Below are 144,179 nucleotides of genomic sequence, written 5' to 3'. Positions count from 1 at the left end.
TGCATTCATGAACTGGAAGACAGGACCATGTTCTAGTTCTATCTCCGTCTCTGACTTCCAACACCAAGCTTACAGCTCCTCCCAACTCTATTGATCTCCCTGAAACATTCCTCCAATTGCCTTTTCTAGCACTTTTACTAGTGGTTTCTCTTCCATTTGGAATATTCTCCTCAGTTGTTTCTGCTGTCAAAAATTCCACCCTTTGAGATGCAAATTACATGTCACCTCCTCCATGAAGCTTTCTTTGTTTTTCCCATTTGGAAGTGACATATTCCTTCTCATATTTGCAATATATTTCTCTGTTAATGATACCCACCTTTATATTTTAAGTCCCTATCATTCTTATGAATTCCAAGTTAGTGTATCTAACTGTTTATTTGGTATCTTCAGTATGAAGTACTGAATAGACCCAAATGTAGTATGTCCACACCCCACCAACCCACTCCACTAAGTCATCTCCATCCGCAGGCTTTCCTATCTCAGTTAAAGACAACTCCATCTTTCCAGGTGTTCAGGCCAAAACATTTGGAATTTTCCTTGCTGTTTCTGTATCTCTCACAATCTTCTATCTAATCCATCCCGAAATCGTGCTGATCCACCCGGATATAGCCAGAATCAGAACACTTCTCACGACCTCCACTGCTACCACTGTGGGCCAAGTCAGGGCCAATAGACTCCACTCCTGCTCTTCTCTCACCCACAGTCGCTTTCCCTGGAGTGGCCAGAGTGTTCTTTGTAAAATATAAGTCGAGTCATGTCAATCCTCTGCTCAAGATCCTGCAGTGGAGCACATTTCTCTTAGCATAAAAGCTGGGCTCTGAACGTAGCCAAACAGGTGTTACAAACCACATACCTCTCTCTCTGACTCATTTCCCACGACTCTTCCTGTCCTGGACATTCTCCATTTGTCCCTCCAGATCCATGTTCCAGCTTTCCTCACAGTGCTCACATTCCTAGGAGACTGGCTACAGAAATCTTCAAACATTCCCTGCTTGCCTTTTTGCTTGCAGTTAGATCACCTGATGACAGGCACTGGTATGGGATGGGGAGACGGTTGCTGAGAAAGGTCGGGATATTTGTTTCTCTGGTCCCTTCCCTGGCAAGCCTTGGCTGTGTTCCTTTACTGGGAGAGATGCATCCCTGTCCGCGGCCCTCTGTCAGCCAGCTCTCTCCAGGTTCCAGTAATCTTGCTCTCTGCTGACCCCTTCTGGCCTACTCGTGCTAAAGGCATTTAGCTATTGCCAACTCACAGGTGCCTGACCTTGCTAATTTACCTTAACTTTGCCCACAGCTTTGCAAATAGTCTCTCTCTCTCTCTCTCTCTCTCTCTCAAACACTCTTTGATTACTCCTTTTTTTTTGAGATGGAGTCTCACTCTCTCACCCAGGTGCAAGTGCAGTGGCACGATCTAGGGTCACTGCAACCTCCACTCCCTAGGTTCAAGTGATTCTCCTGCCTCAGCCTCCCAAGTAGCTGGTATTACAGGTGTGCACCACCATGCCCGGGTAAATTTTGTTTTTGTAGTAGAGACGGGGTTTCGCCATGTTGGCCAGGCTGGTCTCGAACTCCTGACCTTCAGTGATCCGCCTGCCTTGGCCTTCCAAAGTGCTGTGATTACAGGCGTGATGATTACCCTTTTTTAAAAGGTACCCTCTGTTTCCTGTATAACTCAGATCAATCCACTCACCCCAGCTCACTCTACCCTGGCCTTCCTCCAATATGCTGGGCACACTCCCGCCTCAGTGTCTTTGCACTGCTCTCCTATTTCCCTAGCATGCTCTTCTCCTGATGTCCGTGGAGCTCTTTTTCTCTCATGTTCTTAAGCCTTTGCCCAGTTGTCACCTACTCATTGATCACATATCTCTCTGAACTAATAAAAATTGTAGCTCTTTAAGGAATCTCCACTCTGTTTTCCATAGTGGTTTTACTAGCTTACATTCCCACCAGCAGTGTAGACTTTTCATTGCATCCACGCCAACATGTATTGTTTTTTGATTTTTTGATTATGGCCATTCTTGCAGGAGTAAGGTGGTATCACATTATGGTTTTGATTTGCATTTTCCTGATCATTTGTGTGTTGAGCATTTTTTCATATGTTTGTTGGCCATTTGTATATCTTCTTTTGAGAATTGTCTATTCGTGTCCTTAACCCACTTTTTGTTGGGATTCTTTGTTTTTTTTTTTCTTGCTAATTTGTTTGAGTTCTTTGTAGATTCTAGATATTAGTCCTTTGTCGGATATATAGATTGTAAGGACTAAAAGAAGAGCTACCATTTGATCCAGCAATCCCACTACTGGGTATGTAAAAAAGTAATTATACAAAAAAGATACTTGCACACACATGTTTAGAGCGGCACAATTTGCAATTGCAAAAATGTGGAACCAAACCAAATGCCCATTAATCAATGAGTGGATAAAGAAATTGTGATATATATGTATATATGTGATATATATCTATATCACCACACACACACACACACACACAGACACACACACACACACACACACACACCATGGAATACTACTCAGCCATAAAAAGGAATGAATTAATGGCATTTGCAGCAACCTGGATGGAACTGGAGGCTATTATTCTAAGTGAAGTAACTCAGGAATGGAAAACCAAACATCATATGTTCTCACTTATAAATGGGAGCTAAGCTATGAGGATGCAGAGGCATAAGAATGAGGCAATGGACTTTGGGGACTCAGGGAAAAGGGTGGGAAGGTGGTGAAGGATAAAAGACTACAAATTGGGCTCAGGTGATGGGTGCTCCAAATCTCACAAATTACCACTAAAGAACTTATTCATGCAACCAAATATCACCTGTCCCCCAAAAACCTGTGGAAATAAAAAAATTTTTTTTAAATGTAGCCCTTCTACTTTGGCAGTTTCAATATTTTAAATAACACTTATCACCTTATAACTCACTACATTATTTGTTTGTGATTTTTACTGTCTTTATTCTCTCACTAAATTATAAGATCCCTGAAGTCTGGGAGTTTGTCTTTTTGGTGCATTGATGAATCATTATTACCTAGAATAATGCTTGGCATATGAGAGGTGATAAATGCATGTTTGATAAATAAGTTTGAATATATCAGACTTTATTCTTATCTCTAAGTGGATCCCACCACATTTTCCCTTGAAATGTTGAACTCAAGTGCATGTTTCATTACCCCAACTAGATTGTGAGATCTCCAAGGGGAAGAACCAATGTTTATACCTGAGGTTGCAAAGTGAAAGTACTCAGACTGAACTTACTTAGCCTGAGGCAAGTTTGTTTGCCCTAAAATATTGGCCCACACAGTGTTCCAAATATTATTTTAAGTTACCTTTCCAACATTAACAAATGGAGATATTTCACTTAAATATGTGGATTTCTGCTTTCCGTGCCAAATCAGAAGGTATGGTCATATTTTATGTTATTTTTCTTATTCTCTAAAAGCAGAGCAGGGCCTTTCATCTTAGACTGGGCATGTCCCCTCCTGAGCATCAGGACTGTGCCTGTTCATGTTGTTTCTCTGCCTCCACTAAAGCTGGGTATCATCCAGCCAACTCCTCTTATTTACCCACCTGCTTGGCCCTTGTAGACCTAGGAGTTTGCAACCCCTGATGGTTAAGCATATACCAGGGAGCAATAAATGTTTGATAATGATGATGGTGATGATGATAAGGATGATGATGTGATACTGACAAGGGAGACATATAGACATATAGACTGAACTTCTTTTACTCTCTTCTCTTGTAACATCTTTTCTTTAACTGCTTTTTCTCTCAATTAGTATTGATGTCACCAAATATAATGGATTTGTCTATTTCTTTTTTTAGTTACATCGGTTTTGTTTTATGTATTCTGAAACTCTATTATTAGGTGCATACATGTTTAAGATTGCATGATCCAGAAGAAGACCTTAAGGACCCTAAAGGGCCTGAAGGATATTGAGAACACTCATTTAACTTCTGGCTGAAGACCTGAAGGATGCTGTGAATCAACTGAACTTAATTAACATGAATAGAACACTCTACTTAACAATAGCAGAATAACAATTCTCTTCAAGTATGCAGAGAACACTCACAAAGTTAAGTCATGTTCTGGGCCGTAAAACTAATCTACACAAGTGTAAAAAGACTGAATTAATACAAAAGAAGTTCTCTGACCATGACAGAATTAAACTTGAAGTGAATGAAAAATACAGGAAAAAACTCTAAATAATTACAAATAGTTTTAAACACACACTTCCAAATAACCCCTGGGTCAAAGAAGGAAATTCAAAACCATATTGAAGTTAAATGAATAAAAACACAACACATAAAAATGAGTGTGCTAGACTGGGCATGGTGGCTCACACCTGTAATCCCAGCACTTTGGGAGGCCCAGGTGTGCAGGTAGCTTGAGTCTAGGAATTTGAGACCATCTTGGGCAACATGGTGAAACGCTGTCTCTACAAAAAATACAAAAATTAACCAGGTGTGGTGGTGCATGCCTGTACTCCCAGCTACTGGGGGGCTGAGGCAGGAGGATCACTTGAGCCTGGGAGGTTGAGGCTGCAGTGAGCCAAGATCATGCCACTGCACTCCAGCCTCAGTGACAGAGCAAAGCCTTGTCTCATACACACAAAAAACAGTGTGCCATAGCTAATAAAGTGGTTAGAGAAAAATGTATAAGTAGCATTAATTACTTATTAAAAAATAATAATCTCAAAACTATGATCTTAGATTCTACCTTATGAAATTACAATAAAAGCAAATTAAACACAAAGGAAGAAGACAGAAAGAAATAAAGATAGGAGTGAAAATCAGTGAAATAGAAAACAGAAAAATAATAAGAAAAATCAACGAAACTGTACACATTCCTAGCTAGTCTGATCAAGGAAAAAAAGAGAGAAGATACCAATTACCAGTATCAGAAATGAAGGGGAAGACTTCACTTCAAATTCTACAGAAAGTGAAAGAATAATGAGGGGATATTATAAACAACTTTATGACAGTACATTTGAGAACTTATATGAAATAAACAGATTGTTTGAAAGACCCAAACTTCTGAAGCTCACTAAAAAAGAAATAGATAGCTTGAACAATGCTGTATCTTTTGAAAAAAAATCAATTTGTAGTTAAAAACTTTCTGACAAAGAAAACTACTGACCTATATAAGCTTGGTGGTGAATTTTAGCAAACTCTTAAGGAAGAAATAATAACAATTCTACAGAAATTTGTCCAAAACACAGAAGAGAGTGAAAAAACATCCCAACTCATTTTATGAGGCTGATATTAACCCGATACCAAAACTAGACAAAGACATTACATGAAAAGAAATCTGCAGCCCAGGCCGGGCGCAGTGGCTCATGCCTGTAATCACACTTTGGGAGGCCGAGGTGGGTGGATCACCAGAGGTCACGAGTTCAAGACCAGCCTGGCCAACATGGCGAAACCTGTCTCTACTGAAAATACAAAAATTAGCCAGGTGTGGTGGCTTACTAGTGGCTGTAGTCCCAGCTACTCAGGAGGCTGAGGCAGGAGAATCACTTGAACCTGAGAGGCAGGGGTTGCAGTGAGCTGAGATTGCGCCATTGCACTCCAGCCTTTGCAACAGAGTGAGACTCTGTCCCCCCCAGCCCCCGAAAAAAAAAAAGAAAAAAAAAAAAGAAATCTGCAGCCCAAATGTCCCTCATGAACATAGATGCAAATGTCTTTGGCAAAATGTTAACAAATTGAATCCAGCAATATGCGATAAAGATAATTAAGTGGGTTTATCTTAGGAAAGCAAAGTTGGTTCAACATTTTAAAATTAAACATTGTAATTCACCCTATCAACAGATAAGAAGAGAAAAAACCTCATGATTATCTTATTAAATGAAAAAAAAAAGCGTTTTAGTAAAAGTCAACATCCATTCATAATAGGATCTCTCAAGAAACTAGGAGTAGTAGGCAGTTTCCTCAGCCTAATAAAGGTCAGCTGTGAAAATGGGTAGCTAACATCATACTGAATGTTGAAAGCCTGAAAGCTTTATTCTGAAGATCAGGAACAAGACAAGGATATCCACTCTCACTGTTTCTATTCAAAATTGTGCTTCAGAGACTGAAAAAGGACTTGTAGATTTAAGATATGTTGTGAAGGGGAAGGGATGAGAGAGTGGAGAGAGAAATTGAGAGTATGGCTTCTCGGCTCCTTGATTTGATGTTTAGAAGAATGGTGCTTCCTCAAACTGAGATTAAGAATGGTACAGTTCCGTCATCAAAGGCTTTCTGGTGTTGCCCTTTTATAGTCATACCACTTTGCTCTCTACACACTCTAGTCTTTGGCCCCTGGCAGCCATTATTTTGTTTTTCATTTCTATAACTACATCTTAAGCATGTTACATAAATGGAATCATACATAGTGTGACATGTGACCTTTGGATACTGGTATTTTTCACTCAACATGATTCCCTGAATATTCATCAAAATTGTTTCGAATACCAATAGTTCATTCCTTTTTATTGCTGAGTAGTATTCCAAGGTATAAGTGTGCCTCAATTTGTTTAATTATTCATTTGTTGAAGGACATGTGGGTTGTTGGCAGTTTCTGACTATCATGAGCAAACCTGTTATGAACATTCATATACAAAAAAATAAAAACTGTGCTGAAGAAAAGAACAAGAAATAAATGCCATATAGATTGGAAAGAAAGAAATAAAAATTGTCTTTATTTGCAGATGACATGATTATCTGTTTGGGAAATCCTAAGAACCTACAAACAATACCATTTGAAACAGCATCAAAAACATGAAATAATTGGAGGTAAGTCTAATAAAATATACGCATGGTTCATATGCTGATGAGACACACAACATTGATGAGACAAATAGAGCTAGACCTCATGAAATGGAGAGACATAGCATGTTTATGAGTTGGAAAACTCAATATTGTCAAGATGTCAATTCTTCCAAATTGATCTATAGATTCATTGCAACCTCAGAGTTCCTGGGTGTGAACTGGTGTGTGCCATGGACAATCCTGACTGCTCCAGGTAAGGACAGCCTCCATGCTATCCTCAGCACTGGAGTTCTTTCCTCAGAACAGCTCAGAGTTCTTTCCTCCTAGAATTTAAACACACTCAGGCTGATGCTCTTCTTAAAATGCTCCACCGGCTCCCATGTAGTCTAGAATATTAAGTTCAATCTCCAAACAGCTGGAAACACAAACCAGTCAGGACCTGACTCTGCCTTCTCTTGGCCTTCCTGTTTACTCTCCTCCAAGGGAGCCTCCAGGCTTTTTGAAGGCTTCCATTTGGGGACAGATTTGATTTAGAAAACTCTTTCTATCACTAAGTGGCAATCTTTGCTCCTGCAATGCCCACCCTGGAGGCTTAGGTTCTCAGTGACCACAGAAGTACCATCCCCCACTTTCTTGAGAGCCTTTAAGCATTTAAATATGACTACTTCCTCTGAGATTGTTCTCATGTTTACTATGTTCTCTGCAAACATAGGTATTCCTTGATGTATTGACTTCCTTTACTGTGCTATTAGTTGCCCTTTTCTCAGTGAGTTCCAGTTGGTAAATGTCTGTTTCAGTATCTGGCACCTGCTGCTGAATGCATGGTCCCATCAGCCAGCCCAAAGTACCTGTGCAGCAAGATTTGTCATCTTATTTTCTGAACACAGTGAGTCTCCTCATACAGCCTAATTTGCATTAATGTTTAGTAGCATCATTTACAAATAATTCAGGCTTGGAGCTTGAGGGTGCTCAAACCCTGAAGTGTTTCTTATATGTGTTGTTTTGAGCCATTTTCCTCACCTGTACTTGTGCCATTGAATTTTGAGTGTTATTTTTAGTTAAGATATTAACATATTTTGTTTTTCTTAATTTTCCTGTGACATCTCCTTCAAGTTTTTGAGATAATGGCAAATTCCAGTTCTGTTTTCCTGTGTACCCTCTCTCCCCCTTCACCAGTAACTTTGATCAGCTTGTGTCCAGGAGTCCCCTAAACATCTCTCAACACTCCTCACCTTGCTCTATTAATAGTACCACAGCTTAGTTTGAGCTACCTTCATCTGGAAACGGGATTCTCTTCTTAGCTGGTCCCATACACTTTTATAGATTCCTTCTTCCTCATGTCTTTTTGCTACTGTAATCCCTATAAAACAGGGAAATCTGTTCCCAACATCCCATTGCCTAAAACCCTACAAAACTTCAATTGGTCATATACTCTGTGTACTCTAATAGCTTCATACATTTGTCACTCATTTATCCATTCAATATTTATGAGCACTTACTATTTGCCAGGCACAGTTCTAGGCAGGGTGGATACAGCCATGAGCAAGACAATAAAGATGATCTGCCCTCATGGAGCTCACATTCTGGCAGATGAGAACCCTACAGCCTGTGCTCATTGGCCTTTCATTCCCTCATGTTAGCCATATTCTCTCCTGGCACAGAGCGGAACATCCTAGTCCTTCTCTCTGAAATTAATTCCCCTCTCACCTTTGTCTATGTGACTCCTTACTTATCTTCTGGATATTAGCTCGCGAGTCACTTCCATAGGAAGTTTCTGCACCTAGATGAAACTCCCATTTTATAACATCTAATAACACTACCATTCTCTCTGTCAGAGCCTGAATGACACCACGATCATTTGTGTGACCATTTGATTAACCTTTGAGTCTCCAGTGAATTGTAGATTTTGTGAGGGCAGAGGCTCTGTTTACGCTCCAGTCATTAGTTCCCAGTACAGAGTAGACACTCATTCAGTATCATTTAAAAGAGTGAATTTATGCCTTCATCCAGATTTTATGGTGTTTTGGCTTGTAATGGAATGGAGAGCTGGAACTAAGAACTTGCTCAAAAAATAGCATCCAAGGAAGCATGAAGTAATTTATTAGTGATCTTTGAATCAGTCATCAATCTGTCTTACTTTATATGCCTGCAGTCCATAGCTGTTTCCATCTCATTTGCAAGATCTCATGGGAGGCTTTTCTAAGGTTCAACTCATTATGTTAGCTGCATTTCCCTGCTCTGCTGCCTATCCAAAAAGCAAATGAGGTTAGTTTTGCGTGACTAGATTTTGTAGATACTTGTAGCCTTAATGTTTTGGGTCCTCTGTCCCCTCAGCTTTAAAATGCTGGGCTACATCAGGTGATTTCCTGGATTCCTTCCCAGCAGTGGTAGGATTTTGCTTGTTCGCCAGTGAGGAGCTGGCTCACTGATGCTGCTGGGGTGAGGTGAGATGCTGCACCCACAGCTCCAGCTTAATCAGAGAGCTAAGGGAGGTGTTTGCAGAGAGAGGCTGGGTGGAGATCACTTTCCAAGGGGTGGCAGGCAAGTCGGTGAGGGCCAAGTCAGTCAGAGAGGGAGCAGTAACGGCAGTCTTGATCTCTGAGATGTTCTCTGCCCCTCCTTCCCCGTCTTGGCTGCCTCGACAAGAACCAAACTGTGTATCTCAATCCTAGAATGTGAAGAATGTGCTGCAGCCTCATAGGCATGAAGCGATCTGCTGAGAGGGAGGAAGGAGCCCTGTTCCTCAGGCCTAACAGTGCAAGAGCTATGGACCTGCAGGCTCCTTTTTCCCTACTACTCTCCCTGGGCCTCCTGCTGTAGCCAGGATATCAAAGGCTGCATTGTGCATTGAGTGGGCCTCGGGTCCCAGAGGAGGGACACTGTTAGAAAGGTGCCTCCACCCAGCACTATGCTGGCCTATGTTCCTTGCTTTCTAGCCCTGGAAGGAGGATGCTAATATAGGTGGTTTCTGCATCCTGCGGGGCAGAGTCTATTCCGAGTCCAGATGAGTTTTACTTGACCAAAGACACAGCTTTTTGGTTTCATTGATGTTCTCTATTTTTTTTTTCAGTTGCTATTTGTTTCTGCTGTTATCTTTATTATTTTTTCTTTCTTCTCCTTACTGTGGGTTTAATTTGCTCTGCTTAAATCATTGATTTGAGACTTTCCTCTTTTCTAATAAAAGCATTTATTGCTAAATAGTTCCTTTACCACATTTATTGCATCCCTCAAATTTCAATGTTATGTTTTGATTTCTTTGCATTTGAACTATTTTCTAATTTCCCTTGCAATTTCTCCCTTGTTCCCTGAGTTATTTAGGAGTGTTATATTTAATTTGCACATATTTGGTGATTTTCCAGATTATATCTCTTTTATTAAATTAAATTTCTAATTTAGTTCCTTTGTGGTCAGAGAACATATTTGTATGGTTTCAGTCCTTTTAACTTTCTTGGCATTTGTTTTTTGTCCCAGAATATGTTCTGTCTTGATGAATGTTCCATATGCACTTGAAAAGCATGTCTATTCTGCTGTATTTTGGTGAAGTATTATGTAAGTATCAATTAGGTCAAATTGACTAAAAGAGTTGTTCCTGTCTTCCAAATTTTTACTGTTTTTTTTTCTCCATATGTTCTGCTGATGACTGAGAGAGAAGTGTTGGAATATTCAACTTAAATGGTAGATTTTTCTTTTTTGTTTCAGTTCTATTACTTATTGTTTCATTTATTTTAAGCTTTTTTTTTTGATGCATATACCTTTAAGATTTGTATGTCTTTTAAATGAATTAACTCCTTTATTATTAGATTATGTCCCTATTTATCCATCATCATATCCCTTGTTCTAAAGTTTATTTATTTTTATAGATTTATGGGGTACAAGTACAGTTTTGTTACATGGATGTGTTGTGAAGTGGTGGTAGTGGTGAAGTCTGGGCTTCTAGTGTAACCATCACCTGAGTAGTGTACATTGTACCCAATAGGTAATTTCTCATCCCTCACCCCTTCCCACCTTTCTGAGTCTTCAATGACTATTATTCTACTCTTCATGTCCACAAGGACACATTGTTTAGCTCCCACTAATAAGTGAGAACATATGGTATTTGACTTTGTTTCTGTATTACTTCACTCAAGATAATGGCTTCCAGTTCCTTCTATGTTGCTGCAAAAGACATGATTTTATTCTTATTTTGTGACTGAGTAGTATTTCATGGAATTTATATGTCACATTTTCTTTGTCCAATCATCCATTGATGGACACTTGGTTGGTTCTATATATTGCTATTGGAAATAGTGCTGTGATAAACATACAAGTATAGGTGTCTTTTTGATATAATGATTTCCTCTGGGTAGATATCCAATAGCAGGATTGCTGAATTGAAGGATAGTTCTATTTTTAGTTCTTTAAGAAATCTGCCTACTGTTTTCCTTAGAGGTTGTACTGTTAGGTTGATGGAAGTAATTGTGGTTTTTGCCAAAACCGCAGTTACTTTTGTATCAACCTAATAATTTACATTCCCACCAGCAATGTATAAACATTCCCTTTTCTCAGCATCCTTGTCAGCATCTGTTTTTCTTTGATTTTTTAATAACTGCCATTCTTGCCAGGTGTGGTGGCTCATGCCTGTCATCCCAGCCCTCTGGGGGACCAAGGCAGTAGGATTGCTTGAGTCCAGGAGTTCAAGACCATTCTGGGTGACATAGTGAGACCCCATCTCTATAAAAAACAAAAGAAAAATTAGTGTGTGCTGATGTGAACCTGTAGTCCCATCTGTTTGGAGGGCTGAGGTGAGAGGACTGCTTGAGCCCAGGAGGTTCCATGAGAATGGTATACTTTTTGATTTCTTTCATCAGTGTTTTATAGCTTTCCTTTTAGAGCTCTTTCACCTCTTTGGTTAAATATATTCCTAGGTCTTTTATTACGTTTTGTAGCTATTGTAAATAGGATTGAGTTCTTAATTTGGTTCTCAGCTAGATTGTTATTGATGTATAGAAATGCTACTTTTTTTTTTTCTCAACAAAATACTAGCTAATAGAATCCAACATTATATCAAAGATAATCCACCATAATCAAGTAGGTTTCATACCAGGGATGCAGGGATGGTTTAACATACACAAGTCAATAAATGTGATATACCACATTAACAGAATCAAAAGCAAAAATCACATGCTCATCTCAATAGACACAGAAAAAGCATTTGACAAAATCCAACATGCTTTATGATTAAAACCCTCAGCAAAATTGGCGTAGAAGGGACATACCTTAAGGTAATAAAAGCCATCTTTTATTACCCACAGCCAACATTATACTGAATGGGGAAAAGTTGAAAGCATTCCTGCTGAGAACTGGAACAAGACAAGGATGGCTACTTTCACTTCTATTCAGCATAGTTCTGGAAGTCCTAGCCAGAGCAATCAGACAAGAGAAAGAAACAAAGGGCATTCAAATCAGTAAGGAGGAGGTCAAATTGTCATAGTTCACTGTTAATATAATTGTATACCTAGAAAAACCTAAAGACTCATCCAAAAAGCTCCTGGATCTAATAAATGAATCCAGTAAAGCATCAGGATACAAAATCAATGTGCACAAATCAGTGGCATTGCTACACACCAACAGCAACCAAGCTGAGAATCAAATCAATAACTCAATTCTTTTTGTAATAGCTGTAAAAATAGTCAGCTCTTCCTGTTGAATTGATCCCTTTACCATTATGTAATGGCCTTCTTTGTCTCTTTTGATCTTTGTTGGTTTAAAGTGTGTTTTATCAGAGACTAGAATTGCAACTCCTGCCTTTTTTTGCTTTCCATTTGCTTGGTAGATCTTCTTCCATCCCTTTATTTTGAGCCTGTGTGTGTCTCTGCACATGAGATGGGTCTCCTGAATACAGCACACTGATGGGTCTTGACTCTTTATCCAATTTGCTAGTGTGTGTCTTTTAATTGGGGCATTTAGCCCATTTACATTTAAGATTAATATTGTTATGTGTGAATTTGATTCTGACATTATGATGTTAGCTGGGTATTTTGCCCATTGGTTGATGCAGTTTCTTCCTAGCATCGATGGTCTTTACAATTTGGCATGCTTTTGCAGTGGCTGGTACTGATTGTTCCTTTCTATGTTTATTGCTTCCTTCAGGAGTTCTTGTAAGGCAGGCCTGGTGGTGACAAAATCTCTCAGCATTTGCTTGTCTGTAAAGGATTTTATTTCTCCTTCACTTATGAAGCTTAGTTTGGCTAAATATGAAATTCTGGGTTGAAAATTCTTTTCTTTAAGAATGTTGAATATTGGCCCCCACTCTTTTCTGGCTTGTAGAGTTTCTGCTGAGAGATTCACTGTTAGTCTAATGGGATTCCCTTTGTGGGTAACCCAACCTTTCTCTCTGGCTACCCTTAACATTTTTTCCTTCATTTCAACCTTGGTGAATCTGACAATTATATGTCTTGGCCTTGCTCATCTTGAGGAGTATCTTTGTGGTGTTCTCTGTATTTCCTGAATTGGAACGTTGGCCTGTCTTGCTAGGTTGGGGATGTTCCCCTGGATAATATCCTGAAGAGTGTTTTCCAACTTGGTTCCAATCTCCCCATCACTTTCAGGTACACCAATCAAACGTAGATTTGGTCTTTTCACATAGTCCCATATTTTTTGGAGGTTTTGTTTCTTTTTACTTTTTTTTTTCTGTAAACTTCTGTTCTTGCTTTATTTCATTAATTTGATCTTCAATCACTGATACTGTTTCTTCCACTTGATCAAATCAGCTACTTAAGCTTGTGCATGCATCACGTAGTTCGTGTGTGGTGGTTTTGGGCTCCATCAGGTCATTTAAGGTCTTCTCCACACTGTTTTTTTTCTAGTTAGCCATTTGTCTAATCTTTTTTCAAGGTTTTTAGCTTCCTTGCGATGGGTTCGAACATCCTCCTTTAGATCAGAGAAGTTTGTTATTATCAGCCTTCTGAAGCCTATTTCTGTCAAATCATCAAAGTCATTCTCCATCCAGCTTTGTTCCGTTGCTGGCGAGGAGCTGTGATCCTTTGGAGGAGAAGAGGCACCCTGGTTTTTAGAATTTTCAGCTTTTTTGCTGTGATTTCTCCCCATCTTTGTGGTTTTATCTACTTTTGGTCTTTGATGTTGGTGACCTACAGATGGGGTTTTGGTGTAGATATCCTTTTTGTTGATGTTGATGCTATTCCTTTCTGTTTGTCAGTTTTCCTTCTAACAGTCAGGTCCCTCAGCTGCAGTTCTGTTGGAGTTTGCTGGACTTCCACTTCAGACCCTGTTTTCCTGGGTATCACCAGAGGAGGCTGCAGAACAGCAAATATTGCTGCCTGATCCTTCCTCTGGAAGCTTTGTTCCAGAGGGGCAGCCACCTGTGTGAGGTGTCAATTGGCCCCTACTGGGAGGTGTCTCCCAGTTAAACTACATGGGGGTCAGGGACCCACTTGAGGAGGCAGCCTGTCCATTCTCAGAGCTCAAACGCCATGCTAAGAGAACCACTGCTCTATTCAGAGCTGTCAGACAGGGACATTTAAGTCTGCAGAAGTTTCTGCTGCCTTTTGTTCAGCAGTGCCCTGCCCCCAGAGGTGGAGTCAACAGAGGCAACAGGCCTTGCTGAACTGCAGTGGGCTCCGCCCAGTTTGAGCTTCCCAGGTTGCCTTGTTTACCTACTCAAGCCTCAGCAGTGGCGGATGCCCCTCCCCCTGCCAAGCTGCTGCCTCGCAGGTCAATCTCAGACTGCTGTGCTAGCAGTGAGCAAGGCTCTGTGGGCGTGGGACCCACTGAGCCAGGTGCAGGATATAATCTGCTGGTGTGCCATTTGCTAAGACTATTGGAAAATGCAGTATTTAGGCAGGAATGTCCTGTTTTTCTAGGTACAGTCTGTCATGGCTTCCCTTGGCTAGGAAAGGGAAATCCCCTGACCCCTTGCACTTCCTGGGTGAGGTGATGCCCCGCCCTGCTTCAGCTCACCCTCCCTGGGCTGCGCCCACTGTCCAACCAGTCCCAGTGAGATGAACAAGGTACCTCAGTTGAACATGTAGAAATCACCCATCTTCTGTGTCGATCATGCTGAGAGCTGCAGATTGGAGCTGTTCCTATTCGGCCATCTTGGAACGGACCCCGGTTTTTTTTTTTTTTTTTTTTTTAATCTATCTCTTTAGTAAAATTTTCCTTCATATCCTGTATTGCTTTCTGATTTCTTTGTGTTGGTTTTCAGCTTTTTCTTGGATCTCACTGAGCTGCTTTAAAATCAGTATTTTTGAATTCCTTATCTGGTATTTCAGAGATTTTTGTTGTTGTTGTTAGGATCCATTGTCTGATGGTTAGTGTGACCCTTTGGGGGTATTGTAGCACTGTAGAATTTCATATGTCCAGAATTGTTTCTCTGGTTCCTTCTCATCTGGGTAAACTATTTCTTCTTATTTTTGAACTTACTTTTGTTTAGAGGGGATTGTTTTCCTCTTGAGGATGTGACTATAATATGTGTTGTGTATGATCATTTGGCTTTGGTTCTGGGTACTTTCAGTGTCAAACCTCTGTATCAGCTCCTTGGTTTTAGATAGTATTTGTATGGTGGCTTTCTCAAATGCTGGTTGTAGCAGTGATGTACTGAGTGTGTGAGAAGGCTTGCCATCTCCTGCATGGCTGGGATAGTGAAGGTCTCAGGAAGCTTATCTCATTCTTTGGCACCATGCACTTCTGTTAGCAAATTTTTAAAAAAACAATTGCATTGTGTATTTCAACCTATAGGTCAGTAGATGACTCTTACGGGTAAGAGCTGGCTGCAGCAGCAGAATATGGTATATGTGTCACCTTTCTTTACCAGGAGAAGCTTTCTCTGTTACCTCAGATGATGGGCTGATCTGTGGAATGCATGGTGGCCTTAGCTTCCTGCTTAGCCCTAATCGGGGGACAGAGCTGGGCAAAGCTGAACTTCCAATCCTGCTCTCAGATACTCCAATGGCAGGCACAAGAACCAGTGCTGACAGAGGTGGCAAGGGGACCTCCCAGTGAAATACACCGAGGTCTCCATAGTGAGGTAGGTGGCTGCCGCAGCTCCTGCCTCCCTGTCATGCTCCCTCCTGGCACTCAGGACACTCAGATCAGACAGACACTGCTGTCTATCTCCAGGCTACAATGTAGTCAAGCACCACGAAGACATTTGTCCCATGGCTCACCTCAGATGTCTTCCGTGTGGAGCATCCTCCCTCAGCCTCAAACATGCAGCTTTGTGGCTCTCTTGCTGTCTGCTGTAGGAATGCTGCCACTTCATGTAGAAAGAAGTAGGGGCCCCATCTTTTGTGCAAGCCTAGGCCTGGTTTGTATACCACCAGTGGGGGTGCAGCCACCCCTATAACCCTAGAATGGTCATTCTCCACACATCTGCACCAGCTTCCCAAGAGAGCAGCCATGGCTGTTCCCACAGCAGTGGGAGTTAGGGGGAGGAGAAGTCCTCCTCTTCACATCCATGCCAGAGGACTGCAACCACCTGGCTGCTGGAACAGAACTATACTCCTCCCTTGCAGAATTTATTTCTGTGGAGAACTAGTATCTGATATCTCTAGTGACCCCAGTGCCTGCCTCTCCGTTGGAGGTAGTGCAGTTACTCTCATCCTAAGGAAGCTCTTGGGCACAGGAAAGTGCATGCTCTGGTTTCCTGATCCCCAGGGTTTCCCCCTTGGTGTGCTGCACTCCCTTCTCTTAGGAGCAGCATTTCTCAAGGGCTAAACCACTGGGACCCTGAAGCTCCCATGGCCCATGCAGCCCTGTGTGGCTGCCACAATCCAAGTAGGTGCCAAGAAATGTCTGCAGGGTCTCCAGTGATGTGGAAATACAGGGGCTGATGTTCCCTTGGAAGGATACAGTTGTCCAATGGGTGTACCCCAAGTATGGCACCTGCTGTTGCTGCTCAGGTTCAAGGGAAGGGCAGGCAACTCAGGGTGAGCTGGTAGTCTAGTGTGATGCCCTTAAGAAGTCCCCAAATCCCTGCCCACACCAGTATTTGGGTTCCTGAGGGCGGAAGAGCTTTCCAACAGTTCAGATACCAGAGGTCTCCTGCAGGGATAAGGGGAGCCAAAACCTTCCACTTATCCTTTTTGTATTTAATACCAAATCCCTTGGGGTTCCTAGCTGATCTCTGCCAGCCTCTTGCTTTCTTCTTTTTCTGTGCCCTAACTTCTTCCCATGAGTTCTCTGCTAGGCTCCAGCACTTTTCACTTGACACTTCATTCAAGTTATGATTATTCACCTGTAACTTTGGTTCTTCTTTCTGCAGAAAACTGGTGTCTAAGATCTCTAGTCATCTATCTTGAACAAAACAAAACAAAAAAGAAAAAAGACACCCCCGCCCAATCCCCCTGAAGTTTACTTTAACGGTTAGTAATATAGTCATGCCAGCTTTCCTTTTATTGGCATTTGAATGGCATTCCTTATTTCATTCTTTTAATTTTAATATAGTTATATTTATCTTTATATCTATGTATTTGAATTTTCTTATTCAATCTGGAAATCCCTGAATTTTAAATGGAGAGTTTAGGCCATATTTATTAATTTAAACTTTTATTTTAAGTTCATGGTACAAATGCAGGTTTGTTACATAGGAAAACATATGTCATGGGGGTTTGTTGTTCAGATTATTTCATCACTAGTATTCATTAGTTATTTTTCCTGATCCTCTCCCTCATCCCACCCTCTACCCCCCGATATGACACAGTGTGTGTTGTTCCCCTCTATGTGTCCATGTGTTCTCATCAGTTAGCTCCCACTTACAGGAGAGAATGTGTGGTATTCGGTTCTCTGTTCCTGTGTTAATTTGCTAAGGATTATGCAGGACATTTTTATTTAATGTAATTTGTCATTTGGTTGGGTTTAATCTACCATCTTGTCATTATTTCTTTGTTCTATTTGCTCTTTGTTTTTTCCCCTGTTTTCCTGTCTTCTTTTGCTTTGAGCATTTTTTTTACTGATTGCATTTAATTTTAGATGTACTTTTTGGTTTATGGTATTTTCAGTGATTGCCATAAAATTTAACATCTAACTTATCAGAGGCTACCTTAACATATAGTACAGGCATCTTATAAGAGTATTTCCATTTTGTCTTTCCTGTCTTTTGTTTTATTGTTATAATACATTTTACTGCTAAGTCTGTTTTAAACCCACTTTTTTTGGCCTTAGGAAGACAATTTGTAAAAGTAGCTTTATTGCATCATAATTATTATACCATACAATTCACCCTTTTAAAGTATATAATTAAATGAATTTTAGTATATTCACAGAGTTGGGCATCCATCACCACAATTAATTTTAGAATATTTTCATTACTGCAGAAGGAATGACCTATTAGCTGTCATTCTCCAAAACCCCCATCCTCTCTAGCCCTAGGCAACACTAATCTACTTTCTGTCTCTATGGATTTGACTATGTTGGAGGTTTCATGTAAGTGGAATTACACAATATGTGTTATTTGTGTCTGTCTTCTCTTATTTTGCATAATGTTTTCCAGATTCATCTATATTGCAGCATGTATCAGTACTTTATTTCTTTTTATTGGTGAATAATATTACATTCCCATGCTGTATCACATTTTGTTTATCCATTTGTTGGTTGATGAACATTTAGGTCTTCTCAGTTTGGGGCCATTATGAATAATGCTGCTATGAACATTTATGTACAGGTTTTTATGTGGACGGAATACTTTTATTTCTCTTGGATACGCATACCTAGGATTATATACACACCTAGGTTAATGCCTACTTTTGGAGCTAGAGATGGTGTTAGCCCCACATGAACCACATATACCGAGAAGGGTTAAGGATTGGCTTCTACAGGGAAACCGGGGTATTGTTTTTATAAGAAAAGGAATACTGAAAAGGGAAAAAAATCCAATAGATGTTGACTACAAATAAGTAACATTTATTCAACATTTCATATGGGCTGCAAACAGTGCTGCTTTACCTATAATACCTCACTTGATTCTCAGAACAACCCTGTAGTATATGTTCTCTCATGAGGTTTACCTTCTGTGCTCACGGCATCCTATGGTAGAATCCTAAACTCAAAGCCTGCAGGGGACGTATGCAAATAAGTGCTATAAACAGGGTGGGGACTTGGAAACATAGAGAGTACTCATCCTGTGTGAAGTGTAGTAAACACTTGGTGTTATCTGTTATTGCTACATGGGAGTGAAGGTTCAGGGCTACAGATATTCAGGAAATCACTGTATGGTGAAAAAGTTATGGTTTTGGAAAGATATGGTTTACTGTTTACCTATTTTCAACCATTGTTCTAGGATATAAGAGTTCAGTAGCATCTTGCCACTCAGAACGTGTCCTCAGGCAAGTGACATTATTATTGCCTGGGACCTAGTTAGAAATGGACAGCTTCAGGCCTCCCTCAGGACTATGAGTCAGAATCAGTGTGTAACAAGATCCCCAGGTGATTTGTGTGCCCAATAAAGTTTAAAAAGTGCCTATCTTCAAGAGTGGGTATGAACTTGGATTGCATATTAGAATCATTAGAAAAACAAAACAAAACAACAAAAAACAAACACCTGCCCAAACCCCATTCTGGAAACTTAAATCGGAATTTTAGGGATGGGGAATAGGCAGCATTCCTAAAGGTACTAGGTCATTTAACTATAAAGCCAGGGTTGAGAATTGCTCTTTCAGAGCAATCCTTCATTTTAGGAAGAAAAAATAAAAATCTCAAGAGATGACAAGGTGAGGATTTCTGATTTTGGTAATGCCCAAGTAAGTTCATATTGGTTAAACAAAAACCAAACTAAAACAAAACAATGATCTGTAGGCATTAGAGCAATAACAAAAGCAGACAGATTGCAGAGAGGAGTTGAAACTTGAGAGAAGGGCAAGTGAGAAGTGTGTTTCATTTTTGGGGGAATTTTGATGGACAGCAGGCTATCAAACTCATTGCCTCACATAGGGTGACTAAAATTCTGACAGAACAGCTGCAGTGATTATGACCTAAAATATCAGAGGACAGAGTTTGGAGCAATCAGTTACTAGAAAGTGAGGAGTAAACTATAGGAAGGAGAGAACCAGAGAAGGACAGCTCCAAATTCTGTATATAAACTCTTCCCCAATTCTTCTGGTTGACCCCTCTCCCCCAAATTTATATGGAGGGATACTCCTAGTGCCTTACCCATGGGGAAAAACCCTGAACTTAAATTTGAATTAATACTCTTGAGGCAGAGCTTACAGTTTGAGTCTAAACAAACTGTAATATCCTAGCAAAAGAAAACGCAAACAACTTTTCAGAGGAATATAACAGAATCATCAGTCTTTACAACATAATATCTGGAATATCCAGAAAACAATCTAAAACTATTTGACATATGAAGATCAGGAAAATCTTAAGAGAAGAGGAAATCAGCTAAGACCAATCCTGATATGGTCCATAAGCTACAACTAACAGATAGGAATTTGAAAAACAGCTATTGTAATTATTTTGGTTGAAGCGAAGAAAAATATACTTTCAACAAATAAAATATATTCAAAATAATAGTAGATAAACATAAACCAAAAAACTATAAACATAACCCAAGTGGAGGCTTTCAAATGCAAAATACAATCTCTAAAATCAAAACTCACCACGTCATTTATGAGCCAAATAGAAATAATAGAAGAAAGATTCAGCGAACTTGATGATGGATCAATAGAAATTATACAATCTGAAGAGGAAAAGAAAAATTTTTAAACAATGAATAGAGAATGAAAGATCTAACATTGTGTAATTGGAACCCCAAGATGAGAGGAGAGATAGAATTGAGTAGATTTTATTTTTTTTTGATGGAGTTTCACTCTTGTTGCCCAAGCTGGAATGCAATAGCATGATCTCGGTTCACTGTAACCTCCGACTCTCGGGTTCGAGCGATTCTCTCGCCTCAGCCTCCTGAGTAGCTGGGATTACAGGCGCCTGCCTCTACACCCAGCTAATTTTTGTATTTTTAGCGGAGACGAGGTTTCACCATGTTGGCCAGGCTGGCCTCGAACTCCTGACCTCAGGTGATCCGCCCGCCTCGGTCTCTCAAAATGCTGGGATTACAGGCACGAGCCACCGTGCCCGGTAGATACTCTTGAAAGGTACAAATTCTTAAGAATCTCAGTAAACTCTAGCTTAGGATAAATGGCAAGAAGAATGCACCTAGCCACATCATAGTCAATGTGTTGAAAACTAAAGGTAAAGAGAAGATATTGAAAGAGCCAGAGAAAAAGACACATTACATAAAACAGAATATCAATTCCAGAGATCTCTGACTTCTCATCAGAAATCATGGAGATCAGAAGAGTGTGAAACAGCTCTCTAATTAAAACGCACAGTCTATCAGAATTTATTTTTAAAAAGTAAGATTCAATTATATGCTATTCAGAAGTTATAATTTAAGTATAAAGATAGGTTAAAAGCAAATGGATTGAAAACGATATATCATGTAAACTGTAGAGCACAAGAAGGTTAAAGTGGCTATATTAATACCCCAAAAGACGTATAATCATGAAGGCATGTGCCGAATAATAGATGTTCAAAATATACAAAGAGGATGTGAGGGCAATCTGGCTATGACATCTGTCACCCCATTGATCACCAGGGTTGATTCAGCTGAGCTGGCTGGGTAGGAGTGAGTCCCCTTCCTCCCTCACCACTTGACGTGCGTGCCTTCTGGAGCTGTGTGCTTGGCAGAAGAGGATGACCATCCCCGATAGAGGAGGACCAGTCTTGGGTCAAGGGTATACCAGTAGCTGTGCTTATAGGACCTCCAAACAAGCTCTCAAAATATACAAAGAAGCAATTGAGAAAATTAAAGGAAGAAATAGAAATTCCACAATCAGAGGCTGTCATCTAAATGGTCTGTGAGGCCAGGACAGCAATAATGATAAAAGCTCCTGAGGTGGGGCTGGTGGGCAGCCAAGGTGAGAACATTGCTCTGAACCACCCTCTCATGTTACCGCAGGGGGAAGTGAGGACCCCAGGGGTGAAGGGGCTGAACCCACGAACTTCCCTCTGGAACCTCAGAATCCTGACATCAAAAACCCAGTGAGCTTTGGTTAAATGCCCTGGTGATTTAAAATCCTGACATTAAATCCAATGAGTTCTGGTGAGAGGTTCCAGTGAAAGGGAGAGAGAACAAAGATAATGGAAAACAGGAAGTGGGAAGAACCATGGAGGAAGTCTCCGTTTACAGAGTGGAGGAAGAGAGAACACAGAGAGGAGACAGGAGCCACAGAGAGGAAGAAGTGAGCCATGGGAGAGGTGGGGGCTGACACTGGTGCTGTCCTCAGAGAGGCAAAGCAGGGCCAACTGAGGAAAGCCCTTCAGGGCCGGCCATTGGGAGGTCATCCAGAAGCACAATAGCTAAATGGCTTACAGAGTTCCAGAGTCAGGCTGCCCAAAAGACACTCGTGACCATGTGAGTGCAGCCTGTGCCTCCACTGGCTTACCAGCTCTGTGTCTTTAGACACACACATTTAACTCTCCATGCCTCAGTTTTCTCATTTGTAAAATGTGTAGAATGTTAGCACTTGCCATGAGTTTAAATGAGTTAATAATACACACAAAGCCCTTAGAATGGTGCCTGGCACAGTGTGTGTGTGTGTGTGTATGATCCATAGGCACTAGCTCTTATTATGGTTGTTTGTGTCATTGCCATTGTTGTGGGTGGTGATCTGGAGAGGCAGTTTTAATACGATATTGGGGACAGGTGTCATTTTCATAACTTATATTTGGACTTCTGCACCTCACGCTAATTTACCTCAAATGACAGTAAGTCAGCACTACTGAATTAATTCAGGCATCACATTTTCACTGGCTTAGCTGTAATGAGTCCTCTCACACTGAAGAGCAGCATCATCCGTGCTGTGTGAGGTGGACTACAACATTCTCCCGTGCCTGGTCAGTAGTTGGACGCAACGCACCAGAGATTGCACATTTGGTACAGAAGGGGAAAATGAGCCAGAAAACAGGGCGGGGTGGCACAAGGAGAAGAGGGGAACCGGCTCCTTGCATATCCCCAAAAGCACTCTCCAGATGTCAGAGCTCCTTGAATCACAGCAACCGAAAGATGGATTTTGAGCTTAGAGGAATGACCCAACTCCACAGAAGCAAGCAGCCAGGGAGCTGAAGTCTCTGCACGCTGCCTTCTGTCTGGCCACTGGGTGTCACTCTTCGACTATGTTCCTTTGGTGTCAGGGTTCTGAGAAGAAATTCAGCCTTTGCTGAAATCTCCATCCTCTTCCACATAGGTTCTCTCCCTGTGCTGATATATTACCCCTAGAATCTTCTACTGGCCACACAGGCAGTATATTGAGAGTGAAATTGCCTCATGAAGCTGACTTCTGATCCACACATGGGAAACCAACCTGCTTGTCATGAAAGTAAGGAGATTCCAGCTTCAGCAAGTAATTCTACAGCAATAGCAGTTGAAAACAAGTCTTGAAAGCATTGAGCAGACATTCTAATGAAGTAGATATGTTATTGAGCTTGGCCAAGGTGGCTATGGGGATCTTACATCTTTGAAGGTGACAGGACTTGCTTTTTCATATTGACATTTAAGAATATTTTGTATACAGATGTGTTTGTGTGTCTCTGTGTATGTGCATGTGGGTGTGTGTACTTATTTAAAGGAAATAGCAGGTTTCAGATACAGTTGAGGTCTCCTTTACAGCCCTTCTTGATCACATTCCCCTTCCTTCCACCCTAGAGGCATTTTCTCTTCTGATGTAAGTGATCTCTGTCCTGTCCATATTCTGATGCTCTTATTAAATCTGTGCATGTTCATAAATATTTAACAGTATGGCTTTGTACATTTAAAAGTGTATACAAATTGTTGCCCAATACCATTTACTTGTGGTGCCTGTATAATTCCATTCTCTTTTTGTTTCTAATTTTATTAGAATTTTACTGTCAGTTTAATAGTCATGTCTTTGCAGTTTAGTCTGTTTTTTCTCCTTTTTTAAAAACAGTTGTGATAAAAACACTTACTGTGAAGTCTACCTTTTAACATGCTTGTTCTATCTGTTTCATTTGTAGTTTTTTTATTTCTCATTCTTGCAGTGCTAATTCACTGGTTAGTTGCATCTGCTGTTTCTTTTTCTCTTGGTGTTTAATTGCTTTATTTGATTTGTATCTGTTTTAACTGTGAACTACTTTGAACTACAGTCATGCGTTGCTTAACTCTGGAGTACATTCTTGAGAAACAAGTCATTAGATGATTTTCTTGTTGTGTGAACATCATAGAGTGTACTTTCACAAACCTAGGTGGTATAGCCTACTGCATACCTAGATTATATAATATAACCTAATGCTACTAAGCTACAATCCTATACAGGATGTTACTGTCCTGAATACTATAGGCAAGTGTAACATAATGGTAAGTATTTATCTATCTAAACATAGAAAAGGTACAGCAAAAATACAGTATAAAAGATAAAAAATGGTACATTTGTATAGGGCATTTACAATGAATAGATATTGCAGGAATGGAAGTTGCTCAGGTTGAGTCAGTGAATGTGAAGGCCTAGAACATTACTGTATACTGCTGTAGAAAAAATTAGCTGGGCGTGGTGGTGGATGCCTGTAATGTCAGCTAATTGGGAGGCTGAGGCAGGAGAATTGCTTGAATCTGGAAGGCGGAGGTTACAGTGAGCTGAGATCAACACTGTACAGTTAGGCTACACTAAATTTATTAAAAAATTCTTTCTTCAATAATAAATTAACTTTAACTTATTATAACTTCTTAACTTTATAATCTTTAATTTTTTTTTAACTTCTTGATTTTTTTGTAATAACACCTAGCTGAATGCAAAAGCACATTGTAAGCTGTACAAAAATATTTTCTTTATTTATATCCTTATCAATATGGTTTGGCTCCATGTCCCCACCCAAATCTCATGTTCAGTTGTAATCCCCAGTGTTGGGGGAGGCACCTGCCAGGAGGTGATTAGATCATATGGGTGGATTTCCACTTACTGTTCTCATGATAGTGAGTGAATTCTCACAAGGTCTGATGGTTTTAAAGTGTGTGGCACTTCTCCCTGTTGCTCTTCCTCTCTCCTGCCACCTTGTCAAGAAGGTGCTTTCTTACCCTTCACCTTCTGCCGTGATTGTAAATTTCCCGAGGCCTCCCAGTGATGCTTCCTGTTAAGCCTGTGGAACTGTGGGTCAATTAAACCTCTTTTCTTCGTAAATTATCCAGTCTCAGGTAGTTCTTTATAGTAGTGTGGAAACGGACTAATACACTTATTCTGTAAGACTTTTTTCTATTTTTGAAATTATTTACTTTTTTTAACTTTTGAAACTTTTTTGTTAAAAAACAAAGATACAAACACACACATTAGCCTAGGCCTACACGGGGTCAGGATCATCAAGATGTCACTAGGTGATAGGAATTTTTCAGCTCCATTGTAATCTTATGGGATCACTGTCATATATGTGGCTTGTCATTGACCAAAATGTCATTATGCAGTACATGACTACTCTTCAATGTTTTAAGAAAATGGGCTTCTTGTGAACCCTACACTGTGAAAATATCCTTAAAGAGTTGTTTTTGCCATTGTTTCTGTTGTATTCTTAGAGAATCAACATCCAGAAACCAGTTTTTGTCACTAACTTCTCTGAATGGGGTTCCTGGACAATGCACAGTACTTTCTCAAGGTGCAGGCCTGGGTGTTTGATTTTTCCTTAAAAGTCCTCTAACAGAGGCAAAGCTTCTTCAGGGTCTTCTCAGACTATCAAAGGAAGTTTTCCAATTCTTTTTTGACAGAACATCAACCCTTCCAGCCTGCAGGCTTTCTGCAGGGAGCAAATTTCCCACTCCCTGGCTTCACACAGGCTCAAGGTCATTGTTAACGGGTGGGAGCAACAGAAGGCCAGCCCCTAGCTCTGTGGAGCAGTGTAGGCTGACAAACTCCAGGATCTCCATGGCATCTATTTTCACCTTTCGACTGGGCTCTGATCACTGATTTCTGCTTTTGTTTCTGGCTCCCAGGTCCCCTCCCTTCCTTCCTTCCTTCCTTCCTTCCTTCCTTCCTTCCTTCNCAAGCTAGGTGCTTTCATAACTTGGCTCATGGAGGTTGGTCACACCAGGGACCTGCCCCCATCCCTATGAGAGCAACTCTCAGCTCCCTCTTCCTTCTTCCCCCTCTCCTACCCTTCCTTCCTTCCTTCCTTCCTTCCTTCCTTCCTTCCTTCCTTCCTTCCTTCCTTCCTTCCTTCCTTTCTTTCTTCCTTTCTTTCTTTCTTTCTTTCTTCCTTTCTTCCTTTCTTCCTTTCTTCCTTTCTTTCCTTTCTTTCCTTTCTTTCCTTTCTTCCTTCCTTCCTTCCTTCCTTCCTTCCTTCCTTTCTTTCTTTCTTTCTTTCTTTCTTTCTTTCTTTCTTTCTTTCTTTCTTTCTTTCTTTCTTTCTTTCTTTTTCTTTCTTTCTTTCTTTCTTTTTCTTTCTTTCTTTCTTTCTTTTCTCTTTCTTTCTTTCTTTCTTTTTCTCTCTCTCTCTCTCTCTTTCTTTCTTTCTTTAATCTCTCTCTCTCTCTCTTTCTCTTCTCTCTCTCTCCTTTTTCTCTTTTTTTTTTTTCCCTCAGAATCTTGCAGTGGCATGATCATGGCTCACTGCAGCCTTCACTTCCTGGGCTCAAGTGATTCTCCCACCTCAGCCTCCCAAGCACCTGGGACTACAGATGCACATTATCATGCCCAGCTAAGTTTTTGATTTTTTGTAGAGATGGGGTCTGCCTATGTTGCCTAGGCTGGTCTCAGACTCTTGGGGTCAAGCAATACTCCCTGCCTCAGCCTCCCAAAGTGCTGGGATTACAGGCATGAGCCACTGTGCCCAGCCAACCTTTTTTTTCTTAAAGCTAAATACACATTAAAATATTCATGTTTGTCACACTTTATCCTGGCTTGACCTTAAGTAATTCTATTTCTTTTCTGTTTTTCTTATTAGTGGTTTTCAAACAGGGTCATCTGTACCGTGGGAAGGATCAGTGGCAGGACTGCAGACCCCTGCTCTCCTCTGCTTTAAACAGGGCAATTCTTCCTGTGTCCTGCTCTATGACAGACCAGCTGTGTGACCCTAGAAAACACTTCATCTCTTTATGCCTGTTTCTCCACCTGTAAAAAGGGGACAATGGTAGTGCCTGCCTCACAGGAATGTTATGAGGATTAAATGAGATAATACATAGAAAGCACTCAGATTAGTGCCTGGTTCAAAGTAATCACTCAGTAGGTGATCCTTGTGGTTATTGAGCTCCAAGTTGTATTATTTTTAAATAATTATTCTGAATGAAAAAACAATGTGTTTTTAGATCTAGAAATGGCTTTAAAAGCACTACACTTTCTACACTGGCTATTGTACTATTAAAGGACATTCTGGTTTGAAAATTCTCCATTTCTATGTCAACTGTATAGTAGGAAAGTTAGTTTTAGCCAAGTTTGAAGCCTACCAGAGTGGGTATAAAGATCTCTATTGTTTATAATTATTTTTTTTCCAGCCCCCTGGCATTCTTTTGACCCCACTTTCCATCCTTTAGCAACTATACATTTTCTTAATGATTCACAGTGAATTTGTCCTAAGTCATGGAATCAAGTCTTAATGGTTATGCAAGCTTCTATCTGACCGAAGCCAGCCTTGCTTCCTTATTCTTCAACTTTGTGTCACCTGTGTTTAGATGTTATGCTGAAATCACTTAGCCATAAAGGAATCTTATTTAATGGTCCCTCTCTAACTTTTACGTTTATGGCAACCTCTTCTACATTTCCCATGCAAGTGGGGTCTATGTTGTCTCACCGAAAGGATAATAGTTAAGGGAAGGGCCTCGCTTTGTTTCATGAGAGACGATGCTATTGGGAGAGGTATTTTTATTCCCACGCAGCAATTATTCAGCACAGTTTTCCATTGATGAGCTAGTGGTAGTTCTTCTTATTTGAAAGTGTGACTGCAGTATGAGCTAGTGAGAGCGTGAGTCGGGGTTTGGTGGTGAGTGGTGAAGGTTGAGGATCTCCCCAGGATTTTCACCACATCACAGCGTGATGTGCAGATGATGGACGGTCTCAGGGCTTGCACCTTTATTTTTTCCCCTTGCCTTAATTCAGGTGCAGAAACTCTACATTTTCAGTGACAAGGTGAGATGCTCTCTTTGGATCATAGAAGTGACAAGAAGTCAGAGTGTGCCACTTACCTGGCATGATGCTCATGGACTGATACAACATCTGCCTACCAGCTGACTCTATATTCCTAATATCTTCTGGAGATCCAACCAAGCTCATCAAGATTAATTGAGTTTTTCTAACTGGGAATAGGGTGGTTCAGTCTGGATTAGAGTTCAGGGCATCCATGAATTTGGGGTTATGGTCACTATTCAGCTTGATGACGTTCATAGTATTTGATTGATATAAAAAATCCAGGATTATGTAAAGCATGTCTTATGTCCGGTGGAAATAAGGAGAATAATAGGCCAGGCCTGCCCAATCTCTTAACTCTATTCAAGATTTGAGGATATAAAGTGCCTGAGAGTAGGACAGGGGTCACTAAGAAAAAGAAGCCTGTGATTATTTTAGCTCAGGGAGGCTGGTGATCACCCCGGCTTACTATAATGTTTTTCCACTCACAGCATAATCCCTGCAGTCATCTTGACATTCCGTTACTTGGGAGAGGATGGTCATGGCCAGTCCTGGGATGTTATAAATATGTCAAGGGCAGGGCAATAGGGAAAATGTGTGCTCTTTCTTCCCAGTCCTTGTAAGGGACAAATGCTTGACACTTTCTTTGGAAAGCTGACATCTGTCTTCCTGTCAAAATAAATCGGGGCCTCATTAGTCAAACACAATGCTATGCTTCCATCACTGTGCACAAGGTGGCATGGGCGCTGGGTTGTCCTTGATGAGACGATAACCACATTAGATAAGGTCCACCTGTTGGTTCATAGGATCAACTCATGACTATCCAGGGTACCTATTAGACTGCTGCGTTATTCCACGCAGCATGGTGCTCAAACTTAGGCTTGTATGAGTTTTATCAAGGTTGCTTCTTAGAAAGTCAGACTTCTGGGTTGCAACTGTAATAATTTGGATTCAGTCAGTCTCAGACAGGGCTAGGGTTTCTGATGTAATACTGATGCAGATGGGCGATGGTCACAGCAGGGTTCTGGAGCCAGCATGTACCCGCCCTTGAGATCTGATTAGTAAACACACAAGAATTTTGTGAGCTGGTTATTTAAACATTGGTAGTATGAAATTAACCATGGTGATAGTATTTATACCATGGAAATTGGCAAATAGTACAAATCAGAGTCTTTTCTTTTTTCTGGATTGCTGGTTTACCAGCACACCATTAATCATGACAACTATTTCAGGATTGTGAGAACAGATCTGGACTGTGACTTTGGAGAAGAAAATGTTTCCTTTGGAAAGTCTTCTAATGTCCTTCGCCATCTTATGCAAGTCCATTTTCATCTCTGGGCCCAACGTTTCCTTTATAAAATAAGAGCATTAGACTAGATCAGTTTGCAAACCTGCTTGCACAATAGTCATTTGGAGCTCTCTGACCAAGACTGAAATCTGGATCTTGCTGCCAGAGAGTCTGGAGCCTCAGACTAGCATGGGATTTCAGCCCACTGCACATGTATGTATAAAGTAGCTTTGGGAGAGTATACCTGGCACCACGGTTGAGAACTATTAATCTAGATGATGTCCACTGTTCCTTGAAGTTCTAGATTCTCAGCCTGTGCAATACCATGTTGCCTTATATTTCACTTTTGCATTAATCCCTGTCATGAAAGAAGAGTTCTTCTGCATAAGAGCATTTTACAGACAAGTAAAGAATACATTAATAAATATCAGTCTTTTTTTTTTTTTTTTTTGAGATGGAGTTTTACTCTTCTTGCCCAGCCTGGAGTGTCGTAGCATGATCTCAACTCACAGTAACCTCCGCCTCCTGGGTTCAAGTGGTTCTCCTGCCTCAGCCTCCCGAGTAGCTGAGATTACAGGTATCCACCACCACACCCGGCTAATTTTTTGTATTTTTAGTAGAGATGAGTTCTTTTTATTTATTTTTTTATTATACTTTAAGTTCTAGGGTACATGTGCACAAAGTGCAGGTTTGTTACATATGTCTACATGTGCCATGTTGGTGTACCACACCCATTAACTTGTCATTTACATTAGGTTTATCTCCTAATGCTATCCCTCCCCCTTCCCCCAACCCCATGACAGGCCCCGGTGTGTGGTGTTCCCCATCCTGTGTCCAAGTGTTCTCATTGTTCAATTCCCACCTATGAGTGAGAACATGTGGTGTCTGGTTTTCTGTCCTTCAGATAGTTTGCTGAGAATGATGGTTTCCAGCTTCATCCATGTCTCTACAAAGGACATGAACTCATCCTTTTTTATGGCTGCATAGTATTCCATGGTGTATATGTGCCACATTTTCTTAATCCAGTCTATCAATGATGGACATTTGGGTTGGTTCCAAACCTTTGCTATTGTGAATAGCGCCACAATAAACATACATGTACAAGTGTCTTTATAGCAGCATGATTTATAATCCTTTGGGTGTATACCCAGTAATGGGATCACTGGGTCAAATGGTATTTCTAGTTCTAGAACCTTGAGGAATTGCCACACTGTCTTTCACAATTGTTGAACTAGTTTACAGTCCCACCAACAGTGTAAAAGTATTCCTATTTCTCCACATCCTCTCCAGCACTGTTGTTTCCTGACGTTTTAATGATTGCCATTCTAACTGGTGTGAGATGGTATCTTATTGTAGTTTTGATTTGCATTTAGAGACGGGGTTTTACCATGTCGGCCAGGCTGGTCTTGAATTCCTGACCTCAGGTGATCCACCTGCCTCGGCCTCCCAAAGTGCTGGGATTACAGGCATGAGCTACCACGCCCAACCTAAATGCCGTTCTTTTAAAGCGTTTGCTCTATTTATTTATTTTTTCTTAAGCAAAAGAATCAGAAGAAAATTTTGTTTTTTATGTTTTAGAGTCACTGTTATGGATGAGCATTGTTCATTTATATAACAAATATTTATTTGGCATCTATTGTATGCTAGGTGTCTGCTATAGAAGTGACATAGAGAAGTAGAAAGATTGCTGGACTAGAGTTCAGGGCAAAATAATACTAATAATGGCTAATATTTATTAATATTATATTACATACAATTTACTGTCCTAATTGTAGTTTTACCACCTCATTTAATCCTCACACAATGTTCTGAGGCAGGTAAAATTATATCCCTATTTTACAGATGAGGAAACCAATGCACAAAAAAGATCTTCACTTTCTCAAGGTCACACAAGTGGTTGGGGCAGAGGTAAGATTCAAACCAGGCCTGATCTTTCCGTGTGATCTGCGACAAGATTGTTCCCTCCAAACCCTTGGTTTCCTGTTATGGTAGGTGATCTCTGAGGCTTCCTCAAGCCTCACAATTCTCAAGTCCACGTCCCCCCTCACCTGCGTCGTGGAAAGCCTGTGTATCTTCATTGGCCCGGGGGAGAAAAACAAGGCTGCTGAGGCCTGACTCAGGGATGAATTATGCAATTTAGTCACTAAAACTAGGTTACAAAATTTATGCCCTGATGCACATGTTGACTAACATATTTCTTTTTTCAGTAAATAATGAGATATGTGGTATGGTTAAGCACTAAAGATTCACTGTTTAGTGAAGAGACCAGCTTACCATTCATTAAGTAAATGAATAAATAGATAATTGCAAAGTAAGACAGTGGAACGAAGGAAATGTACAAGAGGTGGGGACAAGTAATCTGAAGATAAAATATTTCAGTTATAAGACTGGAAGGATGAGTGAGACCCAGCCATGGAAAACCAGAGGTAAGAACCAATCCAGATGTAGAAATAGCACATTCAAGGGTCCTGAGGCTGGAAAGCACATGGTGAGTTCAGGGAGGCCAGTGCAGCTGGAACATCAGGGCCAAGGAAAGACTTGCACAAAATAAGTTGGAGAGCAGGCTTTCGAACTGTAAAGCATTTAATAATAAAATGACAGGTGCTGTTTTATTTGATACCAATCTGTTGACATAAGTGAGATAGATTGGATGGAGCCATTGAACAGCAGAAAGTGTTCTAATACGTAGAGTACACAGATCTCAAGTGTATATCTCCATATTTCAACAACACAATCAAGACAGAGGACAGCTTTTATCACTGGAGAGTCCCCTTATGCCCTTTCCCAATGAATATCATCTCTTGTGTGCATCGCCACTCCAGAGGCAACCAAATATTAGTTCAGTCTGTTGGACTTCATACAAACGGACTCACATAGTATGTATTCTTTTGTGACTGGCTACTTCCCCTTTGCATAATATTTTTGAGATGTATCCATGTTGTTGGTTGTATTAGTAATTGATTTCTTTTTATCCATAGGCTACATGACATGTGATATCACAAATATTTGATTTCTACTCTTAACAGTTTTAGAAGGTATCTCGATGATCCAACCACAGAGCCTTGTGATTAATCCCCCTGCAGTATCCCACCTAGTATTCATGAATGGAAACACTTCTCTTGATGGAGGTGTTAGGGTCTCCCAAAGCCATTCATCCTGCTCTCTTTGCTTAACCCTTAAAATGAGGTCAACGCATAATCCAGTGCCTCTAGGACACAAAATAGTTGGCCCTCCATATCTGGGGTTTCCACATCCATGGATTCAACCAACAGCAGATTGAGAATATTCAGGAAAAAAAGGGTGGTCAAGTCTATGCTGAATATGTATACAGACTTTCTTCTTGTCGTTATTCCCTAAACAATACAGTGTAACAACTATTTACATGGCATTTACATTTATTAGGTATTATAAGTAACCTAGAGATGATTTAAAGCATACAGAAAGATGTGCATAGGTTTTATGTAAACACTACACCATTTTCTATCAGGGACTTGAGCATCTGTGGATTTTGGTATCTGTAGGGGTCCTGGAACCAACTCTCTACAGATACTGAGGGACAAGTGTACTCATACCCTCTGCTTATTTGAAAAAAAGATGTGAGCCTAGAATGGCATTTTTCTTACTATTCATGTTTTTAGTATTCAACATTATAGGCCATATTTACCTTAAAAAATTTGAAAGTATTTTTCCTTGTTTCAGGAATACTCAGTGTTATGGTATTAACAAGCCTCGAGTTCCTCAGGATTCCAGAGAGATGAAGCCCAGAGCTGGTCACTTGTCCTCTTATTTATTACTATCTGGGAAAATAGTTGACCACTGCTCATTTCTGTCCTCTTTGAGAGAGACAGGGGCTCCCAAGGTAGCATTTTTCTGGCAAAATCGAGAAGCAACAGGCAAAGTACAGCCTACATGTGTCTGAATGCGTGCAGATAAAAACATGTGACGTGACCATTGACTAAAGAAAACCACAAGCAAGCTTTTAAAGAATTAAAGTTAGTTTTATTTAGAAATCTTACTGAGGTCTATAGACTGAGGCACATATGCTGGGAGGAGGCTTTCAGAGAGGTTCTGTCAGATACCTCCAAAGCAGTGTTTAGTCCATTGCTTATACAGGTGTTGGGGATTCGGCACATGCAAAATCACATCAAATGAGTACAAGAGCACATCTGATTATAGTTTGCAGGGGCCTAATCCCTAACCTTGGCAGGTGTTATCTTATGTGTAAGTAAAGACAAGGGCCAGAGTCATTTCTTTTTTAAGAAATATAGTGACTCAGGCAAGAGATGTGGAGGCAGTGTGTGTTCTATCCTGTTTTGTCTTCAAAGCATCTTCCAGAGAGCTGCATTTCATCACAGATAGGGGTTTAAGCAAAAATGAGCAAATATTACTTCTTATGTTTGCTACTTTGCGTCAACACAGCATGATACGGTCTAAAGAATTTTGCTCTTTTCAAAGTTCTTTGGCTGCATGAGGCTGCCGCATTATGAAATACATATTTTGTATTGGTCCCCAAGTCCAGACATACTCTTCCTAAACCCCTTGGGATCTCCAGAGTGATAAAAGTGTCTTAAGTCCCTAGATATTTTCAGGTGGGGGCTGGTTGGCAAAAGGACATGAAGGCATGACTAGAGGGTTGGGACTTTCAGCTCCAGCTCCCCACTTTTAGGGAGAAGTGAGGGGCAAAGGGCTGACAGTTGAGCTGATCACCGATGGTGATTTAATCAATTATGCCTATGTAATGAAGCTTTCATAAAAACCTAAAAGGACTAGGCTCAGGAGCTTCTGGATAGCTGAGCATGTGGAGGTTTCGAGAGGGTGTTATGCCTGGAGAGGACATGAAGGCTCCATGCCCCTTCCCACGTGCCTTGCCCTATCTGTCTTTCATCTGTCCATTTTTCTGTATCATTTATTATACGCTTTATTAATAAACTAGTAGACATAAGCACGGTGTTTCCCTGAGTACTGTGAGCCACTCTAGAAAATTAATGAAACCCAAGCAGGAGGTCCTAGGAAATGTGACTTGTATCTGAAGTGGACACAATCTTGTGAAACTGAGCCTTTACCTTATGGGATCTGATACAATCTATGAGTAGATAGTGTCAGAATTGGATGAGTAAGAGGACACCTAGCTGAATAATCTGCTAGAAAATTGACTGGTTGCTGGTGGGGAGAAATCCCCACACATATACCTGTTGGCCCTTTGTATGTCTTCTTTTGTGAAATGTCTATTCATGCGTTTTACCCACTTTCTAATGTGATTATTATTATAATATTTAACTATTGAGTTGTTTGAATTCTTTGTATATGCTGGATAGTAGTCCCTAGTTAGATGAATAGTTTGCAAATATTTTCTCCCATTAACAGGTTGTCTCTTCACTCTGTTGATTGTTTTCTTTGCTGTGCAGAAACTTTTAGTTTAATAGAGTCCCATTTGATACATTTTGAGACAGTGACTCAAATGTCTTGCTCTGTCACCCAGGCTGGAGTTTCACGGTGCTATCATAGCTCACTGCAGCCTTGATCTCCTAGGCTCAAGCGATACTCCCACCTTAGCCTTTTGAGTAGCTAGAACTGCAAGTTCATGACACCAGCATGCCTGGCTAAATTATTATTATTTTTTTTTGTAGAGATGGCACCTCTCTATGTTGGCCAGGTTGTTCTTGAACTTCTGCCCACAAGCAATGCTTTTTGGCTTCCCAAAGTGCTGGAATTACAAGTGTGAACCACCATGCCTTGGTTTTATTTTATTTTTTGTGTAGCCATGGTAAGTGGAATTGCCTTCTTGATTTTATTCTCAAGTATTTCATTATTGGTGTGTAGAAAATGCTACTGATTTTTGTATACTAATTTTGTATTCTGTAACTTTACCAAATTTATTTATATCTAAGAGTGTTTTGGTGGCATCTTTAGGATTTTTCTAGACATAAGATTGTATTATCTGCAAAGAGGAACAATTTGATTTCCTCTTTTGCAATTTGGATGCTTTTTCTTTCCCTTGTCTGATTGTTCTGAGCAGGACTTGTAGTACTATGTTGAATAGGAGTGGTAAAAGTGGGCATTCTTGTTTTGTTCTGGTTCTTAGAAGAAAGGCTTTCAGCTTTTTCCCTCTTAGTATAATGTTAGCTGTGTGTTTGTTATATGTGGCCTTTATTATGTTGAGGAATGTTCCTTTAATGCCTGGTTTACTGAGAGTTTTTATAAGAAAGTTATGTTGAATTTTGTCAAATGCTTTTTCTGCATCTATTAAGATGATTGTATGAGTTTTGTTCTTCATTCTGTTAATGTGATGTATCACGTTTTTTGATTTATATATATTGAACCATCCTTGTATCCTTGGGACAAATCCCACTTGATTGTGGTGTTTATCTTTTTGATGTGTTGTTGGATTCAATTTGCTAGTATTTTGCTGAGGATTTTGCATCTATGATCATCAAGGGTATTGGCCTGTAGTTTTTGTTGTTGTTGTTGCATCCTTATCTGTTTTTGATATCAGGGTAATGCTGATCTTGTAGAATGAGTTAGAAGGAGTCCCCTCCTCTTCAAGTTTTTGGAATAGTTTGAGGAGAATTGGTGTGAGTTCTCCTTTGAAAGTTTGGTAGTATTCAGCAGTGAAGCCATCATTCCTGAACTTTTCTTTGTTGGAAGATTTTTATTACTGATTCAATCTCATTACTTGTTATTGTTCAAGTTTTTAATTTCTTTCTAATTTAATATTGGTAGGTTGTATGTGTCCAGAATTCATCCATTTCTTGTAGGTTTTCCAGTTTGTCAGCATATAGTTGTTCATAACAGTCTCTGATGATCTTTTGTATCTCTTTGGTATCAGTTGTAATTTTTCCTTTCCATTCTGATTCTGTTTATTTGGGACTTCTGCTTTTTTTTTCTTGGTTAGTCTAGCTAGTGGCTTATTGAGTTTGTTTATCTTTCCAAAAAATAACTTTTGATATCATTGACTGTAGCTTTTTCACCTCTATTTCATTTAGTTCTGTTCTGATTTTTATTTTATTTTTTTTTTTACTTCTACTAATTTTTGGTTGGTTTATTCTCGCTTTTCTAATTCCTTGAGGTGCATCCTTTAGATTGTTTGGAAACTTTCTACTTTTTGATGTAGGCATTTATTGCTAGAAACTTCCCTCTTAGCACTACTTTTGCTGTGTTTCATAAGTTTTGGTATGTCGATTTTTGCTTTTCATTTGTTTCAAGAAATTTTCTTACTTCCCCGTTAACTTCATCCTTGACCCAGTGGTCATTTAGGAGCATGTTTTTAATTTTTACGTATTAATAGTTTCCCAGGTTCATTTTATTATTGATTTCTAGTTTTATTCCACTATGGTCTTAGCAGCTGGTTGATATAATTTTAATTTAAAAAATTTTTTGGGACTTGTTTTGTGTGGTCTCTCCTAGAGGATGTTTGTTCTGTGTGCTAATGAGAAGAATGTGTGTTTTGTAGCTGTGGGTAAAATATTCTGTAAATAGCTGTGAGGAAAATTTGGTCTAATGTGCAGTTTAAATCCGATTTTTTTTTGTTAATTTTCTATCTAGATGATCTGTCTTATGATCTCTCATCTAGATGATGACAGTAGAGTGTTGAAGTCCTCAACTGTTGTTGTATTGGAGCTTATCTCTCCCTTTAGGTCTAATAGTATTTACCTTATATATGCTGGTGCTCTGGTGTTGGGTGAATATATGTTTAGAACTGTCATAGCCTCTTGCTGGATTGATTCCTTTATCATTACATAATGACCTTCTTTGTCTCTTTCTACTGTTTTTGATTTAAACTCTGTTTTATCTAAGTATAGCTATTCCTGCTCACTTTTGGTTTCCATTTGCATGGAATATCATTTTCTGTCCCTTCACTTTCAGTCTATATGTCTTTACAGGTGAGATGATTTTCTTGTAGGAGCCAATAGTTGGGTCATGTTTTTTAAAATCCATTCAGCCAGGCTATCTATTTTAAGTGGCAAGTTTAATCTGGATGTCTAAATCTCTTGCTAGACTTGGACTGTTTTCAGCTACTGGTTTGTTAAATAGGTTTTCTAACCTTTCACTTTCTCTTTCCTCCAGGATACTGAAAATTTGAGTATTTAGTCATGTGACAGTGTTTCATATGTCACATAAGCTTTGTTCATTATTTTAAATTCTTTTTTTGTGTATTTTTTTCTGCCTGGTTTATTTCAAATGACTTATCTTCAAGTTCTGAAATTTTTTCTTCTGCCTGGTTACATCTAATGTTGAAGCTTTCAAATGTGTTTCATATTGCATTTAATGAATTCTTCAGTTCCAGAGTTTACATCTGACTCTTTTTTGTGCTATCTATTTGGAAAATTTCTCATTCATATCCTGAATTTATTTTGATTTTTTGTATTATTGTTCTGTATTCTCTTGTATCTCAATGAGCTTTTTAAACATCATTATTTTGTTTTTAAAATTAAAAAGTAATTTATTATTATTTCAAGAGTTTTTTTGGGAATAGGTGATTTTTGGTTACACGGATAAGCTTGTTAGTGGTGATTTCTGTGATTTTAGTGCACCCATCACCCAAGCAGTGTACACCATACCTGATGTACACCGTACCTGATGTGCAGTCTTTTATCCTTCAACCACCCCCGCTCTTCCCCCTGTGTCCCCAAAGTCCATTGTATCATTGTTACGCCTTTGCATCCTTATAGCTTAGCTCCCACTTGTAAGTGAGAACATACAATGTTTGGTTTTCCATTCATGAGTTACTTCACTTAGAATAATGGTCTCTAATTCCATCCAGGTTGTGACAGATGCCATTATTTTATTCCTTTTTATGACTGAGTAGTATTTCATGGTCTATCTGTCTATCTATCTATCTATCTATCTATCTATCTATCTATCTATCTATCACATTTTCTTTATCCATTCATTGATTGATGGGCATTTGGGCTGATTCCATGTTTTCTGATTGCAAATTGTGCTGCTATAAACATGCATGTACAAGTATCATTTTCGTATAATGACTTCCTTCCCTCTGGGTAGATACCCAGTAGTGGGATTGCTGGATCCCACTTTTAGGATTGTTTTTCTAGGTTTTTGAAGAATGATGATAGTATTTTGATGACAATTGCATTGAATTTATCAGTTGCTTTTGGCAGTATGTTCGTTTTCACAATATTGATTATATTATATTGATTATACCCATTCACGAGCATGGATGTGTTTCCATTTGTGTGTGTCATCTATGATTTCTTTCAGTAGTGTTTTGTAGTTTTCCTTGTAGAGGTCTTTCACCTCCTTGGTTAGGCATATTCCAAAGTATTTCATTTATTTTTTGCAGCTCTTGTATAAGGGATTGAGTTATTTATTTGATTCTCAGCTTGGTTGCCTTTGGTGTATAGCAGTGCTACTGATTTGTGTACATTGATTTTGTATCCTGATACTTTACTGAATTCATTTATCAGATCTAGGAGCTTTTTGGACGAGTACTTAGGGTTTTCTAGGTATACAATCATATAATTGGTGAACAGCGACAGTTTGACTTCTTCTTTACCAATTTGTATGCTCTTTATTTCTTTCGCTTGTCTGATTGCTTTGGCTAGGACTTCCAGTTACTATGTTGAATAAAAGTGGTGAGAGTGGGCATCCTTAACTTGTTCCTGTTCTTGGAATGCTTTTAACTTTTCCCCAGTGAGTATAATGTTGGCTGTGGATTTGTCATAGATGGATTTTGTTACCTTAAGGTATGGCCCTTCTATACCAATTTTGCTGAGGGTTTTAATCATAAAGGAATGCAGGATTTTGTCAAATGCTTTTTCTGCATCTATTGATATGATCATATGATTTTGTTTTTGATTCTTTTTATGTGATATATTGTATTCGTTAACTTGTGTATGTTAAATCATCCCTGCATCCCTGGTACGAAACCTACTTAATGATGGTGGATTATCTTTTTGATACGCTGTTGGATTCAGTCAGCTAGTATTTTGTAGAGAATTTTTGCATCTATATTTATCAGGCATATGGTCTATAGTTTTCTTTTTTTGTTATGTCCTTTCCTGTTTTGGGTATTAAGGTGACACTGGCTTCATAGAATGCTTTAGGGAGGAGTCTATCTTTCTCTATCTTTTGGAATAGTTTCAGTAGGATTGGTAGTAATTTTTCTTTGAATGTCTGATAGAATTCAGCTATGAATTATCTGGGACTGGACTTTTTTGTTGTTGTCCATTTAAAAATTTACCATTTCAATCTCACTGCTTGTTATTTGTCTGTTCAGAGTTTCTATTTTTTCCTGGTTTAATCTAGGAGGGTTCTATATTTCCAGGAATTTATCCATCTCCTCTAGATTTTCAAGTTTTTGTGCATAAAGATATTCATAGCACCCTTGAGTGATCTTTGTATTTCCATTGTATCGGTTGTAATATCTCACATTTCATTTGTAATTGAGCTTATTTGAATCTTTTCTGTTCTTTTCTTGGTTAATCTTGCTAATGGTGTATCAATTTTGTTTATCTTTTCAAAGAACCAGCTTTTTGTTTCATTTATCTTTTGTATTTTTTGTTTCAATTTTGTTTAGTCTGCTCTGATCTTTGTTATTTCTTTTTTTCTGCTGGGTTTGGGTTTGGTTTGTTCTTGTTTCTTTAGTTCCTTGAAGTGTACTCTGAGATTGTCTATTTGTGCTCTTTCAGACTTTTCAATGTAGGCATTTAATGCTATGAACTTTCCTCTTAGCACCACTTTTGCTGTATCCCAGAGGTTTTGATATGTTGTGTCACTGTTATCATTCAGTTCAAATAATTTTTAAATTTCTATCTTGATTTCATTGCTGACCCAACAATCATGCAGAAGCAGGTTATTACATTTCTATGTATTTGTGTGGTTTTGAGAGTTTATTCTGGAGTTGATTTCCAGTTTTATTTCACTGTGGTCTGAGAGAGTATTTGATATAATTCCATTTTTTAAAAATTTATTGAGACTTGTTTTGTGGCCTATCATGTGGTCTATATTGGAGAATGTTCCATGCACTGATGAATAAAATGTATATTCTGCAGTAGTTGGATAGAATGCTCTGTAAATATCTGCTATGTCCATTTGTTCTAGGGTACAGTTTAAGTCCATTGTTTCTTTGTTGGCTGTCTGTCTTGATGACCTGTCTAGTGCTGTCAGTGGAGTATTGAAGTCCTCCATTATTATTTTGTTGCCATCTATCTCATTTCTTAGGTCTAGTAGTAATTTTTTATAAATTTGGGAGTTCCAGTGTTAGGTGCATATATATTTAGGATTGTGATATTTTCCTGTTGAACTAGTCCTTTTATCGTTACATAATGTTTCTCTCTAGTTTTTTTTTTTTTTAAACTGTCGTTGCTTTAAAGTCTCTTTTGTGTGATATAAAAATAGTGACTCCTGCTAGTTTGTGGATCCATTTGCATGGAGTATCTTTTTCCACTCCTTTACCTTAAGTTTATGTGAGTCCTTAGTGTTAGATGAGTCTCTTGAAGACAGCAGATACGTGGTTGGTGAATTCTTATCCATTCCACCATTTTGTATCTTTTAAGTGGAGCATTTAGGCCATTTATATTTAGTGTTAGTATTGAGATGTGAGGTACTATACTATTCATAGTGCTAGCTATTGCCTGAATACATTTTTTCCCCATCGTGTTACTGTTTTATAGGCCCTGCAATGTTTATGCTTTAAGAAGGTTCTATTTTGGTGTGTTTTGAAGTTTTGTTTCACAATTTAGGACTCTGTTTAGCAGTTCTTGTAGTGCTGGCTTGGTAGTGGTGAATTATCTCAGGATTTGTTTGTCTGAAAAATACTTTATCTTTCCTTCATTTATAAAGTTGAGTTTCACTGGATACAAAATTTTTGGTTGATAATTATTTTGTTTAAAGAGGCTAAAGATAGGACCCCAATCCCTTCTAGCTTGTAGGGTTTTTGCTGATAAATCTGTTGTTTATCTGATAGATTTTCCTTAGTAGGTTACCTAATACTTTTGCCTCACAGTTCTTAAGATTTGTTTTTTTGTCTTGACTTTAGATAACCTGATGACTATATGTTTAGGCGATAACCTTTATTATTATTATTATTATCATTATTATTATTTTTGAAGACAGAGTCTTACTCTGCCACCCAGGCTGGAGTGCAGTGGCATGATCTTGGCTCACTGCAACTTCTGCCTCCCAGGTTCAAGTGATTCTCATGCCTCAGTCTCCCTAGTAGCTAGGATTACAGATGTGCACCATCATGCCTGGCTGATTTTTGTATTTTTAATAGAGATGGGTTTTCACCATATTAGCCAGCCTAGTCTTGAACTCCTGAGCTCAGGTGATCCACCTGCCTGGGTGTCCCAAAGTGCTGGGATTACAGGTGTGAGCCACTGCCCCTGGCCTAGGTGATAATCCTTTTGTGATGAATTTTTTGAGTGTTCTTTGAGCTTCTTTTATTTAGATGTTTAGGTCTCCAACAAGGCCAGGGAAGTTTTCTTCAATTATTCCCTAAAATAAGTTTTCCAAACTTTTAGATTTCTCTTCTTCCTCAGGGAAACTAGTTATTCTTAAGTTTGGTCATTTCACATAATCCCCAATTTCTTGGAGGCTTTGTTCATTTTTACTTATTCTTTTTTTCTTCGTCTTTGTTGGATTGGGTTAATTTGAAAGCCTTGTCTTTGAGCTGTGAAATTTTTTCTTCTACTTTTTCTAGTCTGTTGTTGAAACTTTCCAATGTATTTTGCATTTCTCTAAGTGTGTCTTTCATTTCCAGAAGTTGTGATTGCTTTTTATGATGTCTATTTCTCTGAAGACATCGTGGTTCATATCCTGTATTATTTTAAAAATTTGCTTAAGTTGGTTTTCACTTTTTCTCTGGTACCTACTTGAGTAACTTAACAATTAACCTTCTGAATTCTTTTTCTAGCAATTCAAATATTTCTTCTTTGTTTGTATCCATTGCTGGTGAGCTACTGTGATCTTTTGGGGGTGTTAAAGAAACTGATTTTGTCATGTTAACAGAATTGTTTTTTCTGGTTCCTTTTCATTTGTGTGGACTGTGTCAGAGGAAAGATCTGGGGCTCAAGGTCTGCTGTTCAGATTCTTTTGTCCCAGGGGGTGATGCCTTCATTTGGTGCTCTCCCCCTTCCCTTAGGGATGGGGCTTCCTGAGAGCTGTACTGCAGTGACTGCTATTGCTTTTCTGGGTCTAGTCCAGGTCTCCCAGCCATGGAGACCAGCACCTGCTCTGGTGGCAGTAGTAGGGGAGTGAAGTGGATTCTGTGAGAGTCCTTGGTTGTACTTTTGTTTAGTGCATGGGTTTTTTTGGATGCTGGTTATGCTAGCAGTAAAGTTGTAATGTGGACAGACTCAGGACCTCTGGTTAGCCAGGATGTTTTAGGTGGTGGAATTGGCTGTTGTCTTCTCCTTCCTTGGAGTAGGGCTGTTCTGTTATGGGTTGCTTTAATGGCTTGAGTTGATTGGCTTCCAGTCAGGAGGTGGCACTTTCAACAGAGCACCAGCTGTGCTAGTAGAAGGAGGATACAAACTTGTCCTAAGGTCACTTGGATAAATATTGGGTTTCTCTGGTGATGGTTGGGGCCATAGAGCTCCCATGACCTTATGTCTTTTGTCTTTGACTACCAGGGTGGGTAAAGAAAGACCATAAGGTGGGGGCAGGGTTAGGTGTGTCTGAGCTGAGACTCTCTTTGGGCAGGGCTTGCCATGGCCACTGAGGGGGATGGGAGTGTGGTTTTCAGGCCAATGGAGTTATGTTCCAAGGAGGATTATGGCTGCCTCTGTTGCTTTATACAGTGGGCCAAGAAAGTGGGGGAGAGCTGGCAGTGACAGGTCTCACCCAGCTCCTGTGCAGCCAGCAAAGCCAGTCTCACTCCTACCATACTCTCCATAAAGCTGAATTTATATCCAGGCCTCCAGTGTGCAGGGCTGAGATCTTGCCTCAGGCTACAAGCTTCCTTGCTGAGAAAGCAAGCAGTGCTTTCAGGCCTTGACCCTCCCTGCCTTCCATGACTTCTGTGCTCATCTCTACACTTTCCATTCACCCTGCTAGCCCTCAGATTCTGCCCAAGAAAATTCGCACTTGGTTGGAATTATTACATAGTTCAGCTGGAAGCCTCCTATAGCCTGTGGCCCTTCCCTAGTTCCACTGACTGCCTTCCCCCAAGGACCCCTGTGAGATAAAGTCAGAAATGGCTTCCCTGGGGACTGAGAATGCCTACAGGCTCTTCCTGCTGCTTCTTCTACTTTTATATTTCACTTGGCTTGCTAAATTTGCTTCAGCTCTAGGTAAGGTTAAATCCTTCTTCAATTATCTGGGTTTTCATGTTCCTCAGTGAGGACATGTGTTTGGAGGCAGATTTTCCCCACTCATAGTTTGCAGCAGCAAGCTGCTTCTTTCAAAGGGTCTGTGAATTCTTCTGGTTTCCCTCATATGTTCTTGTGGTGGTTCTTGGAGCAAACATTCACAGTGTGAGTCTCCACACGCTGCTCTGTCCATCCAAGTGGAGCTGCAAGTTAGTCCTTCCTCCTAGGTGCCATTTTTCCTCCTACTCTAGCATCATTATTTTGAGTATTTTATGTGAGATTTCATGGATTTCCTTTTGACTGAACTCTTGCTGGAGAATTACTGTGTTCTCTTGGAGGTGTCATATTTTCTTGCTTTTTCATGTTTCATATGTTTTTACACTGATGTCTGTGCATCTGGTGTAACAGTTGTTTCTTTCAATTTTTGGAATTTGCTTTCATAGGGGAGGATACTTTTTTGAAGATGTATCTATAGTGTTGCTTGGGTTGGGCACTTTGCCATTGATTTTGGATGTATGCAGTAGTGTGGTCTCCATATGATTTCTTCAGCTGTAAACATTGTCAGTGGTGTCTGTGACTTCCTGAGTGGTTTAGGGTGCAGTTGTTAGTGGAGTGGAGACTGTGGCAAAGTTTTATTGGATACAGCAATGCCAGGTGGTCCTATCTTCAGGCCTCTATGGTGGCAGTAGTGGGCTGAGCATGCCTGTCCTTGGGCTTTAGGGTGGGATATATTGGCACTGGTTTCAGTGGTTCCAGGAAGTCCAATTCTTGGATCCCCAGGTGGCTTTCTCAGGTGCTGGTAGTGGCAGAGTTGGGCCAGGCAAATGGGTGGGTTTTCAGGCCCCTGGGCAATGGTCATGGCATGGGTGATTGTAGTAGCAGTAGATGGACTAATCTCTGGATCCTACATGGTCTGTACTTGTGATGGGCTGGGTGGGCCAGTCCCTGGGCCTATAGCTGTGTGCCCACTGTGGTGGTAATGGCAGGTTGGGTGGGCTTGAACTCAAGCTTCCAGGAGGAGTGCTCAGGTGCCAACAATGGTGGACTGGGCTGGGAGTTCCCCGGGTCTCTGGACCACATCCTCTGGTGCTGGTGGTGGGGGAGCAGAGCAAGGCTGGGCAAAGTGGTCCTTAGTCCTCCCAGGGGTACTTGCAGGTACTAGCTGTGGTAGGCAGAGGCAGGGTGAGCCTTAGGCCCACTGGTAGCATGGGTGGGCGAGTGTCAACTGCAGTGGCATTGGCAGGCCGAATGAGCCTCACCTAAGGCCCCTGGGAGAAGTGCTTAAGTGCCAATGGTGACGGACTGGACTAGGCAGTCTCCAGGTCCCTGCATTGTGTGCTCTGGCACTAGGAAGTTTGGGTGGTGGAGTGAGCCACGCAGTTCTGTCCTTTAGGTCTGCTGGTGGGGCTTGCAGGTGCTGGCTGTGGTCGGCAGCGGTGGGGTGATCTCCAGGCCAAGGCAGAATGTTCAGGTGGGGACTGCAGTGGCTGCACTGTAGGCCTGCTCAGGGGTTGTGGGAGGGGCAGGGTTGCTTTTAGTGGCAGGAGCCATATGCAGGTGACTGGGGAGTATGCATTTTGCTCATGCTTGAATCCTGGCAGCGGCAGCCATAAGCAGTTGTTGAGGGTAGGGGGGTTTGTCATTGCGATACATGAAAATGTGCAGAGGCTTCATTGTGGGGGGCAGTGGAGTTTTGCTAATGGCTTACTCTTCAGCCCTGGAGTCTGTGGTCTGTTGGAAGCTGGGATCTCAATATGGCATTTTGCTGTCGCTGCTTAGGGTTTGGGGTGTGTGGGGCCCAGCATGAGCTCCTTTTCTGGAACAATGCCTTTGTGTGATCTTCAGGCAGCTTTTGATATTAGTCTTGAAGACTGCAAGGGTCTAGGGCTTTCCCATGCAGAGGATGCAGGAGTCTGTAGTGGAAATGTTGACCTCTGGGAGTCACTCACTTATCCTTTTCCTGCATTGTGGAGCCTCCCCAGGCTCCCAGCCAATCCTGGCCAAGCAGACTGCCTGACTTCCTTCTCCTTCCTTACTTTGGGTGTTTCCTGTCATTTCTCAGTTGAATGCCAATGTTGTTTCTTAGACGATATATTCAAAGTGTTCTACTCTATTTTCGTTCTTCTTTGTGGAGGAGGCAAGCACCAGCTGGCTTTAGTCAACCATCTTGAAGGCTCTCAATTCACCTATTTAAATTGTAAAGCTCAGTGATTTTTAGTATAATCACACAGTTGCACAACCATCATCACAATCAATTTTAGAACATTTGTGACATGTCATAAAGAAACCCTGTGCCCTTTAGCTATTACTCTTCAATTCCCTCATGCCCCCCAGCCCCAAGCAACTACTTTCTGTGCATATAGATCTGCCTGTTCTGGACATTTCAAAGAAATAGAATCATACATGCAGCATGTGGTCTTTTGTAATTGGTTTCTTTCATTTAGCATAATGTTTTTAAGGTTTATCCATGTTGTACCATGTATGGGTATTTGATTTATTTTTGTTGGGGAATAATATTCTAGTGTATGCATATACCACATTTGTATTTATTCATCCATTACCAGGCATTTGGGTTGTTTCTACCTTTTGGCTATTATGAATAATGTTACCATAAACATTCATGTGCAAGTTTCTGTGTGAACATAAGTTTTCATTTTTCTTAGGGATACAAAACTAGCAGTAGAGTTGCTGGATCAAATAGTAAGTCTATGTTTAACACGATTGTATTAGTCCATTTTCATGCTGCTGACTGATAAAGGCATACTCGAGACTGGGAAGAAAAAGATATTTAATTGGACTTGCCGTTAAATATGGCTGGGAGGCCTCAGAATCATGGTGGGAAGTGAAAGGCGGTTTTTACATGGTGGTGGCAAGAGAAAATGAGGAAGATGCAAAAGTGGAAACCCCTGATAAAACCATCAGATCTTGTGAGACTGATTCACTACCACAAGAACAGTATGGGGGACTCCACCACTCTGATTCAAATTATCTCCCACCGGGTCCCTCCCACAACACATGGGAATTGTGGGAGTATAACTCAAGATGAGATTTGGGTGGGGACACAGAGCCAAATCATATCATTCCACCCCTGGCCCTTCTAAATCTCATGTCTTCACATTTTAAAACTAATCATGCCTTCCCAGCAGTCCCCCAAAGTCTTAACTCGTTTCAGCATTAATTCAAAAGTCCACAGTTCAAAGTCTCATCTGAGACAAGGCAATTCCCTTCTGCCAATGAGCCTGTAAAATCAAAAGCAAGCTAGTGACTTCCTAGATACAATGTGGGTACAGGTATTGGGTAAACACAGCCATTCCAAATGAGATAAATGGGACAAAACAAAGGAGTTACAGGGCCCATGGAAGTCTGAAATCCAGCGGGGCAGTCAAATTTTAAAGCTCCAAAATGATCTGTTTTGAATTCAGGTCTCACATCCAGGTCACGCTGATGCAAGAGGTGGGTTCCCATGGTCTTGGGAAGCTCTGCCCTTGTGGCTTTGCAGGGTACAGCCTCCCTCCCAGCTGCTTTCACAGGCTGGTGTTGAGTGTCTGTGGCTTTTCCAGGCACATGGTACAAGCCGTAGGTTGATCTACCATTCTAGGGTCTGGAGGATGGGGAGCCTCTTCTCACAGCTACACTGGGCAGTACCCCAGTAGGGACTCTGTGTAGGGGATCCAACCCCACATTTCCCTTCTGCACTGCCCTAACAAAGGTTCTTCATGAGAGCCCCATTTCTGCAGCAAACTTCTGCCTAGGCATCCAGGCTTTCCATACATCTTCTGAAATCCAGGCGGAGGTTCCCAAACCACAATTCTTGACTTCTGTGCACCCGCAGCCTCAACACCATGTGGCAGCTGCCAAGGCTTGGGGCTTGCACCCTCTGAATCCATGGCCTGAGCTCTATGTTTGCTCCTTTCAGTGGCTGGAGCACAGAGCATAAAGTCCCTAGGCTGTACACAGCATGGGGACCCTGGGCCTGGCCCACAAAACCATTTTTTCTTCCTAGACCTGCAGGTCTGTGATGGGAGAGGCTGTCACAAAGGTCTCTGACATGCCCTGGAGACATTTTCCCCATTGTCTTGAGGATTAACATTCAACTCCCTGTTACTTATGCAAATATCTGCAGCCAGCTTGAATTTCTCCTCAGAAAATGGGATTTGCTTTTCTATCACATTGCTAGGCTGCAAATTTTCCAACTTTTTATGCTCTGCTTCCCTTTTAAAATTGAATGCTTTTAACAGCACCCAAGTCACCTCTTGAATGCTTTGCTGCTTAGAAATTTCTTCCACTAGATACCCTAAGTCATCTCTCTCAAGTTCAAAGTTCCACAAATCTCTAGGGCAGGGACAAAATGCTACCAGTCTCTTTGCTAAAACATAACGAGAGTCACCTTTGCTCCAGTTCCTAACAAGTTCCTCATCTCCATCTGAGACCACCTCAGCTTGGATTTCATTGTCCGTATCATTATCAGTATTTTTGTCAAAGCCATTCAACAAGTTTCTAGGAAGTTCCAAACTGTCCCACATTTTCCTGTTTTCTTCTGAGCCCTCCAAACTGTTCCAGCCTCTGCATATTACCCAGTTCCAAAGTTGCTTCCACATTTTCAGGTATTTTTTCAGCAATGCCTCACTCTCCTGTTACTAATTTACTGTATTACTCTGTTTCATGCTGCTGATAAAGACATACCAGAGACTGGGAAGATAAAGAGGTTTAATTGGACTTACAGCTCCTCATGGCTGGGGAGGCCTCAGAATTATGGCAGGAGATGAAAGGCATTTTTTTATGTGGTGGCGGCAAGAGAAAAATGAAGCAGATGCAAAAGCAGAAACCCCTGATAAAATTGTCAGATCTCGTGAGACTTATTCACTACCACAAGAACAGTATGGGAGAATCCACCACCATGATTCAAATTATCTCCCAGTGGGTCCCTCCCAAAACACATGGGAATTATGGGAGTACAATTCAAGATGAGATTTGGGTGGGGACACAGAGTCAAACCATATCAATGATGAAGAACTAACAGACTGGTTTTTAAAAGTGGCTCCACCATTATACATCCCCATCACCATTGTATTAAGGTTCTGATTGCTCCACATCCTGGCCAATGCTTGTTATTATCGGGCCTTTTGATTGTAGCCATCTTAGTGGGTATAAAGTGGTATCTCATTGTGGTTTTCCCTGAGGACTAATGATGTCAATCATCTTTCCATGAACTTATTGGCCATTTATATATCTTCTTTGGAGAAACATTTATTCAGATCTTTTATTTATTTTTAAATTGGTTATTTTTACTTTGATTTTTAAGTTGTAAGAATTCTTTATATATTATAGATATGTGTGTTTATATATATTTATATATTCTATATTGTATCAGATATAAGATTTGCAAATATTGTCTTCCTGGGTGGTCTTTTCAATTTCTTGATGGTGTTCTTTGAAGCACAAAAGTTTTTCATTTTGATGATGTCCCCAGCATCTCAAAATTAACAAAATGCTTCCAAAAATACTTTTGAATTTCCTCTCACATCCACTCTGTAAAGCACACAGGGCAGAGGTTATGTTTCCATTTCATAATCGATGAATGCACCCTTGGATAAGCTGCTCAGCCTCTCAGCCTCGTGATGAGGCAGAGGGGCAGAATCAGGACTTAAATGTGGGCCTCTCACTGTCCTCTGTCTAGGATTCATTTTATCTCATCCAGCTGAACGGTGATCAATTCCAGTCTTAGGCAAGACCATTCAGTGAGCTTCGGGTCATCGAAAGTCCCCAAATAACTTTTATCAGGAAAACAATCTTCTTTTCCCTGCATAATTATGAGAGCATAAATAAAGGGTGTAAAATGCTACACGCATGAGGATGTTCATAACAATCGGTGGCCACTGGCAAGGTGCAAGAGGAAGGCCTGGGGTGGGATTCTCTGTGGGGCTCGCCTGGGAAAGTAATCAGAAGAGTAGAATCTCGGCTCCTGCCTCTCAAGGGAATGGAGTTGAGAACCATGGAGCAGAGAGTCCCTTTGTTTAGGAGTTTGTTTTGAACTTGTTTAGCTTACAGGAAAGGAGATACAGCTCCCACCGGAAAGAGGAAAATATTCCTAGATGTTGGAAAACCATGTGCCAAAAACACTGAGACACAACTTTACTGCCTCTAGCAGGAGGAAAGAGAAAATCTTTCTGGGCCAGCTTTACCCACGGACCTCACCCTTCACAGGCTGCCATCTGGGCTGCCCTCAGTAAAGTTCTCTTTTCCATGAAGAGCTCCCATCTTTCTCACTGGAAAGACCCAGTGACAAATCAAGTTAAACAGGCAAAGCCAGAGTTGCCATTTTCACAACATGGGGCAATTCCAGTGAAATCAAGCATGAAGGGTGTGCAAATTAATATACATTATATAATATATTTTACTATAATGTAATTATATATTTGTAATTATATAATATGATATATAGTATGAATGTATGGATATGTTTGATTATGATGTGATTAATATTATCTTAAGGATGTGTGTGTATATATGTTATACACATTATATATCATATACATCATATATATGTTATATATTATGATAGATATGATATATATAACACACACACATATATATAATATATATAATCTTTCTTCCAGAAATGGGATCACATATGCATGTGTCTAGAATATAGAACCAAAGATCTGGAAGGTCACTCCAAAATACCAGTGATTGCCTTTAGAGAGGGTTCTGAGCTTGGGATAGGGCTGAAGTTGTTTGAAAGGGGACTAGCTTTTTTATACACACACTCTCTCTCTCTCTATATATATATATATATAGTGTACATATATATATTCACTATATATAGTGTGAATATATATATTCACTATATGCAGTCCTTCTCCTTTGCATCATTAGTCTATTTCTCTTTTGTTCATATCAGTGTGCCACACATCTCTTTTCTGGACTTATTTAATAGTTTCCTGCCACAAAATGGCTGAAAAAACAGGCATGCATACAGAATGTTGTGGAGGCTGCCTACATTCCCATCACATCAGGATGGACCCAATTATCCCCTAGTTGCTGGAAGCTTTCAAGGTTGACAGCTCTCAGCTGAGTTCCTCTTTAGGGCTTGCCTAGAACTGAAGAGAACAATCTCCTGGGCATGGTCCCTTCTGAAGCAGCCTTACTCCAATGATAGGTTGTTATAGGTGTGAACAGGTCGGGCCCCCTGACCTCAATTCAGGAACTCTGAAGGGCCCACCCACTCTAGAGCACTTTGTAGGAACCACCCGAGGCCTCTGTTGGGTTTGTATTGCTGCCCAGCAACTCCTCCTGCCTGATGTTGCTTCTCTCGCTCTACCCACTGGTGTGGATCCCAAGAGCACATCCCCATAAATGTCCTGCCTGTCATTCTTCTTCTCAGAGTCTGCTTCTAGGAGACTAATCTACTACAGCAGGCTTTTTAAATCTGGGAAGAAATCTTGAACATGGATGGGAAGAATCAATACTCAAATGGATTTCATCTGCCACAGCCCAGTCTGAGAAGATAAAGCTCCTTGGATCGATGTAAACTTTTGAATTATGTAGCTTAAAGAAAAATCCAGTTATGTGAATATAAGATGTAGGCTGGATGTGGTGGCTCATGCCTGTATTCCCAGCACTTTGGGAGGCTGATGTAGGAGGATCACTTGAGTTCAGGAGTTTGAGATCAGACTGGGCAACACAGAGAGACCCCCATCTCTACAAAGAATGTAAAAAGTGTGGTGGTGTGCACCTGTGATTCTAGCTACTCTGGAGACTGAGGCAGGAGGATCGCTTGAGCCTGGGAGGCCGAGGCTGCAGTGAACTGTGATCATGCCACTGTACTTCAACCTGGGCAACAGAGTAAGACCTTGTCTCAAAATAAAAACGAAACAAAAAACCAAATATGAGTTGTGAGAGATTTTGGCACACATGTATTTGAAAAAAACCTAAGGGAACCCTTCAATCTTTCATCCATGTATTTATTTATTTATTTATTTACATAGAAGTACATATTCTGTGCTAGGCACTTGCTGCAGAGTGGGTGGGGGCAGAAATATGAGGAGGGGGAAAATAAATAAGCAAAAACCCACATTTATGATTATTCTCCGTGAAGTAAATAAACAGAGGGCAACAAAAGGGAAGGCGACACTGAAAGCCTGGTAAGAGATCTATGCCAGTTTCAATGGGACAGATGCTCAGGCAGTCAAAAGTAAGGAACTATGGGCTCTGCAGGGTCCCTGATCCCATGCCATGCTAACTGGAGGTTCCAGTCATTGAAGGAAGGGCTGCAGGTGGAGTTGCCTGTGGTCTTGCTGCTCACAGTATGGTCTGCAGACCGGCGGAACAGGTACCACAGGTAAGCTCCCATTAGAAATGCAGATCTTCCGGCCCCTTCCCACCTGTCAGGATCAAAATCTGCACCTTACTGGTTCCCAGGTATATTAATTTCCCATGGCTGCTATAATGAATTACCACAAACTTAGTGCTTAAAACAACACAAATTGTATTTTCTTACAGTTACAGATGTTAGGAATCTGAAAGGAATCTTTCTAATTATCTTTGAGGACAGGTGGATGCAGTTTTGCTCAGTGGTATTTCTGGATATGTCTTTGGATTGAAACTAAGATTTTGTTTCTGTCATGACTGCTTGGCACATTCTGCTCACCTGGATCCCCTTCCTCCCCATAGACCTATGTGTTCCAGATGCTTGAAGAACACACCTAAGACAAGTGGAACAGTGTTTGCATGTGTACGCCTGTGCACACGAACCTTGCACAAGTAAAAAATAAATCTTTTCAAATTCTCCCCATTATTTAGTGAGGTATTACCTTTTTTGCTATCTTTCTTTAATTAGTATTGTTATTGTTATTTACAAAGGGGGAAATATGCCAAAGAGCATACAAATCAAAACCGGTAGAGCTAGGATTTAATTCAAGTCTTCTGACCACAAATCTAATGCCCAAATTGACCACTGAGAGGTACAAACACATCCAAGTATTGGTAAGATTTCTGTTACCCTCTTGGATAATAGCTTGTCTGGCTGATTTCTCCACCCTGGGGAAGACAAGCCCAAGGACCGGGAAGTGCTGTGGGGGAAGGGTATGTTATTCCATGTAATCCATGTAACTCTTCAGTCTGCTCTTGGCTAGACTGGATGAAAAGAAGTGTGTCACCTTCAAGAAGAGAAGAGGCTTCCTCTGCTATTACCCAAGGCTCCCAGCAAGAGTGGGGGCCCCCTGAACAGATTGCTGGGTGAATGGAGGCACTTCATCAGGCAGGTGAGAGTGCAGAGGTCATACTTGGAGGGTGGCCACATTCATGCAGATGGTGCAACTCCTGCATGACAGTCTGTTCCAGAAGAAGATACTGGTAGTATAAAGTTACTTTCCCCAGGGTGCTATAATCAGCTACAGGCAGTGCTCTACGAAGGCCATCAAGAAACTGGGGATTTGAGGGACCTTCAGTTACTGGAATATGCCCGTTACAGAAAATGCTTCTTGATTTTTCTTCTTCCTTCCGAGTTGCTATGGAGATTGTGTTTGGCACTGAGATCTGGTATCTGCTGTGATGCTCAGGATGAGGGACCATCTCTCAAGTCAGGTCAAGAGTATAACAGCCTAGGAGACACCTTGGACCTCTCTTCCAAGAGCACCCCGATACACCCTACTTACATTAGAATTTCTGCTCTTCTTTTTCTTTTGCCCTCTTCATCTCCTCTTTTTTTCATATTTTTAAAAAAATACATTTTATTGCATATATTTGAGGTTTACAGCATGATTTTATGGGATATATACAGAGAGTAAAATGGTTACTATAGGCAGCTTAACATATCTATCATTTCATATAGTTATTCTTTGTGTATGTGTGATAAAAGCAGCTAAAATCTATTTAACAAAAAATCCGAATACAATATTACTTTTATTTTATTACTACAGTCATGTTGTACATGAGCTCTCTAGACTTGTTCATTCTGTACATGGGCTACTTTGTGTCCTTTGACATCTCCCCATACCTCTCCCCATGGTATCCACTGAGACCAATGACAATGTTGATTCTTCAGGTCTGTATCTTTGGGCTTTTTTTTTTTTTTTTTTTTTTTTAGTTTCCACATATAAGTAAGATCACACAATTTTTTTCTTTGTGTGTCTGGTTTATTTCACTTATCAAAATGTCCTCCTGATCCATCTATGTTGTGGCAAATAGCAGAATAATCCCTTCTTTCCTCAGACTGAATAATATTCATATACATATATATTTACATTTTCTATATCCATTTGTCCACTGATGGACACTTAGGTTGTTTATCTGAGGTGCTGTGAATAAGGCTGCAATGAGCATGTGGGTGTGAATATTTTTATGAGGTGGCTACTTCTTTTTTGTTTTTTGTTTTCTCAGACAGCGTCTTGCTCTGTTGCCTAGGCTGGTGTGATCATAGCTCACTGCAGACTCAAACTCCTGGATTCAAGTTGATCCTTCTGCCTCAGCCTCCAGAATAGTTGGGACTACAAGCAGGCATCACCACACCTGGCTAATTTTTTATTTTTTATAGAGAGAGGGTCTTGTTATGTTTCCCAGGCTGGTTTTGAACTTCCGGGCTCAAGTGATCCTCCTGCCTTACCCTCCCAAAGTGCTAGGATTACAGACATGAGCTAACACACTCAGCAGTGGAAGTGGTAATTTCATTTTCTTTGCATATATACCCAGAAGAAGGGTGACTGAGTTATATGGAAATTTTATTTTTAATTTCTTTAGAAACCTCCATACTGTGTTCCATAATGGCTCTACTAATCTACGTTCCCAACAATAGTATACTAGGCTTACCTTTTCTTGACACTCTTACCAACATTTATTGTCTCTTATCTTTTTGGTAATAGCCATTCTAACAGGTGTGAGGTGGTATCTCATAGTGGTTTTAATTTGCATTTCCCTTATGGTTAGTGATGTTGAGTACCTCTTAATATACATTTTGGCCATTTTTACGTCTTCTTTAGAGAAATGTCTGTTCATACCCTTTGTCTATTTTTTAATCAAGTTATTTGTTTTTTGTTGTTTAGTTATAAGAGTTCTTCATAAATTTTGGATGTTAACCCCTTATCAGGCACACAGTTTGCAAATATTTTTTCCCAGTCCATAGGTTGCCTTTTCATTTTGTTGATTATTTCCTTCACTATAACGAAGCTTTTCAGTTTGATGTAGTACCATTTATTTAGTTTTGCTTTTGTAGCCTGAGCTTTTGGTGTGATATCCAAAAATTCATTGCCAAGACCAATGTCAAGGGGCTTTTTCCGTGTGTTCTCTTCTAAAATTTTATGGTTTCAGATCTTACTTTTTGGTCTCTTATTCATTTTGAGTTGATTTTTATGTATGGTGTAAAATAAGGGTCCAATTCCAGTTTTTTTGCATGTTAAAGTTTGTTTTCCCATCACCATTTGTTGAAGAGACCATCCTTCCCTCCTCGTGTCCTCTTGGTGCCCTTGTTAAAAATTAGTTGAAAGAGTTTAAGAGGTATCGACATTAATTCTTATCTGACTGTTAGGTAGAATTCAGCTGTGAAGCAATTTTGGTCCTAGGCTTTTCTTTGTTGAAAGGCTTTTAATTGCTTCTTCAGTCAATTTATTTGTTATTGGTATGTTCAATCTCTCTATTTGTTCCTAATTCAATCTTGGTAGTTTATTTATTTCTAGGAATTTATTGATTTCTTTTAAGTTAACCAATTTGTTGGCATGTAACTATTCATAATAGTCTCTATGATCCTTTGAATTTCTGAGGCATTCGCTGTAATGTTGTTACTTTTCTTTTTTTAAGTCTTTTTTTTTCTTAGTCTACCTAGAGGTTTATCAATTTTATCTATTTTTTTTAAAGAACCAACTCTTATGGTTTTTTTTTCTATAATTTTTCTGTTCTTTATTTGACTTATTTCTATTCTGAATTTTATTATTAATTTTCCTTCGGCTAACTTTGATTTTAGTTTGTTTTTCTTTTTCTGGATAATTGAGGTATAATGTAAGGCTATTTATTTGAAATCTTTCTTCTTTTTTAATACAAGCATTTATTGCTAAACTTCCCTCTTAGAACTTCATCTGCTGCATTCCATAAATTTTGATATGTTGTGTTCCCATTGTCATTTGTTAAAGACATTTTTGAATTTCCCTTTTGGTTTTTTTCTTTGAACCTATGGTTGTTCAGGAGCATGTTGATTAGTTTCACATATTTGCGAATTTTCAAGACCCTTCCTGTTATTGATTTCTAGTTTCATACCATTTTGATCAGAAGCAGTACTAGATATAATTTTAATCATCCTAAATTTATTAAGACTTATTCTGTGGCCTAGCATGTGGTCTATCCTGGAGAATGTTTCATGTGCACTAGAGAAGAATGTATATTCTCCTGTTGTTAGGATGGAAAGTTTTATATATGTCCATTAGGTCCATTTTCGTCTCATGTGCAGTTCAAGTCCAGTATTTTCTGGTTAATTTTCTGTCTGGTTGACTATCTATTATTGAAAGTGAGGTATTAAAGTTTCCTACTTTTATTGTATTGCTATCTATTTCTTTCTTCATGTCCATTAATATTTACTTTATATATTTAGGTGTACCAATGGTAGGTGAATATATATTTATAATTGTTATGCCCTCTTGATGAATTGACTCCTTTCTCATTTAATAATGATCTTTGGTTTTTTGTAACAGTTTTTGACTTACAGTCTACTTTATCTGATATAAGCATAGCAAGCTCTCTCTCTTTTGGTTGCTATTTCCGTGGAATATCTTCTGTCATTCCTTTACTTTCAGCCTATGTATGTCTCTACAGTTAAAATAGGTCTCTTGCAGACAGCATATAGTTGGATCTTTTTTTTTTTACCCACTCTATGTTGGCCACTCAATGTCATATTTTTTCTTGAGATGGGGGTCTTACTATGTTGTCCAGGCTGGTCTCAAGCTTCTGTGCTCAAGGAATCTTCTCACCTCACTCTCTTGAGTAGCTGGAATTAGGGATTTGTATCACCACATCCAGCTTGTCTCTTTTGATTGCAATGTTTAGTTTGTTTACATTCAAAGTTATTATTGATAAATAAGGACTTACTCCTGCCATTTTGTTAATTGTTTTCTGGTTGTTTTGTAGATCCTTTGTTTCTTTTTTCCTCTCTTATTGTCTATCTTAGTGATTTGGTGATTTTCTGTAGTATTAAGTTTTGATTTCTTTCTCTTTCTCATTTGTGTATCTGTTGTGCCTTTTTGTTTTGTGGTTACCATGGATCTTACCTAAAACATCTTATAGTTGTGATAGACTATGTTAAACAGATAACAACTTAACTTTAGTTGCATATGAATACCCAAGACTTTTATAATTTTGCTGTCACAGTTTACATCTTTTTATATTGTATCTTCCTTTGTAATTTATTGTAGCTGTAGTTATTTTGACCATTTTAACTTTGAATCTTCATACTAGCAATTGGAAAGATTTACATACCATCATTATAGTAATGAAGCGGGGAATACTGTATTTCTTTTTTTATTTCTGAGGGATAACTTTCTGGATATAGTGTTCCAGGCTGGCATTTTTTTCTTTCAGTACTTTCAATATATTATCCCATTTTTCTCCTGATTTTCAAAGTTTCTGCTAAGATATTCACTGATAGTCCAACGGGGATTCACTTTATGTCACTTGCTGCTTTTCTCTTGATGCTTTTAAGATTCTGCCTTTTATTTTGACATTTTAATAAAAATGTGCCTTTGGAATAAATTTGGTGACTTTTGAGCTTCATGGATCTGAATGTCCACGTCTCTCCCAAGACTTAAGAAGCTTTCAGCTGTTATTTCATTAAATAAACTTTGTGTGTGTGTTTCTCTTTTCTTCCTTTGAAGTTCATAATGTGAGCATTTGCTCATTTAATGGTGTCCCATAAATCCTGTAGGCTTTCTTCACTCGTTACAATTTTTTCCTTTTTTTCTTCAAACTAGGTTATTGCAAGAGACTTGTCTTCAAGCTCAGAGACGCTTTCTTCTGCTTGATCTATTCTGTTGAAGCTCTCAACTGTATTTTTTAAATTTCAAATCTTGGAGGTGAAGAATTCTTCACCTCCAAGATTTCTGTTTGATTCTTTTAACATGATATCTATCTTTTTATCGAATTTGTCAGTCAGATCATGAGTTGTTCTCCTGGTTTCATTGAATTTTCTATCTGTATTCTATTGTATCTCACTGAGTTTCCTTAAGATCATTATTTTGATTATTTTTCAGGAAATTTGTGAAGTTTAATTTCTTTAGGGTCAGTTACTGGAGAATTATACTGCTTTGATGGTGTCATATTTTCTTCTTTTCCATGCTTCTTGTGTCCCTGTGTTGATGTCTGTGCCTCTGATGAAATAGTCATCTCCAATTTTAGAGTAGCTTTCATAGGGAAAGATTTTCGCTGGCATATGAGTCCTAGGTTGGTCAGAGTGTGTTGGCTCTGGTTCCAGGTGGGTGCAGTAGAGCAGTCTCCATGCGGTTTTTTCAGTTGTGATTGACATCATTGATAGCTGCAGCTGATTCAGTGGCTAAGGCTACAGGAGTTTCTAGCAGCAGTGGTGGCAGGGTAGGTTGTTAGAGCTCTCAGTGGAAAAGTCTTTAGGGGGGTCCTCTTGATTTTTTTCCCCCCACAGTGGGAAGAAGTAGCTGAGGGGATCCCTCTTGGTGTTGGGTCTGACACAGGCCACAGGTAGCCACAGTGGTGCTGTGTTCCAGAGCACAGCTGCTTGGAGTAGCTGTGGAGTTTGGGTCCTGGCTTCAATGTCTTGTTGTACTACTGTAGAACCAGTAATGTGGCTGCAGGTTCACTCTCTGTGACAAGTGAATGAAGCTCTCCCACTAAACAGAGGACTGTTACTCTGAGGCACTTCCCAGTAGGTTGGGCCCAGGGGTCAGGTATGTAGCTGTGACTCTGATGCTGGGGGCCAGGGCACAGCTCTGGTATGGCTCTGGGGAGGAAGGAGTGTTCCAGAAACTTGGGCCTAGAACCAACAGAGTACAGTGGCAACTCAGGCATCAGGAGAGGAAGTAGCACATCATGGTGACTCTGGACTCGGGAGAGGTGGAACACAACAGTGGCCTAGGGTGTGTGAGTCCAGGTACAGTGGCGGAGAATTCCTAGGAATGGAGGGGCACAGTTGTGGCTTGGGCTCTAGGAGGTGAGGTGCAGTGCAATGATAGCTCAACACCTTGGGGAGGTGCAACACCTCAGCAGCTCAGACTCCAGAGGGCTGGTTCACATCCAAGAAGATAGAGCTCTGCAGTTGCTCAGCCCATAGGGTAGGGTGAAATAACACAGCCAAGACTGTTTCCCTAGGGGGTAGAGCACCACATCTGCTCAGGCACCAGGAGTGCAGCTGCTCTGGTGAGACAGTCTCCGGATCTACAAGGGGCTTGGTGATACATAGACTTGAATGCTGGGGTTGTGGCTACTCTCCTGGGCTGACGCTCTGATTCTGAGGGGTGAGGTATGGGGTTGCTTAAGGCTCTGGGGGGTCGGGCATGCTCTGCTGGCTCAGGCATGATTTATCCCTCCCTTATCCAGCTACTGGAGGGCAATGATGTTGCCTACCCTGCTCCCTGCTGGATGATTTCCTTATGGAGCACAAGGCCAGCACAAAGAGGGCACTCAATGCACAATTGTGGAATTATTAAATCCATTGAAATTATCAGGCAAGAGGATCTTCTTGCTACATACACACACAGACACACACATATGGTTGGGATGTTTTTTCTTTTTCACAAATGGGATCATGTTGTATGCATTGTATTGCCAACGTTTTTTCTTCTCCTTCTTTGTGCGTAATATCTTAGGGATCTTTCTTTGACTCTATGAAGACCCACTTCATTCGTTTTAACCGCTGGGTAATCACTCCTGTATTGATGGGCATTTGAGTTCCTTCCACTCCTCACTATTTCTTGTGATGCTGCTGTAGGCTTCCTTGCGTAGGCCTCTTGCTACACAGGTGTGAGTGTTTCTCCAGGAAAGACACCTAAGCAGGACTCACTGGATGGTGAGAGCTTCTCCTTCCTATCCCATTTACTGGGTCAGATGCCTACAATCTAAATTTTCCTGAAAGACAAGCTGAGCTGAGAAGAAATTCCTTTCCCTGGGAGTGGTAGGGAGTGTCAGTCCTGGGCTTGGATCATGAACTTGGCACGCACACACACACACACACACACACACACATGCATGCACACACACACACGATTCTATTCCAGCCTGCTCACCAGGAAACCTAATTTTAAAACAGGAACTAATTCATGTGTTTTTCAGCTCTATCAGGTCATTTATGTTCTTCTCTAAACTGGTTATTCTAGTTAGCGATTTGTCTAACCTTTTTTCAGGTTTCTTAGCTTCCTTGCATTGGGCTAGAACATGCTCCTTTAGCTCAGAGGAGTTTGTTATTACCCACCTTCTGAAGCCTACTTCTGTCAATTCGTCAAACTCATTCTCCATCCAGTTTTGTTCCCTTGCTGGTGAGGAGTTGTGATCATTTGGAGGAGAAGAGGTATTCTGGTTTTTGGAATTTTCAGCCTCTTTGCACTGGTTTCTCCCCATCTTTGTGAATTTATCTACCTTTGGTCTTTGATGTTGGTGACCTTCGGATGGGGTCTCTGAGTGGACGTCCTTTTTGTTGTTGATACTATTCCTTTCAAAACAGGAACTAATTCATGTTAGCATCTTTTGTGGAAGCACAGTGAACATGAAAGTCCTCATATTTGAGTTCTAGTATAGGGTTTGTCACAAAACTTCCAAGAAAATGTAGGACAAGGGACATAGCCACTATGGTCCTAAATAGGTTTGAAGGAGGTAAGGAGTAGAGGAATAGACACATTACTATTCAAGGGCACTTTCAGTGCTAACCTTCCAGGGCGATGCTTTGGTTTTCTGTCCTTGACCCCAGGTTTGCCTGTAGGAGACACAAAATGGGGAGTGGATGCTTTAAATGCCAGTCAGTTTTCCCAGGTGAGTCAGAGTCAGCAGCTTGGTAACCTAAGCCCTGGTCAGCAGCCCTACCTTCTTTCCTGGACCTACCACTGCTAGTTCCTCAGTTGACCCCTGGAGAGGGCATGTTTCACATCTCATACAGAAGAAAGTTGGGAGAACGCCTTGCCCAAGACTTAGTAGTCTATATTTCTGACAGCTGCCGGGCTCCACCACCACAGATGCCTGGTTTGGTTTTTCTGACAAAGAAGTAGAGCTGAGTGGTAAGGCAAAGGTCCTGGGGTCACACTGCCTTGGTTCCAATCCTGCCAGCAGACAGAGCTGGAGCAAATCACTGACTCTTACTTTCCTTATTTTTAGTTGGGGGTGAATATTAAGTGAGGAATTTTCACATGAGCACATGATAAGGGCTCAATACACGTTTATGACTGTTGTTGTTAATGTCCACAACAAACACAGTTTTTAAGGTAACCAATGGTGTCTGATGAATTCGTAGATAGATGCATGTGTGTACAGGAAGTTACAAGGCTGATATTCTGCTCATATTTCTGCCGCTGGCTCCCTCCAAAATCAGTCTTCTGCTCATTCAGACTGAAAAAGTGTTCCCTAAACTAGCCTCAATGAGAATCCTAGCATTGATAATGGCTCTTTCTTAATCTGGAATTGTCTTGCCACCTATTTCTATGAAAATCCCATATTTCAATGTCCCCAATCACATGCCACCTCCTCCAGAAAACTTTGCTTTTCCCATTGAGAAGTGCTAACTTCATTTTCATATCAAATATATATCTATTTACTGATGATTCCCAAGTTTGTATTTTCCATAGAGACTTTTCCCTAACCAGACTTGTGAACAGTTCCGCCTCACCTGCCCACTCAGCCAAGCCTGCTCTCCTGGCAGGCCTCCTCCTGACCCCCATATGAAATAGATCCAGTGCCAATGGTAACAATAGGAAAAACAAGCTGTTATTCCTACTGTCACACACGATACAACACTCAACACAGCGTAGAGAATACTTTATTGCTTCTCACCAAAATGTATCTTTTTTTTCCTCACATACCAAGCAATTCTCCAGCAGACACCAACTGGGTGTCCTATAATACAGTTCAGTTATGACACTATCTACCTAAAGATAGTGTCATATCCCACAGTTTAGGAGCCCAGTCCCACAAAATTGCCCTCCACTTCAGGTGTCAGCCACAAGTCCCTGGTTGTGATCTGAACTTCTGACCAGTTAGCTGTAAATTAAGGGTTGCCATGATCCCTTCTTTGTGTTTGATTAATTTGTTAGAGCATCCCACCGAACTCAGACTAACACCTGACTTACATTTACCCATTTATTATAAAGGACATTACAAAGGATGTGGATGAATGCCAGATGGAAGAGAGGCATAACGTAAGGTATATGGGAAGGGGCACAGAGTGCCATGCCCTCTCCAGGTGCGCCACCCTCCCAGCAACTCTACTGATTCATCAGCCAGGAAGCTCTCTGAACCCTGTCCTTTTGGGGTTTTATAGAGGCTTCATTATGTAGCATGACTGATTAAATCATTGACCATTGGTGATTAGCTCATCTTTAGCACCCCCTCTCTTCCCCAGAGGTCAGGGCATGGGGGCTTGAAAGTTCCAATGTAATCACATAGTTGATTCCCCTGGCTACCAGCCCCCATCATGAGGCTATTAAGGAGTCCACCAAGAGTGACCTTTAGAACAAAAGATGCTCCTGTCCTCCAGGAAATTCCAAGGGATTTAGGAGCACTGCCTCAGGTGATCTTGTCACTTAGGAAATCATAAAAGTTTCAGGAGCTCTGTCTCAACAACCAGGGACAGACACCAAATATGTATTTCCTCTTCTTCTTTTTTTTTTTTTTTTTGAGATGAGGTCTCACTATATTGACCAGGTTGGTCTCGAACTCCTGAGCTCAAGCAATGGTCCCGCATTGGTGGCCAAGGTGCTGGGATTACAGGCATGAGCCACCATGCCCACCATGTATTTCTTCTTGTATCACACTATTACACAACCTCTGTCAGTTCATGGCACCCCCAGTCCTTCTAGGTGCTCAGGCCTTCTCTCATACCCCACATCTCATGCAACAGTTAATTCTGCTTCAACCTACAAAATAAACCAGAATCTCACCACTTCCCATCACCTCCACTGCTTCTACTGTTAAAAGAAAAAAATTTTAGAAAAATTAAACTTAACAGCATTTAATTGAACAAAGAATGATTCACAAATTGGGCACCCCCCACCCTTGCCCCACCCCCACCAGAACAGGAACAGTTTCAGAGAGCTCCAGGCTGCAACTTGAGCAGGCAGCATTTACGGACAGAAAACAGAAGCGAGGTACAGAGGCTGCTTGATTGGTTACAGCTCAGTATTTGCCTTATTTGATCATGGTTTGATCAGTTGGCCACCTTTAATTGACTGAAGCTCTGCTGCTGTGATTGGCTGAGACTCAGCTTTTTGTTACAAAAGTATACACCCAAGTTAGTTTCAGTTAGTTTATGTACTAAATTAGGTTATAGTTTGTAACATAAGAAATCAAATATGGAGGCATCCTTAGGCCAAATTTAGTTTAACATTATTTTTAAGAAAAGAAAAATAGCTCAGAACAATCTGAGCTGTGCGAGATATGCAAAATTTATCAGGCTCAGAGACATGAGTATGGGACTTCAGTAATGTCTCCTGCACCCACGCCCTGGGTCCATTATTAAAGGCATTTTATTCCTGACTAGCTGCCTCACCCATAATCCTCATTTTCCTGGAATTTAATAACAATGTATGGCCAATAAATAGCTTATGTTATTTTAATGTAAATTTTTGGTAAATAACTTAGGAACTGCTGCTTCTTTTCCTTTAAAAACCCAACTGTAATTGTTGCTAATCTGAGCTCATATTCAGGGCAACTTGAATCTATAATTCTGGGTTGCAGTCCTCAAACTTGGCTCAAATAAACTCTCTACTTATATTAAGTTTGCCTCAGTTTTGTTTTCCTTTAGGCCGACTCTCTGGTCCAGACACACTTTTGCTTGCATTACCGCAATAGCCTCCTGCCAGTCTCCTTGCTTCACTCTAGTCCTTTTCCATGCAGTCTGTTCTCAACACAGCAGCTGGAGTGATTCTTCCAAATCATAAGTCTTATCACTCTTCCACCGAAAATTCTCCAGTGGTTGCCATTTCACTCAAATGAAAGCCACCATCCATAAAATGATCTAGCAAGCTCTGCATACCCAGGCCCCTGTTACCTCTCTGACTTCATCTCCTGCAAATCTCCCTGTGCTGGTCAATCTTCAGTCATCCTTTGGAGCCTACTCTGTATTCTTCTCTACCCTGTGCTGTGCCCCCAAAGCTCTCTTACTCTTTGGCTTCCAGTTATATTCAGTCATGGGAAGATGGAAGGTGAGAGGATGGAGTATTTATTCTGCTGACCCCTTTCCTTTCGTGACCTTGGCTAGGCCATAGCTATGTTCCTCTATCAAAGACACAGCCACTGGCCCCGGGCCCTGGCTGCAGCAAGCTCTTTCTAGATTCCACTAGCTACCCCTCCTCTTGTGCCTTCAGGCCTAAGGATGTTATAGTGGCCAAGCATTGGTGGCCTTTTTATTTCTAGCCCTGGAGTGCCTCATCATACTTGCTGGTTTGCCTTAAGTCTGCCTACAGTTTTGTAATGAAGCTCCTTCTTCATTCTTTCTTTAATTATGACCTTGAAGATGTCTGCTTCCTACCTCTTTCTCACCATGTTCAAGTCACACTCTCTTCTGCCCTTCCTCTATCATGCTGGGCACCCTTCTGCCCCAGGGCCTTTGCACTGCTCTTCCCTTTTCCTGGCATGCTCTTCTCCCTGTCTGCCCCTGGATCCTTCCCTCATGTCCTTTTGGTCTTTGCTCAGTTGTCATTTTCTCAGTGATGACTTCTGTCTCTCTGCCCTTCTGAAAACTGCAGCCCCTCTACTGTGGCAGACCCTTTTTTTCCCATAACACTCTCCACCTTCTAACACACTGTATAATTTACTTATTTATTATGTTGCTTGCCTTTCTCCTTTCACTAGAATGTGAAAGCTACATGAGGGAAACATGTTGTCTTTTTTCCTTGCTGATGTATCCTCTAGACTTAGATAAATGCCTAGGTGGTGTAGAAGGTGCTCAATAAGTATTTGTTCACTGAACAATTTGTTGAATAAATGATGTATTCTTATCTCTTCTGGGATCTGTATTAGTTTTCTAGGACTACTCTAACAAAGTACCACAAACTGGGTTGAAATAATAGAAATGGATTGTTTTATAGTTCTGGAAACTAGAAGTCCAAAATCAAGGCGTCAGCCTGGCCGTACTCCCTCTGAAACCTGTAGGGGGAGTCTTTCCTTGTCTTTTTCTAGTTTCTGGTGGTTTGCAGGCAATGCTTGGTATTCTTTGGCTTGTGGCTACGTAACTCCAATCTCTGCCTTCATTGTCACGTGGAGTGCTCCTTGTGTGTTCTTGTCTATTCACAGGTGTTTTTTTTTTTTTTTTTTTTTAAGATGGAATCTTGCTCTGTCACCCAGGCTGGAGTGCAGTGGCACGATCTCAGCTCACTGCAAGCTCTGCCTCCCAGGTTCATGCCATTGTCCTGCCTCAGCCTCCTGAGCAGCTGGGACTATAGGTCGCTGCCACCATGCCCAGCTAACTTTTTTTGTATTAGTAGAGACGGGGTTTTGCCGTGTTAGCCAGGATGGTCTCGATCTCCTGACCTCGTGATCCGCCTGCCTCGGCCTCCCAAAGTGCTGGGATTAGAGGCGTGAGCCACTGTGCCTGGCCCACAGGTTGTTTTTTTATAAGCACATTTTTATAAGATCATATTGGATTAGGGACCTGCCCTACTCTAGTATAACCTTGTCTTAAATAACTATATCTACCACAAGTCTGTTTCTGAATAAAGTCAGATTCAGAGGGGGAGGACTTCAATCTATCTTTTTCAGGGGGACACAGTTCAACTGATAATGGGATACGTTCAGTTTTTCCCTGGAATTATAGTACCTAACTTATGATTGCTCCAAGTAGATTACACATTTTCTAAGGAAACAGTTCAATTTTATGTCTGAAATGGCAAACTGGTGGGTGGCCCTTGGGTTGGGTTTGGTCTGCAGGCAAGTTTGTCTGCCCTGAGGTATTGGCCCACGCAGTGCTTTGAAAGATATTTTGAAATAATTTATAAATATTTATTTATTTATTTATTTATTTATTTATTTATTTATTTATTTACTTTTAGCATTTTCTTAGAGATAGGGTATTTATATGTTGTCCAGGCTGGTCTTGGACTCCTGGTTTCAAGTAATTCTCCTGCCTTAGCCTCCTATAACTTATAAACATTTAAACATTAGGAAGCCTCACTTACAAATCTGGGTGTTTGGTTTCCATGACAAACGAGAATGTCTGGTTACACAGACCTGTCCTGCACCATGTTCCTCATTGCCCAAAGCCTAGCAAGGGCTGCTTCTTAGACAGAACAGTGCCCTCCATGCCCCACAGGTACACCTCTCCCTGTTGTTGCCCCAACCTTGACGCCGGTGAAACTGCTTTTGCGAAGATTGTGACAGTGAGAGAAGTTGAATGTGACTGATTTCGTCTTGCTTCTAGCCTCACAGGCTGGCTGTCATTGCTCATCCCTAGGTGTAGGACAAGCTAACCATATGAGGAATTTAGTTTATAGTTTAACTTTGAAGCAAGGATGATAACAGTCCCTCCCCAAAACGAATTCCCTCGTTGTTTGGGGGCTGAAACTGCCTTTGTAAGACTAATGAAAAGCCATAAGATTAAGATTATGGGAGGGACGTGAATTCTGCTAAAATGTAGGTATAGTTTCTCTAATTCCTTATTGCTCAGGAGTCATGTGGTCAGAGGTCACAAGATTTGTGACTTCCCCAATTGCTTCTGTAGGTAACAACACTATTGTAGAACCTAAAATTGGTCTTTTGAGATGTCTTTCAGACTTTTACATTCTTGCAACTGACTGACACCACCCAGACTCATGACTTCACCTGTCCTGTGTTTTCCATCTAGAAACAAACTCAGTGCATGAGGACTATTTTCTACGTTTCTATGATTGCATCCACAAACAATCAGCAGCACCCACCCCTTCCCAACCTGCCCACCAAACTATCCTTGAAAAACCCTAAACTCTGAGTCTTCGGGGAGATTGACTGGAGTGATAACCCTGGTTGTTCTACATGGCTGGCCTCACATTAATGAAGGGTTTTCTTTGCTGCAATACCAGTCTCAGTGAACTGGTTTTGTCTGTGCAGCAGGCAGAAAGAATCCATCAGGCAATTACAGTGGGATCAGCTGCCACTTGTTTCCTGGCCAGCTCACTCATTTTCATCAGTTGCCTGGCTCTTGCAGACATATGAGCTTGTAACCCCTGAACACCAAGCAAATATTAAGGAAACAAGAGGTATTCCATAATGATGGCAATGATGGTGATGGTGGTGAGTTGAAGGTGGGTTGGAGCTCCACCGTTTTTTTTTTTTACTATATACTCTTGAAGCTTTCCCAATCTAGCTTTTATCTCCACTGCTCTACCAAATGTCCAGTGGTAAATTCTCTGTGCACATCTTACTTCTTAGCAGCATTTGACATAGTTAATCACCTTCTGCTCTTGCAGGTGCTCTTCCTACACTTTCTTCACTTGAATTCTGTACCATCTTATGCTCTTGGTGCATATCCTCTCACTGACCACTCTTTCTCTATCGCTTTTGCTGGTTTCTACTCCTTTCTTATTCATATAAAAATTAATGTGTTTGTAGGGCTCTTTCTTGATTTATCCTTTGTATTCTATCCTCCACTTTCTCCCTTAAGAGATCTTATTTGGTCTTCTAACTTTACATACCCTCTGCACAGTGACAACTCCCAAATACTTACCTTCAGCTTTTAACTTCTCCATGAACTCCAGATTGCTTTCTCTACATTTGCTTGCATGTACTAAAGGACTATTAAATATCACATATACAAAACCGAACTCCTGGTTTCAATTCACGAAGCTTCTTTTCTCCTAGCATTTAACATTTCAATAAGTATTAAATTATGTCAGTTGTTCAGGTAAAAAATATCAGAATGGCTCTAGAGTATATATTTTTTCCCTCTCATCCATTCTATATATCCACACATCCTCATGGCTCTCTGTGATCGTTAATTTCATGTGTTCACTTGGCTAGGTCATGGTGCCCAGTTGTTTGACCAAAGAACAAAATAGATGTTGAAGGTATTTTTTTTTTAATATATGATTAAAATTCACATCAGTAGATAGTGAACAAGGCAGATTACCCTCTATAATGTGCGTGGGTCTTCCCACCAACTGATTGGGGGCCTTCCAATCAGTTGAAGGCCTTAAGACCAAAGACTGAAGTTTCCTGAAAAAGAAGAAATTCTTCTCAAGAATTCTTGACTGCAACATGGAAAATTTGTGTGAGCTTCTATTCTAGTCTGCTGCTCTGTGGAATTTGGTCTAAAGTCTGCAATAGCAAGTCTTACTTGAGTCTCCAGCCTGTTGGCCTGCCCTATGGATTTCAGATTTGCCAACCCTCACAGGAGCCGATTAGTTAATTTTTTTCCTCTTTCTTTATCTTTATCAACTTTTATTGGTCCTGTTTCTCCGAAGTACCTTGACTAATACACCCTTCTTTCAAAATATGTCTAATACCTAAACTCTTTTCATCACCTCTACCAGTAGCACTTTGGTTCAATCCATTATCATCTCTCTGCTGGATGTTACAATTGCTGCATATCTGGAGTTCCATCTATAGCCTGTAAGCCAGGCTGAGTCTTTACAACCAGAGGTCATGCATGTTACTCTTCTTTTTAGTGTCCTCCATTGGCTTTTACCTCATTCAGAGTAAAAGCTGAAGTCCTTAGATGACCTCTAAGGCCCTACACTGTTTGGTCTCCTGCTGCTTTCTCTGACTTCATCTCTGTGCCCTCGCCTGCCTCACTAGCCTTCAGCCACACTTCCTTTAACATGCTAAGCAAGTTGCTACTTCAGGGCCTTTGCTCCTGCTGGAAATTTCTTTGCTCTAATCAATTCATCAGGCTACCCAGGAGCAGAACAGCACTAGTTTCTTGCATCTTAAGGGAAGCCATGACTTCATCCAGAATGGACTATTCATTTAAGACCTGCCATAATGTGTGTCTCAGCCAAGTGCCTAGGGTGTCATCTCTGACAGATGGCCTGGGATCCTTTCAGTAGTTGGTTTTGATCATTTATAGTCTGATTGTTGTTCTACCTGTGTAAGAGTGGTATGCAGACCAGCCAAGGAGCAATGATAAGTCTACACATCTGTCAGCATGTGTAAGTTAGAGCATGGGACTTCTCGTCACTGTCTGATTTTCATGCACGTCCCAGTTTTAAGTGATTGTTTTCTAAAGAAACTCTTGTCCTTTCATTGTGGGCCCAAGAAAACATTCTAATTCATACTCAAAAACACTGTGCTTCGGTAAGGGAAACACATGAGAAACTGTATGGGAAGTAGATACTTTAAATAGACTTGCACAGAGAAAACATCCTGCCCGGTGGCAATGTGATCACAGACCCCATCCCTCCTGCACTCTACTCCCCACCCCAGCTCTCATCTCTTTGCTGGATGTTACAATTGCTGCATATCTGCATACCTGGTCATATCAAAGCCCAGGGTCTTTGCGTAAATGGTTAGCTGGCTCCAGAGATTTCACTCCTTCCTGGGCCTTTCTCATTGTGTGTCCTAGCAGTCATGGGAGAACCCACAATGTATCCCATGTATCAGAAACGTGATCCTTCTGGGCTGTGGAATCAACTAGACCTGGCTCAGTCTTGACTCTGACATTCATAAATGGTGGGAGAAGGGAAGGAGTTGGACAAGTTATACACTCCTCTTTATCTGTTTCCTCACTTACAAAGTAGAAATGATGCCTACATTATGGGGCTGTTACGGGATTTGAATAGAATAACGTACATTGAGAGCCTGGCCCACAGTAAACATTCGGAAACTGTGTCTCAGGATGAGTAAGCATGAAGATGACAGCGGCGCTTCAGAGACAGGCTCAAGACCCTGTCCTCTGGGGCTGGGCTGGTGTGTGAGGTGGCTACTCCTGACCTCCGGTGGGACTGACCCCTAGGCCATTCTTCACCTGGTCACCCAACTGCTCCTCTCAGAATATAAACTTGATTGGGACGCTGCCCTCCTTAAAATGTTGGTGATACTGACCTCAAGTTCAGCCTCCAAAGAGCCTGCAACACAGGCCCGGCAGGACTCCACCTTCTCTCAGCTCACACCTCCTATTCTTTGGGCCTTTCACTAGGGTCCTCTCACCACTTTGCTCTAGGCGTGAAGGAAACATTGGATGAGCAGTGCTCTTTGAGCTTGGTTGTTAGAGTAGTCATGCTTCCGTCCAGCCTTGCTGGCATTCAGCCATATTTTCTCCATCTCCTTTGCAAGATCTCATGGGAGGTTTTCTGAAATTTAGCCACAGTATCAACTGGATTCCCCTGCTCCACTGCCTATCTGAAATGGGAAAGAGGTTAGTCTGGTGAGACCAGTTTTGCATGCATACCTGTAGTCTTGTTGTGTTTTTTTTGTTTTATTTTTAATTGACGTATAATAATTCTACACATTTATAGGCTAGAATATGATATTTCAATGTATGTATATATTGTGTAATGATCAGATCAAGGTAATTAGCGTATCCAGCATCTCAAACATCATTTTTTTTTGTGGTGAGAACATTCAAAATCCTCTCTTCTATGTTGAGATATATGATACATTATTATAGTTCCCCTACTGTGCAATAGAACACTAGAACTTACTCCTCCTATGTAACTCTTACCTTGTACCTATTGACCAACCTCTCCCCATCCTTTAATGTATTTGGTTCTCCATCCCCTCACCTGTAAAACGCTGGGCTTCATCAGGTGATCTCCTGGATTCTTTTCCTGCACACCAGTGAGGAGCTGGCTCATTGATGCTGCTAGGTCGAAGTGAAATGCTGCACCCACAGCTCCAACTTTATCAGAGAGCCAAGGGAGGCCTTTGCAGAGAGAGACTGGGTGGAGATCACTGTAAAGGGGTGGCAGGCCAGTCAGTGTGGGCCAAGTCAGTCAGGGAGGGAGAAAGCCAACAGCAGTCTTGATCTCTGGGATGTTCTCTGCCCTCCTCCCCCGCCCTGGCTGCCCCCACAAGAACCAAACTGTGTATCTCAATCCTAGAATGCGAGGAATGTGCTGCAGGCTGATAGGCATGAGGCGATCTGCTGAGAGGCAGGGAGGAGCCCTGTTCTCCAGGCCTGACAGTGCAAGAGCTGTGGGCCTGCAGGCTGGGCTAGGCTGCCCCTCCCACCCTCCCTGGGCCTCCTGCTGTAGCCGGGATATCAAAGGCTGCATTGTGCATTGAGCAGGCCTCGGTCCCTCGTGTGCCAGGGAGGAGGCGGGAGGAGGGACACCGTTGGGAGGCTGTCCCTTGCAGCACTCTTCTGGCCGGTGTTCTCAAGGGCCTCGGCCGGGGTAGGATGGTATACACATGGGTGGCTGCTTCTGCATCCCCAGGGAGCGGAGTCTGACCCGGGGCCCAGGTGAGTTTCCCAGGGGGCCCTTGGCCTGTGGCTTGGCCAAAGTGGATGGTCCAGTGGAGGCTCAGGGACCTGCTGGGTTGGGGAAACTTTTCTCCCAAAGATGGGGAGATGGTTGTGCTTTCTGGCTGCCTCTCCTTCCTCCCTGGGTGTTTGTCATGCTGGCTCTGTAAAAAGGGAGTAAAGCCTGGAAGCATCTATTTTTTTCCTGAAGAAAGAGGCGTTGAGTTCGCTCTGTCAGAAGCTGAGCAGCACTGCTCCTGGCTGCCACTCCCAGGGTGTGACTAAGCCCTTCCTTCCTTTCTTCCCGAGATCCCCCAGGACAGGAAGAAAGTTCAGGCAGTGAGTTCCTCTGTGGCCTATAGGTGGTCATAAACTTGGCCTTAGTCATTCAAGCCTATTTTTGTCAGGGTTGCTGTTACTGGAGAAAAACAGGCAGTTTCCTGCCTCCACCTATTACAGTGTGATTTGTGTGTGAGTGTGTGTGTGAGTGTGGGCATCAAGTTGAGGAAATGGAGAGTTGTTGCTCTAAAAAATTGTCAAGTCGTGGGAGAGTGACTTAGGGTGACCAGCCATTATGGTTTGCCTGGGACTGAGGAATTTGCTGGGATATGTCAGTTCCAGGCCAACCAGGCTGGTTGGTTTCCCTGAAGCAACCTTCTTCTTTTTCTCAGAGGAGAATGAAGGTAGGGCACTGTGTTCTCTTGTGTGGTGTTTATCAGGATGAGTGGTGGCTTTGGGGAAATGTGGGGGTAGATTGGTGGGGGGAGGCTTGCTTGGGAGATAGGGGAACCTTGCTCCAAAGAATCATTCCTAACCCTTGTTAGAACTGTGTGTCTTCCTGGGGCTCCACCATGGTTCCTGAGAGAAGGAGCTAAGGAGCATCCCCTAGCTGAGGGCTTTCTACTTTCTGACAGACAACTTTCTTCTATAGTCTTATGACCTGGGCTTGTAGAAGGCACTCGAGGTCATTGAAGTGAACTCAAACAACCATATTCTGCTTCCTCTGCTTGAAGTCTTCATCTAGGCACCTTGGCACCTACAGCAGGGAGTGTCTCCCAGAAAAAGGCAACCTGTGGACCTAAAACTATAAGCAAACAAACCCCAAACGATGCCCTTGGCACAAAAGGCACGACTTAATCTATGAACAATTTCGCTTCTCCAGATTTCTCAGATGTAAACACTTTTCAGTCCCTCCCACTAAGTCCTATTGTCATTGTGCCCCATGAGAGCAGAAACAGCATGGAGGGAGACATGCAGGACCACTGGTCTGGAAGTCGGAGATTGGGGTCTAGATCTGACTTCCTCTAGCTCTAGTTAGGCAGGTGTCATCTTGGCTACTCACTTGGTCTTTGAGGCCAAAGTGTCTGGATTTGATCTTGGTTCTTTTACTTGCCTTGACAACTTATTTAATTCCTCTGTGTTTCAGTTTTCCTTATCTGTAGCTTTTATGACATGATAATGCCTTCTTCATAGAGCTGTGGTGGAGATTAAGTCTACATGTGAAATGGTGAAACAGCCTGGTGCACAGTTAGTTGAGCACAATAAAATTAACCATTGTTAATTGCATTTTGATGACTAGTATATCTCGCTCTCTCTCTGGGCCTCCATATGGTCATCTATAAAATTTTAGGGTTGTAAACTGCTGCGTAGAGGTGTCTCAGAGAGCTCTGCTCATGTTCCCTCATCCTTACCTAGAGCGGCTCTGCTTCTAGTTGACATCTGTCCTTCAGCCAAAGATTTCCTGTAGAACAGAGTTACACAGCTCAAAACAAACAAACAAACAAAAAACAATATTGAAAAAAGTCAAAATCATAATAACACTATCATTCAATTACTTTATTCTTTCACCTTCTTTTTGCCATTGATTGCTGGCTGGCACCTCGGATTCACCTTTTCACCAAGAGTCAGCCTGCTATGTATCTCCCTCGAGACTTTTCATGCCATTCCCCCATATTATTCCCTGTATGTGTCAGGGCCTTTCCCTAGCGAGGTTGATGTGGTTGATGTGGGTGTTGTAGGTCCAAGTCCAGTTGATCTGGATATTCCCATTCCAGATTCCCCTATTTATCCTAGAGAAAAGGGACAAAGTATGAGACCCATCCTGGAGCAACTTAATTGTTGTGTGACCTTGGCAAGTCCCTCATGTTTTTTGAACCTCAGTTTTCCTGGCTGTAAACTGTATCTAATGGTGGTACTTATCCTATGGAACTTTTGTGAGGATTAAATTGAATAATTCCTCTCATGGACTTAGCACAGGGTCTGGCTTTTGATAACCCTTCGGTAACTACAGGCTGTTTTATTGTTAGTTAATAGGGACCATTCTTACATCAGTTTCTGCTAATTCCATCCTGGCCTGGAGAAGTCTGTGCTCATGTTTCCTGGGGTGCTTCTGCCTTGTGTCTGTTTAAGTGGGAGCTAACAGCAGACACCAAAACAGTGAGTCCTCAGGGCTAATGGACACAGGAAAGGAGAAGGCTCTTGATAGCACTGAGCACTGGACAGCTGCCACACTGGTTTGCGTGGAGTGACGCAATAATGAACATTGACTCTGACTACTCCAGGCACCTGCATTCTTACGTGTGGACTCTGCCTGCAGCATCTGTTCCCTGGGATGGCTCTCAATTGCTCACAGCAGTCCCCTAATCCGGGGAACTGCATATGGTGAGAGGATAGGTTCTGATCCGTTGCTATCATCTCTGACTTCCCCACCCTATCTATGAGTTGTTTCTTGCCATTGTTTAATAAGATACAATTGTTCACTTTGGATCACAGAGAAACCCATGCCAAAGTTTGTTGATTGGAAAGCTTCTAGCACTTCTCCCTTATTTTCAATGCCTGTTTGAAAAAGTTTGGCAGATTTATGCCCTTAAACAGAAGATGTGGAAGAGATACATTCACCTCTGTTGGTCACTGGTGCTTGTAACTTTCCTTTTAACCTTTTTGATAGATGCGAATCATCAGTATAATAACAAGAGATCAAGGGTGAATGCTGACAGTAGTAAACGATGCTTCACTTTTGAATTTTAAAAGCCTTGTAAAGCATGTAAAACATACTGATAATAGAGGATATTAGAATAGTTAGCCCACCATCTAGCTGTAACAAATTTTTGCATTATGTCATGTTATCTTCAGAACTTTACCTTTTTCTTTCTCTTACTTTTTGAAGAAATAAAACATCGCAAACATACTTAGCGGCCCCTGGATATCTCTTTCCAATCTCATTCCCCTTCTCTCTCCACATAGTTAATAACTTTCATGAATTCAATGGTTATGTGCTTTCACTACATATTCATGAGCTCATAATCATTCCGAAGAATTGTTTTATAGACTTTAAAAGTTAAACAAAATGATATCATGATGCATCTTTTTTTTTTTTTTTTTTTTTTTTGCTAAACATTATAATCTAAGATATATTCATGTGGGTAGATGTAGCTGTACTTCTAACATCTACTCATCCCAACAAGGAGAAAGTGGTTTACATCATAAAAACTGCTGATGGTAGGTTTGTTAAGTCAAAAAAGAAAAAAAATGTGGGTACAGGAAAAAAAACATGCAGAGAAATGTTTACTGTTTAGTCTTCTTTTAAAAGTTGAGCATGGTGGTGGGTGGTAGGAGCACAGAGAGGCTGAGAGAGGAGAAATGAAGGTGGATTCTCATTTTCAGCAAGTTGTGAGATGTTTCCGTGATCAGAGGCCCGAGACTTTAGAGTTCTGAGGTCAGGTTAATGTAGTGAGAACGGCAAGGTCCCTACCCATTGATTTGGATGGCCTCTGGCTCTCTTGCTAACTTGCTGTGCGATCTCAGTAAAATCACGACTCCTCTCTGGGCCTTTCGTTTCTCAACAGTAAACTTGGGAGTGGAACTAGGTGATCTTTTAAATCCCCTCCTTCACTCATTTTCTGCAATTCTTGCCTCTTCCCCATCTTTATCCTTCATATTCAATATGTCAAGATGCCTTCTCTTTTCTTGTTTTAAAATATAGCCCCATTCACTCTATGCCCTCACTTCTCATTGCCAGGGCCACACCCCACATTCTCACACTCACCTCCCTGGATTTTCACAGCACCTCTTCAGCTGGCTCCCTGCCTATTGTGCTTTTCTCTCCTTACCCTTCCCATGTTACCCAAGTAGAATTTTCACTTTTGTTATACCATTGCCATGCTCAAGAACATTTCACATCTCTCCATTGCTTACTGTATCCATTCTAAACACCCCTGCCTGCCTTAAAGTGCTTCCCATCTTGACCCTACCATACTTATCCATTTTAGTCCCACAACTACCCACCTCCCCAGCATGCGCCGGATGGCTTCTACCATCCCATGTGTGTACAAAGCTCATTCCCACCCTATCCTGCTTTCCTCCCACTTATATACATCTGCCAAGAACATAAAAAGCAAGCCATCAACTGGGGAGTAATATCAGAACAAGAATATTAAAAAAAAGGCTCTTACAACTCAGTAGTGATAAGATAAATAATCCAATAACAATTGCAAAATGTTGGAATGGACACTTCAATATAAAAAATATGTGGATGACTAATAAGCATGTGAAAAAGTGATTAACATCATAAGTCATTAGGGAAATGCACATTGAAACAATCAGATAAAATGGCCTACATACTTAGAATGGCCCAAATTAAAAAGACTGATAACATCAATTGTTAGTGAGGATGTGGAGCAACCAGAACTCTCACACATTGCTAGTGGGAATACAAAATATTACAGCCTCTTTGGAAACCAGTTTGGCGGTTTACAAATAAATCTCAATGTTTTTCTGAACTGAGGGTTAGTAACTTTTTCTGATCAATAATAATAAAAATAAAACTAACTTATATCAAAAGCAATTTATTGATTAATAAATCAAAGTCTAGGTTTTTTTTTTCCTTCAGATATTGCTAAATCAAGGTGTTCAGATGATGTTATCAGAAAGCTATCTTTCCTAAGCTCTGTTTTTATGGGTTGGACTCAATGTCAGGTGGGCTTTCTCCTTGTGGTGGGCACCACAGCTCCAGGCTGTCGTATCCATAACTTCTAGTGCAGTGAAAAGAAATGTCTTTGCTAAGTGTGCTGATGAGGGTCCTAGAACTAATTCTCACTGGCTTAACTTTGACCATGTGGCCATGGCACTGCATAACCCAGTTGAATTATGCCTAAATTATGTGCTCACTTTTGGAGCTACGGAGAGAATCAGCTCCACATAGACTACATAGACTGGGTTCACATGGGTCACATGATTAATGAAGAAGCCAGGGTTTGAGTCCAGGACTGTCTGATTGCCACTTGTTCTTAACCACTTCTCTACCTGCCTTTAGTGTTAGAAAACAAATGCATGCCAATTACAGAATATTTGAAAAACAGAGAGCTTTCTTTGGCAGCACGTATGCTAAAATCAGAAAGATACAGAGAAGATTAGCATGGCCCCTGTGCAAGGATGACATGCAAATTTGTGAAGTGTTCCATATTTTTGAATAGATAATGAATGGATGCCGAGCTGAATCCCTAGGTGATGGGATGATCTGTGCAGCAAATCACCATGGCACATGTTTACCTATATAACAAACCTGCACATGTACCCCTGAACTTAAAATAAAAGTTGAAGAAAAACTAAAAGAAGGGTGGAGGAGGGACTTTATCACTCAAAAATGTCAATGTCATTAGAGAAAAAAAAAGTCATAAAAAAATCACATGGAAATGTTCCTAATGAAAGGAGGCTAAAGACATTTGACAACTAAATGTAATACTTGACCCTAGACTGCGTTCTATACTGAAGAAGAAAAGATGATAAAAAGGCTATTACTGACATTACCTCGTCAATTGACAAAGCTGAAATTGAAATAGTAGATTAAAGTATTAATATTAAAACAATTATTAATCAGCAGCCTGTATTGTTAGCAGATTGTGTTGTTTATCATCTTTAATACACAAAACTTTTATTTTTCAAAAAATTTATATTTCAGTTAAATAATATTTTAATGTGCCTATAAAAAAGAAAAATTAGAATATTTGGAAAGTAGATAAAAGTATCAAAAAGATTGTTAAAATGACTCAGTGATAACTACTATAGACCTTTTGGTTTATTTTCTTTCAGTTATAAAAGTCATACTTTTTTTCCTAAGGTAATTTATTCTATATAACAGTTTTTTGTTGCCTTGAATCATTTCTGGTTCTTTTTCAAGGCCCAGATCAAGTTTTCAAACTTCTTCATGTTGAAATATAACACCATGTGTAAAAGAATTCTGTAAACAGACAATCCTATAGAATGCTTTCTACTTTTCCAGCTTCCTCATTGTTTCTCAGAGAGGTGCCCTTCTGGCTCATGGGTTCTGAGGCCTCTGGTGAATTGGTTTGAGGAGTCTCACGCCCTAGAAGACATCAGAAATACCCAAAGTGCTAATTAAAAATGCACACCTCAGGACTCTACTCCTAGATATTTCAAGGTAGAGTAGGTAGAGAGGGGCTCCAGGAATATTTTAAAATTCAACTTTTCATAAAAATGTACCGTTAACATGTATATATCATAGAATACCATACAGCCATAAAAAAGAATGAGAGCATGTCTTTTGTGAGACATAGATGGAGCAGAGGCCATTATTCTTAGCAAACTAATGCAGGAACAGAAAACCAAATGCTATGTGTTCTCTCTTGTAAGTAGAAGCTAAATGATAAGAACTTATAAACACAAAGAGGAAAACAACAGACACTGGGATTTACTTGAAGGTGGAGGTTGGGAGGAGGGAGAGAAGCAGAAAAGATAACTATTGGGTACTGAGCTTCATACTTGGTTGATGAAATAATCTGTATAATAAACCTCCATGATATAAGTTTACCTAAGAACCAAACCTTCACATGTACCCCAAAACCTAAAATAAAAGTTAAAAAAGAAAAAGAATGTTGAGGTCAGTAAAGGCTTTAAGAGGATTAAAAAAAATTTACCATTTATACAGAATTGTGCATGAAATCATGTGTACAGCGTGGTGACTTTTCACAAGTGAATATACTCGTCGATATTGTTTTATACAGTTGTAATTCATTCATTCTCATTGTTGTATTGGATTTATTTATTTATTTAATTTTTGGGGGATGGGGCTTGCTATGTTGTCCAGGCTGGGCTTGAACTCCTGGGCTGAAACGATCCTCTAGCCTCAGCCTCCCAAATAGCTGAGATTGTAGGCATGTGCCACAGTGCCCGATTTGCTGGATTAAGGTTTAATTATATATTATACATACATAATTTACTTGTTCATTCTACTGTAAATTGACATTTGAATTGTGGCCAAGTTTGGGTTCTTATAAATAGTGCTGTTCTGAATATTTTAGTGGTTGTCTTTGGTCTTAGTGCATGCATATTTTCAGCTTGAATTGACACTGTCAGTTTTCCAAAGATAGAACTTCCGTTTATTTTCACACTTGCAGTATATTCTAGTTGCAGTATATTCTAGGTATTCTAGTTGCTCTATATACTCACAAACATTTGGCTTTATCTGTCTTTTTCATTTTAGCCAGTCTGTGTAGTTGTGTTCCACTGTGGTTTTACTTTTCATTTCCCTGATGAGGTGAAACAAATTTTCATGTATTTATTGGCTGTTTGAATATTGTCTTTGGTGAAAAGTTTATTCAAGCCTTTTGCCCATTTTTCTGGTGGGCTGGCTACCTATTTCTCACAGATTTTTGGCATTCCTTATATATTCTATGTTTGAATTATTTAATGACTATACATATGTATGATCAATATTTCTTGTACTCTGTCACTTGCTTTTCAGTTTCTTAATTGCATCTTTTGATTAATAGAAGTTTCTAATTTTAATGTATTACTATTTATCCATTATTCCTTTTGAGGGTAGCACTTTTTCCATACTGTTTAGGAAACCACTGGCAACATCAAGTCATGCAGATATTCTTCTATATTTTCTATAAGTTTTTTTGCATAGACATCTTTTTAAAAACAATTATCTAAAAAATTCTGATACAGACAGTTCACATATCACATTTTGCAAAACCTTGCAATTTTCTGCTCTAAGCCTCAGAAATCCTTAAAAAGCTATGCACCCTTTCCCCAAACCAGGGTCCCCATCCTTGACTTCCCTTCTTCAAGGTGGGCTCACCTCACAAGCCCTCATTGTCAGGTTATTGTATTTTCTCGGAGAACTCTACAGCAGGGACACACTCGCAAACTTGCCAGGGCTGGGTGTAAATGAGCGATGGAATAGGGTGGGGACCATGGTGGCTGGAGAACAAATGTCCTGTAGAGCGACAGCAACCACTCAGCCCCAGCTGACTGTTGCCATATGACAATGAGACTCCTGGGCTACAGATCTTCCACGTTTCGAAACAAACCCAAGCATCTGGGTTATGTGGAACATTTCAATTTCTAAATGATGTCAAGCAGTTCAAATTAAAAATTCACTGTGTGGGCCAGAAAAAAATAAAGAAGATGTTTGTGGGTTTGCTGTAGTCTATGGTCAAACTCTGTCCCAGGAAAGCAGGCTGCCACTCCAAGTGTGGTCCTGGGAGCAGCAGGAGGAGCATCACCTGTGAAAACATCAGAAATGCAGAACCTCAGCTTTCAAATACTGAAGCAGAATCAGCATTTTATCAGTATCCATAGGTGATTCATAGGTACAATAAAGTTTCAGAAGCACCAATCTAGACATATGGTTCTCAACACTGGCTCAAATTAGAATCATTTGAAGAACTTATTATTAAAAAAAAGATCTATGGCTGTACTATGGACTACAAAAATCTGAATCTCTAGGGATGAAGCAATATTTTTTCTTTTTATTCTTTTATTCTTTTTAATTTTTGTGGGTACATATTAGGCATATATATTTATGGAATACATGAGATATTTTGATATAGGTGTATACAATGGGTAATAATCACATCAGGGTAATTCACATCGCCTCAAACATTTATCCTTTCTTTTTGTTACAAACAATCCAATTATACTCCTTTAGTTATTTTCAAATGTACAATAAATTATTGTTGACTATAGTCACCCTGTTGTGTTATCGAACATTCGATCTTATTTATTCTATCTAACTGCATTTTTGTACCCACTAACATCCCTACTTTCCCCCAACACACACACCCTTCCCTGCCTCTGGTAACCATCATTCTACTCTTTTTCTTCATGAGTCCAATTGTTTTAATTTTTTTTTTTAGCTGGGATGAAGCAATATTTTTAAAAGGCAACCTAGATGATTCAAATAGGCAGCTGGGGTTCAAAAGCACTAATTTAGATCAATCCTTCATTTGTAAGTGGGGAAAGTGAAAACTCACAGAGTGGACAGGTGAAGTGTCTTGCCCAGGGTCACTGAACTCATGTATGGGAAGATTTGATTTGTGCTCATTCTCATTTCTCGTTATTCCCAAGGCAGTGCCTTTTTACTGCAGTTGCTTTTGCTTCCTCGGGGCAGAACTGAAAAATGATCCTGTTCGACTGTAGCTCATTGCTGCCAGGTTTCCAGCTAAGCTGCTTAGCTTTCAGCACTGAACAGCTAACAAGATTTACTGGATGAAGAGCTGACAGGCCCCTGCTTCTGCCTATTCCAGCTGAAATCCACTTCATTCTTCATGTACATCACCCAAAACAGTGCTAACTGCTCCCACTGTGAAGAAATGGAAGGTCCTCAATTTGGGTGTCAAAATCCCCCTCCATAGACACAGAATGGAGACACAGACTATTAGCAGCAATATGAGAATTTAGGTTCAACATTAACCAGAAGTGAGTGTGACTGCTCCACCCCTGTTGCATTCTTGAGCTGTATCATTAGAAGCACAGATCCAGTATGCAAAACTTGGTAGGCCTCTTTGGCTCTGATGCACAATTTTACAAGCAAATTCAACGAGTGACTCACAAATAGTGGTTGAGCCAAGGTTCTCTAACTCTGCTTTTCAGGACCAGGTAATACTTATCACATTCTGACTCCATAGTACAGTTCTTGAACAGGTTTATGGAAAAAAAAGGACAGAATCCATCAACTAAAATTAATGTGTGAAGGACTTGAGTTTCCTTGTTGTATTTTGGGGATGCCATAAAGGAGACCCATGCTCTACAGCAATGTTTTTGACATTTCCCTCTGTGTCTACTTCATTATGCTTTATAGGCACACCATCTTCTTTCTTTTCAACTCGCTGCCATCAAAGTTTCCTCCTCCCCAGCCCTAGCCTGTGTCTTGATCTTCTTTCTTCTTCTTTTTACTCCACTTCTACCATTGTGAAGACAGTACTTTTCAGAGAGTTGGGAAGAAAGAGAGTCCTGACAGGACCCTATTTAATGGTCAGACAGAAGGACAGTTGGGGACAATTATACATGTCAGGGTCATTACAACCACACCCCAATTGTCTCCCTAATGATGCCAATGTCTGTCTCCACTCCAGCCCTTCCATTATCTGCCCCTATTGAACCTTAAGCCTTGCTGTAGTCAGATCTGTGATGATTTGTGTAGGCTCAATGTATATTGAGCACCTTCAGTGTTCTAAGCCATGAGACCTAGTTTGATATGTGAATAGGGATCTGCTTTTCAATAAGATGGGCATACCCAGGTTGATGCTGGATTGAGATGGCATGTATGACAGTTCTTTGATAATAGCTTAGATAATTACAAGGCAATGGTGATAACAATTAGAATTCTTCCATGCCACTAATCGTGGAAAAAAGTTGTCACTTGACAAAAACTGCAGCCTTGCTTATAACTTGCTTCCAACTTCCTTACACTCTTAAGATGACCTTTTATTTCATCTTCTACAGGTAAAGAAACTCCTTCCAAGGATCCAACTATATCGAGTGAGTGTATAGCCTCATCTGAATACAAGGAAAAATGTTTTCTACCACAGAACATGAATCCAGGTATCCAAATCCCAAAGACAAGCCCTATTCTTCCATGCTGAGTATTGCAGTAACCTCTTTATCTCTCCCATCTAAAGAGCCCCTCCCTCTTTCCCTTTTGATGAAAAGATTTTGACTATGCTATTTGCTTGCTCACAAATCTTCTGTTGCACTCCATTGCCTACAAAATTAATTTTAACTTTCTCAAGCTGTCACTCAAAGCTCTTCACAATCTGGCACTTATTAGGAGCTCCATACTTATTTGCTTTGTTAAAGAAAGTATATCATAACTTAAGATTTGAAGGTGTTGAGAGATAGGGGTAATTAAAATATTTATATTCAACATGGTACCTCAAAGAGTTGTTCATACATTGTTGCTGCTCAGAAAATCTTTGATGAATAAACACATGGGCAGCAAGCGGTGGCTCTTGCCTGTAATCCCAGCACTTTGGTAGGCTGAGATGGGAGGATCACTTGAGCCCAGGAGTTGGGGCCTAGCCTGGGCAACAGAGTGAGACCTCATCTCTAAAAAAAAAAAAAAAAAGAAATCAGAAAATTAGCCAGACATAGTGGCATATGCTTGCAGTCCCAGCTACTTGAAAGGCTGAGATGGGAGGACTGCCTGAGCCTGGGAGGTCGAGGCTGCAGTAAGCTGTAATTGCACCACTGTACTCCAGCCTGGGTAACAGAGTGAGACCTTTCCTCAAAATAAATAAATAAATGAATACATGAATGGCTGAATGAATATGTGGAGGCCACTTTTACATTCTATATGATACCCGACATAGTAATTTATATGTAGTAGGTTCCGAGTGAATATTTGTTAAATAAGTGAATAACTAAATGAATATGTGAAGTGAGATTGGCTTGAGCAGAAGGGCATCTGTATGAATCTTTCAGAAGCAGAAAAAGTTTTGAAATTAATGTGAAAAAAATCTTATTCTTAATACACATCCTCTCACAAAATCCCCTTTGAAAGACATTGATGAAGCCTGCAAAGAGAAAGTTGTCATCAGAGGAAAGGTGCATCTCAGCTGAACTCTGTACCAGAAACTCTGAGGACAAACCTGTAGAAGACTTGATTTCTGTTGTACAGTAGATGGGACCATTTTAAAGGGCAATTCGCATGCCAAATGATCCTCACATGTTTTTCTCATTTTTGCTTGCCCATTGCTAGGTGGAAGTGCCCAAATCTCCATTTAGCTGATGGGAAACAGAGTGTCAGAGAGGGAAATAACTTCACCACGACACAGTTAACACATGATGAGGAAGGGCCTTGTTCAAAACCACGACTCTCCTTCACCCTCCAAAAATGTAGCTCTCCCTGTAACACAAAATATAGACTTGTGAAAAAGATTATAAATATTTAAAGGATCTAGACCATGTAAATAGATATTATATACATGTCACACCAGGTTCTTTCTTTTCCCAAATTCAGACAAGATCGGGCGTGTTCAGGGTGGTATAGCCGTAGGCCCGATTTCAAATTCTGTCAAACTTCTTGGTTGACAATGAGAAAAACTTTGCCCTGTGTTTCTTGATACTGTGTTAATCTGCTTATCTGTCTGTCAGCTTGGACCACCCCCGAAAAAACCTGAATTACCATCTGTTGTTTCATGAGCTCTGTAGAGTCAGCATTTTGCCTTATCAATGCATGAAGGCCAGTGAACAAAGGGTATCTGTAGGTGAAACTGAACTGACCTCAGGCTGAACTTGTCAATCTTTCAGCATTTTCCACCCCGATGCTGTTTCCAGGAAGGTCACGGAGTAAGAAGGGGAGATGGCTGTAGCTGCCAACCTCTCCTTAATGCAGTGCAGTTGCAGACAGAATCAGTCAGACATATTATCACAATTACAGAACTGACTTTGAGAAGGATTAATCTGTGGCACAATCCACTTCATGAAAACAATATTGAGCTTGACTTCCTCCCTGCTCTAGTGATGCAGAGGGCACTGTAGGATCCCACTGTGGGCCCAGAAGTTCTGCCCTAAGTATCAGTTCTCACGGTTGAGATCTCAAGAGCAGTCTGCTTATTTAAGTCCAGGTCTTTTGAGTTCCATATTCATGGATTCATGTGCATGGCAAGGAGATTCACACCTAAGGCCCTGACTGTCAGTCAGCAGGGGCTACTCTAAGAGATTTGAATGGGTATTGTGGATCAGATGTTGGAAGGATGGATGAGATGGGTTTCATAGAAAGGAATCATAGAATCAGTTATTGCCAAGGTTAATAGTCATGATCATCTAAGGACAGCCAGCCATGAGCAGTACTTGCTGGTGATGGGGAGGTGAGGAGGGGCAACAGCTAATGCTTAATGTGTTTATTGAATATTTAACATGTACCAGGCACTGAGTAAAAAGATTTATATGCACGATGTTATTTAGGAAGAATTTTTTTTTTTTTTTTCCCTTGAGACAGGGTCTTGTTCCATTGCCCAGGCTGGAGTGCAGTGGTGTGATGTTGACTCACTGTGACCTCAGCCTCCTGTGCTCGAGCCATCCTCCTATCTCAGCCTCTGAGTAACTGGGCTACAGGCATGCACCACCATGCCCAGGCCACCACGTCTGGCTAATTTTTTCTTTCTTTTTTTGTCAGAAGACAGGGTTTTGGCATGTTGCCCAGGCTGGTCTTGAATTCCTGAGCTTAATCTCTCCTCCTCTCTTGACCTCCCAAACTGCTGGGACTACAGGCATGAGTCACTGCACCCAGTCTAGTAAACATCTTAAAACCCCTGTGGGATGGGTACCATAAAAGCCATTTTGCTAAAGGGAAAAGCCATGCACAGAGAGGCGATTAATTGTTTAAGGTGGCACAGTTACTGAGGGACAGAGCCCAGTCTTGAGCTGGAGCCTGCATGACCCCTCCCTGGGCTTCATCTTTGTGCCGTACTTCCTCCTAGAGCTCAGCATGCCATGAGGCTACCAGATGGAGGCCTGGATGGATGGGGGCTGCTGAAGAAAAGGGGATTGCATGAGATTAGAGGACAAGCCTAGGAGGAACTGAGTGGAACAAACACCCACGTGAAGTTTACATCAAAGTCAGGTCATTTGGGAATGTCGTAGAAGAGCTCATTTGCAGCCACAGCATTTTCACGACTTCTAGATTAAAGATAAGCCTTTTAAAGGTAGAAGTCCACAGCTGCTTTGTGGACTCAGGCCAGCATGATAGGGGTCATCTCTAATGTACTCAGGAATTTGAAATGGTCCTGGCAAGTTGAGGCTGGAAGTGAGACCTCTGTGATGATCTATTCCAATGCCTTCTCGGTTTATTGGTTTATTGTGTTGAATAATTCTTAACAGGATTGCTGCTTACTGTCTAAAGAAGACACATTGCAAAGTGCAATTATACAATGAACCTCCTCAGTGTGACTTTTCTCTACAACACTATGCAAAGGACTTCAAGCACTCCATCTCTCTGTCTCTTGACCCCATTAATTTTTTTTCATAGCACTCTTCTCCATCTGAAACTATTGTGTTTGTGCAATTTCTTGCGTAGTTACTCACTTACCAAGAAGAATACAAGCTCCATCAGAACAGGGACTGCCTGTTTTGTTCTCTGCTGAGAAGCCTGTAAAACAGCTTCTGGCTCACAGAAAGCTCTCAATGAGTATCTGTTAAATGAATGTGCATTTTGGAGAAATTAAAGGTAGACTTTAATACATTAACTAATTACCCTGACAAACATTAATAATTGCAGTATCAGAAAAAACAGGTTAGAGAAAATGCGTTTATGTGTAATGTGTTTATATTTATGTGTATGTGTTTATGTGTAATGCACAAAGTATATGTCTATTACATAAGATAATTTGACATATAAGTACATTTCCTTAAATATGAGTAAAGTCCTATTGATTCTAAACTTTCACAAGTTATTCACAGGGAGTGATGTATGTCCTAGCTGGTCCTGTGTCAGCACCATCACATCAGTGACAGGCAGTGTAGGAATAAACCCTGTGCAAAGCAGAAATAACCAATGTGAGTGCATCAACTCTTGCGATTCCAGAGCCCTCCTGGGTTCAGTATGTGTTTTTCCTCTAGGGAGGACCATTTAAAGGGGTGTTCCAAGGAGTGTTAAGACCCCTCTCATCTGTAACTAATGAGGACACCAGTTGAGGGTTCAGGTATACATGTAGGGGAAACACTGTGGGTTTATCTAACTCTTTCTTCCATTTTATTCTATTTCCAGCCTGATCCTTCTCTCTCTGTTCTCTTTAAGACCTGACACTCTCCTTCTGTGTAAAGAGCCGCTCCAGGAGGTGTGTAAACGGACCCTTGCAGGAAGCTGCTCGGAAGCGGCTCTGGGCGCTGGAGAATGAGGACCAGGAGGTGCGCATGCTGTTTAAGGTGAGCATGAAGGAAACAGGTGAATGCATGAAGGAAACAGGTGAATGCTGAGTGCTGACGGTGTCAGTCTGCTATAGGATCCCTAGCACCTAAGACAGCATCTGGAACAAAGTAGGCCCTCGGAAAAAACATCTAATAGGTAGACTGAATGAATGAAAGATTCCGTGCACATTCTCTGCACAGGAGTGGAGAGGAATGGGCAGGAGCTCTGAATGGGGTAACTTGGAGTTGCTGAGTCAGAGAAAATTTGGTTTTAAATCTTCTGTTAGTTGTGTGATCTTTGACAAGTTACTTAACCTATATAGAATGGTAATTGTTATAATACATACCTCATTAAGCATACTTTTTTTCTAATGTGATAATTTCAAATTCTTTTTTTTACTGTGATACAATATACATAACATAAAATTTTCCATTTTAATCATTTTTTTAAGTGTACAATTCACTATGGCACTAAGTACATTCACAATCTATGTACCTCCAAAACTTTTTCATCATCTCAAACTGAAATTTCACATCTATTAAACGATAACTCCCACTATCCCCATGTCTCAGCTCCTGGTAACCACTAAGTATATATTTTTAAAGTACTAAGATTGCCAGTTAAAAAACAATACCTTATAAATACTTGGGTGAGAGGAGAAAAAAATAAAGTAAATAAACCAATTTCTCATCTTTCATAGTAGGTAGATAATATCTTCATTTGTTAAAACCAAGAAAGAAGGGTGTGATCAAATTATTTACAGTTTAGGATGTACTAAGGAGGAGAACTAAAGTCAGAAATGGAAAAAAATTGTTTCGACTAGAGGTAGGGAAAGGATAATATTACTTTACATAATAAACTAATATGTTCTAGTTACTTTTTACAGTTTCTGCAGGAATCTGGTACAAACTGAAACAGAAAGGTGGTCTAAATGTCATGCAGCAGAAAAAGATAATGTCTGGTTTTTCAGGGGGAAAACATGAGATGGTATCAGTAGAGAGCTTGGCATTGTGTTTGGTGATATGTGTTCTATAAATAGTAGCTACGTTTTTTTGAATTTCATTTTATTTTTTTAATACCTGGAATTCAGGAGCTGGGAGACATTGGCTGCTATTGGTACTGTAGATTTTCCTTTATTTTGAGTCTCATTTGGTATGGCAGGAGCAGGGTTGATTGAGAGAGCTGGTCTGCTGGGCTGAAGCTTGAGTCAGACAAACTTCTGGGCTAAAGTTGAGGTCTGGAGTCAGCTAGATCTGAAATCTAATCAAGGTTCTCTGCAACGTACTCCCTGAAGGTGACCTTGGACAATTTGCTTAACCTCTCTGTGCCTTGGCCCCCTTGAATATACAACAGGGATAATGTCATTTTTCATTAGATCTAAGATGCCACTGTTTATAAAATGCACTGTTATTTTATGTACCTCCAAAAAAGAAAACAAATGCTTCCAATTATGGTTGATGACACACTTCCTTATCTTTTAGTTCAGAAGTGGTTAAATGTGATCAAAGCACATTTTGGAATGGACTAAATACTGTCATTGCGTTCTCTTCATAGGACTTTTGTTGGAGTTAAATGACATATTGCTCATAAAGCTCTGGGTGAAGTGCCAGGGATGTAGTAAATTCTCTATAAGTTGATTTTTACCTAGCACCCCTCCCCTAATGATGGATCTGGGGCCTCCTGAGGTTTGGTATGGCAGAAGGAACCCCAGAGTTCTGATTTTACTGAACTGGGGCTTTTCTTCTGGATTCTTCTATCTTCTTCTGCCTCTAAGTTTCCCTCATGATAGGGCTCCTGGAGTTGGTACTGATGACAGCCCCTGACCTGGTGGAGGGATGTTCTGACCATTACTTGTTATAGTAAACTCCAGAGGCTTGAACAAACAACAGATGTAAGGGAAAACTAAGTCTGGGCAGTGATTCAGACCTGCTTTTTTTTTTAGGTATTAAAAAAAAACCCATGCTGGGCGCGGTGGCTCACGCCTGTAATCCCAACACTATGGGAGGCCAAGGTGGGTGGATCATGAGGTTAGGAGATCGAGACCATCCTGGCCAACATGGTGAAACCCTGTCTCTACTAAAATACAAAAAATTAGCCGGGTGTGGTGGCGGGCGCCTGTAGTCCCAGAGGCTGAGGCAGGGGAATCGCTTGAACCCGGGAGACAGAGGTTGCAGTGAGCCGAGATTGCGCCATTGCACTTCACTCCAGCCTGGCGACAGAGCAAGATTCTAAAAAACAAACAAACAAACAAGCAAAGAAACAAAGAAACAAACAAAAACAAACCCAAGAGGCTTATAGTCCTCTCGCTCTCCTTATGAGCATGTAAGTTGGAATGCCTTCCTGGGGGACAGTTGGGTGACTGCATTTTAGGATTGAAAATGTGCATATCCTTGCATTTCCAATTGCACTTCTTAGAATTACTTGTTAAAACAATTAAGAATGTGCGCAGAGATTTAGCTATAAAGATGCTTATCATAGTACCATTTAGGATTTTAAAGAATGTGAAACAATCCAAACGTAAAACCATAAGGAAATGATAATAATGCATTATGTTAATGCAACAATGGCCTATGTAACCATTAAGAATGATGTAAACTATGTGATGACATGGAAGATGCTCTGCAAAATATTGCTTAGCAGCAAAAGAAGATTGCAAAATAATTTATGCAATGTGATTCTATGTATGTGAAATAGTTGTATGGAAACTCGTGTAGGAAAAAAGATTCAAAGTTCTTACATGAAGGTGCTAACATTGATGATCTTTAGGGGTGAGGACTGGGATGATTATTTTTGTGTGTCTTGGTTTTTCTGTTTTCAGCTTTATATTAATAAAAATAATCATTAGTCATAGACTCACAATCAAATTTGCTTTCAAGATGCCTTCTATGAATCATCCTCCTTTATCCTCCCACATACACTTTTTTTTTTTTTAAACACAAAAAGTAGCATTCTCTGCACATAGTTCTATTCCCTGGCTTCTTTTCGCTGCTGCTGTATAGCAGTATTATATCTGGAGCCTATATCAGTACACAAAGAGCTTCTTTCTTCTTTTCTGTGGCTGTATAATACAATATTTCACTTTATGGATAAATTGTACTCTATTTTAGCCAATCTCTTATTGATGAATATTTAAGTTGTTTCCATTTTTTGGTGATGTAAAAATCAATGCCATAATCAAGCAGTTCATACAGAGTATTTGGTCTATATACGAGCTTGCTAATGGGACACTTCTGTCATCCCAGGCTGACTTATTGTTTTCTTTACGTAGGACCTCTCAGCAAGGTTGGTCAGTATCCAGTCTCAGAGGTCCCAGTTTCTCATCACCTTCAAGACCATGGAGGAAATTTGGAAGTTCTCCACGTACCTTAATTTAGGTATGATACAAAGCCAGCAGGTGGAGGATGACCTCCTCCACAGTTTAGCCAACTTGTAGGGCTTGACATTAAGGAATTGGTGTGGCTCTGGTAATTAAGAGAAATAGAGCCTTAAAAAGAGATGATTAACTTTTGAAATATCACAAAATGCCTCAAACTAAATCTAAAGCAAATATTAACTATTATTCTAAAATGCCATATGAAGAAGTTTGCTTTTTTTGTGTCCAGGGAGATCCTTTTTTTATTAGATAACCTGTCAACTGGAAAACAGTTATTGGTCATCTACTAAGTTCAAAGTACTGAAATAGATGTGAACCTGGTGCTAGTGTGTGTGTTTTAAACTATAGGGAATTAATCTTGAGTAAGATCAAAGTAGCTGCTCAACATAGTAAACAGCAAATTTCCAGATGTGTTATCGCATGTATTTGGAAAAGAGTTAAAGAAAGAAATAGGGAAATTATCTGCTTATAGCATCCTAAGGCTGCAGGGTTTTCTAGAAGGTAAAGAAGGACATTGGGATGCAGCATCAGTTCCATTGTGGTGGGAAATGGTTCATCTGCCTTCTCCAGAGAGAACAACTTATAATAGGGAAGTTAAAGCAAAGCCAAACAAAACAAGAGGCCACCTAATTTGATGGACGTTTTATATCTCTCAGAAAATGCTGGGCTCCATGCCGACATACACAAGGACAGATTTTGTGCAGGGGTGGAGGGTCAAGACGACTCATGACTGGAAGACATAGGGTATAACTTCTCCTCTTATGGTCTGGAGATCTGCTGTCCACACTACACAACTCTTTCCTGACGATCAGACATCCTCACTATTCAAACTGTGCTCCATAGACCGGCTGCATTGGCAGCACATGGGATCTGTTAAAAAAAAAAAAAAAAGAGAAGCTTAACCCTATCTCAGACCTTCACTAAGCATCTGTAGTTTAATAAGATCCCCATGTGATTTGTGTGCACATTAAAGTTCAAAAGTGCAATTATAGAAGATACATAAGGCCTAGATCAGCACAATGGATAGTCAGGATGGAAACAGACAGGCTTTTGCATCTTAGGAAAAAGAAGAAGGCTCAAGAGAAGCAACGTGAGTAGTCATGTTTATGGCCATGTTTAAAATACTATGTATAATTACTAGAGTTTTATAATATACATAGTTTTTAGTCTGCGTTTACCAGAGAGATCTTCTGGGCACTGGAGGAGGGGCAGGGTCAGAGCTGGTAGGTGGAAGCAAATCCGGACTCCTGAAATTCACTGAGGGGGAACCATGTAGCACCTCTTCAGCCACTGCATCATCAGGGGCACAGTAGTTTGAACCTCAAGTCTGGAGAACTTTAAGGGGGCACTAGGAACCCCCATAGTCAACACTGTAAACTTGGAGACCTCCATGGATATATTAGAAAAAGGCAGTTGGTTTTGGTCATCTCATTACGCATTTATGGAAACCCACAATATGTCAAAATGGTAAATAACATTTAGAAATGACTTGTATTTCCCAATAGATGTTGAGAAGACTCAACTCATTCTAGAAAATGTCTAGCTTTCCCTCTTATGCTGTTTTAATTCCGGTTAAATGGCAGGTTGGGGCTTGTGGTCTGGGAATCAAGCTCAGGAGGGAATTTTCTCACTCTCTTCTGTGCTCAGTTATGTCAGAAATCATTTTGTTCAGAAATCCTGTTGGCTTGACTTCTTAGGCTATGTATCCGTGTGTCTGGAACATCTCCTCTTTGACCACAAATACTGGCTCAACTGCATATTGGTGGAGGATACGGAGATTCAAGTGTCTGTAGATGATAAACACCTGGAAACAATATACTTGGGACTCCTGATACAGGAAGGTGAGTGCAGCATAAGGGTAGGGATGGGGTCTTATTCAGATATTTGCTACCAGTGGCCCTGAAATAAGCAGGATATGAAGGGAGGGAAAAATCATTGAAACATGGAATATTCATAAATGAACCCACTTGTTATAATAGTACTTTGAACATTCCTCTCAGTTAAACACCGACATTACATGAACAGCTGTGCTGGTCGGTCTCACTGATTGATATTAGAGCTGCTTGGAGAGTTTTACTAAGATACCCATGTCAGGGCTCCACTTAGGCCCATTAAATCTCTAAAGGTCGGGGCCCAGGCATTGGCATATTTTGGAAAGTTTTCCACATAAATCTAATGTCTATCCAAAATCGAGAAACACTTTTCCAAACATGTGATAAAATTTGATTGTAAAATAAAGTTGCAAATGTTGCAAAACTTGAAGTTTTTTATGAGATTGAGGAAGGTGATGTTGAGGAACCTCTTGGAGCACCTCTTGATCTGTTTATAGGTGAGAGTCCCATCAAGGTTATCATCTACCAGTTAACAACTATGAGGTGGATAAGCCTGATGACATCACAGACACATGGAAAGAGCCAGATTTGCATATGATATTTTTGCAAAAAGGATTCTTCTTAGGATTGCATTACACAAATATTGCATGAAGGAAAAAATTTAATATCATGCTATTATAAAACTTATTGGAGTAATTATATTCACCCAAACTAATTTAATCAGTTCCTTTTTGGTTCTAATTTTAATCATGAGGTTGCAACAATAAATGAAATTCTGTTCAATATAAACATATTTTCACAAGTTTTCATCCCTTTTTCAAGATAAAGTCCCAATTAAGCCTTTTTCTCATAGATTATTAGAAATGTCGGTGTCTGTTTTAACTGAATTCCCTCTCAATGGCTTTTTTCTTCCTGGTATCAGCTTTCCTGGGATCATAAGGCCTCTTTTACTGTCTCCCCCATGAAATGTCTGCTTTACTTCCAGGAAGAAAAGCACTCCAGCTCTGGATAGAAACATTACTTCGTGTGATAATCCCTTTTCACTTCCTGCTACTCCTTGGAAAACCATCGCTTTTCTCATTATCCACAGGCCACTTCTTCTGCAGAGCCCTGTGCTCTGTGACTCCACCAGCTGAGAAGGAAGGGGAGTGCTTGACGCTTTGCAAGAATGAGTTAATCTCAGTGAAGATGGCAGAAGCAGGGTCCGAGCTGGAAGGCGTGTCCTTGGTGACAGGTCAGCGGGGCCTGGTACTGGTGTCAGCCTTGGAGCCTCTGCCTCTCCCTTTCCACCAGTGAGTAGCCATCTGCCTCCTGGGAGCAAGTCCCAGAGCAGACTGAGGTCTGCACAGAACAGAGTAGGCGTGCTTTCAGATATGGGCATCCACAGTGTGGAGGAGAGAACAGATTCTGGGTGGCTCTTTATCTTTCTGTCTTTTTCTTTTCTTTTTTAACAATCAAGGTTTGTACAATCTGATGAAATTGGAGACAACTCTAAATTTCAGATGGACATTGTAACAACTCTAAATTTCAGATGGGCATTGTACTTAGGAGCAAATATACCACATGACTGCCCATGTAGTGTTTCTCTATGTATGGACTGGGGACCACTTGTCTGGGCCTCCTTAGACTCTCTTGGGGTTGAGTTTAGGAATCTGCATTTTAAATAAACTTCCCAGGAGATGTTTTTCACACTAAAGTTTAAGAATTCCTGCTGGAGGATATGATAAACTTAAATATACAGATTGACAGTAAACATTACCTCACACCATGGACCTGTGTGTGGCTCTGGCAGAAATCCGACAGTTCAAATGTGAAGGGATTGTTTGTTAGTTATTTAACTGACAAACTACTTTCGGAGTCACAAAATATCCCAGGTCTGCTAACTTCTCACCTTTTCACATGTCCTGGCAAAAAGTAAGTTCTCAATAAACGTTTGCTATCATTTAAATAAGAGAAAAAACAATACTCATCATCATCATTATAATGATGGACTGTTCTGTTCCTTGTTGCAATTTTTTGAAATCCGTATTTGCAAACCCCATATTTTCATTGGCAGGTGGTTCCTAAAGAATTATCCAGGAAGCTGTGGCCTTTCCAGGAAGAGGGATTGGACAGGCTCCTATCAGATTGGTACGGCTGAGTCAAAAACATAGTATTGTTAGGGAGATAATGTTGTCCTGTCTCTCAATTTTATCTGCAGGTTTAGAGTCAGTTGATGTGAATTTCTGTTTTGTCTCTGCTAGGAACTGGATTTAGGGAAGCCAGTTTCTGTCTGTGCACATGGTTTTCCCTGCCTGTGAAATGAGAGGTCTCAATCCAGGGGGCAGCTACAAATGCCTGCAGGTGTGGGCAGGACACACAGATGCTAGGGGGCCTGGATGGAAGGTGTTAGGGAATAGCAGGAACAATTAGGGATTTTAAGATACATGAGTGAAAAAAGAGCCTGTTGTGGGCCAAATTAAATGTTTTATGAGCCAAATGCAGCCTGTGGGCTGCCTGTTTCAATCTCTGGTCAAAACATTCTCGAATTTCCCTTGGAGTTTTGTAAAATTAACTTTGAATTTAGGAAGAGTAGAAATGCCTGGCACATAAGGGTACTCAGTAAAAATTTGTTGAATAAATGAATTATACACACACACACACACGCACAATTTAAATAATCTCTGTATGTGTGCATACACACGCATATCTGTAAGTAGTGTAGATATGTATCTACTGGATAATGAAGTCCAACACTTTTTAGACATCTAGAAATACCTTCTGTTCATCTTCATCCATAGAACTCCCCTTCACCCCCCTGCCACACACTCCTACCACAAAATACAATTTTATAAGTGCTAAACCCAAATAACATAAAAAAAGAAATAGAAGGATTATGGAACCAAGACATCAGATCTAATCAGTTATCGACGACAAACCAGATTTTTGGCTTCCTAAAGCAGTTCAGACTTGTAGTTAGAATGCAAGGCTTTGAAGTCAGTTCTGGGTTCAAATTCTGGCTCCCCAACTTAAAACCAAGGTGGTCTTGGCCAATCCACCTGCCCTATGTTGCAACTTCCTCATTAGTAAAATGATACAATAAAACCGACTTCAATGTTGTTATGAGAACCAAACAAAATGACATCCATAAACCACTCTGTACAGTTTCTTATACAATGTAGATATTTAACACGTGGTAGATCCCATCAACCCATAGAACAGTGGGAATTTCTGATCTTGAAAACACAAACTAGAAACTTGACCAAAAATGTCAGAAAAAATAGGCTAGTAGCTTTAGCAGAGAAGCTAAAGCAAATATCGAAACTAAGACACATAAAAGCCATTATCTCCACCAGGGCAGGATTCATAGAGAGGCTAACTAGCAGTCGGAAGACTTAAGTTCTTGACTCAGTTTTGCCACACATACGATCCTTAGGCAAATCACCTACCCTCTCTCTCCCTCTGTAATCTGGGAAAAGGGGATTCTGATCGTTTCCTTGCCCTTTAAGGCTCTTGGGAAGACCTGAGAAAGTGAATGCAGATTGTACTTTGTAAACTGGACAGAAAAACATTTATCAAAAGGTCATTGCTAGATCTTAGCTAGGCAATTTATCAGTTTGAGTAATTACCATAGTCAGAAAGGGAGTCTTTTAGATCCTTCTAAGTCATTAGCAGCTTTCTATTCCACCAGTGGTAATGAGACTAATGTTCATTGAGGGTTGACCAGGTACCAGGCATTGTGCACTGTATCTCTTTGATTCTTTTTAATATTTATAAGCAGCAGGTATTCTTATTATCCCCGTTTTACAGTTGGGGAGACTGAGAGTCATAGAGGCCAAGGGAGCTGGAAGGACATGGAAAGCTTCTCTGGTCGACTGGTTCTCACACACTGGTCTGTGGATTTGTGCCAACCATGACAAAGCGTTTACATGACAGTTGCAAAATCAGACAAACCAGGACAATACAGCGAGCTTTCCAGTTTCCCATAAGCTACGTTTATTAGTTTTTAAGGCATATCCACTATCTGAGAATATCTTTTTTTATGTTTGTTAAGACATCTTTTCTTCGGTGAAAGTGGATTGTAGTTCTTTTAAAAATATGTCCTAGATTGGCAAAACGAAAAGCCAATTGTGCTGAGTCATTCCTGCCAATTTTGGGGTGGGGAGAGGAGTGAAATGTTACTGGTCCTTGACATTCTAAAGTCTGGGAATCCCTCATTTTCTATTGCATTGGAAGGTGATGGGAGGCTCATCTGTTCACGTCTTCTGTAGCTGATCTGTGTGCTATTTTCCACAGGCAGAGGACGCTGTAAGGCCATGAAGAGTTATGAGCCAGAAGAAAAGGATGAACTGAGTTTCTACCAGGGAGAAAGCATTGAAATCATTGGCTTTGTCATACCTGGGCTTCAGTGGTTCATTGGAAAGTCGACGAGTTCAGGACAAGTGGGCTTTGTCCCCACCAGGAACATAGATCCTGATTCTTATTCCCCAATGTGAGTATTGACAGTGAGCATATCCTGGAGCTGGGCTGCCTTTCCCAGGGTTCCCTCCTCTCTTTGAGCAGATTTGCAGTTGAGCTTCGAGGGTGCCCTGGTAACATGGAGCCAGAAAAGCACATTCTGACACCAAGGTTGATATAGAGACTGATAGAAAGGAGAGAATGCATCAGTTCAATTTATTTTAACAGGTGGTCACTGAGGACTTCCTCTGTGCAAGGAGGGAAGCAAAACTCCAAGACAAAGGGCATGCTGTTAAGCACTGAGGGTGCGGTTTTGGTACTTGGATCCTGCTACCCACCCTGTCTAACCACAGGGCCCCTTCAGAGGAAGGGCACACACGGGGAATAATAGACAGGCAGTGTGCTGATCCCACGTAGGGCTGGGAGGTAGGTCTCATATAGATCTTCACTCATTCAGCTGTCAAGCTGAATGCTAATGTATGACTTCAGCATTGGCTAGGAGGGCAGAGTGCTTCTCTTACTCTTTTCTGCCTTGAACCCAGAAAGGCTGGTTCCGAGGAGCAGACCCATTTGCCTGGCCAATCAGGAGAAGGTGGCCAGCCTGCTCCACCCACCCTGTCATGGAAGGACAGAGATATGGGGTATCGCCCCATCTTTTTGGAGTGGGCTTCCTACGTGGGGATAGGAAACAGTCGAAAGTCTGGGAGCAGGAAGTACATAGGGAAAGGGAGAGTTGGCTCCTAACATTGACACAACATAACTCCCCACACTGGGAAAATGTGGTCCAAGAAATGTCTAAGGATCTGAACAGAGACTGAAATTCTTTCTCTTGTGGGAAATAGCCAATGAAGAGAGCAGACCAAAGGGCAGAAGCTCCGTATAAGCCCTGCCCTTCATGGGGAGAAGAGGAGACAGAAGGTTATTTTCTCCATGTAGAAATGTGGGAGTCCAAATAACCATAAACAAGGAAGACCACTCACTGAGCTCCTGGAGAGGGATGGAGAACTATGGGGACTTGTAAGGAAGAAAAGGATATCAAGAGAACTTCATGAAGAAGGTGACATGTGAATTAAGATTTGCACAGTGTAAAATATTTCAACAGATGTTGATGGGAAAAGAGGTCATAGGCAGAAAAGTGAGTCAGTGCTCGAAGAACGACTCATGTAGTTGGGAGGAAGTTACCAGAAGGGCACTGGGGCGGCAAAGGTGGGTCCATGCTCTGGAAACCTGGGAATGCCTGTGTTAGGGCCCTGTCCTTAACCTGGCGGAGAATGGGGAGCCACTGCATGTCTCTGAGCAAGAGTGACATATTGTGTGACTGGACCTTTTCTCTAGGAAATAAAACCTGGCTTTGGGGTAGGCGTGCATCATCAGAGGGAATCTGGAGGCAGGAGACGCGAGAAGCCCAGGGTGGCACTTAGAAAATGGTGAGAATGGAGAGGAGAGGCCACTGCTGAGGACCAGTGGACAGGAAGTCAAAGATTCCAGGAGCTGTACACATATGGATACCTGTGTTCTCCCTCCAGAGGCTGTCATGTAACTGGTCTGGATGGGGGCTGGGCAATGGTATTGATAAAAGCGCCCCAGGTGTGGCTGGTGGGCAGCCAAGGTGAGAACATTGCTCTGAGCCACCCCTTCATGTTACCGCAGGGGGAACTGAGGACCCCAGAGGTGAAGGGGCTGAACCCAAGGCCTTCCCTCTGGAACCTTAGAATCCTGACATTATATCCAGTGAACTCTGGTTAAATGTCCTCGTGATTTTAAATCCTGACATTAAATCCAATACATTCTGGTGAGAAGTCCCAGTGAAAGGGAGAAAGAATAAAGAGAATGGAAAATAGGAATCGGGGAAGAACCCTGGAGGATGCCTCCATTTACAGAGCAGAGGAAGGAGAGAGAGCACAGAGAGGAGACAGAGGAGCCACAGAGAGGAAGAAACAAGCTGCGGGGGAGGCGGGGCTGACACCTGTGCTGTCATCAGAGAGACACAGCAGGGCCAAGTGAGGAAAGGCCTTTGGGACTGGCCATTGGGAGGTCTTCCGGAAGCACAGTAGCTAAATGACTTACAGAGTTCTGGAGTCAGGCTGCCCAAAAGGCTTTCATGACCATGTGATTACAGCTTGTGCCTCCACTGGTTTACCAGCTCTGTGTCTTTGGACACATACATTTATCTCTCCATGCCTCAGTTTTTTCATCTGTAAAATGTGTAGAATGTTAGCATTTGCCTAACAGGATTGCTGTGACTTTAAATGAGCTAATAATACACACAAATACCTTAGAATGGTGCCTGGCACAGTGTGTGTGTGTGTATGATCCACAGGCACTTGTTCTTATTGTTGTTTGTGTCATTGCCATTGTTGTGGGTGGTGATCTGGAGAGGCAGTTTTAATATGATATTGGGGACAGGTGTCATTTTCATAACTTCTATTTGGACTTCTGCACCTCACGCTAATTTACCTCAAATGACAGTAAGTCAGCACTACTGAATTAATTCAGTCATCACATTTTCACTGGCTTAGCTGTAAGGGGTCCTCTCACACTGAAAAACAGTGTCCCCCGTGCTGTGTGAGGTGGACTACGACATTCTCCCATGCCTGGTCAGTTGTGGGACCCAACGCACCAGAGGTTGCACATTTGGTACAGAAGGGGAAAATGAGCCAGAAAACAGGGAGGGGTGGCACAAGGAGAAGAGGGGAACCGGCTCCTTGCATATCCCCAAAAGCACTCGCCAGATATCAGAGCTCCTTGAATCACAGCAACCGAAACATGGGTGTTGAGCTCAGAGGACTGACCCAACTTCACGCAAGTAAGCGGCTGAAGTCTCTGCACGCTGCCTTCCGACTGGCCACTGGGTGTCACTCTTTCTCTATGTTCGTTGGGCGTCAGGGTCTGAGAAGAAATTGAGCCTTTGCTGACGTCGCCATCTTCTCCGTGTAGGTTCTCTTTTTGTGCTTGTATATTACTCCCTAAAGGATGTGTATATACTTACGTGCCTAAATTTAAAAACTAAGTAAGATTGATAAATTAATGTACTCAAAACCAGAAAAAAGAACACTGGAAAAAAGCTAGTATTTGAGAGTATTACAGTTAGAAAACATTCTTTTGTTACATCCCCTCTTTTATTCTTCATATTGCCTGTGTCTTTATAATTCAGTTTCTTGTGGCATCTATTTTTGCTACTAATAATTTTGCCATTGGTCTCATAGCCATTTCTTTGCATGCTGTGTCTACGTGTAATATATTTTATTACATATTGACAGTAGGTTGTCCACTTCTTCTTCACAGTGTATCTATTTTAGTAGCTATTTCAGTGAAGATCTGTGGGTTATAAATACTGTCAGTCCTGAGTCTTGGCCTGTCTTAAATATATATAATACTTAAAATATATTCTTGAATGATAATTTAGCTAGGTATAGCATAACATCTTCAAAGTTTGCAGGAAAAAATAACTTTAAATATAAAATTGCAAATCCATGTTGCCAGGGCCTTGTCCATTTTGTTAGTCTTTTCAGAGAATCATTTTTTCTTTTGTTGACCATCTTTATTGGTTTTTGTTTTTATAATGATACTTCATTAATGACAACATTTGCCTTGATTATTTTCTTCTACTTTCTTTGTTTTTATTTCATTAATTTATGATGTTATCTTTTATATTTAATTCGTTCATTCCATGAAATTGAACTGTCAGTAGTAATTAAACCAAGAAAGGAGGCGTAGGAGAAATAGACAACTTCAAAGGACCTGTAAGCATAAAGAAATGGACATCATGTTAAAAATGATATTATTTTTATTTATTTTGCTCAGGACTTGGTGGGTTTCTTCAATATGAAGATTCATGTTTTTCTTCAGTTCTGGAAAATTTTCAGTCTTTCTTCCTTTGAATATTGCCTCTCTCTCATTCTTTTTAGTCTCTCTTCTGGAATTCCTATTAGAGGTACGTTGGACTTATTCTATCCTCATTCTTGCTTAATCAGTTTTTTAATATTTTTTAAATCTTTTTGTCACACCAGGCTAAATTCGATTGGTTTTCTTGACATAATCTTCAGTTTCACGAATTCTCACCTCTGCTATGACTAAACTTGCTGTTTAACCCACCCACGTAGTTCTTTATTTCTGTGCCTTTATTTTCCATTTTCCAGGATTTGTATTTTGCTATTTTTCATATATAGCTGTTTCTTCTCACAGTGTTCCATCTTTTCATTGTAGCTTCTATTTTTTCTTATTATTTCACCTTTTTAATCACTCTTATAAATTCTTCTTCAGATTATTGTCATTTCTAGTTTTTTTTTTAGTGTTAATATAGTTATTTGTGCACTGTTGGCTCTCTTTGTGAATAGTTCATTTTATTGCATGGTTTGTATTTTTTGTTACATGAACTAATTTTCAACATTTTAAAAGATGGGCTTTATATGGATCCTGGACTGAGGAAAACCTTGCTGACTAGGTTTTGCATTTGCTTCTCCTGCAACCTTAGGGAGTAATGATCCAGGACTGATTTTTTACTGTTAATTCCTGGAACGTGGTAGCAACACCAGGTAGTGGAAATTCAGATCGATCCCACATGTCCCAGTGGCATAAGCCTAGGTGTTTGATGTTTTCCAGGAACTCAAATAGATGAAAACTGTGTTCTCGGCAGGTAGGAAGAAATTTTCCAATCTGCTCTTTACAGCAGTTGAACCCTTTCAGACTGCAGGGAGTTTAATTTGGCTCCCTGCTTCAGGCAGGTCTGAGTCACATCTCCTGTCCTTGGGGTGGGCATTAGAAGGTCAACCCCAGTTCTGAAGGCCAAAGTCCCAGCTGAAACCACCAGGGGCTCTGGGCCATCTGCTCTTACCTGCCAGTCTGGGTTTGGTTTTTGCTTTTGTTACTGGCTTCCAGTGATTTCCCTTTCTTTCTTTAAAGAATGTACTAAAATATTCATCTTTGTTACATTTTGTCCAGGATTTTTCTGTAGATATGGGGGAAAGTGGCCCTTTTAGAGCCCTTCAACATGCCATATTGCCAGAAGCTTTGCCATGTTCTTCTAACCCAGTTTTCATGTTTGGAAATCTCAAATGCAATTTGTTAAGCTTCTTGGCCTTTCTCTAAATTCTAAATTCTCTAAGTTGTCCTGGAACTCAGGACTTTAGCAGATGCTGTGAGGCAATGCACACAGAGGTAGAAGACCTCAGTTTTAGTTTCAGCTTTACCACTTTCTAGCCATGCAATTCTTAGCATGTCACTGAACCATTCTGAATCCTTTTCTTAATCTACAAACATGGATTTAAAAAACCTGCACCATAAAGTTGTTATCAACAGTAAATGAAATAGTAAATTTAGGAATACTTTGTAAAATTGAAGAGATCTGTAAAACTTCGGGATCAACTCATCCCAGTTGAATTTAGTTGTAGATTTCAATTACATGCTGTTCTGAGATTAGAAGCTTCCATGGTATTGGGGAGAATCTAGTGACCAGCCCAGGGAGATGGGGGCCCGGTAAGTGTGGTGCTATTATTAGTTTTCTCATCACGGGCTTTCAAACTACATTTACCTGAGTTATGGGGACAAATGGTGATGGCTGATTACAGTACCCCCATCCCGTCCCCTCCTTGAACACTGCTTTAACTAGAGAAGTTCTTATGTCCTGCTCTACCACTCCCTAACCACCAACTTCATTTTGCTGTGCCTCAGTTTATTCATCTGTAAAAAAGATAAGAGTAGTACCTGCCTTGTATGGCAAATGTGTGGATTAAATAAAATAACAGTATCTGGTTTTTTTTTTTTTTTTAAATTTTGTTTTAAAAATGGGTTCTGACATGAAAACATTCTCTTTTTAGAACTAAAAGTGGCCTAAAAAATTGTTCAGATAGAGGCAATCCAATAGCTTCTAAGGCACTATTAGTTTTTAAATTACTCAATTCTGTAACAAATCTCCAGTAAGCAAATTAGGCTTAACAGTTAGTTTATACAACAGCATGAGTATCAAGATCTCTATTGTTTATAATCATTTCTTTCAGCTCCCCTGATCTTCCTTTTATCCACTTCTTTCCCTTAGCGATTCCAATCCTCTTAATGTTGACTAGACTGTTGTTCTATGCCATGGAATCAGACCTTAACAATGGTGAAAGAGTCCTCTGACTATGGTCAGATTTTCTTCATTGTTCCTCTAGATTGTGTCACTTGTCCCTCACTTTTTATTGAAATAACCTAAGGACAAATATACTTTTTAAATGGTCCCTTTTCAACACTTCCATTTAGGGCAATCAGTTCCTTTTTCTTCCATTAAAGATGGGTACCATGGGGTCTCAAAGAATGGGTAGAGGTTGAGAGAAGGGGCTTTGTATTTCTTGGGAGATGGGGTTTTAAGAGGAGGGGTGTTTTCATCCCCACTTTGACCTACCGGACAACCATACCCCTCGGTTCTCCCAGCATGATGTGCAATAGCTCTTCTTTTTGGGGGGTATAAATACAGTATGCAACGGTGAGATGAGGAATCCAGTTTCATCTACGGGCAGATGGCTCGACGGCTTTTCTGCATCCTCCACTACATCCTAGAGAAGAGGAGATGGAGTCTGAAGCCTTGTACTCATCTGTCTTTACGTTTTTTGCCCCGATGCAGGAGCAGGAACTTTGCCTTTTTCAGTGATGAGGAGAGATGCTCCCTGTTGGCCCTGGGAAGTGATAAGCAGACTGAGTGTTGCAGCTTCCTCCACACTCTTGCTCGCACTGACATCACATCTGTATACCGGCTCAGTGAGTGTTGGTCCTCAGACACCTTCAAAAGCCTGCGGTCCTCAAGAATAAGATAGTGTCCCTAACCAGGAGTATTCTAATCCTATTCATGAATTTGGGTGGCCATGACCACTATTCTGTTGATGACCTGAATCGTATTTGATTAGCAGCATTTCACTTCAGATTTCAGGTAATTCTGGGGTTGCAGGGGAACTATGAGACATGATGAAACCAACTTACCTGTATCATGGGTGGTCGGCTGTATTGGGTCTTCCCTCCTTAATCTTGGGAAAGGAGAACTTCCTGAGTCCTGGCTGAGGTACCTTCTAGGACTGAAGTAGGCCCCCGGTGACACGGGTGGGGCTGCAAATGTTACCACTGTGAAAAGACCTTAAGGGATGATTGCTTGTCTCACATTACAGATCGGGAAACAGCCCTCAAGGAATTAGTGCCTGAGCTAGGATGAGAACTGCTAGTCAGAGCAATCCATTTTACCACACTTCCCCCTACACAAAATGACACTGAATTGTTGGATGTGTTAGTCTTGGATGTTTTCTATGTCACAGAATCAGATCTCAACAATTGTGAAAGATTCCTCTGACAAACTGACTAGTTTTCAGCAGTGTCTGAAGGACAGACTGACTGAATGAATGATATGCATTTCCCTTACTTTGAGAAAGGCCTGCTGCTCTGTGTCAGGGAGTACATTTTCTCATTGATGGTGACTTGAGGAAGAATTTTTGTTTCTCCCATCTCTTTATCGAGGGTGACGTTGTGTCCGCTCCTGTGTAGCCAGATTAGATGATCCATATTTTATGGATACAGCCAGAGATTCTGCTGAAAAGGCCCTCGGGCCATCTCCCAGGAGTAGAGCGGGGAGTTGAGAGGGGAGTTGAGAGCTTTGTCCGTGTATAAAGAGCATTTGTGAAAGCACTTGCCTCAGGCATCAGCACCCTGCCTTAGCAGAGCTTTCTTGCCACAAGCCACAAGCAGCTCACACTGCCTTATGAGGCTGAGCAGGAAGCTAGAGTTGTAAGCACTGCCTAGTAGATGGGAGCCTGATGTCTGAAAATTGAGGTGTACTAGCAGTGTTCCCTGGGGAGAAGGCCTAGGGGGCGGACTTGGATCATGATTTCTGCCAGCTGTTGGTCCAGTGGTGGGGAGGATGCAAGAGGAGGCCCCAGACAGCACTTGCCTCTCACTCAAAGATCAAGAATGCAGCTCTGCGGCGTGCAGTCTACACCTTAGGATTATGCAGGCTGCCCCAGCACCAAGGCAAGCAGCAGGAGAATATCTTTTTGGTAAATTGCAGCTTCCCCAAGGCTTACACCCTAGGGAAGGATGGCCCTCTGTAATTCTTCCTCCTAGAGAGGGGTCACCACTTTGTAACTTGCGCATCACTCATGCTCCTGGTGTCCTGGCCAGGAGAGAAGAGGTGGCCCACGAGGGTCATGTGCCCCTGCACATCAGAGAGGCCAGCGGGCTTGAACAGCTCTCCTTAGCCAAGCTCTACAGCTCTCCATCTTGAGCTGCGGGGCTTTCTACCCTTTGGGGGTTGCAGATCTGGAGTTTCTGCAATGACAGTCTCTGGAGAAGCCCTCTCTGGAGAACAGCAGGAAAAGGTTTGACTTGGTGAGGGGCTTGCTGGTCCTCAAAGTTCACTGGAGAACTCAGGGTGGTGGCACAGACAGTTGTTACTTCTCTGCTAAGAAGAGGTAGAATCTTCCCTCGAGCAGCTGCCATCCTGTGAAGTGTGAAGCTAGCCTTCACTCCACAGTTCCGCTGAGGCTGCTTTAGCTAACAGCGGTCACTTCTTCACTGCCAAACCCAAGCTGTCTTCTTGGTTCTTACCTAGTCCGGCTGCACTTGGTGGCATTGGGTGGCTATGTTTTAAATCACCTTGGCCTCTGTAACCCCCTTTTCTCTCTGACTGTGCCTTTTCAGTCTCCCTCACTGGCTACTGGCTGCCAGTGAGTTGCTCAGGCTTAGTAACAAACTCCCCCTCCCTCACTCCCCTTACTGCTTTTCTTTTCCCCCAAATGCCTCACCTGTGTGATCACATTTAGTCCCGGGACTCTGGCCAGCAATGTGTGACCTGCTATGGGTCACAAACCTGTGTTTGCAAAGTCTCAGTTTTTCTCCTTGGCTCTAGACCTACATCATGATCTGCCTAGAGCTCCTGCAGGTACCTCAAACCCCAAATGTCTAAAACTGCACTCCAGATTCTCCCATCCTCTACTTCATCCTCAGACGCATCCTTGCTCCTTTTTATTCGCCCTTCACTTCTGGCCCCTCGCCCCTGCCGCTTTTACAAACACAGTGTCCAGCCGAATGGATACATGGAACCAAGGTCTGACAAGTGGATGAATGATGAATGAATGGAGGAGGGAAGAAGCAAGGATGTGATACATTTGGAAGTGGGAGGAAGCACCATGTGCTCCCACATGCTCTGTGCTGGGAGTTGTGTCCTGGCTCCATCGTGAACTCGCTGAGAGATTTGGGAGCCGCATCTCTCTGATCTTCAGATTCGATCACAGCCTCCACTGTCCCCACCTCCCATCCCCTTACAGTACCCACACCTCTTGACATACAGCCTGTGTTTCCAGCTTTTCTTCTAGGACTCTGAGTTTCACGTATACCTTGGTTCCCAACTGTAAAGTGCATGGGTTAAACAAGATGATTAGGCCCCTGTAGCTCTTAAGATGATGGTGAAAGGATAATTCTGCCCTGTTCCTTAATGATGACTGAAGGTCTTAAATGCCAAGTCCCCTAAGGGGCCACTGGTCTGGGGTACACCTGGAGGCATGGGCCTGGTGGCCCATCCTGACCTAACACCAGATCTGTTCTTCATCTCTACTTAGGTGGGTTTGAATCCATCCAGAATCCTCCAAATGATCTGAGTGGTGAGTAGCGATCATGCTGAACCTGACATTCATCCTTGAGGACAGCACTTCTGTCCTCTTGCCAAGAGCGGCCACCTTAGGTGGAGGTGCCCAAGGTTGCTCAACTTTGCCTGTCCTTACAGCATCCCAGCCCGAAGGCTTCAAGGAGGTCAGGCCTGGCAGAGCCTGGGAGGAGCATCAGGCCGTGGGCTCCAGACAGTCCAGCAGCTCTGAGGACTCCAGCCTGGAGGAGGAGCTCCTCTCGGCCACCTCAGACAGCTATCACCTGCCGGAGCCCGATGACCTTGATGACCCGGAACTGCTCATGGACCTAAGCACTGATCAGGAGGAGGAGGCTGAGAACTTCACCCCCATATTGGCTTTTCTGGATCATGAGGGTTATGCCGACCACTTTAAGAGTCTCTATGACTTCTCCTTCTCTTTCCTCACTTCTTCCTTTTATAGCTTCTCTGAGGAGGATGAGTTTGTGGCCTACCTGGAGGCATCAAGAAAGTGGGCCAAGAAGAGCCACATGACCTGGGCCCATGCCCGGCTCTGCTTCCTCCTGGGCCGGCTGAGCGTCAGGAAGGTCAAACTCTCTCAGGCCAGGGTGTACTTTGAGGAGGCCATCCACATTCTCAATGGAGCATTTGAGGACCTATGCTTGGTGGCCGCTCTGTACATCAATTTGGCTGCCATCTACCTGAAGCAGAGGCTGAGACATAAAGGCTCCACCCTGTTGGAAAAGGCAGGTGCCCTGCTGGCCTGCCTGCCTGACCGTGAGTCTAGTGCCAAGCATGAACTTGACGTGGTGGCCTACGTGCTGCGCCAGGGGATCGTGGTGGGCAGCAGCCCGCTGGAGGCCAGGGCCTGCTTTCTGGCCATCCGCTTGCTCCTGAGCCTAGGCCGGCACGAGGAAGTCCTGCCCTTCGCCGAGCGCCTGCAGCTCCTCTCTGGACACCCTCCTGCCTCTGAGGCTGTGGCTAGTGTTCTGAGTTTTCTGTATGACAAGAAATATCTTCCACATCTTGCAGTGGCCTCCGTCCAGCAACATGGTATCCAGAGTGCCCAAGGGATGTCTCTTCCTATTTGGCAGGTCCACCTGGTCCTCCAGAACACAACCAAGCTCCTTGGCGTTCCCTCCCCAGGCTGGGGTGAAGTTTCTGCCTTGGCCTGCCCAATGCTCAGACAGGCCCTGGCTGCCTGTGAGGAACTAGCAGACCGGAGCACCCAGAGGGCCCTGTGTCTCATCCTTTCCAAAGTGTACCTCCAGCACAGGTCTCCTGACGGTGCCATCCACTACCTGAGCCAGGCCTTGGTGCTAGGGCAGCTGCTCGGTGAGCAGGAATCCTTTGAGTCTTCTCTCTGCCTGGCGTGGGCCTATCTCTTAGCCAGCCAGGCCAAGAAGGCTTTGGATGTGCTTGAGCCACTGCTAGGCTCCCTGAAGGAGACAGAGAGTCTCACTCAAAGGGGAGTCGTCTATAATCTCCTGGGACTTGCACTCCAAGGTGAAGGCCGGGTGAACAGGGCAGCCAGGAGCTATCTTCGGGCCTTGAACAGAGCCCAGGAGGTGGGAGATGTGCGTAACCAGGCAGTGGCTATGGCCAATCTTGGCCACCTGAGCCTTAAGTCCTGGGCTCAGCATCCAGCCAGAAACTATCTCCTGGAGACTGTACGACTCTACTGTGAACTTCAGGCCAGTAAGGAGACAGACATGGAATTAGTACAGGTGTTTCTCTGGTTGGCCCAAGTTCTGGTGTCTGGACACCAGCTGACCCACGGCCTTCTTTGTTATGAAACGGCATTGCTGTTTGGCTTAAGGCATCGACACCTAAAGAGTAAGTATGTCCCATGCTGCTGGGAAGCTATAGAGAAAACTGTTGAAGCAAGTTTTGTCTGTTTCCTATCACAAGTCATCTCATTCATGTTCCTGCTTTGTGTTCAGGTCAGCTTCAGGCCACCAAATCCCTCTGCCATTTCTACAGCTCTGTGTCCCCAAATCCTGAGGCATGTATCACCTACCACGAGCACTGGCTGGCCCTGGCTCAGCAACTCAGGGACCGGGAGATGGAAGGGAGGCTGCTGGAGTCCCTAGGGCAGCTTTATCGGAACCTCAACACCGCCAGGTGAGTCAGAGCTCAGGAACTGTCCTAGAAGTAGCTTTCCTTCCTTAGGGAGAAGCAGTGTTCTTTTCCACAGGAAGCCAAGTCCAAATGTACACGGTATAGGAGGGGCATTGTGCAAAAGAGCAAGGGCTCTGCAGCCACCACAGTGCATCCATCACTTATTAGTGGTGTGGCCTTGGGCAAACTGTTTAATTTCCCCATGTCTCAGTTTCCTCATCAGCCAAAGGAGGATAATAATGGCATCTATCTTACAGTGTTATTGTGAAGAATAAATGAGTTACACTCATAATTGTGCCTGATACATAGGTAGGTCTCAGTAATGTTAACTATGCCACTATTACTTGTGTGTTTCTATAACCCTATCCCTATCACGGGATCATGGCTGAGGGTGCATAATTCAGAGAAGCGGCAGTTATACCAAGGACAGAGGAACCTTCAGGAGGTCTTCATTACCGAGGGCAATTGGTTTTAAAGAAAGGACACCCCCACTGAAAGCAGGGGTGTAAAATATCAAGGTAAAAAAAACTTTTATTGGGAACTTACCTTTAAAATGAAATTGTAGATTATGAAATGAAGTGTGTTTTCACCTTTTAGTTAAGAATATTTAGATTATAATTTCAACTATGCATTAAGTCTTAGAATAAACATGGAATAAAAGGAGTGTTGACTTTTTGGCTTAATTGTGCTGACAAAATTATGTAACAGCACAATGGGGCATTCTTTGTTTTGTGATTGATTTTTTAGCACTACCTTAAAAATCCTCATTTTTTAAAAAAGAAATAAAAACTTAACAGTTTAACCCAAATGCCTCCTTTAACCCTTTGGTATTCACATTATTATCACTTGCAGATTTTGCCATCTTCTGTTTATTTTCTCTTCATTGTTTCTTCACTGGTCTAATGCTGCTTCATCCTCATTTGCCAGTGGGCAGACTGAAGTTCTGCTTTGTGACAAGCCTTAAATTGATTCCATTAAATCCTGCATGGTTTGCAAGATCTTCAAGTTCACTTTGCAACAGATTTGCCTTGCAGGATTCCATTCATAATTATAAATGACTTCTAAAATACAGCATTCAGAATAGCTTGTAAATTTGCTACTGTTAAGCAGAGAGAGAGGTGGTTGAGGAGAAGATAATTAAATGAAAATTTTTTTTTTTTTTTTTTTTTTTGCATTTCTAAGCAACTTGGTAACTGTGTGCACCTGGACAATCAGATAGGGAATAATCAGATAATGAATTCCACTCCCCCTTCTCTTTCTCCTCCAGTCTGTCTCCCTCTCACTCTCCTTCATTCTTTCCCTCTCTTACAAGAATCAGGTATCCTCCAAACCTCCTGCTGTCTTTGCCTTCAGTCCCAGGGAGGGAGCTTTGGATCCATGCAGCATGTGAGGAGTCAGGAGGCCCCAGCTCCACCCTGCTTTCATTCTAGGACACCCTAGGAGTCTGAATGCTTCTGGAGAAGATCCAGAAGGCAGGCTTGAATTAACTATTGAGATGACATAGTCATATGCTCATGGTGAAGTATTGTAGGACTGGGCTCCTGATCCTGCCATGACCTAATAACTTATCCTTAAATAAGTCACTTTTCCTCTTGGTCTCCTTCTGTCTGTAAAGATAAGTTGAATCAGGTACCTTCCAGCTGTAAAACGTTGAGTCTGGGACCAGCTAGTTATGCTATTCTGACACTGAATATTCATACTAGAATTCCTGCTGCTTCCAAAGTGTATTGAATTTTTGGTGCAGATTCTTAAAGTTGTGGGCTTTCTAGGGTGCCTTTGAAATCAGAGACCTCAGCTTTTAGGGGTTGAAAGACTTTGTAGTATGTTCAGAAGGTCTTGTGGGCAGACATTATGTCTAGCACAGAGCTTGGCACAGAAGAGACATACAGTGCATGTGTGTTTGGAGTAGCCAAGTCATTAGTGAGTAACTTAGTCCACTAGCTCACAGTCCTTGAGCTGAAGCTATATGCTGACACGGCTACTGATGATTATGATGGAGAATGGTGGAGCTTTGTGTGGGGGAGTCCATGGCTCCATTGCTTAGGGCTCAGGTAAGGAAAGAAAGGTGTTTGCAGCTTGAAGGCAGGCTCTTTGGTCTTTAGTGACCAGCACAGTAGCCGCAGTGCCATGAGTGGAACCTCAGCTGCCCATTCCAACAGCCCTTTGAGAACACTGGCCTATACAGTATTAGCCACAGAACACGGTGTGTCTTTTCTTAGGGATTCTCCTCTGATAAAGAACCAAATTACATATAGTGAAGTAGAATATCAGAGATTTGATATTCTACTTCGTGAGGAACATAGTTTTTTCTAAAATTATGTAGTTGCTTAAGGTTAAAAAGCATTACACCTTTTTAACCAGGCTGAGGCAGGTGGATCACTTGAGATCAGGAGTTCAAAACCAGCCTGGTCAACATGGTGAAACCCTGTCTCTACTAAAAATACAAAAAAGTTAGCCAGGCGTGGTGGTGGGTGCCTGTAATCCCAGCTACTTGGGAGGCAGAGGCAGGAGAATTGCTTGAACCTGGGAGGCGGAGGTTGCAGCAAACCGCGGTCACACCACAGCACTCCAGCCTGGGTGACAGAGCGAGACTGTGTCTCAAAAGAAAAAAAACAAACAAAAAAAAGATTACACTAGTATTGAAGGTTATAGATGAAAAATAAAGGTTCCCTTCCAACTTCCTTTCCTTGATACTTTCCTGAAGTAACTACTTAAAGATTTTAAAATACCCATGAAGGAATATTTCATGCATATTAAAGATTATATATGATACATATTTTCTATCTTAAATAAATATTAGATATATTATATATAATATGCACATGTTTTAGTTACATAAATGGAATCAAGATAAAATTTCTATTACATAATATACTGTTCTCTTACTTGCTTTTTTTCATTTAAAAATATCACTGTGAAATGTCAATCCAACATTTTATCACACTATGGGAGCCCTTCCATTGTGTCAGGCACTGTGGTAGGTATTGGGGAATTCAGTGGTTAGAAAAAACAATCCAAATACCCACAAACAGAACAGTCTGCCCTGTGTAAGAGTGAGCTTGTTGCCTTTACAAGTATTCAAACAGAGACCGACTATTCAAAAATTTTATAAAAGAGTTTCTTGAATTGAGCTGGATCTGGAACTACATACTAACAGTTTTATTGAGGTTTAATTACACACCATAAAATTCAGCCTTTTGAAGTGTGCGATTTAGTTTTCAGTATATTCACACAGTTGTGAATATCACCACTATCTGATTTCAGAACATTTTCATGGCCCCTGAAAGAAAGCCTGTACCCATCAGCAGTCACTCGTCATTACCCAACCTCGCTCCAACCCTGGAAACCACTAATCTACTTTCTGTCTCTATGGATTTGCCTATTCTGGACATTTGATATAAATGGAATCATACAGTATTTGTCCTTTTGTGTCTGGCTTCTTTCACTTAAATGTTTTCAAGGTTCATCCATGTTGTCACATGTATCAATACTTCATTACTTTTTATGGCCGAATAATATTTTGTTGTACTGATATGCCACATTTGTTCATTCCTTCATCAGTTGATGGACATTTGAATTGTTTCTGCTTTGTGGCTATTATGAATAATGCTGTTGCAAACATTCATGAACAAATTTTTGTGTGAAGAAGTGTTTTCATTTCTCTTGGGTAAACCTAGGAGCAAAATTACAGAGTCACACGGTAATTCTATATTTAAACTTTTGGGGACCTGCTAGGTTGTTTTTAAAAGTGGCTGCACTATTTTTCATTCCTGTTAGCAATGCATAAGGGTTCCAATGTCTCTCATCTTCACCACCACTTGTTAGTGTCTGTCTTTTTAAATTTTAGTCATCCTAGCGGGAGTGAAACTGTATCTCATTGTGGTTTTGACTTACATTTTCCTAATGACTAAAGATATTGAGCATCATTTCATGTGCTTCTGGCCCTTTGCATATCTTTGGAGAAATGTCTATTCACTTGTCCATTTTTTAAATTGGGTTGTTTGTCTTTTGATTTTTGAGTTGTAAAAATTCTTTATATATTCTGGATACAAGTCCCTTATCAGATATATGATTTACAAATATTTTTTCCCAGCCCATGGTTTGTCTTTTCACTTCTTGATCCCTCATAGAATGAGTTGGGAAATATTCCTTCCTTTTCAATTTCTTGAAAGAGTTTGTGAAGGATTGGTGTTAATTCTCCTTTAAACATTTGATGAAATTCACCAGTGAAGACTTCTAAGTCTTGACTTACCTTTGTAAGGAGTTTTTTTGTTTTGTTTTTGAAAATTGCTAATTCAATATCATTAGTTGTTGTAGGTTTATTTAGATTTTCTATTTCTTTTGGAACAGTTTTGGTAGTTTTTGTCTTTCTTGGAATTTGTCCATTTCATCTAAATTAACTAATTTGTTGGTATACAATTGTTCATAGTATTCTTTTATAATCTTTTTATAATTTCTATAAAGTTGGTAGTATTGTCCACTTTAATTCCTGAGACTCTTCTCTCTTTTTATTCTTGATCAGACTAGCCAAAGATCTGTCATTAAAAACAATTTTTAAACAAATTAAATGTTGGCTTTATTGATTTTTTTCTATTCTCTATATCACGTATTTTTGCTCTCATCTTTATTATTTCCTTTCCTCTGTTTGCTTTGGGTTTACTTTGTTCTTTTTGTCTAGTGTCTTAAGGTGGAATATTAGGTTATTGATTTGAGATCTTTTTCTCTTTTAATATAAGCATTTACAGCCATAAATGTTCCTCTGAGTTTTGTGCCTATGCCATTTTATATATTTCAGTATGCTGTGTTTATTGTCATTCATCTGAAAGTAGTTTCTAATATCCTTTGTGATTCTTCTTCAGTTCACTGGTTATTTAGGAGTATGTTGTTTAATTTTCACGTATTTGTGAATTTTCCAAATTTCCTTCTGTTACTGATTTCTAATTTCATTTCATTGTGGTGGGAAAACAAACTTTGTATGATTGTATTCTTTTTACATTTGCTGAGATTTGTTTGGTGGCCCAACATATGGTCTATTCTGAAGGATGTTCCATGTAAACTTGAGAAGAATGTGTATTCTGTTGTTCGGTGTAGTCTATAAATATCTTTTAGGTCTAATTAAATTTTTTTATTTCCTTGTTGTTCTTATGTCTAGTTCTTCTATCCATTATTGAAAGTGTGTTATTAAAATCTCTAATTGTTGTTGAGTTGTCTATTTCTCCCTTCCATTCTGTCAGCTTTTTCTATATGTATTTTGGGGCATTGTTATTAGGTGCTGCATGTATGTTTATAATTATACCTTTTTGATGGATTGAGTCTATTATCATTATAAAATGTCCTTCATTGTCTTTAATAACAATTTTGATCTTTTTATCTGATATTAGCATAGCCACTCTAGCTCTCTTTGATTACTGTTAACATGGTCTATACTTTTAGTCTATTTGTGTCTTTGAATCTAAAATATGTCTCTTGTAGGCAGCATATAGTAGAAACATTTTCTTTCCTCTCTGTTCTTCAATGTTTGTCTTTTAACTAGAGTGTTTAATACATTTACATTTAATTACAAGTAAGACAGGATTTATGTCTGCAATTTTGCTATTTTTTCTCTATATTAATAGCTTATATCTTTTTGTTTTTCTATTTCTCCATTACTGCATTCTTTTGTGTTAAATAGATTTTTTCTTGTATATTATTTTAATTTCTGTGTTATTTCTTATCCTGTATTTCTTTCAGTTATTTTCTTAATGGTTACTCTGGGATAATAATTAGCTTTTTTTAAAAAAATAAAAATCTTAGCCGTTTCCTGATCATGCCCACAGCTCTGCACATGCATGTGGTCTTCTAGATTCCCAGGAATATGTTAGAACTTTTAAAACTTTTTATGGACCTCTCATTTCCCAACTTTTCCTCTTGTGTGTGTGTTGGTTTTTTTTGACCTTTTCTTGTTTGCTCTGAATGTTTTCACCACCTAAGGCAGTGACCATATTAAACAATTGCTGATGATTATTTTTGACATATGCCTCAGGGAAAACGCTGTTCTTCACTGAGTGAGCTCTGAGTGAGGTTAAATGAAAACAAGCCCTGTGAGCAGAGGCTTCCAGGGAACTTCCAAACAGATCAAACAGTAACAGTTCCCTGGGGATGGAACTTTGGGGGATTTCAAGCTCATTGTCTCCTTCAGTGGTTGCTAGGTTGCTGGTTTTTCCAGCTACCATTATTGTGAGGCTGTTGGTTTTTAAGTGTACCACAGAGCTAGAGACAAGCAAGATGTCTCTCAGGCAAGTTGAAAAGCAATGAAGCTCACTTTCATAACAAGATTCAGCCGTTTTCCTGAATAAACACTCCTTGCAAACCTTTGCTTAATATCCAGAGTTCTGAAAAATTTTATTTAGATAATTATTGCCTGTTCTCATTGCTTTTATAGAGGAGTAAATTTTTGGAAATTTTTACTCCATTGTTCTGTAAATTGATCTAGATTATGATTTTTAATTTGAATAGTTTATAGTTTTAAACTCCAAGATTACTATTTGTACAATTGGGAGGAAATAAATATCTACTTTTCCTTTACCACTAATATGAGTGATACTGAATGGAAGATTGGGAAATACTTTAGGTGTTAGAGGAAACCCCTGTACACATAAGGTCATTGTCCCTTTGCAGAATGGCCAGTTCAACGAAGAAAACATGCTGTGATGCTGTATTTATTTAGCATGTGTAAATCACCTTTTCCTACAGAACACTTAAAAAAATATAAAAGAACAAAGACCAACTACAGATGCAGATAAACGGGTGTTTCTATGTACCTGGGGGTGGTTACTGTAAATTAGCACTAAGCTTCCTGGTAGCTGAGTAAAAAGGGGAAAGCTGTATGAGGTTCTCACTGTCTGACAAAAGAACATAAACACATGTATCTGTTGGAGCAATTTTTTTCCTGGCACAGATTGCTTAGGAGGAATTTATTAAGTGGGTCTTGATGTAATGGACAGATTTCTTCAACTAAATTCCCCTCTAGGGATTTGCATTCTCACAAAGCTCAAAGCCACAGCAAGCAAAGGCAGGAAGTGTTCACTGGAAGAAGCGGCAGGCTTCTGTAGGGGCAGGTTTGGAGGGAAAGAAGACAATGCTTTCAAGCAAAGGATGGGGGTGATCTGTCAGGGAAGACTTTATCAAGGCAGTAGCATTTGAGGAGGCCCTTGAAGGATAAGTAATATTTTGAAAAGTGGAGAAGGGTAGGTTTTAGGTGGAGGGAATAGCAGTAGGCATGGAGAGGTCAGGACACATTTGAAAGACATTTTGTAGATTTAACAGATAGGTTTTGGTGATCAGTTGGCTATGGGTAGTGACATGGTTTGGCTGTGTCCCCACCCAAATCTTATCTCGAATTGTTGCTCACATAATTCCCATGTGTTGTGGGAGGGGCCTGGTGGGAGGTAATTGAGTCATGGCATGGTTTCCCCCATACTCTTCTCGTGGTAGTGAATAAGTCTCATGAGATCTGATGATTTTATAACAGGAAACCCCTTTTGCTTGGCTCTCATTCTCTCTCTTGCCTTCTGCCATGTGAGAAGTGCCTTTCACCTTCTACTGTGATTGTGAGGCCTTCCCAGCCACATGGAACTGAGAGTCCATTAAACTTCTTTTTCTTTATAATTTACCCAGTCTTGGGTATGTTTTTATCAGCAGTGGGAAAATGGACTAATATAGGTGCAATGAAGACTCAACTTCTTCCCTAGAAGGAGATATTGAGGTTGGTGGGCATGGGGGCGGGGGGTTACATTGGGCATCCAGATCTGTACAGTGAACATCCGTAGTGAAAATGATGGCCATAATAGCCTTCAGTGCGCATGCATTGTTTACTAAGTCATATGTAAATCTCAGGACCACCTTGTGAAGTAGACAGAATTGTGGAAATTGAGAACTAAAGAAGCCAAACAACTTGCATGAGACTTCCCAGCAGGGATTGATATCCAAACAGTGTGAATATAGAGCAGGGTTAGCAAGCTTTTTAAATAAAGAATCATATAGCGTTTTAGGCCTTGTGGGCCATATGATCTCTGCCACAAGTACTCCACTCTGCAGTTGTAGTATGAAAATAGATAATACATAAATGAATAAATGTGGCTGTGTTCCAATAAAACTTTATTTACAAAAGCAGATTGAAAGCTGTATTTGGCTCATGGACCATAGTTTAACAACTCCTGATCTAAAATGCATAGTCTTAAGCACTCTATGTATTCTGTCCACCCAGCCAATAATTTTTGCCTTAGACAAAAGAAATAGGTATGGAAGGCTATAGAGTGCAACCTTGTAGAATTGTATGGCGGGACCTCGTTTTTCATCAGTCTGTCCCCTGCCTGCCACAGAGGGTCCAGACAATTTCACCACTTGGTTTCATTGGTACTAGCTCAGATCCTTGACTTCTCAATTTTACGATCTCATGCTGCCTTTTTACTGATTTTAATCTCTCTTGTTTGAAAGATTTTCTCTAGGGTTTAGAAGTGGGTTATAGTGTGTGTGTGTTGGGGAGGGGGGTGGTTGGTGGGGGGGCACAGGCAGATATTGAAAACTTTGTCCCAGCCTTCAGGTTTTTACTCTGGGACACTTTTCTCTCCCTTTGTGTAATATCTGCAGGATCATGCCTTCTCTGCCTTCCAGGGGACAACTACAGAATTTAGTTTGATAAAGGCTTGCAATCTCTCAATGGGAGGGATCTTAGGGAGTCTTGTCTTCTGTCTTGAGGTGATACAACACAGACTGGCCATAGAACTGAGCCAGATGGGGTCCATGAGAACTCTGTGGCTCTATGAAATCTATTAAATCAATTCAACAAATATTTACTGAGCATTTACTATCGCCCAGGCACTGTGCTAAAAACTGAACAAGGGTGATAATAGTTCCTGAGCTCACAATAACAGAATAGTACAGAAAATAAACGTATAAATAGCCACTAAAGGTGTCATATAAATTGTGGTAAGTGCCACAAAGGATGTGCATATTATTATTTTTAGAAAGAAGGGATGCCTTGTGTATAATAGGTCCTCTCAAAATAATGATTAATTCTGTGCATGTGAATACCACAGTAGCCTAGCAGCCATTGCTCCTGGCTTCTATTCTTATATTTATGCTTCTTATTTTTCTGGAACTGAAAAAAGTGCTATGTTTTAAAAAATATAATTAATATGTTAATCCCTAACACAGAAGCAATTCTTTCCTCATTTTTGTTGTAAATAAGGAAAGAATTGCTTTTCCTGAAATGTCCTCATCTGATCACAAGGCTATAATGTACACTACCACCCCAGTTTCACACATGAGGAGACTTTGTTCAAGGTTTAAAATAGCTTATGTCTTTTAAAACATCAGGATTTTTAAAGTGGTAAATGAAACAAAAGTCTTCCCAAGTGCTGATATCTGAGCCAGGAATTAGGCACTGCTGGAGGGTGTAAATGTAAGGGTCTGGGTCAGACTCTGAGAGTTAGATCCTGGTTTAAACAGGGTTTATTACTTGGTCCAAGATAGTTACCCTTACCAAGTCTTTTATTTTTTTTCTATTAGTAAAATGAATATAATAATAGTACTGATCTCTTGGGGCTGTTGTGATGATTACATGAGATTTTGCATGTAAAGTACCTAGTATACACTAAGTGCTCAATAGATGTCCGGTAATAATACTGCATTGTTACTATTAGAAGACAAAGCAGTTGAGACATCAAAATAAGGCTTTGGAAACGTGCGGGAAAACTTAGATACGTTTCAAAAGACAAATCCAAACAACAACATCCTACTGGATTTCTTTATTTGCAAAATTGACTAAGAATTCTAATGGCTTGGGGTTTCTGTGAGGATTCAATGAGAAAATGCCTACTGAAAGTATATATCCAACGCCTCACAGAGTCAGTCCTCAGTTTTTGGCCATCTTTATCATAAAAATAGGACAAGATCAATTAGCAGAGGTTGGGCTTTGGACAGAGATCAGACAGACTCATCCAGGCAGGGCAGGGATCCGGGAAGCCCCAGCAGGGGGTGGTAAGAGGAAGTCTGGAAATGCAGGTGTATTGGGGTCACTTGGCCATGGACTGGTGGCTGATGTTCAGGCAGGGAAGAAGAAACAAAGACAGCCCCAGAGACTGAACTTGAGGACAGGAAAAATGAGAGAAAGAGATGAGTCAAGACTGGAAAGGAGAGGAGATAACATGCTGGAACACAGGCACAGGAGACCCAGAAGTACACAAGGCTGACGCAGTGCTGGCCCACCAGCAGTGCTCCTTGCTTCTTTGGCTTTGGAAGCCAAACCAAACCTAGAGTCTGCGGGTGGTGGCTGGAGGAATTGGCATGCTGGGCCATCTGGTGCTCAACTGGTAGATGACACTGCTTGGCCACTGGCAGATGTAAAGTAATGGGGGTCAGTGGTGATAGGAAGGAACCAAGGAAGCTGGACTACTGCCCAGTTTTAGACCACGAAAGCACTTGTTTCTTACTGGAGATCATAGATCATGGGCAAGTCTTGGTGAGAGGCAGTGCCTTTGGAAAATCTTCCATTTGCAAGGAGTCTCAATGGTGCTGTGTGAGCCACCAGGTCTCCGTAAGTCTCGCCTTCCCCTGATGGGGTGTTCCTTGGAAAGAAATAGAGATCTCCTCTCTTCCACAGTCATAATGAACTCAGAGGGAGAAAGTACAAGAAGCAAATGCTGGCTCTGTCAGTTGGCCTGTCTGTAATAACCTAAATCTTGTTCCCTGAAGGTCTGGAGAAAACAACTATAGTAGCCCAAGGGCATCCCAGAACAGTAAATGGTAATGTAAAAAAACAGAGCAGGAAATAGGATGAGGATGAGATTTATGGGTCTTGTCCTCATCAACTGCTCCAGTGAGAGTGAGGAGAGCTGTGGAGGTCAGGCCTGCTGAATCTGAACCCGGCTTGAGTTTGCAGGGTACAAAGTGGGGAGAGAAAGGCAGGGCTTCCTATAGTGAAAGATGCCTGTGGTTACTGTAGCTGAGCCGAGGAGGTTGGTGATCACTGCAGCATGGTGTGGAGTTTTTCAGCCCATTGCATTCTCAGAGGAAGTTTCACATTTTAAAACCTGTGAAAGGGTAGCCAGGGCCCATCTGGGATGTCAATAAATCTCATGTTAAGAGCAGGGCAGAAGAGAAAGCTTGAGTTTTTTCTTTCTGTTTCTTACAAAGGCCAAGTGCCTGGCACTCTCTCCAGAAGGCCAACAGCTGCCTCATTGCCAATAAGGATCTGGGCCTTAGGAGTTGAGAGCAATGCTTGTTTCCCTCATGGTGCACAAAGGGGCCTGGCAGCTGAGAGGTCTGTGATCAAGTGGTAACCACGTTTGTTGAGGACTTTCTACTTAAGTGTCCACAGATGTGGTTGATGATGATCAGTGTTTCTGGGAAGAGTTGCGTGGTTTGCTGCAGTGGTTCTCAAACTTCGCTATGCAGGAGTGTAACCTGGGTGTGTCTCAGGAATTCAGGTTCCTGGATTGCAACTGTAATGAATCTTTTTTAGTCAGCCTGAGGTAGTTCTGGGGTGGGGGTTCTGTGCTTTGAATAAGGTCCCTAGGAAATGCTGATGCAGGTGGGCCACAAATCATGTTTTAGGAAATATGAGTGTTATGGGATGAGTCCTAGGCTGCTACTCAGAAGGGAGTTCTGGCCTTGGATCTTCCCCTAATGTGCTGTGCAAACATATGTAAGTTATTTCCCATTTCTGGGCTTGTTTCCTCTATAAAATAAGAATATTGGACTAGATTGGCAAGTCTCAAGCCAAACTGCACGACAGAATTACATGGAGAACTTAGACACAGTGCTTGTGCCTGAGCCATATTCTGAGAGCCCGGTGCTCAGGCTATCACAACGTTGCAACACACTGGGAAAGAGTGTGGCAGTGTACAAGTTTAAAATGCTTCCAGGTGACTCTAGTTGTTGCTGGGACTGAGAACTACTACCTAGATGATGCACAGTGTTCTTTCCTTGTTTTTGAGCACTGAATCGTCTGTGAGAAAATATATTACCTATGTCTCATTTCTTCATTGGTCCCTCCATTGTCGTGGAGGGAGAGTTTTCTACAAAATACAATTTTCCAGATAATTAAAGGGCACCCGTTAAGCAGCAACCTGTTAAAACTTTCACCCTGCTTTGATTTTCTTTATAAACAAAACATCAAAATCTTTCTGATGACTTAAAGTTACCACTGTTGTCACTCACTCATGCATTCACTCAATAGGTATGCGTTTGGTGTCTACTTTGTGTTAGTAACTGTAATAGGTCATTCTCATACTGCTAATAAAGACATACTTGAGACTGGGTAATCTATAAAGGAAAGGATGTTTAATGGACTCACAGTTCCATATGGCTAGGGAGGCCTCACAATCATGACTGAAGGCAAAGGCAGAGCAAAGGCACATCTTAAATGGCAAAAGAACTGCCTTCTATACAACCTTCAGATCTCGTGAGACTCACTATCATGAGAATAGCAGCATGCGGGTAATGGCCCCATGATTCAATTACCTCCCACCGGGTCCCTCCCACAACATGTGGGGATTATGGGAGCTACAATTCAAGGTGAGATTTGGGTGGGGACAGAGACAAACCATTGCAATAACATAACACCAAAAAAGGTTATAGAGCAGTCAAAGGGTTGATGGACCATGCATCAGTAATAATAATAATTATAAGTGATCTTTAAACATTCATCAGGTGCCAAGGACATAAAAGCACTCTAGTTTTATCTCATTTAATCCTCACAACAATCTGCTCAGGTGGGCACAATTACAGGCCTGTTTTACAGGTAAGCAAACCAAAGCAGGAAGGATCCTGTACGTTCTCAAAGTCACACAGCTGATTGGGGTAGAGCTGGGATTCAGTCAGGCCCACCTCCCTGTGTGATGTGGGACGTGGCTGTTCCCGCTCGGAGCTTCTGTTTCATTCTGTGCTGAGTGGACCCTGAGGGCTCTTTGAGCCCTAGCACCTCACAAGTTCATGTCTGTCCCCAGGTCTCTCAGGAGGTCACTCACATGCATCAAGGAGAGCCTGCGTATCTTCATTGACCTGGGGGAGAGAGACAAGGCTGCCGAGGCCTGGCTTGGGGCGGGGCGACTCCACTACCTCATGCAGGAAGACGAGCTGGTGGAGCTGTACCTGCAGGTAGGCCTCCTGCAGAGCTCTCTGGGAGTTGTTGACTTGGGTCATATGGGGAGGCAGCTGTACCCTCCAAATTGACCAGCTGGAACCAGAGAGGAATGATGTTCACCCTCAGCCCGTGGAGAGAGCGTCAACACTGGGCTGCTCCCTGAACACGTGGTGGAAACCAGGGTGGTCCGGCAAGCTGAGTACAGGTAGCAAAGGGCCAGTCGCTGAGACCCATATATACATGTGCACCCTGGGAGGATGTGAGGGGAGACTGACATATCACCTGTAACGTCACTTGTCCCATTAAGTATACCCGTCTTTCCAAAGCTCAACATACACCTTGACTTTAGGGTTTTGCTGCGGTTTGAGGCAAGGTTGGTGTGTAGGTGGGGTATTAACAATATTATTCTCTTATTTTTTTGTTGGTTTGCATACTTTTAATATCAGAGATGTGGTACAGTGTAGTGGTTAAAAGCCTAGGCTTTGAAGAGAGAAAAGCCTAGAGTCAAATCCCAGGGCCATTACATATGGACTGACTGCGTGACTTTGGGCTTGCCACATGACATCTCTGGGATTCAGTTTCTTTATGGGGGAACTGAATGCTGTCTTTTAGCATAAGGATTAGTAAAACAAAAATTTATATATCTCACTTGCATAGTAGTAAATGCATAGTAAGCATTTATTAAGTGCTCAGAACTTAGTAAATGTTTAATACATGATATTTTAGTGTTTTATTACTATCTGTACAATATTGTACTGTGATGATATGTAAGATGTTTAATTCTACAAAAATGTACCAATTTATGTTTCTTTCCCATGTTTTGTTTTCTCTCTTTTTACTTCTCCTTATACTAGCACATAAACTTGCACAAATTCACTTCTACTGAGACTTAATAATGGCTGCATAACACTGATTGCATGCTTCCTATGCACGGGAGACTTTGCTAAACACCTCACTTGCATGATGTAGTTTAACCCTCATTATAAATGCAATAGGAGTTTCCATTATAATTTCCATTTTACAGATGAAGCCCAGAGAGGCTGAGTAATTTGCCCAAGGTGATACAGCTGGTAAGTGGTGGAGCTGAGAACTGCACACAGTGTGACGTAGAGCCTTCACTCTCAGCCTTTATGCCATCTGCCTTGCGATTTAAGGGCTGAAAGCATTTCCGGAGCGCAGACAATTCAGTCTTCTCCTTTCATGTTGTGGGAGACTGAAGCCCAGAGGGCACTGTTTCGATTGTGCATTGTTTTGGTGGTCCTGACTCCAGGATTCCATCTCACTGGCCCCCTCTCTCTCTGTAGCTGCCCATGCAATAACACAGCAACTGCAGCATCTTGCCCCAGCGATGAAATGTTCACTGGCCAGAACTGGTCCCAGGCCTCACCCAATCCCAGGCTGCCACCTAACTGATGTTGTGCAGGGTCATTTCCATAGAATTGAATCATTCTGGACCTGAAGCTATTTGAGATCCTGTAACTGCTGCAGATGCAGCAGTATATTCTTTACTCTTCAACTTCCTTAGCACATTTGGTGTAGATGCAATCCAAAATAGCTTGCTAGAGATAAAGAAGCTCTGGAGGCTAGTGTATTGGGATGGAAGACACCAACATTTGTTTGCCAGTGACTATTGGCGTGAAATTGGGGAGGTTCTGTTTTCTTTCAGAGCCACACTATCTCCATCTGGAAAGTGTAAGGTGTTGAACTGGATCATTATTTTTCCATTTCAGTTATTTACATATTAAATTTATGGTTTTGCTATACACATGTACCATCTATACCATTGTTTACTTCTTCTTCTTTGACTCAACATCAAATCAGTGTAGCTTTTTTTACACTTAGCCTTATTCTACACAATACTATCTAAAGTTGCAGGTTGGATGTACTATTAGTTTTTCTTTTTTTCTAAAACACATTAAAATAAATACTTAACTAGTAAAACAAAATGTTTTTCTATATACCATTAAAAATAATCTAGCACCACCAAAAGCAATCTCTCATACCAGGATGGGGAAATGCCAGACTGGAGAATCTCTAAAGTCCTCTTACCAGCCTTATGAGTGTGAAGACCAATTTAGGATTTGGGGGACTTTAGCAGAGGATTAATTGATTTAGGTGGTCTGCATCTTAGCTCTGCCAGTCCTGTGGAGGTCTGGAAGCTCTCCTCTCTGCCTTTAACAGCTGTCTCTGTCCCCACTAGGCAGCCATCCAGACAGCCCTGAAGTCAGAGGAGCCTTTGCTGGCTCTCAAACTTTATGAAGAAGCAGGTGATGTGTTCTTCAATGGGACCCGCCACAGGCATCATGCAGTAGAGTACTACAGAGTAAGTCCAAGCTGTGCAGTTTGCTGAGACAAGTCCTGGCACAGGCATGGGCAGGGTCAGGCTGGACTTCGACCTGGGTCCCTCTTCTCCTCTCTTGCTTGTATTTCATTTTTCTCTTTCTTGTCCAGTGCCCACCTACTCACCCTCTCTTCAATCTAGCGGGAGCTCAGGGAAGGTTCTGATAAACTTAGTCATTCTCAGGCTTGATAAGTTATCCTTCCTGGGATAATACATCAAAATAATTGAGTCCAGGAGTTCAAGACCATCTCGAACTCTTGGGTGCATGGTACTTTACAGTTTGCAGCACACTTTCGAGTTTACCAGTGTTTCCCACTTACTACTGGGAGTGCGGTGGGAGATTATTTAAAGGGTTATGTAGATGAGTGCTTTTGTTTGATCATATTTTTAATAAGCATGTATTAAAATATATATTTTAGGCCGGGCGCAGTGGCTCACGCCTGTAATCCCAGCACTTTGGGAGGCCGAGGTGGGCGGATCACCTGAGGTCAGGAGTTCGAGACCAGCCTGACCAACATAGTGAAACCCTGTCTCTACTAAAAATACAAAAATTAGCTGGGCATGGTGGCACCTGCCTGTAATCCCAGCTACTTGAGAGGCTGAGGCAGGAGAATCACTTGAACCTGGGAGGCGGAGGTTGCAGTGAGCTGAGATAGCACCATTGCACTCCAGCCTGGGCAACAGGGGCGAAACTCCATCTCAAAAAATATATATATATATCTTTTTAAATTAAAAACATAATGTGAGCTCATTAAACCTATGATTTCAGATAGTATTGCAACGCATGAGGCAAGAAAAAGAGTTGATGTTAAGAATAACACAAATTAAATGAATGTCCAGATATTAAGCGGATATGTCAAAGATTGTGATTGTTTTTCATCACTGACTGAAGTTTAGGAATTCTCATTATCTAATTTGATCCTAAAATTTTATTCATTCAGATATTCATTTATTTATTTGTTCAGTTGTTTATTCAGTCATCAAACGTTAGCAAACACCCAGTCTGTGCCAGGCACTGAGCTGGGTGGAGAAGAACAGGGAACGCATCTCTGACTATTGAGGGGCTTATTTTCATATGCATTTTGTAGATGAGAAAACTAAGGTTCAGAAAGATGAAGGGATTTGCCTGAAATTCTATCATAATAAAAACATAGAAATGACCACTTTTTGAGATATTCCCACACTGTGTGTACTCATGTGTGCTTCATAGATAGCGCCATGGATGCTATCCACAGGGATGCACAGCTGAGAGCACACAGCTGAGAAGGGAACGACTTTCCACGTGACCTTGGGAAAAGCCACTTCCCTTTTCTGCTCCAGGTTTCCCCAATTTTAGGAGGCCCAATGCCCTCTACTTCTTTAAGATCTGGGCAAAACATCGTGAGCAAGGTCCAGGAGAGAGTTGAGTAAAGGCACACAAGGAAACATGGCTGACCCCCGTTTGTTTTAGTCCACTGCCATCCCCCAACCCCTGCCTGTAGAAGATAAGCCTCCTAGCTATGGTATGCACTGATGATTCCTAGCTAGACTAAGGTTCCTTGGGCCTCTGTTCTTAGGCTGGAGCTGTTCCTTTAGCAAGGAGGTTGAAGGCGGTGAGAACTGAGCTCCGGATTTTCAACAAGCTGACAGAGCTGCAGATCAGCCTCGAAGGCTATGAGAAGGCTTTGGAATTTGCCACCCTGGCCGCCAGGCTCAGCACAGTCACAGGTTGGTGGTCTTCACTGTCGGGTGTGTTGAATGGGAGAGGTGACTGGTCAAGGATAGACAGCAAAGCAATAACAGCACAGGCTTTGGAGTCAGACTGTGTGGGTTCAAATCCCAGGGCCAACTGTCAGGGATACCTTAGTTAAGCAAGCTGCCTAACTTCTGTAAGCCTCAAGCTTGTCATCACCAAATCAGGATTAAAAATAGTGCCCGCCTCATAGTCGTTGTTATGAAGACCAGTGATTATCCATGTAACGGCCACAGCACAATGCTGGGTACATGGTAAGTCCTTGGTAAGTGTTGCCTGTGCCACACTAATTATTATATTACAGTTGCTGCTGTTCCCCAAGTGTAAAGTAAATGGTATTTTATTCTCTGTGTAGGCTATGTTCCCATTGCAAAAGGACTGCGCCCTAAATTTTAAATTAGTTGATTTTTAGTCAAAAGTGCATTTTTCCATGAAGCTAAAATGTAAATGAAGGTCAGGTTCCCATTACCCTAACTCAGAACATAGCTGAATATCTTGTGTTTATGTCAAAAGCTAGTGGAAAACAATAAAAGTTGTCAGAGGCCGGGTGCGGTGGCTCACGCCTGTAATCTCAGCACTTTGGGAGGCCGAGGTGGGCGGATCATGAGGTCAGCAGATGGAGACCATCCTGGCTAACATGGTGAAACCCCGTCTCTACTAAAAATACAAACAATTAGCCGAGCGTGGTGGCGCATGCCTGTAGTCCCAGCTACTCCGGAGGCTGAAGCAGGAGAATGGCGTGAATCTGGGAGGTGGAGCTTGCAGTGAGCCAAGATTGCGCCTCTGCATGCCGGTCTGGGCAACAGAGCAAGACTCTGTCTCAAAAAAAAAAAAAAAAAAAAAAAAAATTCATCAGAACAGATAAATGGCAGAATAAAAAGATTAAAAAACCCCTCATCTTGAATGTTGGTGTTTGAAGAAAAGCAGGTTTGATTAGAGAAGCCTTGATTAGATGTAAGGGTAAATGGAATATTCTGTGATGATTCCAGGAGGGACTTCTGGGCATTTTCAAGGGCATCGGATGTGGATGATACTGGACTTTATTGTGTCTAATTGCACTCTTGAGAGCTCCTTCTGTCTTTTCCCTACCTTTTTCCTTATTGCATAAGGTCTCATCTGAGTGACTGTGTGCTAATCTCAGGAAAGGCCTTGGAGGCCCCAGGCAGCTCCTCTGAGCACTTTTTATCTCTCACTGGTCGGGAGCTGAAGGGAGGCTGCATGCATCCTTTCTATAGGTACTTCCCCCGTGGTTGACTTTTCCATATCAGAGAATTTTCTCTCTCTAAGATTTTCTCTTTTAATTTTGGCTTTTGGCTCTTTGAAGCTTTAAAGTGATGTTTTTAGATGGTATCCAACAGTCACCTTGCAAATATTCCAAAGACATGATTGTAAGCCTTTGTTTCCTGTAAAAGTTCGTTCTGTATTAAAACAAATCCACCAAACAACAAGTAATAGACCCATTAGAAACCAACATTCTAAAGCACGGTTTAAGGGTGAACAGGTGTTTATAGCTTATCTGAGACTGACAGTGGGTAATGGGGCCAAGCAGAGACTGCTGCATGGTGGTACCCAAGAGAGCTCTCTGAAGAGAGAGACTTGTGTGTGAGGAAGACATTTATTACACACAGCTATTCATTGCAATTCTTAGCTACGCCATCAAGCTAGACTTGTCACCATGTCCCAGTAAAAGGGTTTAAGAAGAATTCTTTCCCAGAATCCTGCATTACAGTAGCATCTGCAATAAGGAGATAATTTTCTTCCGGGAATCACCCCAGGAAACCTTGACCGGCACCCATCCTCTACTAAGTCACTCTCATAGAGCCCTGCATTTTCTTTTGTAGCATTTATGACACGTGTAATGTTACATTTGTTTGTGGGATTATTTAAGGAATGTCTGTCATGTGAGACAATAAGCTTTATGAGTACAGGCACCTCTTCTGTCTTATTCCCTATGCTCCAGCACAGTCCCTGACATCTAGTAGACCTTCAAAAAGTTTTATGGAATGAATGAGTGAACAAATGATGCAAAGTGTTGGCTGCAGGGTATCTCTCTCAGTCTTCCAATTCTTAGGAGATCGGAGGCAAGAGCTGGTGGCCTTTCACCGCCTGGCTACAGTGTACTACTCCCTGCACATGTATGAGATGGCTGAGGACTGCTACCTGAAGACCCTGTCCCTCTGTCCACCCTGGCTGCAGAGTCCCAAGGAGGCCCTGTACTATGCCAAGGTGTATTATCGCCTGGGCCGACTCACCTTCTGCCAGCTGAAGGTAAGAGCCAGACTTCCAAGATTTCCTGAGAGCCACTACCCAACCATTCTCCTTCCTGACCCAAAGACAATGAGGAGCCTTTGGGGTGGAGCTGAGAAAACCAGAGTGCCAAGATGAGGAGTCTTGTTTCATTGGGTGAGGAGTGGCTCTACAGGGGACATGGAGGCTCTTTCCAGTTAGCCCAGCTGAAGACCTCAAAGGTGCTCCCATCTTCGCTGAGGAATAGACCATGGTTCCTCTTTCTCCTTGCCTTGCCACCATGTCTGTGGCTGCTTTATCTGTCAGATACTCTAGGCACATTGCCTGTGAGTCTCTCAAGGGCCTATGGAAATATACAAGACGCCAAAACAACTCTAAGGTCTAAAATGAAGATTAAAATGAATACTTAAGAGCATGTCCATAAAATGTTACAGACCAACTAGTCAACTGCAACTCATTTCTTATAAAGTAATATAAAAGAACATTTTATGAGAAATGTGGGTGCATATTAACATGTTTGAGATAATGAGGTATGGGGCCTTTAAACTAAGTATACTTAGATCTTAAGAGGGCTTTAGCCCTCCTTCTCTTGCTTGCTGAATCTAGAACTTCTTTTTTTGCTTGCTTTATTTTTTTGAGACAGGGTCTTGCTGTGTAGCCCAGGCTGGAGTAGCATGGCTCAGTCTTGGCTCACTACAGCCTCTGCATCTGGGGCTCAAGCAATCCTTCTACTTCAGCCTCCTTAGAAGCTGGGACCACAGGTGCATGCAACCACACCTGGCTAATTTTTGTATGTTTTGTAGAGATGGGGTTTCGTCATGTTGCCTAGGCCGGTCTCAAACTGCTGGACTCAAGCAATCCGCCAGCCTCGGCCTCCCAAAATGGTGGGATTACAGTTGTAGTAGGCCATCATGCCCATCCCAGAACTTCTTATATTTTTGGTGTCTTCTAGAGTTGTGTTGGTTGCAAGTCTCTGTTACAACCCTGACCCTCAAACTATGTCCCTAGATTTGGCTTCCTTTTACCAGAGGTCCCTGTCCCCTGAAGCACGACCCTTAATCTCTTAATATAGTGGTTTCTGAGTCAGTCCTGTGTTTGGCCCCCAGGGAACCCTCAGGGCAGCTCTGCTGTCCGTTTCTTATTTGCCAGGCTTTGCTTCTGGCCTGAATTAATTACTGATTTATGAGGGTTAATGGAAACCAGGCAGCCTTTTGAGTCTCACCCAAAGAAGCATCTGTTTCTCATCTTTACCAAGTAGGGAGGTCCAGGGGCTAGTGAAGGACCCTCAAGATGGTGAAGAGCCATCTTGCCTCTGCCCCACAGCTCCCACGAAGTGGTTCAGGGACAAAGTGTGTGATCTGATCATGTCAACCAAGAACTCTATAGATTGTAAAGGGAAAAACTCAATTCAAACTTCCTTAAGCAAAAAAGGCAACTTACTGGCTCAAAGAATGTGAAAGCTGAGCTACAAATTTAACTGCAGATAGCTCTGGATCCTGTTTCTCAATTGTCATCAGGGATTTCCCCACCTCTCATTGTATTTCTTGACTCTGTATGTTTCTACTTTGCTTCCTTTTTTGGCCTTTTCCCCTTCTAGCTACTGGCAGTTTAAGTCCACCTCTGAACCTGCCACTTCAGAGGGACCTTTTTCCTTATTGAGACACAGTGGAAAGTCCCAGGGAGTGGCAGATATAGGCCAAGTTTGGGTCATGTACACATCCCTGAAGCACCGTGCCCAGGGCAATGATGTTTCGTGATTGGCTGAGCCTCAGCAAGGGACCACCTCTGTGCCTGGAGTGCAGGGCACTGTGATTAGCAGTGCTCCAAGGACCACAGTGGAGGGAGAGAGGAGCTCCCCTAAGGACTCAGGAGATGGGGATGGGATGTTGGGCAAAAAAAAAAAAAAAAAGCTAGAGGGGCCAGCACAGCCTCCTAGCCTGTCCTGGAAGTGTTTGCTAATGCTGTCTTGTCTTTGCCCCACATCATGGGGTTAGGATGCCCATGATGCCACTGAGTACTTCCTGCTGGCCCTGGCAGCAGCGGTCCTGCTGGGTGACGACGAGCTTCAGGACACCATTAGGAGCAGGCTGGACAACATCTGCCAGAGCCCCCTGTGGCACAGCAGCCCCTCTGGGTGCTCCTCAGAGAGGGCACGGTGGCTGAGTGGCGGTGGCCTGGCCCTCTGAGAAAAGCTGTCCTGTCTCTGGACATTTGGCATGGCCAGACTCTGACCCCACTGCCCTAGGCTCTTAAATACGCATTGGGAGGGTCCGAGTCATTACCTGGCCCAGCCCCCTCATTTTACAATGAGAAGAATGAAGTCTGGAAGGCCCATTGCAGGTCACAGAAAGATTTGCTGGTGCAGCGATGAGAATTCCTGGTTCCAAGCTTTGCATCTGGAGTCTTTACCAGTTGACTGTTGCCTTCCACACAAACAGCCTCTGAAAAGCACTTTCTCCATACATAATTCTGGAGAAGATGAGGAATCTTGCCCTCCAGGAACCTTCCTTCCTCCCCCAGTGAGGAAATCAGTCACTGCACTGGTGCAAAGCCAAGCCGATTGGAATTTGTGCTCTTCACCAATTTTCTCAGGGAAAGACCCCTTCCGCTTGCCAGCAGAGGAACCTGTAGTTTTTTCCATTTCTTTCTTCAGAACCAGAGTGTGTATCACTCCTCATGCTCACAGGGACGGGCAGGAGAGAATTCACCAGGCTCTTAGCTCAAAAGACACAGCCTCAGAATGGCCAGATGGATAGCACGAAACCTGACTTGGATTCACTATCTTCCTCCTGCCATAAGGCTGTGCTCCCACATAACAAGCTCCAGGGAAGCTTTCTAAGAGCCAAGGCTTGGAAATTGAGTGTTAAGAAAATTATGGCATAAATTACATATAAATAGTATATATGATTAAATATTGTCCAGTTACATTTACACACACATTTTTTCTCATCCACAATGGGGACAGATGAGATGGAGGACTTGAAGGATGGGTGAGAATACCAAGACATGTCTTTTTTTTTTTTTTTTTTTTTTGAGACAGTGTCTCCTCTGTTGCCCAGGTTGGAGTTCAGTGGTACAGTCAGGGCTCACTACAACCTCAGACTCTGGGGCTCAAGTGATGCTCCAGTGTCAACCTCCTGAGTAGCTGGAACTACAGGCATGTGCCACCACACCCAACTACAAGGCATCTTGTTGATTTCAGGGTAGCTGCTTTGCAAAGCATCTCTATTAATGACCTATCACTGCATAGCACACTGAGTGGCCTGAAATGCTTATAATCTCATGGTTTCTGCAGGGCAGGAATCCAAGTATGACTTAGCTGAGCCCTCTGGCTTAGGGTGGTTCACAGGCTACAATCAGCCAGGGCTGCAGTTATCTCAACTTTAACTAGAGAAGGATGGGCTTCCAAGCTCACCCACAGAGTTGTTGTTAGGAGTCAGTTTTTTTTGCTAGCTGTTGGCCAGAGGCTTCCTGCAGCCACTTGCCACGTGGGCCTCTCTGCGGGGCAGTCACAACATGGCACCATGCTTCACTAGAGGGAGCAAACAAGAAGAGCAAGAACCAGAGTGAGCAGGAGAGAAGGAAGTCACTGTCTTTCCATATCCTAATCACAGAAGTGACATCTCCTTAGTCTTGCCTATTCAATTCATAATAAGTGAGTCACTAGGTCCAGCTCCCACAAGAGGGGGGTGTTTATCAACAGCTTGAATACCAAATGGTGAGGAATCACTGGGGATCATTTCAGAAGTGACCTACCACAGTATCTGAGTTCTTTGATAACGAAATCAGGAATTCTCTAAGATAGCGAACTGAAAATATGGTCCACTAACCAGCAGCATCAGCATCACCTGTGAGATTGAAATGAAAATCTGCAGCCCCACCTATGGTCTCTGAATCAGAATCTCTGGATCCCAGAACCCTGGCTTGTGCAAGCTTTCCTGGTGGTTTTAATGCACCCTGAAATATGGGAAGCACCACTGCAGGGTAAGAACCCTCAGATAGTGTGCATACCTATTATCTGGTAAGGTTGTTGAACATGAACTTCCTGGTTTCTATCTCTAATTCTGATTCAGTAGATCTGGGATATATCCCAGGAACATGCATTTTATCAAGCAACTCAAGCAAGCCTGATGCAGGTGGTTCACCCTTGCTCCCTGTGTGAACCACAAGGAGACCAGACATAATTCCCTGCATCTGATGCCCATCAGTTTAGCTTTTATTATCAGACCATCTGCCCTTAATTTCTAGCTTCTTGGACTGACCAGATGGTTAGTTATATGGCAGGGTGAGATGGGAGTGGTGAGTTGAGCCACGATTGTATCTTCTAGTCATCAAGGTTATCTACGTATTGGCACATATTTTCTCTTAGAGATGTGGTTGGTTGTCAAAAGGCTGTCTACTCTAGAGAGTATTCCCAGGAAGGAGAGGCTTCTAATTGTCTAATTAGTAAAATTATCTAATCCACTACCATGCAGAATAGATGCGGTTTTGCCCCTACCACAAGCTGTAAAAGCCCCAAGCTGGGAGGGATGTTGTGGTTGAGACTATCCAGTCTAATCTCCCATGCATAGTCCTTTCAACAACATTCCTGGGAGACAGTCAGGGGCACACGCATTCCAGAACAGTTACACATCGTATATTTGAAGAAGGCTCACACAGCCCTGGAAACCATGCCATTGGCCATTCCCTATCTGACTCAGGTTGCAGATCCCCTCCCTTTTCCCACTGACCACTCACTCTCCTCTGGCCAGATTTGTTTCTGTTTCTCTGAAAGAGTGATTCCCATAACTGCACCAGGCTTTTGACATTGGCTGGTGGGTGAAGAGTACAGAGGGATGTTACAATACTTAATTTGATTCTTCCTCTCCCCAGCAACCACATCTGTCCTTGGCTTCCATTGAGCTATATAATTAATTGAAACTTCTGTGTCTTCTGACTTGAACTTCTATTTGGACAGATCTTTCTCAACTGCTGCAAATATACATATGCATTTGCATATGCATACACATACACACATATGTGAAGAGCATTGTATCTATTCATGTTACATTTCACTGGAGATGTTAGCTAAAATTCCCCGATTCTGTGCACTTTGATTTACCTGTAAATCTAATGAATTTACCTGTATCCAGGTCAGTTATCAAAATGTTCAGCATGTTTCCAAAGACAAGGGTAAGACTATATTTTTTTAAAATAAGAAAAACATTATGTGATATCATTGCAATTACTACATTCTATATGTAAATCGCTTGCTACAACTCTTTTAAAAAGTGTTTAAAGATTTCATTTTTAAAATGTGGGCCAACTATTCCCTTTGGAAACATGTTGATGCTACCTTTTTTTCATGATCCGCAGAGAGTAAAGTGGTGATTGGATCTGGTCTCTACTTAAACATTGTAAAAAAAAAGTGTATCGTAGCCAAAGATGATCTAGTTACCCTCTTTATTCTAATTGTTCCCTCAAAACTTATATGGGCTGTGTGGCTGCTGGCTCCTTACATCTAATCTAAATAAAGAACAAGGAGGGCATTGCAACATTGTGGAAAACCCTGTAACATGTTTTCTCAGCTTTCAGGTATACTAGTTCCCTGTCCAACAGTATTAACACTTTGAAATCCAATATTGCTTTTGTCCTTTTCTTATTTACGTTTCCATTATTTTAAGATGCCTTTATATTGTGCATGTGTATATATATGTATGTGTGTGTGTTCATTTTCTTCCTCTTTGTAAATATAATGCACCTCATTTGGCAGAAGTTTATTTGAGGAAGGGAATATGCAGAAATGGAGGGTGTTAGGATGAGGGATCAGGAAGCCTGTCACTAAAGGGAACCTGGATTTTGGTCTTGATTTTGACATTAGATTGTAGTGCAACCTTGGGCAAGTCACTTAACCTCTGCACATCTCAGATATTTGTCCTCTGATAAAAGAACCTCACCTCTGGGTTTTTCAGCAGTGCTATTTTTATACTGTATGAACAGGATGAGAAATAGTATTGGAGAGATGAAATAATATAATTTTATAGCCCAATTATATTCTCTTCTTTTTACAGGTGAGTAAACTGAGGAACAGAAGGGTAACATTCTCCCAGACACATTGGTAGTTAGTGGCAAAGACAGCGGTAGTTGAGGTAGGGGTCTCATGATTCAAGGACTTAGTTGTACAAATGACAGGATTTCTGCTGTTTTGGGGTGCCTTCACAGTTGTATGTATATATGTACACGTGTGTGTATGTATGCATGCGTTTATCATGATATGCACCAAAGAGCCTTTACAAAACATTTTCTAAATTGATTTACTTCTTTTACTCATATTAACTTATTTATTTTTTTCTTTTTTGAGACGGAGTCTCACTCTGTTGCCCAGGCTGGAGTGCAGTGGCGCACCTCAGCTCACTGCAAGCTCTGCCTCCTGGGTTCACACCATTCTCCTGCCTCAGCCTCCAGAGTAGCTGGGACTACAGGCACCTGCCACCACACCTGGCTAATTTTTTTTTGTATTTTTAGTAGAGACGGGGTTTCACCATGTTAGCCGGGATGGTCTCGATCTCCTGACCTCGTGATCCGCCCACCTTGGCCTCCCAAAGTGCTGAGATTACAGGTGTGAGCCACCACGCCCGGCCATATTAACTTATTTTTATAAAGGATGACTAGTCTATATAGAAGAAAAACTTGTATTGTTTTCCATAAACAGAATTCTGTAAATAACGGCAAATACAATGAAAATAAAACAACGCATTAACTTCAAGCTAGGTCATGTTGCTCATTGCAAGCACCCAGTCTAGGCTTTATCTGGCATTGTTTGAAAACAGAGAGATTAATAAGTGGCAGAGAGTGTAGATGACAGACAAGCACCAACCACTTTTTCCTTGGGCACTCAGAGAAATGGAGTAAGCAGGGAGGAGGACTGAGCTCATTCCGATGAGGGTCAGTGTCATTCAATGCCAGGTTTGGGCACACACTGCGGGGAAGTGGGGATTCAGCTGGGTGACAGGAAAGGGGCAAATGATATATTATGTAATATGATTCAGTATCAGAAGCACTGTGATTGGAATTAATTACAGGATGTTACGGGTACTGAGGGGAAGGGATTTTACCCAGACAGGGTTACGGGCATCAGGAAGGGCTTTCTGGAGGACGTGACATCCAAACTGAGTTCTGAAAAGGATACCTACTTAATTCTAACTGCAGACCAGCAGGTTGCTATTGACAGACAGTGCATGTGTCAAGCAAAGGTCCAGAGGATGGACAGGGCGTAATGCTTTCTGAGAACAGCGTGAGTGCAGTGAGGCTGGAGCAGATTCAGGGAAGCAAAGAGGGTTTGGATTCTACCTGGAGGTTAAAGGGAATGTATAGAAGGGTTATAAGCAGTTGAAAGAAACATGGTCAGATTTGTGCTTTGGAAAGATGATTCTGAAAGCAGCATGAGACTGGATTAGGGCAGCAGTGGAGGTGGAAAACACATTAAGACTTGGCTATTGCAACAAAACACTCCAGCCTTGATTCAGATATCACCAGTTTTCCCCACTAATATTCTCCTTCTGATCCCACATTGGATTTAGTTACCATATTTCCCTATGCATCTTTGGTCTATCACAGTTTCTGCCTTTCCTTGTTTTTCATGACCTTGACAGTTTTGGTCTCTTTTCCTCTTTTAATTGCTCCCATTGAGAGGTGTGGACAGGGGCAAAGAAGGAAGAAATTCAAGGGAATGGGGCTCTGCACTCACTCAGGTGGCAGCTCAGGTGGGGGCAATGGAATGTGTTTTGGAGTTGGGCATACTTGGGTTAGAATCTGTTTCTTACTAGCTGTGTGTACTGCAAATTAATTAACTTCCCTGAGCCCAGTTCTGTCGGAATTATATCAGACTTATTTATGTCATAGACAAGGAAATGGCTAAAGCAAATTCATCTTTGGGGGCATGTAAGCCTTGACGTTGAGAAGTGCAGCCAAACCTAGAGGTGTGGCCAGGCACCCTGATCCTACATTCAGGGACACTTGGGTCTGAAGCTCCTTCTCCTTTTCATCACTGAGTGACCTGAGCAATTTACTTTACCTCTTTAAGCTTCAGTTATTCCTCTGCTCAGACTTTTAATTGAGATGAGATGTATGGATGACTTGGTATGAATGCTCAGTTGGTGGGAGCTGTCACAATGAAGCAGAACTGAGTAGATTATTAGTACGCACATCTATTCCTGGCTCCCACACCGTAAGTGGGAGGGTGTGTATGTTAGGGATGCTCTTTGCTACTGGGCCTTTCACTTGGCGGTCTTCCCTCTTCAGTGGGACGGCATATATTTCCTGATGTGTATCCCCTCTCTCCCAACTCTGTCTGATTATTCCAGAACTCAGGGGACCTGAGGATGGAGGCTGCTGGAAGTGCTGGCTCTGGGAATGTGCACTTCGTTCACCCTCCTCTAAGGGGTGTTTCTCCCCAGAGAAGCAGAGACAAGTGGCTGCTTAGGGGGTGAGGATTCTCCCCAGCTGCCATGGTGCAGGATCAAGAATAACATGCGTGGCCAGAACTGCGCAATGGGGCTGCTTGGCTTGGCTTCCCAGCAGAGACTCTGTGAGGCAGGTGAGAGGGAAGGATGCCGTGCTTTCAAAACGATTTTAAAGGTGAGAACCCAGATGCCACTTCTAGTGCTGCCTTTGACTCCTTGTCCAGGGCATCACACTAGCTTGAGGGATGAGGCTCTTTGAGGTGAGCTTCCAGACAGGGTAGGTGAGAGGATGGTTGAGGTCACATGGATAATGAAAAGACAGGCTAATCGATTGCTGTCCTTTTCTGTGAGAAATCCAAGAGTTCCAGTAGGGGGCAGTGATGTCTTCCTAAATAGTATACCATTGGTAAAGAATGTGTTTAATATTAATAGCTCTGAATCAGACGAGGGTAGTGGCTTTCAAATCCTTTTTTGTTGTTAGGTGGTGGTTGTTGTGGCCCACAGTAAGAAATGCATTTTATGTTATATCCTCGTGTGCATATGTTTGTGCATATGCAGCAACATAGAGAAATGCACTGATACATTCTGTTCTGTTCGATTCTATTCATTTTTCTGTTCTATTCATTCTATTCTATTCTATTCATTAGCATTCTATTCTAGTTAAAAACTATCAAATTTATGACTCACCAAATGAATTTCTCATTCATTAACCTGTAGTTTGAAAAGTACTGACCTGGAGGGAGGTCTCTAAAAAAGTGCGGGAGGGCTCCGGCCTTCGTTCTTTTCTATGTATTATTTGATGGATATCTTACTTCTTTTTGAGACCAGAGAATGTGTACATCTCAAAATAAATAATAGTTGAGGTTGAATGTGTATTATGCATTAAGTCCTATGCAAAACCTTTGTCATGACTCTCATGTAATCAAACAACATTTTGGTGTAGTTACTATTATTTTTATCTCCAGAGGTTTAGAGAATTGATGTGGCTTGACTAAGTCCACAGTTAGTGGTGATCAAGGTGAGATTTGAACTCATGTCTCTCTGATGCTGGAGCTAGAAAATGAAACCATTATATTATATTGTGTTTCTGTCAGGTGACACATCTCTGAGAGAAATGCTGTCACTAATATGATCATGAATGGGAGCATTAGGTTAAAACTTGTTTCATCAGTCTGAAATACTGGGCTGAAATCAACACAGTGATTCTGGTGTAACTGAATCAATCAAAATTGGTTACTTTAGAACAGGATCAGAGAGAACTGACTTTCCAGGAGGTGTTAAAAAAACAAAAAACAAACAAACAAAAAAAACTAGTGTTATTGTTGACCACAGTCAGGTAACTTAGCCTAGAAAAAAAGAGAGACTGTATTTCCCAAATGGAAAATAGGAGGAACAGAAAGCTTTGACCTATAGTAGTGATTGGTCAAAACAGATTATAAGATTTGTAAGTTATGTTTTGAAGAAGATTCCAGGTTGGGAGTAAGGTGAATGAGGGAAACTTGCAAGAGACTCCAGAGCCAATAATAGGAGACTATGGACATCTGAGGAAGGGAAGCAAGGGAAGCAGCCAGGTGGAGTTTCGTGGGTCTCACCCATCGTAGTACCCATAGCTCGGTGGTGGTAGCAGAAGGAAGATCATGGACATGAGAGAATAGCCTACTTTTGACATCATGGAAAAAGCTGTTAGGAACATCCTTCTCCTCCAAATATGTGTTACAAAACAAATAGCCTGGGAAGAGCCCATGTTCATTAGAGATGCTTTATTTCTTATGCATAAATGTTGATAGTAGCACTTTTTTATTCACTCAGTATTCGGAAATGCTTAATTATCTACTTCCCTAACCTTTCATTTTACTGTATTTTTATTTAGGGTCACACATTATGACATTATCTATGAAAAGGATTTTGAAAATAGATACCTCGCTTCTGTGTTTTATTTTAACCTTTCAAATCTAGCGGACCATATTTAAACATGATCTGTATGATTCTTAACTACTTGATCTTCCTTGCCCAGACCAAATATGTGTGAAGGTGACTTTTTGTTGTTATTGAACTTTCTTGCACATAGAGAACTTCTGATGTTTGTTCATCTGGGGATATATCTGACATCTACTTCATAGAGACATTCACAGGAATGCCCCTGAATTCTTTGAATATTGTACCAGACAGCAAGCAGTGACAATGGCTACGTCTGCTTTCCTTCTCAGGGGAGTTGCCACGGGCTAAGCTGAAATAACAGCTGCATGATAATCCTGGTGACCAAAAAGCTACTTATTCATAAAACAAAACAAAACAAAACAAAAAACTTTTGTCTGTTCTAGAACATGTAGCTTTGGGGCTGTAGTGGGTGGAGAGAAAGGATAGCAAACAGAAAGATTACTTGGAGGATTTTCATTTCCAGTTGTTTTAAAGGCCTAAGAGCTTATACAAACTGATATTCTGATCCTCTTCCAAGTCCTGTGGCATTCTTTTCTTTCTTTCAAAGTTGTGTAAAGTCCATCTGTCTGTTTCTCTCTGTCTCTGTCTCTGTCTTTGTCTCTCTCTGTCTCTCTCTCTCTCTCATTTAGGCAGGGTCTCGCTCTGCTGCCCAGGCTGGAGTGCAGTGGTGTGGCCATGGTTCACGCAGCCTCGACCTCCTAGACTCAGGTGCTCAGGTGATCCTCCCACTTCAGCCTCCCGAGTAGCTGGGACTATAGGCATGTACAGCCACGCCCAGCTAATTGTTTTTTGGTAGCTTTTATAGAGATGGGTTTTCACCATGTTGCCTATGCTAGTCTCAAACTCCTGGGCTCAAATCATCCACCCACCTCAGCCTCCCAAAGTGCTGGGGTAACAGGTGTGAGCCATGGCGCCTGGCCATTTTGTCTCTTTTTTCTTTTTCCTCATGTCTTTAGCATCTCCCTTTTGCTTGTGCTCATTTGTCCCTGTACTTTTCCTTCAAAGCGCTTATCATAGTTTAAAAGTATACTTTATGTGAGTAAGTTTTTATTTTTATTTTTAAATAATCCATGTGCACCACCTAGATTGGGAGTTCCATGAAAGCAGGAATCTCATTTGGGCCACTCAGCTCTGTATTTCCAGAGCCCAGCCCAGTGTCTGATGCATGGCAGGCTCTCAATAAAGATTTGTTGAATGGGTGAATAAAAAAATAAAGGAATGAAATGTTGGGCTTGGGTTTTGACCTTTAGGGAGAAAGTTTTAAAACTATAATATAACTACTTATTGCTCATGAGTGATTGAGAAATCAGGTGATAGGGCGGCTTACGTGTATAGCAGGTATTCAGCAAAAGTTTATTGAGAATAATAAGCATCATTTTTGTTTGTTTAGAATAAGTTGCTATAGATGTGGTAGGTCTTTTCTTAATTTTCAAACAGATAGTAGTTTGGCCAGGGATAATCATGGTCTTTTACTGAAGCTGTCATGGTCATTGTGTAAGTAATTTACCCACAGTATAGGATTTGATCCTCCAAATTATCCCAAAGAAAGTGACCTTATCTCCCCTTTTCAGGTGATGGAATCAAGGTTCAAAGTACTTCAGACGTTTGCAGAGATTCAAAACCAGTTTTGTCTGACCTGAAAAGTCAGTGCTTTACATAATTATGTAATTCTGGTTACACATTTTCTCTTTCAGAACTTAGGATCTTCAAGATAAATATTTCTCTTTTGAACATTTGAATGTTTCCCTTTGTCTTAAGGAGGAGGGAGATAGAAAATCTAGGGGGCAGGGACCTTGGCTTATATAATCAGTATTGCACCAAATACCACAGGAAATACCTTCAGTGATGAATGTTCTATGGAATAAAGAGCCAGGGGATAAGCAGTACCTTTAAGGTATTTTGAGGCCTGAGTGGTCCAGAGTATTGTTTCAGAATCCCAAGTCTCTTTCCTTGGGGAAATTGTAAGTTCATGGTATTGTGGGATGCAGGATAAAAAGCTCATCCTTACCCTTGAGTATCTGTCAGTCTGTTTGGGGGAGATTGGATGCATATATGCAAAGCACTAGGAGGAAAAGTCTGAGTTTAGCTCCTTTGAGACAAAGGAGGCAGATGGTTATACATCTATTCATCAATCTATTCATCCATCCATCCATCCATCCATCCATCCATCCATCCATCCATCCATCCACCCATCCTTCCATCCATCCATCCATCCATTCATTTATCCAACCAGCCAATTAACCAACCAACCGGCCAACCAACCAACCAACCAACCAAGCAAGCATCTAACCACCCAACCACCCACATACCCAACCAACTAATCAACCAACCAACCAACCAATATTCAACACCTCTTATGTGCTAAACTCACAATCCAGTGAGCAAGATAATGACGGTCCCTGACTTCAGAAGTCCTATGGGCTCCAGGGCAAGTCAGAATCCTCTGATACACTTACCTATTATTCTTACCATCACAGCTTAGATTTGAGCACTTATACCTCAAACACTGTACTAAAGGTTATACTCTTATTATATCATTGACTTCTCTTAATTTCTCCTACCTGCAAGAAGTAATTGTATTGTATAATTATTCACTTAACATGTGAAGAAATGAGTTCAAAGAGGTTAAGAGATTAATTGTTACCCAAAGTCCTGTGGATAGAGAGTGGCAGTGTCAGGATACCAGTCCAAGCCTTATCTATATTGCAAGTATTTCATAAAACCTCAGCTGAAATTTAGATAAATTTTATGGAACTTAAACTAGAAAGATCTTGTTCACCTGAACATCCTGTCTGGGATGCATGGTGGTACCACTGAACAGCTCCACTGCTTATCAAATGTGTGACCTCAGGCAAGTTGTTAAGCTCTTGGTGCTTCATGTTCATCACTGGCAAATGGAGATGATAATAGTACTTATCTCACGAGACTGTTGTGTAGATCAAATGTGTAAATATATGTAAAGTGCCTGGCCCATGTTATATAAGTTTGGCTATTATTGTTATTGTGCTGACAGACGTTTCAGAAGAGTACTTGTTTGGGCGAAGAAGTTAATGAACACCTCTTTGTTGAACTTGTGGGGTTAAGGCATGCTTAGAGGAATGTAATCTGGGCTAGACGCTTGGCTGTTCAAGTGAACATATGACAGTGATGGTCTCAGTCTGCGTCCCTTGTCAGAGCATCATCTGCAAATGATTGCCTCCATCACTTACCAAGCACAGGCACAGGAAGTTGTGACCTCCCTTTATTGGAGCTGTCATTTTGAACCTATGTTTAGTCTGGCAGATATTTTGACCTCTGTGATTTATTGCTGAGGGTGTTTTGATTCATGCTGATAAGTACAACATTAAAAACACCAATAATAGCCAAATTTTTCTCAAGAAAGTATTTTCCTAATTAATGCTTACTCAATCATTTTTACTCCAAGATAAATGTTCAATACAGAGCGGTTAAACAATTTCTACCTTTCTCTATCTTCTTTTTTATTTTATCAAAATCATTTTATGGAGATTAATTCTTTTGCATTTGAAATTTTACAATGATGGCTTGTAATTTATTGACAATAATTTATTTGGGTCAAATTTTGGCTTCTGCCACTGTGAATTTTCCATTGTAATTTTGTTTCTACTAAGTCAAATTTTCCTGGTTCATATTTGATTGATTTGAATTTTATTGGGATAATTTTATTTTCCTGTGAATGTTTACCCATTAACACATTCTTTATGTAGGTTAGCTGTTGTCAGTTTTATTTTGAACTGATTATTTCAACTAAAACAGTGAGGGACAAATGCCTAATCACGTTAAGCATCTATGGAAGCCAGGAGTGAGGCCAGGTAAAGGCACACTAGACCAGATCTGAATGAAACACTGTGGGCTAAGTTTTCATTCACAGAAGATGGGCAGAGTGGCAGATCAGGGGTAACTATCAATGATACAAACTTCAAAGAAATGACGAGATACAGAGGCCCTAGTTTAAAGTCAATGATATATGTGAAGCATGATGATTTTCCAAACCATTCCCAAACCCTATGAGCTGTGCACGTTATACCCAGCAGTTTAATCCTAGAAGACTCTTGGTGCATGTTGCAGGGATGAGTTAGCTCCATGTGATGTAGTCAAAGAGCAGTGGGATTGGGGTCAGGTGATCTGGGGTCTGAACCCAGTTCTGTCACTCCTTGTGTGTAATGGGACAAGTCCATTTCCCACCTGAGGTCTCAGTTTTACCAACTGTCAAAAGATTGCTCTAAAAGTTCATAGACCCCTTCAAAAATCTAAAAACAAAACAAAACAAAACAAAAAAACCCAAAAAAACCCTATGAAATCTCTTCTTGGAATTATGTATGCACACCCATATTTACACATACTTTCAAAGGGCTCATGGACCCTTTAATGCACGCCCAAGGATGATGAGTTAAAAACCTCAGCCTCTTTAATCTGTCAGGACCTGTCCAGGGTTGACATGCTAGGGCTTAGGTAGGTGTTATATATGTATCCTCCAGGTGATGCCTGAGAACTGACACACACACTGCTTATGGATAAAAATGGAGACATCTAGAAAAGTAGGATCTGGAACCCTGTGTATGCATTGTTGGTTTCTTAGTGTTTTCATTAATATTGTGAATGGTTAAGAGCATAAACCTTGGGATTATGCTACCTGGGTAAAAATCCCCACTCTGTGCATGATCTTGGGCAAGGCACTTAACCATTCTGGGCCTCCATTTCTGCACCCGTAATATGGGAGTATTAATGATAACCACATCATATGGCTGTTGGATGAAACAGCTAAATGTTCAATTGTTACCTCTTATTACCTCATGATTGAATTCATGTTCTGATAACTTTGTGTCATACAAAGTGGCAGCTGGTGGGCTTTGGAGACCCTCTAGCTCAGTCTCTGTTATTATACAAAAGGTGAACTAGAAAAGGGAAAGCCTTACCCACGGTCACCCAACACATGTTAGGGTTGCTCTCTGACACTCCCCTTAGACACCAAGAAAGTTGAGCCACCATGACATCATCAACATACCAGCTTCCAGTGCAAAGGGAGCTCACCTCCACGGATAAAGTCCCATGTGATGATCTGCCATATTTGTAGAGTTCTCTGACACCAGCTGTTTCTGTTGTGAGTATAGAGTGATTCAGGGCTGCTTGGACACCAGTGAGTATAATTTCTACAAAAGCAGTTTGTAAGAGCCTGTCATTCTACCTGGAAATTAGTCACACTGATTCTAATTACAAGGCTTTTGTGACCCCAGCTGACTGGCCACCCCTCCCACAGTAAGCATTTCAACCACCCAGCTGCAATGTCTGGAGACTGCTTGATGTTACCACCACTAAAAGAACTGGAGATCCTGGGGGAAAACCTTCAGACATAACTGCTGTATTATCTGACAGAAAGCAAAAGCTAAGGTGGAAGCCCACTCAAGAAACTTCCAAAGACTCCTGGGTCCTGGGAAATACAGGATGAGCCCATATGGCTAAAGTTAGCTTTGTTGCCAAGGGAACTGTGGATTTTATTGCTGGTGGGATGGTTTGTGTTGCTACTCCCCACAAAGAAATTGACCCTCTTCTTCAGAGCACAGCAAGGGGTACACATTACTCTACTGAAAGCATCTTCTTTGCCCTGCTGGTTTCAGCTGCAGGAAGTACAGTATTCTTACAGTATATTCACTCTCACACCCAATGTGGTATATGGGTAAAAGCTTTTGTATGGAGAAGAAACAGTCCTCTACATATGTTAATTTCTACCCCATGTGTAGTTATTGGTCTTTTGCTGTGAATGTTCCTGGTGTTTTAAAGGGTGATATTAAAGGTTTTGGGGCTTCTGAGGGATTGGGGTTTTGAAAGTCCCCTGGAAAGTGTCAACAGATGTTCAACAAGTGATCTAATTCTGGGTTTTGGGAAATGAAGTTTGTGGACTTGGCTGAGACCTCAAGGCTTGGAGTCAGATAGCCTGGACTCTGACATTTGGCAGCTTTGGGACCTTGGAGACATGACTTAACCTCTCTGGGTCTCAGTTTTCTCACCTGTCAAAGGGGTTATCCTAGAACTTGCCTTACAAAGTTGCTCTGAAAATTAAAAGAGGTAATGTACTTAGAATACTTAACTCAGGGCCTTGCTTATTGCAAATATTTAATATATAATTGCGCTTATATTTTGTATTCTGTGTATTCTATAATAAATAACAGCTAATGTTTACTGAGCATTTATGGGATATAAAGTATTGGATTAAATTCTTTGAACGCAGGATTTCATTTTCTATGTTCACAACAACCTCAAAGGTGGTATTATTAATATGCCCATTTTATAGGTGAGGAAACGAGGTCTTGGAGAATTCAGTAATTTGTTTGAGGTCCAATAGCTTGTGAGTAGCAGGGGCAGAATTTGCATTCAGTTGATCTCATCCAAGGGCCCATGCTCTTCGCCACCAAGCTGCTCTGATCTCCTTTCACTCCTGACTTGGCTTCATCAGCATGGTTGTCTTTAGGTTAACTTGGTCTTCCCCTCAAGTCCTCCCCTATGAACCACATGGCAGCACAACATTGTGTGGGTATGTGTGTGTGTTGACAAAGGCCAGCTTGCTTATGATGGGAGGTGTGAATATACACAGATAAGGAAACTAAGGCTCAGAGAGCCATATATCTGTACTTCTAAAGGGGAACTGTTTGTCATCTTACTATGAATATATTTTAAATGACCAATGTCCTAGTAGGAGAAAGGAACTGCAAGTGCAAGCAGCGACAAGAATAAATCAGAGAACAAAACAGAGCAGCCCACCCCACCCCAGAGCATACCATCATGAAATCTACTTTGGGGCTATCTCAGTTTCCCCAGGATGGTTCACCTATGAGAGAAAGCAGGGAAAACTGGCTTAAGGGAGCTACGTTTTGAGTGAGAGGAGAGGTCGCTTGC

The 144,179-nt window shown here is 41.4% G+C and overlaps 1 protein-coding gene and 1 non-coding gene across 2 annotated transcripts; both read left to right on the top strand.

The window, feature by feature from the left end:
* The first annotated feature begins 70,729 nt into the window (after positions 1-70,729).
* SH3TC2 (SH3 domain and tetratricopeptide repeats 2) lies at positions 70,730-132,427 on the top strand. Its single transcript, XM_025387745.1, has 17 exons — positions 70,730-70,933; positions 81,683-81,781; positions 85,977-86,104; positions 89,356-89,461; positions 91,158-91,301; positions 92,383-92,584; positions 93,349-93,422; positions 95,568-95,763; positions 102,328-102,461; positions 105,302-105,343; positions 105,466-107,160; positions 107,268-107,448; positions 120,435-120,585; positions 122,772-122,894; positions 124,469-124,619; positions 126,716-126,912; positions 128,886-132,427. The coding sequence occupies exons 1-17, from the start codon at positions 70,882-70,884 to the stop codon at positions 129,075-129,077; spliced, it is 3,867 nt and encodes a 1,288-aa protein (XP_025243530.1). The 5' UTR covers positions 70,730-70,881; the 3' UTR covers positions 129,078-132,427.
* On the top strand, positions 76,292-76,398 carry LOC112627157. The gene has a single exon (XR_003120027.1). It is a non-coding gene; the product is annotated as a U6 spliceosomal RNA (small nuclear RNA).
* Positions 132,428-144,179: the final 11,752 nt, after the last annotated feature.

Source organism: Theropithecus gelada, chromosome 6 (assembly GCF_003255815.1).
Source record: "Theropithecus gelada isolate Dixy chromosome 6, Tgel_1.0, whole genome shotgun sequence".
NCBI lineage: Eukaryota > Metazoa > Chordata > Mammalia > Primates > Cercopithecidae > Theropithecus > Theropithecus gelada.
This window is presented reverse-complemented; position numbering and strand designations above follow the sequence as displayed.

Bases quoted from the DNA above. Each gene is read 5' to 3' on its own strand.
- SH3TC2 (XM_025387745.1), top strand. From the start codon at position 70,882: ATGGGTGGCTGCTTCTGCATCCCCAGGGAGCGGAGTCTGACCCGGGGC. The intron at 95,764-102,327 runs GTGAGTATTGAC...GCCCCGATGCAG, and splicing joins CCTGATTCTTATTCCCCAAT to GAGCAGGAACTTTGCCTTTT. The intron at 102,462-105,301 runs GTGAGTGTTGGT...ATCTCTACTTAG, and splicing joins CACATCTGTATACCGGCTCA to GTGGGTTTGAATCCATCCAG.